At 39.7% G+C, this 110,494-nt stretch overlaps 1 protein-coding gene across 5 annotated transcripts; it reads left to right on the top strand.

Moving 5' to 3' along the window:
* Nucleotides 1–748: 748 nt before the first annotated feature.
* LOC131591836 (FYVE, RhoGEF and PH domain-containing protein 4-like) lies at nucleotides 749–102,255 on the top strand. 5 transcript variants are annotated; one of them, XM_058862931.1, is made up of 18 exons: nucleotides 749–1,167; nucleotides 1,617–1,732; nucleotides 65,214–65,378; nucleotides 73,500–73,671; nucleotides 76,585–77,074; nucleotides 82,555–82,644; nucleotides 84,624–84,769; nucleotides 88,055–88,211; nucleotides 89,308–89,446; nucleotides 90,410–90,468; nucleotides 91,094–91,240; nucleotides 92,472–92,644; nucleotides 94,791–94,821; nucleotides 94,995–95,090; nucleotides 95,504–95,629; nucleotides 97,665–97,805; nucleotides 98,943–99,083; nucleotides 99,263–102,255. In XM_058862931.1, exons 1-18 carry the CDS (start codon nucleotides 1,109–1,111, stop codon nucleotides 99,518–99,520), a joined length of 2,706 nt encoding a protein of 901 aa, XP_058718914.1. In that variant the 5' UTR covers nucleotides 749–1,108; the 3' UTR covers nucleotides 99,521–102,255. The 5 variants fall into 5 exon arrangements, with proteins under 5 accessions (XP_058718914.1, XP_058718913.1, XP_058718912.1 ...); XM_058862930.1 differs by lacking the exon at nucleotides 749–1,167 and having other exon boundaries at nucleotides 1,210–1,720; XM_058862929.1 differs by lacking the exon at nucleotides 749–1,167 and having other exon boundaries at nucleotides 1,210–1,732.
* The last annotated feature ends 8,239 nt before the right edge of the window (nucleotides 102,256–110,494 follow it).

The following is a 110,494-nucleotide window of genomic DNA, read 5'->3' as shown; positions in this document are numbered from 1 at the left end:
CTGCATGTGTGGTATGGGAAGAAGCACCTTGTCCGCTCTCTCCTGCCTTGCCTTCCAGGGGTCAGACACTGCTGGTGCTTCACATGGGTGGTCCCCTGACATCAGCAGGCGGTGTGTTGCTGTCCTGCATGCCAAGGAAGCTTCCTGGAAGACTCAGCAGGATCCTCACCATGTAGCACAGGACTTCAGAGGAAGCTGATGCCCTATCTCGGGGTTCCCCCCTGCAGATGTGGCTGTGCTGTATGCATGGCTCTGTGGGTGCTGACAAAAGGTATCCTTGTCCCTTGGGAGTCACAGAAGTTGTGAAGTCAGCAGCTTGCCTGAGCAGTATAGAATCTCATTTTGGAATACGTAAAAGCCTAAGAGTGGCTGTATGTGTCAAATGAAAGGTCTTGCCTGCCCACTTCCCATCTCTGACAGTGGTCAAAAAGAGATGTAACAGCAGGGTAAGTACAGAGGGTACTTCTCCAGAATATTCTCCCAAGCCCCAGCAATTCATGTGCTTCCAGACAACTAAAGGTTGTGCTGGACCACTGCCACAGGAATGCCATCCCTGGAGTGTAGCTGACTGCACTCCTCTTTTGTGAGGAAATCCTCCAACTACTGCTGATGGCAAATGAGGTAACATGTTCCAAAACAGGAGGCCACCTTTAGGGAAGCCCTAAAACCTCGGGTTTGCAAAGGTGAGGAAATCCCTGTGTAGTAGGAGCACTGCTTCTCAACTGGTTCGCCCCAAACTGCACCGCATCAAGCTCCCTGACAGACTTCAAAGCTCTTAAGAGACTGCTCTCACAATGGCACAGGTGGAGATGTTCTTCTGAACACCGTGTTTTGGTTAACCAGGTAAACAGCTGCTTTCAGACACTGCTGCTGTAGAAGTGATTGTAATCTCAAAGCATCACAGCCTGCTGATTGCCTTTCCCATTGATGAAAATGTAGAGACTTTGGCAAAGAGGCAAGAGCTTTGGCCTGGATGGAACTATTATTGATGAAAGTATTGCAGCTCCATCCCTGGCATCAAAACTCGCTTTTAAGTGCTGGAACTCAGAGATGCCTTTGAGAATGTTCTCGTCAGACACGGGGGTCTGCGTTACGGCCAGCTGGTTTGATGTTCGCTGGCAGTCCGACAGGAGCTGGGTCTCCCCTGGCAGGGCAGGCATTGCGGAGGTGAGCAGGGGGAGAGCGCGGCCGCCCGCGGGAACGGGGACAGGAACGGGAAGGGGAACAGGAACGGGAAGGGGAACAGGAACGGGGCCGGGGTTTCCCGGCGAGGCTCCGGGAGGAAGCACAGCAGGTGCGGTGCCCGCGGGGGGAACTCGCTCCGTGGGCGCCCGGCTCGGAGAAAGTCGCGGCGGATCCCCGGGCCGGGCCGGGGGCGGAGGGCTGTGTCTCGCCGTGCCGGCGGGGAACCCCGCCCGGGGCAGGTGGCGAGGGCAGGGCTGCGGGAGGCGGTGCCCGGCCAGCTGCCGGCCAGGGTGAGGTGAGGCGGCAGCTGAGGGCCGAGCGATGCAGGCGGGCGGCGAGGGAGGCGCTGCCCTCGGGGCAGTGCGGGGGGCCCTGCGGACCCCCCGGCCTCTCCCCCCATCCGCCTTTCTCCGTTTCTCCGCCGCCCCGAGGATGAGCGGAGCCGAGGGCGCACGCTTCAGGAGGGTGGCGATCCGCAGGAAATCCAGCGCCGCTCCCGGTGCCGGCGGAGCAGCGCCCGGCAGCACGGCCGCAGGTAACCCCGCAGGTAACCCCGCAGGTAACCCCGCAGGTCATTCCCCCGGTAACCCCCGGTAACAGCACAGGTAACCCCCGGTAACAGCACAGATAACCCCCGGTAACAGCACAGGTAACCCCCCGGTAACAGCACAGGTAACCCCCGGTAAGCCCGCAGGTAACAGCACAGGTAACCCCGCAGGTAGCAGCACAGGAAACCCGCCGGTAACTCCCGGTAACCCCCGGTAGACCCCGGTAAGCCGCAGCGCTGCCGGGGCAGCGGCGCTGTGGCCGCGGCTGGGGCGGGCTGGCTCCCGAGCAGAAGGCGCTGCTCACCTGCCGGAGCCGGGGCAGGTTCTCCGCGGGAACTTCTGCCGTGCGGGGCTTGGGGTGCTGCTCGCAGGGGCTGAACTCGGCGGCTTATGGGGAGAAACCCCCCAGCGCCTTCGGAGCTCCTACCTTCAGCACGAAATATGCTCAAGTTGTACTTTTTATTCATCTCCGTGTTTGTTACATTGTTATGTGTTAGATGTGTTATATGTTTTTATATCTAAGACTTTTGTGCTAGTAGTTCTTAGGACGGCAGGAAAGCAGTGTTCCCCCTCTCACAGATCGTGTCTTGCACCTGCCCCTCCCCAGTGCCTCTCTCTTTTCCCCCTTCAGCAGCAACCTGTGCTAGACTTGTTTGACACGTTACACTTCAGAAGGCAGCTGCATAATGTTGAAAGGGACAGTCAGACTCTGGCAGGTTACCTGTGTTACCTTGGCCACCCTGAAGAAGTACAGTCGTAAAATCTGGACTTCAGAAGGTTATCCTTTATCAGCAAGTGAACGCACATGCCCACGTTTCCAGGTCTGATCTGTGTGATGTGACAGCAAGCGAGATGTGCTGTGTGTGCAGTGTGCTGTCCTCATGCTTGTGGTGCCACAGCACCTTGGTTTTATGGGGGTGTAAGGGCAAAGGGGTGAAATAAAGCTTGAAATCTCTGCCATATGGTTGTTATGATGTTGGGAATTATGACACATCAAATACTTAGGACGGGGTATTTTGCTTTGGGACAGTCCATGACTTCCTGAGCAAGAGCCCTGCTTAATTTAACAATGAGTACGCACAGAGAAGAACAGACTATCACAATGATGTTCACAGGATCCTTTCTTTTAGATTTAATGTGTAGCGACTTTGGATTTGCTCATGAAACCACAATATTTTATTGGTGGTGGGATATTTTTTCCCCCCAAGGCTTTTTGTGTTTGTTTACCTTGGGAAAGAGGAATTGGTAATTGTGTTTGCAGCATGTAGACTTGGATTTTTAATCTCCTCAAACAGAGGTATACTTACAACCAGGACTCTGTGTTTTGTGTTAGTTTGTAATTTAATTTGTTTAGTCTTCTGCAGTTACTCTCTCTTACCTTAGACTCCTGGGTAGTGTATTTATACTCATCTACAGTCTATTTATTGCCACTCTTTTCATCTGTGCTCAAACCAACTCCACCAGGTGACTTATTTACTGAACATTTGTGCAAGATGCAGCCTTTCAGTGTGACCATTCTTGCTGGCTTTTGGGTTGCAGGAAGGTTGTGAGGGCCATGACAGAATATCCTCCTAATCAAATATGCCTGCTCTGCAATAACCAAACTCACAGTAGATTATTGTATTGTGACTTCTAAGTATGAAAACCTCACAAATTAAGATAAGGAAATGAATTCCAAATATGTGGGAAATAAAAGGGAGATTTTGTGATGATTTCTCTATATAAGTGCATATAAAGCCTCTCTTTTTTTTCCCATTCATAATCCAATTCTTCTGGAAGATGAGATGAAGAAACCTTCTGAACACGACTTGTATTCTCAGAGTGGAACTTTGGCTCCCTGTCTGCTCTTCCTGTTGCAGAAGCTGCTGGAGCAAGTGTTCCAGCATCCTATAAACCCAGGACAGCTTTGTAGCTTCCCTCTCAGTAGTCAGAATGTGACTGCACTTGCTTCTGTGGCTGACAAAAGCTCACCAGAGTGCCTTGATTCTGCAATAAAATTAATTCACGGTTGCAACACGAAGCTAGATGTGTTCCTTCTTCTATTAAAAAAAAAAGAAAGGCAGGTGTTTAGGCTTTTCTGGCTTATAAAATACTAACTGGATCTGAAAAGGGTTTTAAAATGCAGCACTATGCCTGTGACCTGCTTGAAAATCTTACAGGAAAGGAGTTCCTGTAGCCCATCTCCAGTGCTTGTCTCTGCCAAATGTTGTGCAATATGAGAGTTACTGACATTACTGCCTGGGGGACAGTACTCAGGCAATTGTCTCAGATCTGTATCTGGACAGGAACTCGAGAAAGTAAATCTTTTTATGAGCTGTAAATGCATTCGAAACAATTCTGGATAATGCATATGGCAAGCATATCAGAACTCTTCTCAAACTAATAAATTGTGCATTAATTAGTGCAAAGACATAATAAAGATTATTGTTAACTCCTGTGCACTCAATAGTTGCCTCACAGCTTTTGACACTGGGCTGATGAAGGAGGGAATGTTGCAACTTTATGTGCTGGGAGGCAGAAGATCAAGGAGTGTTTCCATTCTTCTTGTTGCTCGAAAACATTTTTGATGCTGAGATGAGCTACTGAGGTTTTCTGTTACAGCATCAGCCTTCTGTTGTGCACTGCAATCAAAGTTTCTGATATGTAACAGAAAAATCTTTCTGCTCTTCCACATACTATAGCCCAAATTCGCCTTCATTGTCATGTGCAAAGTGGCAATTTATATTTTATTAACCTGTGAGTTTGAAAAAGCTTGGTGTGTTTAACTGCCTACAGACAAAGCAAAATTTATCTCTCATTAGAAGCTGACTTTTAAAAGTTTAGACAAAAGAGTACTTGAATCTTCAGAGATACTTTGAAATGGATGGAAAATGTCAAACCTGGTATCTGGAGGCAGTTTAGAGAAGGGTGTTGTGTGGGGTAATGCAATTAACAATCTGTTTTTGAAGAGAATCACTGTTGTGGACTTGGTGTCTTTTTTTCCCTGTTAAATTAGAATTCAGAGTTTGTGCGACTTGAGTGAATCTTTACTTCCAATGTGTGTGTGCATGTTAACTCAAAATTAGCTCCCTCCTGGAGACAGGTCTAGGCCACAGCTTGCTTGATCAGCACTTTGAGAAGCCAAGAGCTCTGCGAGGTGTGAATGTGGCACCACTTCCATTCCACAGAGGATCCAGCTGCCCTTGGAGCTTCTGCCCCCACTTAGCTGACTTAATTAAGGCATGAAGCCACCACTCAGAACACAGGGACACAGTAACTCACTCTCCCAGCAAGAAATAGCTTGCTCCTGTCATCAGCACAGTCACCTCTGGCCTCGCTGAGGCTGACATAAACTAGATTAACTTCTGTGGCATTCAACTCTCGCACCGCTTCCCCGCCTTTGTGTGCTGGAGTGCAGATTTTCACCCTCTCTGGAAAGTTTTCCTCTGACCACCGACTTCTAAATGTACATCTGCTGGCACTGTGCTGTCTGTTGGCAGTCTCAGACATTGCAGATGCCTCGTGGGGAGCTGAGGTAATTTGAATTCAGGACAGCATTCACTGCAGCAAGGTGTCTTCTAACACTGACAGGAAAAAATATAGTTCCCCGCTGCTGCTGTTGCATCTCTGCCTGTAAATGGGTATGAAACGATGGGATTATGTTCAAGAAACTTCAGTAATCTTTTGGGTTTCCACCTTGCAGTAGGAGATAACTAAATGAGACTCTAATAGCGTGCTGCTTCAGTCTTTGAAAAATGTCTTTGTTGTTTATTTTTTAAATACTAGAAGAACAACCGTGGCCTGCCTGACAGCTTCTCTTTGTTGTTTCACCTCTGAAAATACAGTAATGAACATTGGGTTTTTACTCTTCTTGTTCCTGGCTTTGCATAACCCGCTGCATTTTGTTGACTGGTCTACAGTGATTGAAAATTTGCTATACAGTGTGTTCAGGAAAGACCTATGCAATCATTAGGGCTAATCTTAGCAGAGATTTGCATTTCTAGGTGCATTAGAGACCACTGACAACGAAAAAATAGCTGTTTTACAATCCCCTTCCTGGGGATTGGAGCCTTTCTGAGGTTTTTCTAAAGTTGAGCTTTATCAAGGAGTGTTGATACTTTAAAATGTTGAGAGAGGAAGGTGAATATAAGGAAACTGCTTTCAAATATTTCTCTTCCTTCAAAAATGAGGGGAAGTAAAGCAGAACAAGTTGCTTTATGCAGAACTTGCATGAAAATACGTTTTCCTCTCATTAGAGAGTTTCCTGTTTCTGTGGGCCAAATTAATCACCGCTGCCCCTTATTGAAGCAAATGTGGGGAAGTGCCAAGAAATGGAACTTTGCTTTTACCATTTCTCCCCCCACTTCTCATCCAACATTCAGGATCAAAAAAATCCCCTCAAAGCCAGTAAATGTACTGTTCAGTTCATACACTATCCAGTCATGTCTGTATGTCCTTTGGGTTGGCTTGATGGTTCCATTTAACTCTTGTCTGACAATGTCTACTTTACCCCATAATTCTTGTTGGCCTTATAATATTGACTTCCTGGTGATCTGGATGTTGATTTCCTGAAATAAATTAAAATTTATATTCATTGATGGCCTTTTAAGTGACAATACACTAAAGATTTCAAAGGAGAGTTGCAATTTGACATGGATTTGATGGGAACTGTCCACTCACTCCTTGCTCTGGAGGCTTCGTTTAAATATAGCCTGAGAGGCCAAAATCACTTTGGTTCTGGTAAGTACCATTGCTGAAATGCTTCTAGGCATTGCTGAAACTGGGAAAGTAATAATTTGCACAGTACAAACAAAATTAGTTTGTTGTACAGAATCATAGAGCTGGTTTCTTTTGTAGACAAATTAATAAATGTGGTTGGGAGATCTCCAGATTGGAAAGGAGAGCTTGTTCAAGGAACGTGTTACATTTGGGTAACAAATAAAATCAAATATTGACCAAGGAAGCTGTTAATAAATAAAAAAATAAAAAACAAATAATAATTGTGATTTGCCTTTGACAAGTATTTTGTTCCTTTTTCTGTCAGCACCCATAATGCTTAAAACTGCAGTTATCAGACTTTTCCCCCACTACTTATGTCCCAATTAGAGACTATCTCATCTCCCAGCATTCCAGTCAAAATCCTATTCATAACTGGGCAGTATTTGGCACTGTTTGTCAGTATGTCTTGGGTACAGTGAGATCTATGATATAGCCCTCCAGCTGCAGTGTTTTGCACTGCTGTGTCTTAAAGCAGTGTTATGCATTTGATATATAAGTTGTCTTCCCAGGATGAGGGGTTTGTCAGAGGAAAAGGAAAAATAAGAAGCAAGGAGTTATTTTAAAATGAGACACTTGTGAGCTTTTTCCTCTAGTTCTCTTAATATTGAGTAGACTTTCTTCAAAAAATTTCTGTCAATTCAATATTTTAATCAAATTACTGACTGTGAATTTTGTAGCTGGAACTCTATTTCTGTGAGAGGAGAAAATGGCTTTCTATTCCAGAATGGGATACTGTGTATATTAACTGTCCTGAATATAAGGCGATCCAGGATGAATATTTACACTTAGATGATCAGAATGATCCTTTTCATCTTGTTAAATCTATGAATAAACTTTGCCTCCAGCTATTGATGGTCAAAACATTTTAATCAAATGCCTAGCAGTGGACAGCTCGATATATTCAGGCCATTGTCAACAAACTCCTGTACTCGTGACAAAGGGACAGAGAACTCTTAGGGAGAGTATCCCCAGAGCACCAGGTTGTGTAAATAACCTGAGCACAAAGGAGGAAAGGGAAAGAGGCATTTTTAGTGGTTTCTTCAGCTAGATGCCTTGGAAATAGCATTTTAACAGAGATAAGCCTTTAGCAGAAGAAAAGACTTTTGAAGTAAATGTAGGGAAGGGAGGATGTGGTTCTGTTGAAATGTTGGCAAGCCATGTACAAGTCAGCTGCGGTCCCAGGGTGCAGATACACAGCAGTAAAGTGATATCAGAACGTATGGAGAATTGAGTAAAAGCAGGAGAGCAGGAAAATTACTGCTACAGTAGCCTGCAAATCTAGACATGTAAAGAAATGTATTTGTAATGAGTTTCAGAGCAATTTGACACCTCTGTTTGCACTGAAACTCAGTAAAATGAAGCATAAAATGTGTTAAAATTAGAGGCAGAAGACACTGAGTGGAAGGTAGGACAGAGCAATGAAACAGCATTCATAGCATTCATTAGAAGTATTAATGCTAAGTATGTCAGATGTTAATGTGAAACAAGTTAAGTAGCCTGGAAAGAAGGAAAAATGTGGTGGCACTGTAGTGTGACATGTGCAATTCTGTGATCTATTAATGACTTCTGAACAAATGCCTTGCAGCACAGGCGATAATGTAGCTTGGAGGTGTAGCCTTCCCCTCACTCTCACCCAGATGCTGGTGTGGCCAGAATTAGATGAGGCTGGGAGAGAAACAATGGTGAACAGTGATTAAAAATCACTGCCTGGTTCAGTGGCTGAATTTCTTCTGGCCCTTTCAAGGGTTTGGCTTTTTATCAGCTGAGCGTGTGATGTTTCCGTGCCGGGCTCTTGGCTCTGCTGGTCCCCACTGGGGACTTTGTGGCACTTGAGAAGCAGAAGTCAACTGAGAAGTTTCCAGCTGCATCTTTGGTGTGTCTTCTGTTTCTGTGAAGCACGAGAGGCCTCAGCCTGCAAAACTTGAGAGCATATCCCCCTGCCCATTCCTGGTGGCTTCTCAAGGTAGAAGATGCAGGGATAGAGTGCAGAGCTCCCTGGCACTGCCTCTGCTTCTGGCTGACCACCCTGACCTGGCCACTTGCTGCTCCTTGTGGGGACTGCCCAGTCTTTGAGCTCCAGCTAGAAAGCTGGGCTAGGGTGACTTTTTATTTATTTACTTAAGGCTTCACCTTCTTACTGGGCTGAGACATTTGGTTGCTTAAGCTCAGGAGCCTGTCATATGCCACACAACTCTCTTGAACGCTGTAGTATTGCTGGCTCACAGGAGAGCAGGCTCCTACGTTCTCTTCTACTGTGGAACAGGTATTCTAAATCAGACATCAAAGTCAGTGTCTACAGCAGACTTAAAATCTCCAAACTCCATAAATTCCCTGAATTGTAAAATTGTAAAAGCAAATAACATTTGAAGGCAGGTTGCTTTTGAAGTATTTTGTATCACAAGGGCTTAATGGCAACTTGTTGCAATGAGTTATTAAAATCTTTTTCCTCTTTGCCATCTCTTGCCACCATTCACTATCTTGTGATACTTCACTTCCTTAATTGAATACTAGTATATATGCGTTATTTATATTGCATATAATAAATGCAGTCTATTATTGCAATATATTACTGTATATTGTAATATACAGTAGCTGAGTTAGGAAATTAAACTTACTGGCTAAGTAAGTCTCTCTTCAGAATTGAGTTAAGAATCAAAGCAAAGTCACTGGTACAGAAAAAGTCAATTGTTTTTGACAGAATTGAAGTTTTTCCTCAGTTTTATGCAATTATACTGCTATCAGCCTTTTCTTCAGCTGGCTCTTGCCAAAATGTCCCTGTCTTAATACAAACATACTGTACATTCCTTTTAATTTGGTCTGGCACTAACTCTCCTTATTAAGTGGTTGCATTTTGCCTATGGTGGTAGAATCCTTTTGTACTTCAATTATTCTCCTATGGATTAGCAGTACTAGAGCATTCAAGAAAGTTATGTGGGATGAGACACCTGGGGATGGCTTTCAAAAGCCTGAAAAATCTTCATTCTTAAAAGAGGCCTTTCATTTCTTTTTTTTTTTTTTTTTTTAAAAAGCTTGGAAATTATTGTGCAAAATGTGGTTCTAGTGAAGGCTTTGCAAAACATCTGATTTTTATGGTATATATAATGAAATCAGAATTGCTATCAGTGCATAAAATTATTCAGCATTTGTGTTTTGGCTTATTTTTATTCTAAATATAGAGCAGTGTGAATTTTATTAAGATGTACTTTAAACTTGAGAGCAAGTTGCATCAATTTACTACTAAAAACCATTGTCCATTTTAGAAAGCAGAGTGGTTGTAGTGCAGCAGCTTAACTTGACCAGATTCTGGTAATCCGAGCTGAGTGTTGCTCTGTAATTACCTCTGTGTGCTCTTGAGTTATGCGTGATAATGCAGTAAAGCAGTGTTCTTCATGAGTTATTAATCTCTAACTGATCCAGGGGACAAACAGGCTCGCCAGACCTGCAGGTGAAGGGCACTCCTTCAGCCTGACAAGGCAGGTGAGGCAGCAGGGGGTGATTGCCGTGGCTTTTGTGTTTGTGGAGGGTATTGTGGGGTTGTTGCATTTGTCCAAACCCAAGGGGTGGGTTGTGCACATGATTTTTTTACATCCTTTCCCTGTCCTGCATAGGGGGTGTCTTTAGAACAACATTCCTGACATGCAGTCAAGGGTGAGAGAAATGCCCAACTGCTGTGGATAGCCAGCAGGAGATCTGGCTTCTTGTGCTGGTGAGGGCTGCCCTTGGTCTTCAGCATAGAGAATTGCCTCTTCAACTGTTCAATCCATTTATTTTCTGTATAAGGGCTGCTTGTGCATGGCATATACGAAAAGCTTTTTGTTTATAGAAATGAGAACAATATTAACATTGTGTGTGTTAATAAGGAATTTAAAGGAACTTCAAAACCCACGTGAGTTACCTCTTCAAAGGATTTTCATAGAGTTTAAACAAACAAGTGTCTGTTCATCATAACTGTGGAGAATTATTGCTTCCCAGTTTTAACAGGAAGCAATACCTTTTAACCTCTTTTAACACCATTATGGTTGCTTTTCCCAGGTGACCAATGCCAACTGAACCATTCACTAGTTTTTTATGGGATTTTTCAGGGCTGTTGTCACCAATTGCAGTTGAGCTGCTGGAGAAAAGTAGGCTTACCATTTTAAAACCTGACTAATACCAGGGTGTTGTAACGTGATATGTGTCATGTACCTTATCCCTGTGAATTTTGTGCCCTCTTTGCTAGGTCCCAAGTGCCACTTAGGTCTTGTATGGGACTGCATCCTGATTAAAAATGAATCTTAATTGAGTTTTGTGCCTCATGTAGCTTACAGAAAATGTTGAGATAGCACAGTGGTAGGTTCTATATGAAAAAGAGATCAAGTAGTTTCACCATGCATGTCTTATGACTTGTTGATTTAAAGGCTTACATCATTTAGAAAACAGGAATGTTTTAGGGGTGTTGCATGCATCTCAAACTCTCACATTACTTATTTCCCCCCCAGGGCTAAACAGTGTTGATTAAAGGCATGTGCCAAGCCCTTTACTGATTGCTTGTGTTTTGCTGGTGTCAAGGCATCTGTGACCAGCAACATGTGGATCTGAATGATTTGAAATAACATGCAGTTTGTGACAGTGGTGAGCAGGACCGGGATTCTGCTACAGGAGACATCAGAAAGCCTTCACAGTCTTCTAAAACTACTTTGATTCAGATATTTCAGACTCTTATTCTCTAAAAACTCATAATTTTCACTATGGTTTTCTTAGAAAATATTAATGGAGGCCTTTCAAATAACAAAGAGGTTTTAAATCTGACACAGGGAAAATGACTGGTGTCTAGAAGCCTGGGTTGGTACTGCTGCTGAAGTACCTGCAACGGGAAACAGCTCCAGGGCACAACAGTTTATAACTATTTTCCAGTTCATTTGTTTAGGTGTGATATTAGGAATACTCAAATATGGGGAAGTTACAGAATCCAAACTCTCACTTGCAGACTCTGGAGCCAAAACTCCAGTTACATGGCTTGGACTCACGAAGTGTCACAAGTGCTGCTTTGCAGCACCAGCTTTTCCAATTGTTCCCTTTTGCCTAGAGGTGGAGGTAGGTGATAGATCAGGGAAAAAAACTACAGAATTCTGTGTCAGAGTGTTTTTTTGGAGAGAGTTTTCTGCAGGGAAAAGAATTCCTTTCAATCTGCTGCCCTGTGGTGTACAGTGCTATTGCTCACACTGTTACTGGCTTAATAGGAAAAAAAAAAAAAAATTAAAAAAATCTTTCGCTCTTTCCTTCCTCTCACTGCAGGGAAGGAGATTAGAGACCTGAGCAGAAGTAGATTAATTGTTCTCTGTGGACACCATGAGAGTGCATAAATTTAGTAATCACCATTTTCCACATGCTCAGCTCTGCTGGGCTCTGTTTGTCTAAAAGTACTTCTGGAAGAAAAGAACCCCTCCTGCTTCCCACACGCTCATCCTCAGGTAGCTCTTTGTGCCCCTGTAACACCCCGAAACTGTAGTTTGGGATGGACATGGAGGAATTCCTCCAAGTACTTTTCCTCCTTCAGGAAGTCAAACAAAGTAGCTGCTTGCTGTCAAATGTTAGCTTCAGTTTCAGGAAGGAAAAATGCTTTTTAAATATGAGAAGTGAGAATATATTATCCTTCCTGAGACTGACAAGGACTATATGCTTATTATAGTCAGTGAGCTGACAGCCAGCACTAAATGTGGGTAAGGCTAACAGAGCTGGAAACTGAAATACACAGAGCTGAAGGATCTTAAGTCCTGCAGTTGGATTTTTATTTTTTTTTTTTTTTACTTTATTTTTTTTTTGCTGTGTGTGGAAGAGCAGGTCGTTTGAAGTTGAAATACAATATTTGCTGTGGCACAGCCTATAGAAGCAGAATCAGCTTTCTGATAAGGAGTTTTTTTCAGGTATAGTACACAAGAGATTAGAAAAGCAGGAGCTACTCAGGAACAAAGGAGAGGACTGCATGGTGCTGTTCCTGTTCCTAAGGATTTTTAGGGTTTTTTTTATTTTTCTTAATTGTTTTTCTTGGTGCATGGGTGTATACTGAAAGAAGGAAGGAAAATTCTGATAATTAGTAAGCATGTTAAACTCTAAATGAGAACTTCTGAACTGCATTACAGCAGCTGCTAACAAGCCACATAAAACTAGATAATAAAACTCTGGTCATGAAGAAGAACCTCCATTTTTCTCATAAGACCTTGAATGACACATGTTCAAATACAGAACTAAATTTTGCATGGAATGCATACTTCTCCCCCACTCTTTTTTTTTCTATATGTGGATGTTATAACTTTGAACAATCTGCAGTTTAAATTATGATTGTGTCATTAATTACTTGGTGAGCATGGAAAATCAACTCTTTTTTCTGCTTATTAACTTGTTGGGTGTGGGATTTGGGGTTGTGGGGTGGGGTTTTTTTAATTTGTTATTCTTAAATACTGTTCTGTTCCCTAATTAGGACTTAGCAGATACATTTAGGAATATGCAGGAAAAATAACTTTCTGAAAAGATGCATAACGTTTGTCTACTGATTAGTGGATTGTGGGGAATGACTGCACGTCTTTTCTGAGTCATGTATTTGATATTAAAAAGAATTCTTTCTATTAACTCTAATTCATATGTATGAATTAAAAAAATAAGAGCACACCTGTATTTTATAGCTCTTCAGAGATTAAAAGGGAGGTAACCTTAACAACATTATATCTATGATAAGAATCTGAGTTTTGAAATCTGAAGAAGAATTTTATTTTACTTCTGTTAAGGTAATTTTAATATAAAGTTAATAAGGTAATTTATATTTAATAACTTCATTCTACTTCAGTATCTTTCAAAACATTACCCATGTTGGTTTACACACAGAATTGTGCCCTGTGTTGAAAACGTGAAAATTCTATCCCAGTACGATACCTATTTAAACTTCAGATATGAGCAGCTGCATATTGCTCTTTATTGACAAATATCAATAAGACAACATGAGGCAAGTCTTGACAGATGAATATTTAACTCCATGTTTGTATACAGACTTAAGTAGGGCTCAAAACAGGCAGGCAAAGTAAATGCAGTAATTTGTTTTCCACATTGTAATTGAATTTAAAACCTTATTTCCCTCATGGCAATTCACTGAATTCTCCACTAACCTTTACTAAAAAAAGCACAATAAATTGCTTCTGTGCTGGAAGCAGGAGGGGAAGGCTGCAGCACGTTCACCACAGCAGCCATGGACATGCAGCAGTGGGGATGGCAGGATTTAGAGGCTGGATTATCAAAGCTCTCCATCCTGCTGGATGCCTTGGGCCATGGCAGAGGTTGGATTATCAAAGCTCTCCATCCTGCTCGATGCCTTGGGCCTTGGCAGAGGCTGGATTATCAAAGCTCTCCATCCTGCTGGATGCCTTGGGCCATGGCAGTGGTGTGCTCTGGCAGCAGGGGCTGCTGCTGGATCTCCATCTGGCTGTGGCTCTGCAAGGCTGGTCTGGTTTTCCTTGCTGGACTGGCAATTACAGGCTCAGGCTACAGACAGAGCTGTGATTTAACAGTGTTTAGGGGTATAAACTCCTTAGAGGTTCTGAGCTGTTCCTATCCAGGGAAAAAAGGCAAACTGATAACAACCTTAGGTGTATATGGTTTCCTCTATCTTCTTTTCTATGCATCTTCAGATAGAGCTTCTCAGTCCAGCACAGTTTTTAACAAAACAGCAAGCTGACTTACATGGAAGAGAACTTAATACGCAAGCTGGTAGTGATAGGACAAGGGGAACAGTTTTAAACTAAAGATTAGATGTTAGGAACACATTTTTTTATTCACAGAGTGGTGAGGCACTGGCACAGGCTGCCTGGGGCAGTTGTGTTTAAGGCCAGTTTGGTTGGGGCTCTGAGCAACCTGGTCTGGTGGAAGCTCTACCTGCCCATGGTGAAGGGCTGGAATTAGATCATCTTTTAGGTCCCTTCCAACCCAAACCATTCTGTGATTTTATGGATGCTCATACACTGAAGTTTTTTGAACTCTTTGAAAGTCTTGAGTATTGACCTACAGCCAGTAAATCAGGTTTAGTTTCTCTAAGGTTTAGTTTAACTGTGAATTGTTTGCAAATATGCTGTCCCTGATAGGGCTGTAATTCAATAGAAATGGTTGTGCTGAGTAAATTGGCCATGTGATATGAAAGGTGAGGGGATTTCTGACCTGTCTGCTGCCTATTTATATAAAATCAGACCTGGTCTCTTTTTGATCAGGTGAAAGAAATATGACCATGTAGAACATAGGGTTTTTTCCCCCACAGACTTCATTTAAAGGTCTCTCTTTTACAGATTAATCAGTGATTAATTGTAAAATGGTTACAATTAGCAATAGCTCACCATGATAGTTTTCCGTCCTTATTTCAAAGTCTAGTATGAAAACAGAGCAATTTACGTGTGTATTTCTTTCTTTGAGAGTGGCTAATTGTGAGCTGGAGATCAATGATGAAAATTTGGAATTGAGGATAAATTGCCTATGGAAATGGATAAAGGTAAAATATCCTTAACTTTTTAGTGGTTTTTCTGTAATTCCTGCACTGTGCTTTTCATATCTGCAGTGTGGTTGCTTATGCTGGGTAGTGAAACCTTTCTAAGACTCACTTTTGCTTTCTGCTTCCATGGCAATAGATGCTTTTAAAAAAAAAACCCAAAAACAAACAAACAAACGAAAAAAAACAAAGTAAGTGCAGATGTACTTCTCATTTTCCCAGTGTCCGTGCAACTTGACACTTCACCTTCAGAGACTGCTCAAAGAGCTTGTTGAATGCCTCTCTGAATCCCTTAGTGACTCTGCTGATGGTTGGCAAAATTTGCCTCAGCAGCTTTCTTTCCTCTCCCTCCTCTTTGTGACTGAGCTGCATGATAGGAAATTACATACAAGTTATTTGCTGTAGTTCTTTGGACATGTGAAGCAGATGTACTTGTCAAGTGTGTTTCCATCTAAATAAAAACAAATGATTTCTAGGATTGTTTTGTCAAATTCTAAGCCAAAACACTGGATCCTGTACTATATCAAATTTAGTATATTTTTGTACATTTTTATTTTATTTTCAAGCAGCCCTGTATAGCAAGTAATACAGTTTTGAATGGATTGAGGCTCTTTACAACCTATTTCTTCAAACTCATCATGTTTTCATTTGTAATGTTCTCATGTGTATATGTATTTTTCATCTCAGGAGCAAATAATCAACCTTCAAAGGTTTTGAAAGTATTTCCTTTGATAAAATATTTTTGATCTATTTATCTTAGTCTGTGTGATAAGAATAGTTTTACCTTCAGAATTGTCTTCTCTGCAAAAGAAGGATCAGAATTCCATTTCCTTTCAAAAAGAGGAGGCAGCTACTATGTTTTATTTGATTGATATCTCAATCTTATTGGACAAATTATTATTAAAGCTTTGTATTGCTGTATAAACCAGTGGAAAGGACTGTGGAACAGAAGATTGCAGGTGATGTTTCTGTATTTTTAAGTGTTTTTATACCACAGACTATTAGAGAAACAGGAACTACTTTTCAGATTATTGCTTTTGGTCTGCTCTGCTGATACTGAGATTGCTTTGAGAGCAGTGTTGTGAAGAGACATCCTTCAAAACACTGACCCAGTGTGAAATGAATGCAGCATCTTTCAGCTGCAGGACTATTCCAATACTGGTTTATATGAGCTCATTACTACACTTACAAAGCTGAGAAGCAACTGCCATAAGCTGAGCTTTCTTTGCGTCCTGGATCTCCAAAGCAAAATTACTTCTACCTTCTACCAAATATCTGGAATAAAATGAAGTGTATTTATGACTGTCTAGTAAGTGTTTTCAATGTAGGCGCCTTGTTTTACAGATAAACCAGCAAGGATCGGATATGGGTGACAAAAACCCCACTTTGTATTGGTGTCAGCTCGCCCTTTCCTGCAGAAAGGATAGGGAATGCTCAGCAGGCAGTGATAGTGCTCTGCAGGGAATATGAGTGCAGTTTAACAACATATTCCTCTGGTAGCCACAGTACTGTGCTTTCCATTTGTCTGGGTAGAGTTTTACTGCTCACTGAAGCATCTGCTCTGTGGAGGAGGTTATGCATGCAGAGAAAACAGTAAGCATGAAGTTGAGGTGTTGTGAGCTTGTGTGGGGTCTTGCCATCTTTCTCTGCACCCACAGATAAGAATAAAGCTCTTGCTTTAAAACCATTTTCACATAAAAGAACTTCATAAAATAACTGAAGAGTGCAATATTCTGGTGGAAAAAAACAACTCTCCCTCAAGTTTTGGCCTTGAAAACCACAAAAGGAAGTGAAAGAGACTGCGAGCCCTTCAGTGTATAGGTTGTGCAGTCACCTTGGGTGGTGGCTCTGAGGATACAGCACAAAGTCAGCCTGGTGGAGAAAGAATCTCTTTTGACCTAAGGAGGAAATGTGAATCTCTAATTTCTTTCCAAATGCTCATAGATGTCTTCACTGGTAAGTAAATAAATTCCTGTATGTAGACAAGAATCGTTCAGAAAAACCAGGGTAGGGTTTGGAGGTCATCATTTTCCATAGAGCTTCTTTCCTTAAGGCAAATACTTGATTCAGCAAATATTTAAGCAAAAAAGTAATCAGGGATTTGTTTACTGAGAAACACCGAAGGACCAAAAGAAAGGGGGAGGAATAGAAAAGCAGTATTCTATTCTTCCAACCGTGTGATTCAGAATTAAATTCCTGCCTGCAGTTAATTGGGATTGATTGTCTTTTTCTAAATTTTGCATAGGAAAAGTAAAGGTATTACTCAGTGGGGTTAATCAGAGAATTGTGAGAGCAAGTTTGAAGTTTTCCATTCTGCAGCCAGGATATTACATACATATGTAACAACTAAATATCCTGTTTTTCTGAGGTATTGAGATTGAGCTCTTCTGAAAACCTCTTCATTAATGTATGAGTCTGAATTTTATTTCTAACTTTAGACAAGTAAACCAACATTGAGATATCTAATTTCATGGACTAATATCTGTAAGTACATTTCTAGGTATTTTAACTATTTTCAGAAGCCCAGAGGTGCCTATGTATAAAAAAAACTGGTTTCTGCCCCTTTTCAGCATGTGAAATTGTCAGTAAAAGCTAAATGTAAGCTGAACAAATGGCTTCTGTGGACAGCTGAGGTTTGCGCTGCAGTGAAAATGCAAGGTCTAGAATGCAGTAATTAGAGAGGCTAGTCAATACTTGTTAATGAAGGCAGTGCTTGTGATCTGTCTTTGAAGGGGGAGCAGAGCAGCGTTGCCCTTCCTGCAGTGCCTTATTGACCTGCTGCAGCAGCCTCTCTGCTCATCCATGGAATAATGGACATGCTTCCTTTAAGAGTAAATAACCTATTTTCCAAAAGTGCTGGAAATAGTTCAGGAAAAATGAAATGGGACTGCAAGGTGTATGGGTACATAATGTGTGTCTGCAATTACAAGGGGTTTTGGTGGGATTTACAAGCTCCAATAGAAGCCTTTTAAGAACAATTTCTCTATTTTTTTAAATGGGACTTTCATTTTTGTTAAATAGACCAGTCTAAAGGGTTTATGCATAACTTGAATGAGGGAAATTTAGTCTGTGCACAAGTTGCTGCTGTGAAAAGATAATAAATGAAATATGAGGTGTTTGGCAGACAAGCTTCAGAAATGTTTCAGTGATTTACTTCTCTGGGAAAGACTGCTGCCACGTAATTCCATTAACTGTATGACATGGCTGTGTGGTGGCCAGGCGTGTCACTGCCCTTGAATTTCCATTTTGCCCACTCCTTTATTTGTGCTGTTCCCATGAACTGTTTTCCTGCCTCTTTCCCGGGGAGCCAGATTCTCAGAGGTGATGAGAATAGCCGGCTTGTGGTGGTCTCTTCTATATTGTAGCTGTCAGAGCAAGTTTGTGAGGATCAAAGATGGAGAAAGGGGGCTCTGTTAGAAAATGAGTCTCTGCGTGGCATTTCTTTCAAGGCTGGTCTAAATCTGGCTCAAGATGAAGAACGTGTCACTGAGGTCTCCGCTATGCTATTTAGTTCCACAATTACAGAAGAAAGTACCAAAGATGGAGAGCTGCTTATTTTCCCATGAAAAGGGAAAACTACCACTTATTTCCTTTTAGAGCAAGGTAAATGAAAAGGGAGAACTTTTGGGAATTCTCCTGTGAAATGTTAGTACATTGTTTTAACAAATTTTGTTCATGTAGGTATGTTGCCACATGCAGGAAAAACAAGTACAACCCCCCCCCCCCCCCCAAATTCTGCTTCTTCAATTTATCATGCTTTTTATGCTCATTAACATGATTTGGTAGTGATCAAGGCTGTTCTCAGAAGCTCTTGCAGCACTCTATAAACATACTGGGTGAGGTCCTGATATCTCACAGCACTCAGAGCTGCTTTGCATAAAGTAAAACATTCCTTCCTTCTGCTGACTCCTGGGCTCACAATGTTTATGGCTCCTGAATCTATCACTTGGAAGCCTGCACTGACCTATATGAATCAACTTCTCCTTTAAAAATGCTTCAGTTATTGAAAATAATTAATTTCTCAATTAATATTGGGAACAATGAACGCTTAATATCCTACTACTCTTGTAATGGAAAAGTCTTTTTGGAAGTGACTTCTATCAGAACTGCTTTAACTTAGGAGTTGCAGAATGGTCAGTGACAGACCACTGGTGCTGGTGGTGGGTTTTAGATTGCCATCCTAATCCAATGGACATTTGAAACCTCTCTGCCGTGGTGTTTGCAAGATGGCCACATAAATCTGAGTGGGTTTTACTTGGTGGGATATTGAAACCACTTGTTGACCTCTGTTTAGCAATGGCTTTCTTTGTAGATGAGTTATGTACTGGTGTTCACACTCCTTTACATTTTCTGCACTAAACTCAGTGTGGTGGGATCTAAATGTGGAGCCCATTTCAAATATCACTGCTGTGCTCAAAGATAGAGGGTTAACTCTTCAGCCAGGCCAGAGCCCTAGGGAAGGCAGTGTCTTTTACAGTGGTACATCTGGGGAGAGCAAAAACAGCAGAAAGTCAAGCTCTTGAGTACACTGAACACCAGCAAAACTGAATGCTACTGTTCAGACTTATTTTTCCACTTGTTCTCTTTTTGGTAAATCTGCTCACTGTACTTGAAGTGTAGATGGGGTCTTGTTTGGGAAAGCATAACCTCAAAGCACAAATCTTACGTGACTAAAGAATGAACTACACTGGTCTATCTGTATTTTTTGACAGATGAAAAGCCTTATTTAGATGTTTCCTCTCTGCTGTCTTGCTGGAACCATGAAGTCTTTCTCTTTCAATGGAGCTGTGTGTGGTTTGAAGCAAGGAGGGAAGAAAATGATGCTTTAAACAAGGCATTTGTGTCACTGTAGGAGTTCTGCAAACACAGCGTACAGAGCTGATGTTCTGTGTATGGAATACCATTTTCATTTTAGAATTCATCAGAATTCATTTAGAATTCAATTTAGAATTTTCATTTTAGAAGAAAGTATATTGAAGTAATGTTGCTCATTTCAGTTCTGTAAATTTTACAGAAGCCAGGCTGGGGTGGGAGAGTGCAGTTCTGGTTTTGTAAATCCAAAAAAACAAAGCACAGATGACTGCTGCACTTTCTGTTTCTAGCTGAAGTGTTTGTCACACATTTGAAAAAAAACAACCTTCCCATCTTCCTAAGCTGCTTCTTGTATGTCTAAAGTAGCCAAGACAAACCAAGCCAACTACAGACAGAGAACTGTAATTTACACGTGCTGGAGATATATGACAAGCTGGTCTGGGTTTTAGACTCACCATGGTTTCCATAGTCAGCCTCTGCTGTTGCAGGGGAGGCTGATGTAGAAGGTGTGAGGGCAGCTGGCTGCTCCTGTGCAGCTGATGTCTCTCAGGTTCTCCCAGAGACACCTTTTCTGCCAGCTTCAGTCTGCTAAGGTGGTTCTGTCATGAGCTTCTTTTTACTGTTAATTCTTTCCTTCTGATATCCTCAATGATCTGAGCTGGCCATACATGGCTTTCTTCAGGTACTTTCTGGCTCAAAAGCTTCTGTTCTCTCCTGATCTCTTGGAACTCTTGGAAGTCCTTTTGAGATGTCTGCCACAGTTCAAGAAGTCCTAGCCCTGTGCTCTTTTCTCTACTGCCTTGATATGTGATCTTCCTGTGAATTTTTGTCTTTAGGATCCTGACATTGCCTAGAAATAGCTATGGTAATTATATATATCTATTTTTTTTAATCAGACTGCACTATAACTGTAAGATCTGTGGAACATAAAGGCCATGATACACAGCACTGTAACTGCAGTGAGAATCAAATTTAATGAAATACAGTCCTTAGGTAGTGAAGGTTCCCACCAGATATCTCAGAGAATAACTTGGGGGTTTTTTGTGAAACTTGTGTCCATTTTTAAACAAAAAATAAAAAAGTAAAAGAAAAAGTAAGCATTCCTCATCAGTACTTTATGTCTCTAAAATCAAGTCAAAATGAAACTGGTTGAGCCAGTGTCAGTGTCTGCAATTAGGTTTATTTTTAAAACTTCTGTCTTTCTCTTGAATGTATTCCAGATATGTATTCTTATCTTCACACCTCTGGAAGATACAGTGAGTATCTGATAGACAGTTGTAAACTTGATAAACTTCCTTTGCACTTTTACACATCTTGACACTTGAACTTTTAAATATCATTGTTGTATTTGTATTAGTACAGCAGAAAGGGTAATTTTTCTCTCAAAAAATAATCTTTTGTTAAAAAGGCACTTTTTAACTGACTTCTGCAGTGCGAATGTTAATTTCATTATTATTTTTTTTTAATTCCTCTTGAATGTAGTCAAGCCACTCTGTACCTATAGAAAGTATCTTTTGGTGTCCTATTCTGTCTTTAGTTTCTCTCTCTCCTGTGTCCTTTGATAAGACTTTTGAGGCTGAAGTAGGATATTGAGGTTCCTGTTTCATGGACCAGTTTGTTCCATAAATAGGACAGTAAATGGTTGTCTGGCTACTTTGTCATCTGGGAGTTTATACTGCCTTAGAGATTTATCCGTCACTGAAAGTAACATCCATGCTGATTGCTCTGAAACAACAGTGAAACACAATAACCATGATTGAATTGTTGCTGTCGGGATAATGGTGGAGGGGAATACTACAAAATAATGAACTGCCAGGTTCCAATAGAATTTTGCCCTTTGTTTAGTATAATGTTTGTGGTTTCCAGTGGCTTCTGCTTTTTATCATGCTTGCTACATAGGTATTTAAACTTTTATAACAACACCAGATGATAGTAATCTAGTCTTTGGCAAATTATCACTTGCAGTGCAGAGTAGCTCCCCACACACATTGGGTACTACTCACCCTTGTTACTACAGAGGAACAAAATTGCATCTGCCTCTTCCCTCAAAAGTGGGAAATTTTAGGTCCTTTGGTTGCTTCTGATTCAAGAGAAATGATAGCAGAATTTCTGGCTAAAAGTCTGTAATCTGGAATAAATGTTTCCTTGTTGTCTTGAGTGGCTAAAATAAATGTCAGCTGATTGTGGGGGTGTTAAAGGATGTGACACTGTGCTTATGGATCTGGGTTTCTTCCTGCACCTGTCTTTGCTATGCTTTTTCCAGCTGATATTCTATGTGATGTGTTTGAGACCTAAGTGCAGATGTTATATGATGAATCACTTCTTTTGTTGGTTTGTGCACCTTTGCATCACTTCTTCCTTCCTAACCTGTTTGAGGGGGTTTCTCTTAAACTCTCAGAAATATCACAAAGGGGGTTGGATCATCTTTCACATCTCTTGATATCAATGCTGTGCCATACAGACAGATTTTTCTCTCAAAAAAAATAATCTGGAAAAAGTAATTTAGTTTCAAGCACACTGTTATATGAGGAAAACCTTGCTGCTTTTTTCTTGTTTTTTTGTTTGTTTGTTTGTTTGTTTCTTTGGTTAGGTTTTTTACCAGATTTAGCCCTTTTAAGTCCTATAATACTTGTGAGCTTATCAGCAGTGCTTCTCTAAAATATCAACAAATAGTATTGCTGAGAGCCCTGTACATGAATAATCTTAAAATACCGAGAGAAATGTTATATCTGCTGTCTTCCCAGAAGCCCCGTGCATCACCCAGTAAAAATAGATTAGTGATGATATAGTAGTAGCAACATTCTCAGTCTAGAAGTTGCTCCCTTTGGAGTGGGATGTGCAGAACTAAATCCAGACAGGCACATGGGAGACTGGCAACCCTGTGGGTAGGGATGTGAGTGGGGAAAAAGGCAACATTGGTTGCATTTTTGGAATAGCTCTTTTGATGCCGAACCTGGGAAATCATGAGATGACTCTTAACAAAATTCCCGGGATCCTGGAAATTTGCTGTCTTCTCAGTGGAATTTTTCCATACAAGGTCAGTATTTAAACTCCCTTGTGGCATTTTTCAAATATACTTTTAGAACAGCTAACTCTTTAAACTTGGCAGAGACCAGCAGTTGCAGCCCTAAAATGATCCTTGGCAGCTGATTACCGCTTTCCCCAGCTGGCAAGTTTTCCTGTTGTTTTCCTCTTCCCTTTTGTGTCAGGCAGTTGGTGATATTTATTTGTCCTCTAATGGGAAAGCAGTTTCCTCCATCCTGCATTAGAACAAAGTCTGATTTTTATTTAGATCCCTGAGTCCCTTTTTTTTTTTTTCCTCTCACATGGGACAGCCTAAAACCACCATGGGTGCTGTCAAGAACTGCATGTTCATTTTTCTTGCCTTATAAATATCTGCACAACCTTAAGTAATTAATGATTGTTTCCTCCTCCTGTGTTCATTGTCAGGGGGATTATTAATGCTGGGGTTATGCACACAGAAGTCTGCACAGGGAATTGAGGAAAAAATTCGTTGTAGAGACAAAGATTTTGAACTAAGATTTCTTGAAGCAATTCAGTAGCTTGCCATAGGAATTTTTTATGTTTCAAGTTCTCCATGCAGGATATCATTGTAATTCCATCATTGTTTCCTGTTTGGATTACCATATTTCCCAAGTTTCTTCATTAATAGTTTTCTGTTTGTTTGTTTTTGGTTTTGTTTCTTTTTCTCTTTTCTTTCAAAGCATCTCTGTGACAAATGCAAATATCTCTAAATTGGTTTTGCACTTGAATGTGAGAAGGACACAGTGGTGACAGTGAATTTTCTTCTTTGAAAAGGAGTAACATGTCCTAGTTTCTAATGGAGCTCATTTATCTCATAGAAGGTGAAGCCACCTTTATGAATGGAAGGGTTTATTAAACTAACTTTATACATTTTCTGTGGTGTCTTCTTGATAATCTATGATCTCTTGTCTAAACTTAGTCTCTCATCTAAACTTCATCTATTGCCCCAGAGTACTCCTGCAAGATATTCCTCCCCACCCTAAATAAACTGTGCCAGATTTAATAGTCGACCAAAAGTAAAAATTCTAGATGAGTGAAAAAGAGTCCAAATTGGGGTTTTTGCATGGTATGGACTGCATTGTTTGAAGGGATATTTTAGCAGCTGTGCTTATTGTTGGTTTCTAAATTCCCTGGGGTGCCATATATGTGTCACCAGTTTGCATATGACTTTAGCTGAGGTCCAAGGTGGTGCTGCACTTCATCTATGGAAGTTATCTGCAAACTTTTTCTCTCTGAATAATGATAAATTGATATTGCTATTATTTTTTTTCCTTCTTTTTCCTAATCCCTGCCTCTCTTGGAATAAAGGCCAAAGAACCCAAACCTAACATGTTACTCTGACATTTATTATATCCATTTATTTTTTATATAAATAGTTGTGCCATGCCTTCATACACCAAAAATGTAAACATTCTTTCCATTCTATGAAGTTACTGAACTCAAAAGCTTTTCAAAGGACCCTTGGGAAAGGAACCCACCAGAACAGATTGGCAAAGTTCTTCTTGTCTCTTTCTTTGTTTATGTTTTCTTTCTGTCATGTACACAAACAGTTCAGGACAGGGAAGAACTTAAAACACTTGAAATGTAGCAGATGGAGACAGATAATGACTAACAGTTACTGATGAGATTTTTGTACTTTAAATTGTGCTCTAAGCAAAGCAATTTGCCCAGAGGTAAACTGGTATTTGAGCTTAGAGGAGGAGCCACCTTATGATGTTGTACTTATGTTTATGGAATGTTGCCCTTTGGGTATGGACAGCATGGTCAGACTGATTCTGGAGATGGTTTTGGCTCCCAAAGCACTTTCAGTAGTCCTTTGGAAGACATTGGTCAATTGATAGGCCAGCCAAATGGCAGACAAGGAAAGAAAAGGAATTCCTTTTCCCTGGGTTAACCCTGACATTGATACTTTTCCATCCTGCTGTGAACTGCCTGGACAATGGAAAGCAGAGCATCCTCACCAAGTTTGGGGATGGTATTGCATGGAGAGGGAGCATTGATGTGGGTAGGGTAGGGATGCTTTTCAGAAGGACTTTGTCAGACTGGAAAAATGGATTGAGAGGAACTCCATGCAGTTCATAATGGGCAAAATAAAGTTTTACTGTCCCTGTTAGAAAAATCTCTGTGCAATAGCAGAAGCTGGTGCTTGGAGAGCAATGCAGATATGGGAAGCTTATGAGACAATAATGTGCTTTTGTGCACCAGCTGTGTTGGGTCATGTAAAGTGAGCCTGTTAGTGGTCAGACTACACCTGGAGTATTGCTTCCAGTTTAGGTGGATATTAAGAGGAAGTTCTTTACTGTGAGTGTGGAGAGACGCTGGGAAAGCCTGCAGAGAGAAGCTGTGGATGGCCCATCCCTGGAAGCGTTCAAGGCCAGGCTGGATGGGGCTCTGATCAATCTGGCATAGTGAGAGGTGTCTGTGTCCATGGCAGGGAGGTGGAACTGGGTGTTTCTTCCAACCCAAACCTTTCTGTGATTCCTTCAAAACTAAACTACTGCATGAGTTGAGTGCAGCTTGACCCAGAGGGGGTCTGACAACTCTTGTTAGATTGCCTGTTGTGATCTGCAAATGTTCCTGTAAGAGTTTAGATGCCTGGCTGTTTAACTGGAAATATAAATGGTCCAAAACATGGGCCTGCTGAAACAATTTTGTTGTTGGTTGCCATTCTTTGTAAGGCAAATAAAGTAGTTGATTTGCCTCCTAAAGGAGAAAAATATGCACAAACTGCTTTGTCTTGGATAGCATAAGAATTCATGTTTTGGTCCTGATTCCTCCTTCCTCTAGTTCAGCTCCATAGCTGCAAGAACTTAAGTTATATTCTCAATGAATATATCATATGATATGTGATAGCATATCTTGAGACATCTTCCTCATTTTTTAAGTTACTGTGAGCTTCTGTCCTGAAGGAACCATAGACTTAAGATAGAATTCATTCTTGAATAGTAATTTTTCATTTTTCCTTCTAAGAGTTCAGGTACATAATAAAAACAACAGATAAGGTGATAATGAGATCTAGGTTCCAAATCTTACAAAAATGTATTCCTCAAGGTGGAGCAGCAAATATATGCCTGTTGTAGCTGGGTATTTATTTCCTTGATTTTGAATTGATTTTCCAGCTTCATGCATCTGCTTTGAAAGTCTTATGAGAATATCATCATTCATATAAATAGTTTCAGCTCTGGAAGAGGTAAAAAGTCATTTTCACCCCACCTCCACTCCCTCCCCAAAGTCTCATATCAGTCATGGTAGTTGATAGAAAGGCTTAACAAAATATTCTGACAAATACCTTGGACATGTTGCAAGACAATGAAGATGTTCAAGCCCTGTACAGAAGAGGTCAGAGAAATCCTTGGAGAAAGAAAAATTGAACTGTTGTTTGGTTGGCGGGTTGTTTTTTGTTTGTTTGGTCACTGTTTTTTTTTTGTGGTTTGTAAAGACCTCCATTATTTTTAATTTTTAAAGGTGTAAGTGTACACAGAGCTGTTTTGGCTTCAGCATGTCCTTCTGTGTGCAACTCATTTCAGAGTCATACTGAGGATGCCCTAAACCATAAAAAGATTAGGAAGCAACTAAAGAATAAGTAGCAGTGCTTGCAGTCTAGAATGGTGAGTCAGAGTCATGGGTGCATGTGGGACTTGGAAAAATGATGGGCAGCTGTTCAGAATCTGCAGGAAAGGGAGAGGGACCCAAATTGAAGTGTGAATCTTTTTTTGTGTGTACGTGTGCTTTTTTTTTCTTTTATGGCATTGCTCATCTAAACATTTCTTTAAAAGAAAAATTAGAAAAGAAAATCCAGTGCACACTGGCTGAATAACGATATGGATAGCATGAAGATTTTGGCACAAAGCAAACTTACAGTAAAGAGCTTTTGTTCTTGTTCAGCTCTGTGAGTAATTTCCACTTTATTTGACTCCTGCTGCATGAAAATATCTTGTGTGCTGCCACTGCTGATTAATATTTTACCATTTTAATTCAGAGGGACACGGACAGAATGTACTAGTGTAAGGGCAATCAGATGTTGACAACCTGATGTGATTTGATCATGATTAATAATAACTCTGCAGGGCCTGACTTGTTTATATTCTTCAAACCAACCAGCCAAACAGCCTCACCACCAGCACACCGCCCCCCAATATTCTCACCTTCTCTGATACTAAAAATCTTCTGTGCTTATGTGCATGTCAGTGTTCTCTAGCAGCTCCTCTTCTGCTTTCTTGCTTGCAAATCTGAGACAAATTATGGATTGGACTGGGGGAGTTTCAGTTTTGTTATCAAATTTCCTGTTTCAAGGAGTTAGCACTCTTTTTCCTATTTGCTGCTTTACTGAAACTGGATATTGAATAGATGAGGGTAAAATTCTGCTAAGCTACTGTTTCTAGAATGTCTGAAGCTTTGTCCCTTTGCTGTGATGCAGTGTCTGAGCAATAAAGTCTAACCCCAAAATACTCATTAATTTTGGTTGTTTATTTAAAAATAAAAATTTTTGAGTATAATCAAACATAGCTATTGTTCTGTTATATTCCTGGAAATGGGAGAGACCATAGTGTGAACATGGAAACATTCCTCTGAACACACATAAGACTTTTGCTTATTTTGGGTTAGAGGTTGGTAGCCTTCCTAAATCAGCATTCAGTGGAGATCCTTGCTGTCAAAGAGGAGAGAGAAAAAAACAAATGTTACCATCATGTACTGCACTTAATACATAGGCTTCCTGTATATCCCAAAAGAACTTCTCAGATATTTCTGCTTCCAAATCTAAGCATCATAATCCCTCAAATCCCCAGAGAGATCACTGAGGAAGACTGTAAGGCTTGTTGTGGTTCAGAATGTCCTTATAGTCTAAATAATTGTGACTGGAATCTCTTATAGCTGTATCTTTAGTGTTTCTCAAGCTCTTTGTGAAAACAAAATAGATGAATTTTCCCTTTTAGAATAAAATATTGAACAGCCTCTCCACTGAATAGGAAACATAGGTGTTTCTAGCAGCCAGCTGCTGCTTTAGAGGGAGGTGGCAGATGAACAGGATGTATGTTGTGTTCAGAGGAACGTACTTGAGGTCAGTTTGGCAATCATCCACTGCTGCTGTGCTGTGTTGAGTCAGCTGGAGTATTTATGTCCATTTTTAACATCACTTCTGATAAATCACAAACGTAGATGTCTTTGCTGTGACAAATGCATGTTTTAAATTTGAATGTGATTTCTTCCAAGTTGGGGAGTGGATGCATTTTGGACATTGGTTGTTCTGGATCATGTAGGACTGAACTGAAAATCTTTTCTCCAGTGCTTTGTCTTCATTTTGTAGCTTCCAGGTATGAATGTCACAACTTATTAAAGTTTTTACTCGTTAGGGACTAGAGGGACTGATTAATAGCTGAATCTGAAACCTGATAGACTACAGATTTTCCTATGTTGTGTCCCATGATAGTGTGGGATTGCTTTACAATTTACTGAAGCAAGGGAAATAGGCTATTTCAAGAGCCAAAAAAAAAAAAAAAAATTTAACAGTCTTCCAATGCAACCTTCATTATTTGTCATAAAAAGCTTAATGGAAGCTTAAATAAAATGACACGAATTTAGATAAATATCAATGTAATATATGATATAATGCTACTGAACCCTAAATAACTGTAGTCCAGATGAGTGAGTGCTCTTTGCAGACTGTTGGATGCAGCTGTTTTCCTGTTGATGACAGCAATCACTCCTAATGGTTATAGTTCTGAAGTCAAAGGTAGCTCTGCAAACCACAAACTCTGAAACCCACAATTTTTCTTTCATTAATTTCGGTTGAGCTATCACTTCCTTTTATAACCTGAAATTTTGGGAAGAAAGAGTGTGAAAATTTAATGTTTCTCATGTTAAAGTTGCAGGAAGTAATATGACCAAAAAGATTATTATAATTCATACTGAGCTTTCAAATTATAGATTCAGAGCTTGAATGAAAGGCTCAGAAGGGTTTCTGGGTGAAATAGGGGTGAGTATTGAGAGATGATGATGTTTAAACTCAATTTTTTCATGGGAATGCTGAGGATCTTTGCCCTGCTGGTAATTAGGAGAAAATGAGAGTGGTTGATTTTCACTGGTGGCATCAGACAGCTTTCTGCTGTAGAACCATTAAAAAGTACTGTATTCTTCTTTCTCTTGTATTAACCTGAGAGAGTATAGTGCATGTTTCTGATGATGTAGTTTTCACATATTTATCTTCCCAGGATGGGTTGGACATGCCAATTATGCTTCAGTGCTGGGTGTTGGACCATGTAGTCACCTGTTATGTCTTCTGTTTGTGTATTTATAGAACTCCTATTGACCATTAAATATCAATTTTCTGATATGTAAGTTCTCACACTTCATGAAGCGATAGTACAGTAGACACATACTCCCCTTTTTGTTAGAACTCTTCTTGGTTTTAAAGTATCAAACTGAGGAATGGACTTAAGAAGCTGCAAGGAGTGGGTGCTGTGACAGTTGAGTGTCCAGCTATCTCAAAAGCTGCCAGCATCATCCATTCATCCATGCCTCATGCTATGAGATTTTATCTTAAGAGGGTCTTTTTTTTGGTTGGTTGGGTTGGGTTTTTTTGTTTTTAATTGAGGCATGGTGGAAATTCTCTCATACCATCTCAATAATATGACAGTCAATGCAGAAAGGAGCCAGGAGCTTTTGGCAGTCAGGGCCTGCTTGTTTCTGCTGAATTTTGCATGGTGCAAATATGTAGCAGTAGAAGGGTTGGAGGCCTCCTGCTGAAGCTGGGTGTAAGTAACACAAGGATGAGAAGCAAAAATGGAGGAGCAAATTACAAGGCTTGTCTTGTTTACAAGTTTCGTGCTACAGGAAAATAATAACTCACTACTAGACAGTTTATTACTGTAGAAAGAATAGTGAAGCTACAAGTGGAAGTAACTTATAGAAATCCTTTGTGTGAATTTATTCATGTTCTATTTATTCTAGTTCTTAACAATCTAAAAGACAGGACCGCTCTTCTATAGAGTGACATTCTGCATTGCCAGAGCTGCTCATTATTTTCTTAAGATGTGAGGGTTCCCAAAGGGCCTTAAAGGTGAGATTAGAATATAGGTTTCATAATGTGGAAAAGAAAATAACTATTCTTGATGGCACCGAGACAAACGAATCATGACATGTAACAATTTTTTTCTTTTTAAAGAAAAATTTTAAAGACACATTTCCTTTGACATAGGTGCCCACTCACACAGTCTGTTGTTAGTATGTGTTGAAATACTTCTCGTTGCTTATTTCCTGAATTATGTCACTAAGTTATGAAATTCAGAACTTCCTGTTTCATTGAATGAGTTGATAATCCTCATTCTATGTCCAGTTTATGGATTGCCTGCCAAACAAGTAGGTTTACTTGCACAAAATTACTGGAATGTAAAGATTTCTGCTTGTGGTACAGGCATTCCTATATAAAGCTGTAAGTAGCTGTCTTTTGGTTTTGTGGGTTTTTTTCTTTAATAATGCACTGTTTTTGAAGTGGATATATGTCCTCTGGGACAGTCTCAGAAATATTTGAAAATCAAGACATACACAGTTTTTCTCATCCTGGCCTGTAGCTGATACATGTATAGATCTCTCATGAAGAATTAGAAATCAGCAGGAGGCCCGTAACTTCCCTAGTAGCCTGTGATCAAAATTCCGTGTAGGAGTGAATCTGTGGTCTAGATCTATTTTTTCTGCTGATATCAGAAAGAAAGTTTGCTTCTTGCTGTTGTTGAGGATTGAGTCATCTGCCAACATCCAAAGGCAGTTGCACTAAACTGAATTCTCACGGCTTGGATGAGCAGCGGTGGGAGCAGAACAAGAATGTGTTGATCCAAGGCAGTTACTCTTAGAAAGAGAAATAGAGGCTTGTGACCTTCCTCATTGCACACCATGGACTTGTCTTCAAATTTGGACTCGGTTTCTGACTTTTTCCTGACCTTTCCTTCCTATTTTTCTGTCACATGCAGTCTGAGAATAGTGATGATCTTTGAAATTATGGATGGGAGACAAGGGGTGAGTGTCTGTACCCCTGACATCATTACCTTGCAGTGCATTGCCAAAGGTTTTATTTTCCTAAAAGCAAAGTCTAGGTAATACATTTCCTAGAGTGCTATGTATTTATAGATATATATATCAAAATACAAAATATATCCTAGCTGTTTAAAATGTAAGTACAGGCAGACTGGATGGAAAATATTTCACTGCAGTGCATATATACACTATATATACACATTTGCACTATATTGTATTACTTTGAAATGCAGTTACTTATTCATCCCTGCTGGTACTGCATTGTTTTGACTCATTTTTCTCACCAGTGCAAAGACAGTCAAAACTTCAAAAGTGTCTCCAAAATTTTTATTAGTAAGCAAAATCAGTTTATTAGTTCTGTTCTGTGCACATGTGTCAGTCTTGCTCATTTCTCAGAATGTGGAGTCTTTCTTTGTAGGTGTCTCTTGATTTATGCTGTTTATTTTCTTCCCCTTATCCTTATGTGTAGTAAGTGCAATTAAAGGCAAACTATGAAAATTCTAGACCTTTCAAGGTACTGCAGTGACTCATGTGCTAAAATTCTTTTGTGTTTCCTTGCAGCAAAATAATAAAATCCTTGCAAGATCCCTCTTTGTTGCATTATATGTCAGTAGCAATAATAATACAAGTCTTCATGAGGTGCTTGCTGCCAGCAATACTGTACAGCAATAGACTGTACTAGGCTGATTACGTTTATAGAAAATAATCTGAAATAGAGATTACCTGCTGTATGCCTCTAGTGTCATATATTTGTTAGGAATCCACCTGGAAGCCTTAACTGTGACTAAAACCTCCAGTATTCATCAGAATTTTCTAAGCAATTTCTGGCAAAACCTCTTTTTCCTTTTTTTTTTTTTTCCTTTTCCCCCAGCTGTGAAACTGATTGCTTATTCTTGTGGGAGGAGGCAGACTGTAAAGAAATCTCTGAGCCATTGAAATATAAACAAAATAAAACCCAGGAGTATTTTGGGTGGCTCTGGTGGAACACACAGCTATTGTTGGCCCAAGTGGCCCTGTAGATTTGAGTTGGAAAAAAGCTAACTGTGTTGTGTGAGCTAGCAGGGAAGTGGGTGGAATTTTTAGGTTTTGTTGGTGTTGTCTCATCAGTAAATCTTGTGATGCTGCTTTTCCTTCCTCTTGTCAGTGGAGATGTCAGCTCTGGGCATGGAAGGAGCATGCTCCAGGTTTGCCTTATCAAATACCCTCCAAAATGAGGTTTCTTTAGATGGTTTTGTGCTGAGCTGACCTGTGGAAGGAGCTTCTGGGCAGAGAAAGGCAAGGTTTATTGTAAAATGAATGTGGTGTTGTTCTGGAAACTGTTACAGATTGCCCAGAAAAGTGCTTGTTTGGGTTGGGTCTGGCACTGGTGTCTCTAGACCCTAGAAACTGCTGGCAAAGTGGTGCCTGATGAGTTTGTTGAGGAATTTAAACCAAATCAATGTGTATATATAAAGGGATCTGTTAAATGCATTTTAAGATTTTTTTTCTGCATTCTTTGCCACTAATAAGTTATCCACATGCAGTGGGCTAAAGCATGATGTAATATTTAGTACTGCTCAAACACCACTGCTCCTGCTGTACCTCATATTACCTCTGCAAAGCCTAACTTCAAGTTCTGGAGTTATAACAACCTTTTTTTCCTTCCAAGTTTGATTGATGAAATATGAGAGCTTCCTGTATCTGCACAGAGGAGACAAGCTCACTGAATACCCATAATGTTGTGAGTTACTTCATTGTGGTAGCATTGGTCTCCCTACATTTCCTTACTCTCCTACTGGTTTTGGTTGTTACTGTAGGATAATTTATAGAGGAAGGAATGTACAGGCTATTTTTCTTCCAGCATTTCTGTCTTTGTTTTGCCAGTTCTGTCCAAGAGCAGTCCTTCAGTTCCTATACAGACTGTTCAGAAATGCTTTAATGAAGCCTAAGGAGAAAGGAAAGCCCCGTGGCCACAGCTCCCACCCATGTGCTGCTCTGATGTCTGTTCCGCTTTCACTGGGAACTCAACTAGTAAATAAAAAGCACAGAGCAGAACCCCTGGGGTTGGGCTCTTCCCAGAGCTGGATTTACTCTTCCATTGCTCAGAACCACATCCAAAGAGCTGTCTGTGATCTCTCTTTGAGCCTTGTGAGTCTGAGTTTTGGCTGGCTCAGCTGTCAGACGCTGAATGTCAAACCTAGGAGGCTGCTGCTTTTCCATGGAAACACTCTGTGAGATTGCAGAAATAATCAGGCACGTCTGCTGGTTGCTGTGCCCTATTGTTGGGTGCTTCCAGACAGTGAACTGAATTGTCCTACCTTGACAAACTGAGTTTTTAGCTGAAATCTGCTCTACTTTTGTCATACCTCTTGCTTTTTTTTTTTTTTTTAATTTTTATTTTTAATTGAATGCATTAGTGTGACAGCTTATTCTGCTGTTGTGAGGCAAGCCTCTTGATGTTTGCTTTCCATTTCTCTCCATTCATGCACAACCTGCAAAACTAGATCCAGCCCTCTTGCTCCTGGGCAGGTACCACCAGTATGAACTGCTTCATGCCTCGGCTGTGGAAGGTCTGAGCTGCAGTGCTCTTGAGGGAACCTCTGCAAATCTCCTTAACAATTCTTCTGTGCACTACATTTTGCTGTTTACATAAAAATAATTCAGTGTTTACAATGTAAAATTCTGTTAATTAGCTGTGTCTTTACAGTTAGCAAAAGGATTTTCTTTACTAGAGGAAGGGGGTGAGATTTAGAGACTTTTGATGGCTGGATTTTCTTGAAATTAAATTTTACATCATTTACTTTCAAGAATACTTGAAAATTTTATTGATCAATGTGCTTGGATAACTCTAGATATGCTTTGTTATTGGCTTTATATACAATATATATACAATATACAAACAATATCTTTGCTACAGGCATTACTAACTCGAAGTCACTATTGATACAGCTCAGTGGGAGAGGTGCCATAAACTGCTTGGAAATGAAAGCAATTCTGGTTTACAGAATGTTTTTCAGTGTATCAGGCTGGTGCTGTGATCTGAAAATAACTGTCTTTGGAGACAAAACAGTAAAAGTCTCTTTTCTTATATTTCTGTAACTTGAAAGTTGTTCTGGAGAGCTGCCTAAGAAGGAAGGATAACTTCCAGGCTTGTGGACTGAACAGAGCAGTAAGCTGGCCTAGTACAACTTCTGTCCGTGTTCCTTTGTTGTCCTTCAGTGATAGCTGCCAAAAAGGAATGTCCATGGGAACAGCTGTTGTAACATTGGAAGAAGGACTGCTGCAGGGGCTGGAGACAGTGTCAGTGAGGTGGAGAGGAGGAGAGAGCTCACCTCTGCTGCAAATCCCCCTTCTGTAAAGAGCAGCAGCTTGGAAGGGAAAGGTTTATCACCCAAAACACTGACATCACATGAACCAAACGCTGCCTGTAAGGACAAATGCAAAACAGCTGTCCTTTTTTCCATGCCCAGCACACATCTCCTCTCAGGGCACCCTGTGAAAGAGCAATAAATGCCATGGTCTTGTTTCTTGTGGCACTGAGGAGCAGGGGCAGGTGCGAAGCTGTGTGGCCTGAAATTGCTGGGGAAGCAACAGGAGTGCAGCTCACCGGGCCTGAGGTCTCCTTTGGCTCCTTCACAGCTGCTGGAGGAATCTTTTACTGTCTGCAGGGCCAAATTCATTGCTTTCCTCCTTCAAAGTACCATGGTTTTTAGAAAAAACATCCAGTTGAGATAAGGCAGTGAAAGTGTGGATGCATTGGCCCTCCTGTGCTTATCACAAAAAAAATGCTAAGTCTTGGGATTTTGAAAAAGTAAGAGGAAATTTTACAAATTTCAGCCTTTATGCTTGCTTATGAGAATAGCAATATTTTTTTATACTCTTAAAAAGGTAGACATCCTGTTTCCCTTGAGGTGCACTTCTTCAGTAGTAGATGGTTTGGAGCTAAAAGGAATACATGACCATTTTGTGCCCCTGTGCTTGGCAGTGGTGGGGCTGCACCTCGAATCCCGTGTTCATTACGGGCCTCTCACTGTGGGAAAGGCATGGAGGTGATGGAGTGTGTCCAGAGAAGAGCAGGGGCTGGAGCACAAGTCCTGTGAGGAGCCACTGAGGGAGCTGGGGGTGTTCAGCCTGCAGAAAAGGAGGCCATGAGGAGACCTTATCACTCTCTAGAACTCCTTTCAGGTGGTTATAGCAAGGTGGGGGTCAGGCTCTTCTCCCAGGTAACAAGTAACTGTCCTTGGGGTGGTTTAGATTGGATTTTAGGAAAAATTTCTTCACCGACAGGGTTATCAAGCATTGGATCAAGCACTCCCTGCTCAGGGAAGTGCTGGAATCACCATCCTTGGAAGTGTTCAAAAAATGTGTGGATGTGACACTTGGGGATGTAGTTTAGTGGTGAATACAGTGATGCTGGGTTAACAGCTGAACTCCATGATCTTGGAGGTCTTTTCCAACCTAAACTGTTCCATGAGTCTGTATTTATATTGAAGTTGATTTCTCTGTAGAAACAAAGGTAATACTGTAATAGAGCAGATCAATGTTCTATTGTTTTACCTTGTCTGGCAGTAAATGTTGCAACTGTCAGGAATTACAAGCCTGTTTCAGTAGAACTCTAAGAAATGGTGTAACAAATGGACAACAACTCGAAACCATGCGTGTGTGAGGCCTGACATGTCACTTACTTACATGCTGTGGTTGGTTTTAGTTCAAGCTTTCAAATCCTATGCAGACAATGGTGGTAACTGCTATCTGTATGCCTCATGCTAATCTCACATATCTTGTTTTGGATGAATAGAATTTTAAGTGGTCATTACCAAAATGACCACTTTATCCCGTTTGAAAAACGTACATTTCTAAAGCTTAGTTTCAGACTCCATCAACCTAAATAAAATGCCAAAATCTTGGTCTGTCAGATAGCAGCTGGGACTGGAAAAGCTGAAGCACATGGTGTCATTGTTGTGAAAGACAATCCTTTCAATGGAATCAATTCAGGACACCGGATGTCAATATGTTCTTTATTTTCTATTCATGTCTTCCAGCTAAAACCAGTTTATTCCTACACTTCTGTCTCTGAGCCAAACAAGAAGGGGAGATGACTGAATTTTCTTTTCTTCGTCCATCCCTCCTCAGAATCATTTTGGATGTGCTGCTTTCCTCTGTCTCTTTCAAGTAGCTTGAATAAAACTTTTCTCTTATGAACAGAGAATACTTTTTTTAGTGTTTCTCCATATATGTTACCTATGGCTTCTGTCAAAGATTGTAGTGTGTCCCTTTGTCCCTTCCTTTGTGTGATGGCTGCTCCATGTGGTTTATTTTTTTTTTCTACACATTGTATCTGCATAAAATCAGACCTAATAATTAAAGAAATTCCAAGTAAGAAGCTGAAATAGATTCTGACTGCTGTTGCCCTTCATTCTGCTAGCAATCCTCCTATAATGAGTACAGCTAGTTCTTGTTCAAGAACAGATGGTCTAAGGGTTTTTATGGTGTGTGGAACAGGTTTTACAATACCAAGATGGCTTATAATATTTCAGTAAACAACTTAATTTTTAAATGCAAAGTTAGAATTAACATAAATCTAGAAAATTGTTTTGTAGGAGGTGTCCCTTTCATGATGGAAAACAGACTGAAGCTGAACTTGAATCCCTATAATTTTGAAGTCAATTTGCTAAGAATTGTAATTGCTCCATTTTTTAACCACAGAAATGCATAAATGCACAAAAATCTATAAGTACATCAAAACTAATTTCTGAGACCCTGTCTTTATTTTTAGGGGGCAAAAAGGAAATGGTGTGGCTGCCTTTCATGATTCTTTAATGCTGAGAAGTTTTTATTATTAACAATTGGCAAGTTGAATAGGTTTTCTTCCTTACTTTATTTTACTGCTGTTGCTGATGGATAATTAGGTCTCGTGTCCATGTAAGCTTAAGAATTTTTTGATGATGTAAAGATTGCTTATTTAGAAGAAGAATGTGAATTGAAATAAGCAGCATAAACCAGAATGGCCTACTAGTCCTGGAGTGCAAGCTGGCAGACCTGGGTTTTGTCCCACATCTTTCACCAGTATCCACAATAACCTTGTGAGTTCTGTGAGTTCCTTCTGAAACCTGGGTCGTCTTCAGCTTTCTGTGGACTTTTGTGTGGATTACAGCTACTCTTGTGCTGTGAGCAGAGGTCTGAAGGGCTCCCAGTGGTAATGCACTGGCAGTTTAATAGTGGTGTCTCTTACCAGTGTGAACTTCTCTGGGCTTGCTGTGGAACAAGATAAAAATCCTTGTGCATTGAGGATGAGGAAAACTGAACATTTGGGTGGAAGGAGAGAAAAGATCATAGAGCTCCATGCCTGAAACCATTTGCAGAAGAAGACATGTTTTTGTGATGGTGGGGTCCAGCTGAGGGTTTTTCAGTCTTTTAGAGGAATGAAAGTTGTTCTGCAGGGCCAGCTAGGAGATTAAAGGAGAAAGGAAATAATTTTCCCTTCCTCAGAAGAATTGTTTGCTAGACCTAAATTAGCATGCAGTAACCTGAGGTCCAAATTTGGTGCAGCTTCAAGTAAAATTGCCCAGTTTTTTCAACATGCCATTAGTCATAAATGCTGAGTGGTTTAGAGAGTGAGGCAGAGAAAGTTTGTGTGAGTCAAGGCTATTGTACATTCAGTGTTTCAAACCTTAAGCATTTTGAGACTGTGCAACTCATCAGTATTTAAAACCTTAATATGTTCTTTCAAAGCCCTTTTATTTTGCAGCGAAGATCATTATCGGTTGGATGTGAAAAGCCACTTCCCTTTTTCCCTGCAGACATCATCGGTGGGAATTCTCTGAGCTGGTGCACACACCTTCTCTGTAGGTGTGGAGCTGTGCAAGGTCTGGCCCGGTGAGAGCAGAGGTTTCAGGCACACCTTTGATAGGGAAAAAGAAGGCTTTTCCAGCCCCGCCTCTCCTGGCAGTGCAGCAGAGAGCCAGGGCAGTTTTGCCTGCTGCTGAATCAGCATCGATCTGGGCAGATGCAGAGCAGATAAGCCTGACAGAAGCCCTGAGACCAAAACAGAGGGTCTGTGCGGTTCTCGTTGAGCAATAGCTCATGGTATCTCGCGGGGAGCAATTTCAAAGTCCGGGAGATAGCCATCAGGCGGCAAACGTTTCCAATCGTGCCGAAATCCAACCCGTTCGGGGGAAATAAGCTTGCCTTCACAAAACCATTTTGTCAGGGGGGAAAGACGGATCCCAGCTAATTCCCCTGAGCGCTGTGTTTTAGCAGCGAGCAGAACTCCCGTGTAGCTTCAGCTCCAGCTCAGCGTTCCCCCCGGCAGGCAGAGCAGGCGGTGTGAAGGTGACACGCTGCTGTGGGCAGGTTTTGTGGAGGGGCACCTGCCGGGCACGCCCAGGCAGCCCGGGCTCGGCGGGGCTGCGGCACAAAGAGCGCTTGTTGCCCCGCTCGCCGGGAGCCTGCCGGGCTGCCACTCGCCGGGGAGGACTGGTTACCATGGAGGCTGCCATCTGTTCCCTCCCTGCTGGAATGTGATTATCCTCGCTGGCTTGGGAACCGGCAGAAGCAGGGGAGCGTGTGCTGTCGGCAATTATCTGCAATGGAGTGCGTTAATGGAAGGCTGGAATTAGCTGGCTGGAGGAGCACATAAAAGGATTTTACCAAAACTGTTCCATGATTTCTAGCCAAGAGGAGTGAGCTTTTTGCAAGGTCGGTGCTAAATTCATTTGGTATGTAGGTAATTTTTAATTGATGCAGTGGCTTTAAGGTTGGAGGATGGCAGCGCCAGGGAAATAATGCTTATTGTTAGGAGGGTGTGGGGGGATTGTATTTGAAGGATCTTCGTTTGTCTGTTGCAGTTCAAGCAGTTTAACCTGGGGTAGTTAAAGTAGTAAGTCAGAACAATAACTGGCCGAACTGACACAAATGGAGCAATCCATATCCCTGGTCTGTATGAAATGCTGTTTGCTGCCAGATCTGTTTGATTTACATGTCTTTTCACGCCGGTCGCTTTCTGTCCGAGTGTTTTCTTTTTGGATGCGATACGTGTTTGGTTTTCCTACTGGCATGAAGGGTGAGACGAGGGGGAAATGTTGGAACGGAGCTGGTGATACAATGGATGTTTAGGGTGTTTTATGCAGCTTGCCCAGAGGAAGCAGCGTAGGGGAGGCAGAATGCAGGAGCAGGTTTTCCACTCCTCGTTCCCACCCTCTGTCCCTCTTTCTAACTCACCAAGTGACCAAACATTTTGGACTATTTCTCTCATACAGCTTAATTGTATAAAGACTTGACGTGAGTTTTCAGGATTCTCTGCAAATATTGTGACTGTTTTGATATCAGGATTTAATTTAAAGGGGAAAATAAAATTAGAAGTATGTCCTTGTAAAGGTTTACTTGTCCTATAAAATACTTTTTTTGCTGTGTTTCAGGAGCGAGGAGTATTAATTTTTTTATATAATATATGCATGCTGAACATTTAAGTGCAATTCAAATTGCTGACTTAAACGAGGGAACACTAAAATTTTACACCCCAAAAATGCAAAATGTTACTTCAGCAGATGTTCTTAGTCACATATGGGCTTTCCCTTTTCAAATAAAGGTCTTATGCTGCATCCCTCTTGCCAGAACTGCCATTTTTATTTGGTGCAGGGGACAACACTACTGGAGGCTTTTAATTAAAAATGTGTCAGTGCTAATTCAACCGCTCTGTCCTCTGCTTTTATGCACCGAAAATGTCAGTGCATTGGAGTCTGGACGGAAAGTTGCTGATAGAGTTAATAAGTCATGATTACAACATATTTGACTAAGATAAATTTTTAACCTGCAAGATGCTTTTCGAGTCTTGGTGCCTAACAAAAGTGTGTGGGAGGTTGAGAGGGTTTTTATTTCTTTGAGTACTTTTAACTGTTTGTGGTGAATGAGCTTTCCTTGTGCTTGTGGGAGGCTGGTATATGTGCCTGGAGTCCTTTCAGACACCATGTAACACTCTCATATTGGTGGAACTGGGTGAGCAACCCTAACGAAAGCTGTATCCATTTGTAATTAAAATAAAAAACAAAACCAAACCAACCCTTTCAAAAAATTCCCTTCCTTCCCCAGAATTTAAATATTGCATTGTCTTTGAAGTTGGTGATTTATGCAAAACTTGCTGTTAATGGGCTGCGGTGGACTTGTTCACACGTGCAAGTCCCAAGTCTGTAATTGCATTGTCAGAAGGAAAGGGGCAGATTGGCTTTTGTGCTTGGAAAGAGATTAGACTTTCACCCTCCAGGTTTTATTGTGGACCTGGCTGGAGTGAAGGGCAGCTCTCCCAAGGTTATGCTGCTGTGGGATGTGTTTCTCTTCCCCGCTCTGTTTCGAGGAAGGCGGCTGCTGCCCACAGCATTCACTGTCACTGCGTGTGAGTTACTGTCTCGCTGGCAAGTCTTCACAGACAGCAGCAGTCCTAAGGGCAGGAAGGTAATGGCTTGTGTACCCTTTCTGGAGGTGATCTCTCCTGATTGCTAACTGGGGCCTTGCTGAGGAGCCTGTTTTCCCACTGCCTCTGCTCAACCTTTGTCAAGGATAAATAGGGGACTGCACATTCTGCACTCTCCAGATCTTATATTCTCTGATGAGCACCATGTAAATGTCCAGTCATAGGGGAAACTTTTTTTTTATTTATTTTAAATTTCTGTCTTGATTGGTCTATATGTGTCTGTTAGATACTTTATTTATTATTAAATTTTACTTTAGGTCACTAGGTCAGAGTTGATTTGTGGGTGCAGGATTTAAAGGCTAGACACTGTTTAATCCATTTGAGCATCTGGCCTTTCATAGTAGACATCCCATTTCTATATAAGAGGAACTGTTTAATGTCTGGTGGAAACTAATGATTTTTTTTTTCTAAGGCTTTTTATTTTTAATCTTTGGTAAATTATTACAAGTGGCTCTGATGTTTATGCTTAACGCAAATAAATGATTGTCAATGTAATCTGCTACATGATCCCTTGAAGGAGATTTAGTCTAAAATACAAGCTTTTGGGGGCCAGCAGAGATGATGGGTCATACTGAGTAGTGATTCAATTTGGGTTATTTATAAGAGGGTAAACTAAACTTAGGTACATCATCTCACAATAAAAGGGCATTTTGAATGAACTCTCAACTAAATAGTGTCTAGAAATGCAACCTAGTATATAATGAGCTCATAATAATCTTGTTTATAGTGTCTGTTCTCACTAAGCTTTGAGGAAACTCGTCATTAAATGGTAAAATTCTGAGTCAATATATAGGAAAGTGGCTTGTGCATAAACGATTACAATTGTTTTCTTCAAACAGACAAGTCTTTCTGCTTTTCACTTGACACATGACTGTGGAATGCTGTTTGACATGACTTGGGTTTATTTATGCATTGTGTTCGGGCTGCTGCTTGGTGGAGGTTTTGAGCATGCTTCGTTTTCAATACACTTTGTTTTTGCTGTTTACTCGTGTATAGTGAACATTAAAACAAACAAAAAAAAAAACACCCAAAAAAGCCCAGGCTCCTCACTGTCTCCTTACAGCAGCATGGCTGTTTCAAGGTTAAAGCCTGCAGCTCCCTCTGAAGGGCCAGCTGTTTTGGAAAGTCCTGCTGCCTGTTTACAAACTGTTCTCTTTGCAAGTCCCATGGAATAATGGACTTCTCCAGCCGCTGGATGTGGGAGGATAAACCTGCTGACACAGGCACTGCTGCTGTTGGTCTGTTTGCTGGGCCTTAGTCACGTAAAATTGCTGGTGCCTTTTATGCTTTCTGTGGGTGGGGTCAAAATTCAGGCATTAACACTTGTTTTTCCCACGGTGCTGGGAAGTGCTGTACCAGATTTTAGAAAACATCAAACTGGTCGAATTTGTTCTAAAGCTGATCACCATCCTAAATCTGTGCAGTGAGATAGTGAGTAACTAAATGGGAGAGACTGGCAGATTAATTATTTTTGTGAATTGTGGTAGGTTTTTTTAGTCTTTTCCAGAGGGGCTTGCATTTAGTACAGAAATACTTTTGTCCTTCCATGTGGTTCCACCTCGTTAAGGTGTCTAACTGAAGAACCTAAAGACTCAGAGGTGTTCTGCAAATAGTTTCAGAAAATATTTCCCCCAAGTAATTGTTATTCAAAGTTGGAAGAAGAACAGAATGGGAAGAAATGACTGCATGCCAGCAACAGAATATCTTGAAGTGGAACTATTATTTTTATTTTTTATTTATTTTTACCCAGTTCATCCAGTTGCTCTTACTATGTAATTAGCTGTTCATTTTAAGTATAAAAATACTACTTGGACTTACAAGGAATTGTTTACTTTTTGATGAATATCTCAGCAAAGTAAGTCCTTGAGTGCATTTGGGAATGTGGAGCTTAGGACTGGAAGGAGCCATTTGGTGACTGGGAGGTTTTTGTGTGGGATTTCCCCACTGCCAGCCTCAGTCACAGGTAGCCTTATAAATCACCTGTCATTTAGATGATCAGCAGGCTTTTCTTCTGGCATACTGCAAATCACAGACTGTTACAGCTATGGGCAGCAAACTTTAAAGAGAGCTTTAAACTCTGCTAAATGATGAAAAGCCAGCGTTACCCTATGCTTCAAAAACTGAACAAGAAAGACTGAACTCGTTGCCAGTGTCATGAGATCCCTGTCAGTAGAAAACTCAAGCAGGCACTTTGAGACATGAATTCTGCTCTCAGGAGGATGTTTTGTGGGCTTGAGCCAGTCTCCAGTGCTTCAGAAGAATGGTAACCCAGAGCAGCCAGATTTTGAATTGAGGGAAGAATAGCCTTCTAGTCCTGACAGATGGCTAGCAGAAGTGCTTTTTCAAGTAGAAGTGCTTTTCCAGCTGCTGATCTTTGAAGGAACCTTCATGGCAGTTTTTGTGTACTTCTTCTTGCCCATCTGTAGACATTTTCTGGCTTGTGCCTGCCTCAGACTGTACTTTCCTGCTGTGGTTTTCCCACTGCCACAGACGCCCTTTACCTTCATGGAGAGGGTGTAGGTGTAGCTAACCCTGATATTAAACAGTGTTGTAACTTGTCTGCTCCACTTCTACTTGTAGTAACACTTGCCAAAAGCCAACCCAAAATCTGTGTTCACTTGCCCAATTAAATGTTGGTGTGGTTTATAGTACTGAGTATCTGTTTAAAATTTGTTTGCTAAGATTGAAATGAAGATTTATGCAAACCTTTTCAGCAAAGGCTCATGAGCTGGGGATTGAGGCTGCAGAAGACCCGAATTACAGACTTTTCTACAACCAAGGTTTTTGTTTTGAAGGCATTAAGTAGTGCCATGGGTGGTGTGGTGTATTCCCTGGAGAGATGTCAAACATAGCTACTGTTTGAGTAGTAGAGGGAAAATTAGCTCAAGAGATTGTAATGATACTTTAAAGAACAGCTTGATTCTGTAATGAGTCATTCCTGCAGGGCAGGACCTGAACTTCTCACCAGGAATTTTTCTCCATTGTGTCTCCTCCTCCTATCGGCATCCTTTGTGTTCTCCTACACTGCTGTCCTATTTTCTACACAAGGTAATATTTATTCTATTTTTTTACTCTCCTCCCTTTCTTAAGGAGGTCACTAATGCTCAGGAAGATGAGTGAAAGCATGAAGTGGCTTTTTTGTGATTCAAAATAGTTTTATGGCTTCCCATACCATGCTTGTAGCAGTACATTGAGACTGAGACACAGAATAAATAATTTATGCTCATTTTACTTGTTCAGTGTGGCTGAGCATTGTTCAGCTCTCTAAAGTATCAAAAGGCTTCATAGGTTATATAAGATTACCTGTTGCCTTTCTTTAAAGACCTTTCTTTAAAGCCACTTTTCTCTCCAGCTGAAATAGTTCTCTGGCAGCTCTGTGAGTCAAGGCAGTTTCCAAGACTAATTCTGATGTCTGTTCTCTACAGTAGCTCTTGTTCACGCCATTCCTTGGAGCCTTATGTTGCTGTTATGACTTGGCCACCCACTATCATGTAACTGGCAAGCGTTTTAGTCCCTTGGCTTGTCAAGATTTCTGTGTGTAAGTCAGTTTCAACTGTGGAAGCTGCTACAAACACTCTTAAAGATAGCTGCTATAAGCCAAAATAAATTCAAAGGCTCAGTGATGGAATTAGAGCTTTGCCTGAGAACTGAAACACAACAGTTAAAATCTAATACGGTGAAATACTCACAGTTAGCAGTGTTAGCACAGTTAACCCTCATTGAAGTCAGCAATGTTGAATCCCTCTGTTGTCTGCTAGCATCCTTTTACTCTGGGGAAATGCTCATTTTAAAGGCTTAGTCTGGAGCACTGTAGATGAAGAGCTTTGCCCACAAGTTTTGCCCCTTGTTCTGCAAGCTGTGTCCTGGTTAGGTCACAAGAGACTGAACATTTGTATGTGTGTGTATGTGTTTGTAAAGCTGATTTGATTGATTTTAAAATATAGTCTTTCTAAACAATTGAATTAAATTTTTCAGAATTGTCACTGATTTTACTGGTCTTATTCCTGGTGTTTCCCTGGCTTGCCTGAAAATATTCCAAATATTCCAAAATTTTCCCAATGTTGAAAAATTCTGAAAACTGTAGAATGCTTTTTAGTTGCTGTTTAACACAGGAGCAAAACTTCATTTGGTAGCTGAGGTGTTTTTTTTTTTGTATGTGTGTCTTCCATAGAGTGTCCTCAGCTTGTGTGAGCAGAAGTGTGATATTCCCTCAATCTGATACTAAACATTTTCAGTGGAAAACAACGCCCAGGACACAGTCATGATGAGAGGGAAAAGCCTCTCAATCCCATGTGATCTACTTACTGTTCTTTGATACTCTAGTCTGTTCATCATGTTTTAATGGATTAAGATTTTCTTTGCACTGCTTTAATCCTGTTTATCACAAAATCGGGTGGTGTTTTAGAATTTCCTTCCATAAGAAAGACAACAATAAAACCTGGCTGTGTCTGTTTTGTAGCTGGCATCTTCTCTGATTCTGGGTTTTTAGAGTTCAGAGATAGCAGTGAAGGAACTGTGGGGGAGAGCTTATTGATTGCTTTTGTGTTGAAATAAATGATGAAAAGTCATTATTGGCTGGCTGATGAGGTCTGGCGTGTGGATGGCAATAATTTAAAGGAAATTTCAGTTTCATTAGTGTGGGTGTGGTCTCCAAGGCTATGTTTAACTCTCAGCACAACTTCGCTATATAAAAACAGTCACGGCTTTCTCTGATCTTTGACCCTTGCTGCTCCAAAAGTTGAAATACACTTCTGCATTCTCTTATTTGTCACTGCTGTCTGTATTTTCACCTTCCCTTTTTTGATTTAAATTGGTGTGTTGAATTCCTTGTGATTCCTTGATCACTTTTCTCTGGACTGTTGAGGTACACAAGGCTGGATGGACTGGAAAAAAAATCAGCTCTATGTATTAATGGCAGGGCAGAAAAACCCTACAAAGAAGGGCTCAATTTGTTGACTGTCCTGTAAATACTAGATTATATTGGCCCTAACAGGACAAAGTAAGAAGATTACTATATATATCTACTATATAGCTGTAGCTATATTTGAGGCTGAAGGAAAGCATTGTGAACAGATAGTGATATTTTTTGTCCTGAAACTGATCTGGTCAAAGATGTCCTTGCCCATGCAGGAGGGTTGGGCTGAATGGTCTCCATCCAAATCATTCTATGCTTATGTGACTTCTATGAACTGATGAGTTCTGGAGAAAGCTCATATGATACTTTCTATAGTGTGACAGGGAGGTGGAACGGGAAATGTCTTGTGCTTTTGAGTTCCTTCTCCTCAGAAAGCTTAGAGTCAGAGATAAGGTGGAATAGGTTAAAAATGCCTGTACTGTCACATACTCTGTTTAAGAAACGTAAATGGGATTCAGGGAAAGACTAAACAAATTCATGGTAAATATAGCTTTCAGCATCTAGCAAAATACAGTTGCACAAATGACACGGATGATCCATAAACTGACGCTGCAAGCCATGGGGCTTGTGTGTTTGATGTTTTCTGCATCAAATAGTGGATTACCCAAACATTTACTACTGCTTCTTGTCAAATAAAGAATATTTGGCTGGTTTTTCAGTCATCTTTTTTCACTTGATCATATCTTTTGTAGTCTTATCTACCTCAGAAGTGTATTAATGCATTCCACTATGCTGTTTGTTGTGAACCCTCCATGCAGGTTTTATTAACTCAAACCCAGAATAATCTGTACTTTATTTTTAGTATCTAGCACTGCCCTGATTTGATTTTTATGTGGAAGTGAAATCACAGTCACTGCAATCTGATCTGCTTATTTTGTAAGTCTGTTGTTTGGATTTTTTAATGTGGAAGGGGTAATTTTAAAGTTACGAATTCACTGTACTTTCACTTTACTGCAGAATCTAAGGACAGGTTTGTGTGGTGTTCTTCCTGGATGGGTCATGGCCTTTTTTTGTGGGGTGCACATGTGCTTTGTGTGTTTGTGTGTGACCAAAAGCTACATTAACTGGAAAACGAGTTCCCTTCCCTATATCATAACATGATTCTGCAGGATATACATTTATTATTTGTATATATAGAAAGGAGAATTTAGAAATAAAATCTGTTAAACTATTTTTTTAAACAGAAGAATTGGCAAATCAAACCTAGTTGATGGAGACATAGCCTTTGCCCACTTTGCATGTCTTAAACCAGAAATCCTTTAACACTTGCTGATCTTTCTTTACTAAAGAAGATTGACAAATGAACCACAGATTCCTGGATTTCATTTTTTATTCAGGTATGGAAGGTGCTTTAAGCTACAGAAACCCAGCTTTATATGGTTAGTGTAAAACACAAAGTTCCCATAGAAGAAATGGTCCTTTTATAAACTCTAATAGAATGGATGGCATTCAGTGATCTTTGATATAGTTCTCTGATTTCATTGAATTACAACCATTTCATTATTTGTTTGGAGAGTTTTGTAGTTGCTTGTATTACTCTTACTCTTCGTCTAACTTGCAGACACCAAGATGCTACAGTGACAAATGCTGTGCAAACATAGGACAGAAAGTTCTTTTCCTCTAAGAGCTTCTATTCTGTGTTCTTTGAGCACAACCACAGATTTTCCCATTGGGACACAATACAACTGAGCTAGAAGGAAAGGAAAAAAGAATGGAAAAATACTGCTATTTACTTTCTAATTATGGCATGGTACTTGTTCATCACATTTACCTAGAGATTGCTTTTCTTGCAATGTGATGAAGTCACAATCTTCTTGCATGTGAACCAGGAGAGCTAGGGAGGAGAGGGATAGATGTTCCTCATTTTTAGAATTTGGATGGGAAAACGTCCTTTCAACAAATGTGTTTCTGTTGGGCTGCAGATCCCTTAGTGTTTTTCACCTTGTTCAGGGTTAGCTGCCCATCTTTTTAAAGATATTGTTGCTTTTCATTGTTGCAGCAGTCCTGAATACCCTTTCCTAAACATCCTCCTTGCCCAGCCCACTTCTGTGTGGATTTTCCCTCCTCCTTTTCCTGGTGATCACTAATTTCTGTAGGTCACTTCCTTAATATCAAATTTCCCCCCATCCTTTTATTCATTATATGCCTACAAATCTGGAGTTGTGATATGACTGTTTCTTCCTTCCTTACATGCCCAGGGGCAAAGCTTGAAGGATGTTCTTTAACAAGACACTTTAACAAGTAGTTTTAAATAAGTTGTGTGCTTTGGGGTTTTTTTAAAATATATTTTGTTTAAGCCATCCAGTCTTCTTCACAAAATCACTTGTTACTGATTTTAGCCTGTCCCACGAGTCAGGAAAAGGACCAGCATGTGGCAGGTGTGACAGAAGTGAGGGTCACTTTGGGACAGTCCTGTGTGGTGTCCTGTAGCCGATCCCATTTCCCTAAGAATAGCTGGGAGCCAAGTCGAACTGCTCTTCAGACTACTGCCCAGCTCATGAGAGGGGCTTTTAACAGCACCTCAGGAGCTCTCTGGGGATGAGGACAAAGCATGCTTTTATTTCTGCCCATGCCCCAAATCCTGTAATTTTGGAGTACTGGGGTGTAATGGTGAAGAGAAAGGGGAGGTCAGTGTGAGCCAGCCAGAGCTGCTTTGTGGGAGCCCTGTGAAAGGCTTAGACTCACTGAGATGTCTACAGATCTCTCACATGGAAAAAAGAAAGTTGGGAGATGCTTCAGAAGTTCTTTTGAATTCTGTGTCAGGGTGCAGGTGGGTTACTGATCCTTTGGCTGGGACAAAAATCCCTCTCCTCCCTGGCTTACACAAACTGTGCATGATCTGCAGCAAACCTTTTCAAAAACTTTGTGCCTGAATTGAGTCTGCAGGAAGGAGAAGACAGCCACACTGACTGCTGGGCTGTGATTCACTGTCACATGAGCCAATTTGGGTTTGGGGGCTGTGTGTCACAGTGGCACACTGCTCACGTAGCTCTTTAATACTTGGTTCAGCTTTCCAGGTTTCCTAACAGTACTCATGTGACTTCCTTCTCAGCTTCATCACATTAAGAATATTCAAATGAGTTATGTACACAGTTTGAGTCCCCTCGTCTGCAAAATGGGGAAAGTACTGACAGAAAGATGGTATGGCTCAGTCTGAGAGGTGCCTGGAAGTGGGAAAAAAGTAAGTGTCATCTATTTATTATGAGACATTTGTGAAAATTTTAATTATTGGAGTGAGGAAATCATAGATGAGCCAACAATTTTTATTTGGGGTAACGTAGTTTCATAGAACTGGTCTGCTGTGCAAGGACTAAAAGCATGCTGTGTTTAGTCTGTAGTTACTCTGGTTATGATGGCAACTTCTTATCTTAGTAGTATGACTTTTATGACACATTAATGAGAATGTTTGTTTTATTTAACAGTTACATAAAATTAGTTGTTCTCTGTGCCTCTTCATCTGCCTTTTAGAGAAAATTAATAAAACTAACCTTATTTTTTAATTAACTTTTGTTTAACATCCATAGACATGTTTTGGTGACAGGGAAGACATAGCTGCACCTCTTGTTGTTGAGTTTTCAGCTGATACTTGCATTGTGCAATTTGTGTGTTTCTGCTTTTAGAGAAAGCAAAGTTGGGCGTAGAACACTTGTGAAACCAGGGTAATAGGTTAATGAGATATTCCCCTTCTAGCAGTTTAATCTCTTCTAAATCCCCTTATCTGCTAGCTAATCAAATAGATAAGGCACAATTAATATATTACTTTTTTTTAAAAAAGGGAGGAGTTAAATATGTATGTCAAAAATGGACAGTGATGACTTCTTTATACTTGTTTTAATGTTGCTACTTCTGGAAGTGGAATAGGATCCCCAGTTTCCTTCATGTGTGTAAAATTTCTGCTTTCTGACTGGTAGCAGAGCAGCAGTGACTCTCTTATCTGGCCCCTACTTTTCCTTGACCCCTTCTCTTCTCTTTGCTTGCATTGGTCAGTAGCAGTTTATGTAGCTGCTTATCTCAAACAATTGCTTCTTAAATTCTTCTGTAGCCATTTGTCCCATAGTTTTCTAACCTACAGTATTGTTTGTGTCAATACTGAAAGCTGTATTGCTGATCTAATCTGAATTTAAAATCTGGCATGTACTTGCATGACAGGCATTATCAGTGGTTTTCCTGGGTTGGGAAGGGTAGACCTGGGCGAAGGAAGGTTGGCAAAGCCCTCACTCACTGGCAGATGGACAAACCAGACTCCTGGGGAAAGTGGTTTGTTCCAAATGTGGGAAACTGAGCAGCAATTTTACCTTCTCAGCAGAGGCTTTCCTGGAGCAAGAAGGTGTTCTGTTATAAAGGCACTTCATGTGTAAACCCAAGCAACAGGGGTGAGCTCTGAACTCCTGGAGGAGCTGAACTTTCAAAATACAAATCTGTCATTGGAGTTCTAGCATTGGAGTTCTCTTGGTCTGATTATGAAACTCAGCTAATGGTATTTTTTATTTTAATGGTGCATTGATGACCTGGGTGAATAAAATTTGTATGTGTCTTTAAGGAGCCTGGGATTACTTGCTAGGAGTATCAGGGATGAGGAAATGCAACTTCCTAGCTCAGCAGTTTAAAAATAAACGCTCAAAACAGAAAGAAAATTTCTAAATCTCAGCCAAGGTGCTGAAAATGCGTTCCATTTAGGTTTCAAATCCATATATATGGAATGGGCATCTGCTCATCTCAAGAAGGAAAAGGCACAAAAGTGTTGAAATAACTGGAGAAAAGTTGTTTTTTTGCTGGTTTTGGCAATATCCCCCTGCGGTACAACATCTGTAATAAAAGGAAACAATTAGCTGCCCGTTCCAGAGGCTGTCCCCTCAGTGACAAACAGATTCTCATGGATTGTTGTGCAAGTGTGTTCCCTTGGTGCTCCCCCCTCCAAGCAGCTCTGCAGTGTTGTGAGCGTGGGGATTGTGCGTGGCTGGAGATGGAAGGGGCTGCAGGGAGCTGTGGTTTGGACCGGTCCAGAGGTTGAAAATAACCTCAGCTGGCTGCTATATTCTGATTCATATTATCAGAATTCACAGGGCTGGATTCAAATCCCAGGTTTTTTCTCCTTCTGAGATGAATATGTGCCAGCTGGGGATCACATGGTGTGGGAGTTCTGAACAATAAAAGAAAGTTACTCGGGGTAACTTCCCTTTCCAGTTATTCCTTTTGCTTTTTGAAACTGTGTATTTCCTCAGTTCATAATTCACTCTAATATCTTTTTATTTTGCCCTGGAGCAAGATATGGTGTTGATGTCATTTAAAAATTGATTTTAAATTATTCTGACCAATTTTAATCTATGCCAAATAAACTAATGTTTTGATAACAATTCTTTAATGTCGATTCTCTTGGTCAGTGCTCTGGTATCCTGTGTACTTAATTCTAGGCATAAATTTAAAGAGCGATTAGTAAATGCAGAAGATGATTTGAAATGAGCACCATGCAATATAAAGGGCGAGCAAAGCACCAAACAGAAAAATGTAGTGACTTGTCCTTTAACCTTGATACCGCTTTCGTTTCAAACAGCAACGCAATTAACAGTGACAAAACTTTCACAGTGGCTGAGGTATTAGACAAAACAACTTACTGTAGTCCCTCCTCCTCCTCCTCCTCTCTGCAGCAGTTTGTTTGTTACATAAGCTGATTTCTTTGTTTTTCCTTTCCCCGTGAGCAGCCTTCACTCTTTTCTCCGGGCAGGCTGCTCTGCGCTTCTCCTGTCAGCCCGGGTTTGCCCTCGGGAGGAGGAGCATGGGCTGAGGAGGGGCCCGGCGTGTGAGCTGTCAGCACACTCCGAGCATCCCCCGAGGAGCCCTGGCTGGCCGCTGGTGGGGCTTGTGAATGGGGCAAATGTGAGCCTCTCGCAGGGTCACTGCCATTGCAAAGTCAGTTCCTCGCGAGTGCTGCTGGATTGCATTGGCAGGCAATGTCTTCTGAAGCAGGTAAGGCTGAGCGGGATGCTTCTGGTAAACTTGGATCTCTTCAAGGCTCGGGGTGTGTTTGTGTCCAGAGACTCCAAGAGTTAAACTTTCTAGTTTGAGGCAAATAAGCCGGTGGACATCAGCTGCCTTGTGATGCAATCCAGTTGGAATGCTCTGGAGGCTTTTTCTTCCTATTCGCAGTAAATGAGCTCCAAGGCTCCTGAACGGATTGCCTGACACATCTGCCACACCAATAACCCCGCTGCTTTTGGCTTCTTTTGCTGCTGCTTTCACCAGCTCGGGACTTTCTCAAAGCAAATCGGTTTTTGTGATGTTTATAAGTGGTTTCAGTTCCTGGCTCATTTGCCAGATTCACTGAGCTCTGTTCATAGCGGTAAGGTTTCTACAGGACGTATCTATGAGAAGGCATTGCCTCTAAGATTTATGTCCTGCATAAGACTTATATCCTTGTTTTAGGAAGTGGGCGTACACCTGTGATTTACACCCAGCTTTTCAGATATAATGTTGCAGTAATCCATTTTACTGATGTTTATGCTACACATAATGTACAGAATTGGCTTCCATCATTTAAAAAAAAAAAATAATTATTGCACCATCCAGTGAAAGGTTTGGCTTTTTTCCATTGTATGCTTGTAAATGAGTTTTAAAGAATACTGTTGAAAATACTGCTTTACTTCTGAGTGCATTTTTCAGTTCTGAGAAAAATTCAGCTTGGGGTAAGTTCAATCAAAAGGCATACCCAACCCTAACACTTAATATAAAACAGCAAATATTTTGAATTAGGTTTTTCACAGAGAGATGGGTGAAACTGATTTGTGGAAGGTTTGGTTTAGCATGCCAGTCTCCCTCTCTGGAAAACCCTCTGAGGCTAAAGAGAGGGAAGGAAGTTACCGGCTGAGTGAGTTTGAGATTTGCTGGAGAAGCTTGGAGTAGAGCTATCCAAATAGTTCTATCTGGTTCTCCTGATTTCAGTAGTTGGGGGCATCTACCTTTTTAAGGGGGTACAAAGAATACTTGTTTGAAAAAATTCTATTGGCTCCTTATCTATTTTATGAGCAAGTTTGAAACTGCCCTTTCCCCTCTAGCTTTTAATAATCAATGAAAAGGATGGGAATCCCAACTTTCCTCCCACTCTAAATACCATTTTGTTGTATCCTGAGAATAATTTACATGTGTTTGTAGGAAGCTTTCTTTCTCTGAGCTGTCTCTTAAGAGCTGTTTTCTAGGAAATGTAATGCGTATCCTTTTCCTGTAAATGTGATGTGAATCTTACAGATTTTTCAGGAAGGATAATGTGATGTTATAAATAATATTTCCTCTTACTCCTTGGCTTACTTTCAGTCTGCAAGGGCCAAGGCCTACAGAATTCTTACATGTTGACAGTGGCAGTCTGAACAAAGTAGAGTGGTGAAGCTATGGTATTTGTTTTGTTGGTTTTTTTTTTTTTATATTAACTATGTGATACACGAATAAATTTGTAGCTGCTTTAAGATGACATAAATTATACTGTCAGGTGTAGGAGACCTATGGATGTATACAGTGCACAGGGAAAGGGTGGCAGCAGGTAGTTCCAGTCTGTGTGCGTTTTAAATCAAGTGGACAGATATCCCCAGATCCCCCTGGATGGTGTCAGAGAAGCAGGGAGTGCCTTGCTGAAGCACTGGCTGCCTCCAGTCTGAAACACAAAGCAATCCTTCCAGTGCTGACTGCCAGCACTGGGTGAGGGGGAGAAAGGAGGGACAGTACCTATAAGGAAGTACAAATTCACGCAGCAGTTCATTCATTCCTGTCACTATAGGCAGTTGAGTTGTCTCCAGGTACCTGAGCAAAGCAGTTTTCCAAGCACTAAAGCCCCACAACAAATACATAGAATGTACCTTTCCTGTAGCGCTGATGTTTTAGAAGACTCAAACTTTATAGATTTATATTCCTTCAATAGCAGTATTCACTATCAGGGAAAAATCTGATTTCAAGCAATACCTTTTCAAAAGGTCATTGGTACCATGACTCAAAAGTCAGCAGGGACTCCAGTGTTTCCATTAATGCCATCATTATGCTTTTCTTTGTGCCTGCAACACTTAGTCTTACGTTAGTCTTTTACATGATAGTGCTGTGTGAACAGAAAATGTCTGTTGGTTTACACCAATGCTTGTAAACCCAGTGTATTTGTTGAGTCTACTAAAAATTCAAAATAATTCTCCTCTATCTCTTCCCTTCTGCCCTGGATTTATAATTATTATAAAACAATGGATTGAATTTCTTTAGTGTTAAGAGTTTGTAGCTTTAGTGCCTGTGTATTTCTTACAGTTTTACAGGCAGTGCTTGACCTTGAGAAGGACAGGTAGTTAGGAAACACAATCTTTCCTTTACTTTGCCACAAAATATTTAACACATTATGATTGCTCTTGCTTGCCTGTGAAAAAACCCCTGCACTCATGACCCATCACTATAAAAAAGGAAACAAAAAGAAGGGGAGGTAACAGCTGGTTTATGTCATGTGAGGTGGAGAGGCATTGGAGTATTGCCAAACCTTGTATTAGAAAAGTTAAATGCTTAACCTTAAACAAATGTTATTTTTATGAGTAATTTTGTAGACTTTATTTGCTCTCTGTTTTGGAAAACTTTTTTCCCCATCATGCAAACCATCCACTTTTTTTAGTGAATATATTACAATGCTCTTTTTTCTGATGCCAAGAGCTGAGGCTCTAAGGAGAACTCTAAATATTACATGGGAGTTAGCAGCATTCTGTTGGGCTGCAGTTATGCGAGCAGCTCAAGTGATCCAGTGGGCAGTGGCTGCCAGGAGGCTGCCAGGTCCCTCCCTGGGGCTCTTGGGCCCGTCCATGAGCCAGCTCAGCTCGCTCCCACTGTACAAAACTCTGGTGGCAAAACCCATGTCCGCTCGCCCGGGAGCTGTGCGGGGTTACCCTGACCTGGAGAGAAACCCAGCGAGCCCAGTAGAGCTGGTAAGAAGTGAGCAGTGGCAATTACAGGCATGTGGAGGGATGGAAAGGATGGAACTTCTCATCTTGTCTCACTCTGGGGTAGCTGCAGTTTGGGTGGGAGCAGCCTTTTTTTTGGTCTGTCCTGGGGCACTCAAACATTTACGTTTTGAGACGTTTGCAAAGTGAAAGGTTGCACTCTTTGAGGTGTGTTGGACAAAACTTCAGCTGCTTCAAAATTATTTCTCTTCTTGAAGTCTAGTTGGGTTTAATGTACTTTTAAATTATATCACTTTTTTTCTTTCTTTCTTTTATGGTATTTCCTATCCATTTGCACACTCAAAGATAAATATTCATAGGAGTATTAAGCTTTTTGGAACTGTGTGATAGACTTTCAAGTTTGCATAGAAACAAGATATGTGAATTCTCCAGCTTCATAAATTTTAAGAAATGGCATTCAAAATTCATCACAGTTGCTGTTTTTTTGGTTTGTTTTTTTTTTTTAACAGTAGATTTTAAATGGATGTCTAGAAAAGAGAAGAGAGAGAACTAAACAGTAGAATATTTCTAAATTTTAATCTCTCAGCCTGTTCAGAGCATGAAGTGTAAAGCTGTTTCAATCCGTATAATGTTCAAGAGGCAAATGCATTTATGTGCAGGTCTGTGGACCTGAAGTGAATTCTGTGGACAGCACAAAGAGTGATCATCTCTGGCAATTAAGGGCTAAGGGACTTCTTTTTCCCCATTTGGATTCCAGGCAACTAGTATTTGGCTTCCTTACATAAGGGTGATTATGAACCAGTGGGTTAATGTGAAATGGTGATTGGTTTCTTGTTCCTTACGGAAAAGAGACGATGTAAAAGCTGGCATAATTGTGGTAGGCTTTAAAGAGAGTGGACAAGGAAGGTCCTTCCTGAATGATTTCACAGGAAGGCTCTAAATGCACTTAAATGAGGCTTTTTGTGGCTATTCTTCACTTTTTTTTCCTCAACCAGGTCAAAAGCAGGAAGCACTTGAATTCTTGTGAAGTGTCCAGCTTTGGGTTCTTTATGTTTCTGTTTGGTGCAGTGAGCATTCCCAGGGAGCTGCTTGTTCCCTGGTGTTTGGTAGCTGATGGCTGCTGGTGACTTGGCAGGGAGGCTGGAGTGCCTGGGAAGCCTGGGAGAGCCAGGCAGTGGCCATGGAGCAGCCGTGGTCCAGCTGCACCGCTGGGGCTGTTCCGAGGGGCAGCAGGGCTCCTCTCCGTCCCCACCTTCCTCTTTATCACAGACTTCACCAGTTCACATTTACTTGTAAGCTCTCGTGTAACAGGAAGCAGTGCCTGTTTTAATGTTATTGTGCAGTTAATACCCTGCTGCCTTTTCTGTAATTGGGACATATTTCAAGCCATCCGTTTTTAGATAATGTTTGTTTTTATTATTTTTTTCCTTTTCTGTCCCTACTGTTTTCTCCAGCCCTACTGAGATACGATTCAATAAAGTCAATATTACCTAGTGGCTACCTGCTTCTGGAAAGTGAATCTTGGCTTCCTTTCCCTAGCAATAAATTTGCATCCTTGCCCAAGCTCCAGTGCATCTAAGGTGAATGAATACATGGAACTGGCTGCTTTATATTTTTTTTGGCGGGGTTACATTTCTGATGGCTTAACTTTCCCAGACGGCATCCTGAGGCTAGATGGGTGCCAACACTGGTGCACAGACAGTGGTGGGAGCAGGCAGGCAGGGGGAGGGAGGGCAGTGGGTGGAACAACTTGTGTCCGTGACAGCTGGCTGCTGGATGGGCTCTGGGTCCTCAGATGCTGGCAGGACACATGGACTGCCTCAGCAGCTGGATCAGGGAAACAGTTTCCATCTATCAGTGGTGATTTTATTGACCCATACTGACTTCTTTCTGGGTCTTTGGCTGTTCTGCATTTTGGATATACTATGCTATGTATTTATTTCTTTAAATTACTTGAATATGCATGTATTTTACAACTTCTGCTCAGATCTTCTGAAATAATAAATCAGTTTCAACCTTCTGTAATTAGATAGTTTCTTTTTTTTTCCCCTTTGGGTTTGTGGGGGCCTTTTGCTTTGGGTTGTTTAGCATCCTGTTTCTAAAAATGCTTTCTTTTAGTCCTTTTATCTACAGAAATAGCTGATTTCATGCTTCAAAGCATACGGATAGTTTCCAAAATAGCTTTGAGTTGAGATGAAATAACTGCACTGATAACTGAGCAGAGAGCAAGACTGAGGCGTCTGTGACTTGTTAGAGAAGTTCAGAAGCAATGAATACTGAGCAAAATGATGAAATTTGTAGTTAAGTCAAATTTCTCTAAGCACACTGTTATTTTATAATGGCTTATGAATTATAGAAGGGGAGGTCTTTCTGTCATTGTCTGAGTAATTCCTGCATTTGCCTGGTGAGTATATGCTAATGAATCCTCTTGAATTATTCCAGTGATTTGTATGAGATAGTCAGCTGCATTTTTCCTTCAGTTGATCCCAGTATTGCAGGTGCTTTCCTTAATATGAAGTTAAATTGTGCTGCCAACATGGTGTCATACTGTTTATCTGTGATAAAAGAAATAGGAAAATAAATCATCTTAAAGCACAACAAATAAAGTGAAAGAAACACCAGGCTCAGTCCAACAACCCTTGCCCAGACAAGTGATTCTTCTGTCATCAGTGAGTCTGTTTTTACAAATGGGGTGTCCTGTTTAGTCAATAGAAGCCTGGGACATTTAGTAAATGATGATTGCCATCTGTGCAGAAAATGCTGGTGACAATTGAAAACTTAGTGAAAGTTTTCATTGTTGCATAAAATAATAGTTCAGGGGGACATTGCTCACCTCTTGCAGCTCTGCAGAGAAACCAGAATGGAAAAATACCTTTAGGAAAATCCAAAGGAGGTGTATCCTGTCAATTTTTCCTTGTTCGTATTCAAAATGACTATTAATGCAGTAGGAGCTCAAGAAAGCCACACAAAACTTGCTCAAGCCCTTCCTTCATCAAACATGAAGGAAGATGTAAAGAGACCATGGAACAGGAAGGGGAGGAAGTGCCCCCCAGATACAGAACTCACCAGTGCTCCTGTTAGCACCATGGGGGAAGAGGGTGACAGATGTAGTCAGGAGGCTGCTACAGCTTTGTGAAATGCAGCCATGTGAGAAGCAGCTCTCGAGCTGGAAGTTGCCGTCAAGACTTAAGGCATGGCAAAAGGCAGTGCTGACAAGCAGGGAGGAATTACCTGAAGTTACCTGGTGCAGAATGAGACAGTAACAGCAGGGCAGCTGACTTGGGCTACAGGGTCAACTTGCCCTGCCTGTTCAGGGAGTGGTGGAGCTGATGCTTCTCATTGTATCCATTTTCTTTCTTGATGTTTCTTGTTTTGTGGCTTTGAATCCTGTGGTTCTTAGCTACTTGAAGTTCATGGTCCATGGTGGTAGGGTCAGGAACTGTATTCACTTGTAAGTCTTGTAGTAAAAGCAAAGAAAAAATATCGTCCAAATCTGCTGAAAGATTTTGACATTATTTCATGAAACACAAGCCATGAAAAGACTCTACAAGTAAAAGAATACTATTGCATATTTTTATATGCAACATAAATTGCATATTTTCTCTCTATTCCATTGATAATACATGTTCAAAGACTAAAGTGAAAACAAGACTTCAAGGGAATATATTGTAATATAATAACTAAGTATGTGGAAGAGGAGTACTTTATTCCTGTGAACAGCACTCCTCGCACTTGGAGCTCTCCCTTCAGTCTCTCTGGAGGTGTGGTTTGAACATTTCTTTTCTCTGTGTATTTAAGAAAACCTCCATTATTCATTAAATAGCTGATGAACTGTTCCACCATCAGCAAAGCCATCATCACAATGTGTACAGTATAGGATGAGTAATAAAAACCTTAGTGAAGAAATGGTGTGGTTCGGCAGAGGGCCTCAGTCATAAACTTCCACTTTCAAACTAAAATAATTTCAAATTCTATACAGTGCTTTTTGTTTTATTGGAGCAGCATCAGCAGTGCATGTTACATTATTGTGCTAATCCAAAATTGAAACAAATGTTGGAAGATAATCCCATAAATTGTTGACTCATTTTAATAAGAGTCACAGCAGATGCGCAGGTTTGCCTGCAAGGAAACAATTATCAGAGCCAAAAGAACAAAGATCACAGCCAGACAACAGAGTGAAGCACACTGAGTCTGCCTCCTGTAGCCAGCATTGGCAGGACATTCATAGTAATTGTGGAATCCACCATTCAGTTCCTCGCTTTGTGTGATGCACTGTGTGCAGAGACTGAGATCAGGGGATTACTGATAAATCTCTGTTAATATTTTGGTGCTTCCTGTTAAAGCTTGGACTTTATAATCTTGAATTTGTTGCCTTAAATATGTATCTTTCTTGAAAGACATCCAAGCAACTCCATTTTTTTTAGTAGACATTACTGGAAGGTCTATTTCAGTCTAGAAATGAAAGTTACCATCAGAGAGATGCATGATTTCTTCCAACCAAAACAACTGTAATGCTTGGCAAAACATGGGAAAAGCAGCATGGAATGCTCAAGTCTCCTAAATACCTACAAATCAAACCAATGCAGTAATGTCTCATCTTAGACCCAGCAGATATGGGAGCATTTGGTATTGGGTTCTGTCACTGATGCTCTGCATAACCCACCTCAGTTTATTAAAAATGATCCCATAAATTGTTGACTCATTTTAATAAGAGTCACAGCAGATGCGCAGGTTTGCCTGCAAGGAAACAATTATCAGAGCAAAAAGAACAAAGATCACAGCCAGAATCACATTCATTAAAAATGAAACTATTTCAAATGCTGTTTCTTCTTTTAATTATTCTTTTGGGTGTTGTGCACTGTTAAACTTGCTGAAGTTTCTTTCAGTTTTCCTTCCATATTGCTGCTCTATTTGTTGCCAGTGGTTCACACACTGTTGTGCATACCACAATCTGGAAACCTTTGCTCTCTGTTACTAAGTAAGGTACCACAAATACCAAGAAGTTAAATATTTTCTGGTTCTTGGCAAGTATCATGTAGCAAGTGTTTGGTCTGAGAGTTTGAAATTTGGTAATGTTTCCTGTTTAACTTCACCATCACATGTTGTGAGTGCATTCACAGGGGTCATTGTACTAAAAGAGTAGTATTTATATATATTTTTGCAATCTATAATTTATATCTACCATATTCACTTGAAGATTTATTAACTCCATGTGGAAAATGCTATGAAAGACAGTTAATACTAGTTTTGTAGTTCTATTAATGATTGTATGCAGTGAGAAATAATAGTTTTATATGGTTTACATATTTTTTACTCCCAAAAGATGCTCTACCTTCTTCTTTTGAACTTAGAATATTTTTGCCTGTGTCTGGGGAATAGTTCTGCAAGGAAAAAACCCTACATTTTTGCATTTTGTCAGCATATGTATCTGAACTAATCCTTTAATAGAACCTGATCTGTCCCCTATACTTTGCCAAGATTCCATTTTTCAAAGATAATTCTAAACCGTCTGTTACTTGCTATTTATTTTTCTAGCCAGCACCTTCTTGCAGAAAGAAAACTAATTTATTTGGTGAGACAGCCCTCCTGACTTCAGCAAAAGCTATTTTTTTTTTCTCTTTTTTCAGTGTTTGGTTATCAGCTATTTACAGTATTTCAGCAGTGGCTCACCACAGTAAAGGCTGGCTTGATGTTTAACCTTTATAGCTCATCTGCACAGAACAGAATATCAGTGTGGAGTTTCTGCCCTATTCTGCAGCTGAAAACATTCACAATTCTATCACCACTGCAGTGGAAGAGGTGAGGATGTATCAAAGCACAACTGTGTAATTAACTTGGAATGATAGCTTTTAATAGAAATTGGAGGAAGGAAGATTTTTATATTTTTTTTATGAGAGAAATGTTGGCTTCCAGACTTCCTACCGTCCTCCTTCACACTCCTAATTCTCAGATAATTTGAGCGTAGTCCAGTTGTTACTGACACTGGGTATGCTTCAGCACTATAAGCCTCCTAGGAGCATGCCAGTTCCCCTCACTGAAAGGATAAGTCTGTGAAAGGGAGGTGCCAGGTTATTTGAGACTTAGGTTTGAGGGCAGGTTTGGACACAACTCATGCAAAATCTATGACCTCTTGTACTGGATGTCTGGCCCAGGCCTCGACGTGCGGTGCTGTAACTGAGAAACCACGTTCTGCCTTCTTGCTCGTGATGAGGAAGCTGCTGCTCACTCCTGCTCTGTCCTTGCCACAGATCCTGTGGTGTTTGGTGAGTGGATGGGTTGCAGTAGTCTCTGGCAGTGTCAGTGTTACTCTGAGCTGCCCAGGAGAATGTCTGGTTTGGTGGCTGTGCCTGAGCTGGTGCCTTGGCAGAGTCTGTTTGCTGAAGCCACACTTCTGCCCAGGGCTGGGTAGGAAGTGTGAAGCTTTGCACTGATCTTACACAAAAAGATCCAGCAGTAGAGCAGCAGGACCACAGCCACTGGGGTGGGTGCTCTTGGGACTTATCACATGGGGCGTGCATAACTACATAATTTAAGAGAAGTAATTTCCATCCTTTAATTTTGCCTCTTGTCACAAGAAACTAACTTTCCCCGTGGATTTTGTTTACATCCAGAAACACTGCATTTCTTTCATTCAGAATGTACAGATGAGAGTGAGATCACATCACAGTGGTAGTAAAAATTAAACAGTGCTGCAGCAGTAAAGAAGCACTATGTGCTTGTAAGTGGGAATGAAAATAAATACAACAGAAGAGTTAATGGTGTTGAGATTGGCTCATGGAACTGCTGATGGAAGACCTATCAAATACTAAGACATTAATGTAATCCTCGTGAATATAAATAAGCCATTTTTTAATCTTACTGCCATTTCAGGCTGGCTGATTGTTTGTCTAAATGTTCATGGATCCAAGTTATTTCTAATTAAAATGCCCTGAAAAAATAGATCATTCATCACCTAGCTTCAAACATACTTGCAGATGCAAGCGTGTTTGCAAGCATTCTAGCTTCTCGTTTCCTTGCAGATGATAAGCAAAATAATTAAACGCTTATCAAATTTACACTGTTTATTCCTCTCTTCTGTTGATTATTATTACCTCTTTCTCCCTTCATTTCTTACATCTTTCCCCACCTTTCTCTCCTCTTCAGTGTTTTTCATTATTCCTGATTATGAGAGGGGGGGGTATTAATCACGTACCAGTCAACACAGGAAGTGGCTGGTAGTATTTTGTTGTGCATGGCATTTCTGACTTCAGGTAAAATTTCTCAGTTTTTGTAATTCACAGAAGTAGCAGAAGAATAAAAGTGTTTCTTTAGTCAGGTCAGAAACAATCATGATGAGGTTCTACTTCAGCCCAGTGAAAGGTGCAGGTTTTTGCAGCATGTCTTCATTTTTGCATATCTAATGGCATTTTACATTGTATTTACAGGGCAACAACTGTATTTTGAAAAAGCAGACTGTGTTACTGCTTATTTAAACCTAGAGAATTGAGCAGCCCTACTGAAATTCATGCTGCTGATTGTGGAGCAAATATTTGGCTGAATATTGCATGTTTTGGGCTTTTGTTATAACAAAATGTATTATTATATTACAATACACTTGCATACAATACACTAGGTATACAGGAATTTTCATCTCAGGTTTGTGTTTCTGCCACAATTTTATTGTCTGCATCACCTGGAAAGGTGGTATTGTTCATTGCCTAGAAACTGGGCTCAGATTTCCATGGATGTTAAAGGATGCTTTTTGCCCAGAGAATTTTGAATACTCAGTTATGTACAGAAATATGCTGTGGCTGGATTACTGTTACCTTTTACCATTCCAGCTTTACATGGCTTGAGGACGTAACACAATTAACAAAATCACTGGTTTGAAATATAGGTTAAATGTCCACCTTGAGCAAACGTGGCTCCCACAGAGGAAGGAGAATTTATTTAATGGCTTGTACCAATAACAAATTTGATGTCTCTCTGTTTCCCTACACCCCCATGTGCTGAGTTGTTGGTGTGGAGCCAGAGCACATCTTGAATCAGAACACCTCTTGGAGCTTTTGTTTCCTGTAAGCAGTTGCAAAAATCCAATTCTAAACAAGCACTCTTTTCTGTTGCTTGTGTTACCATTCTGTATTACAGCAGATGAGCTTTACAAAATGGCTTTTGCTCACTGAATGCAAATAATATTTGCCAGTCTGGTGGGGACTGTGTGATGCTGACAACAAAATTGATTCTTAAGGCCACGTAATGTTTTTGCATTAAAGATTTGTTTTCAGCTGTTTCAGATTTTGCTGGTCTTTGTATTAAGGCTGTGTGTATGCATGTGTGAACCAAGCAGAATGAAAGTCTGAACAGCTGCTTGAGGAACTGGGATTGTGTTGAAATGATCTCATCAGGCAGGTCTAAGGAAGGGCTGCTGCTGCTGAGAGGAGCTGTCCTTTGCCCTTCCAGCCATATTCCCAGCTGTTCCCTTGTGCCAGCAGCAGTGCTGGGGCAGCTGTGAGGTCAAACCCATCCAAAATGCACTCCAGCTTCCACCTGCCATGAGTGTGCTGCTCATCTCATGGTGCAGTGCAACAAGGGCTGCTGCTGGCCCAGGGGAAGGAGTAGCCAGAAGCAGAAGCTGGAGCAGAAGGTGACAAGGAGGGGGGACTGTGGCCGACCACAGAGCAGCTCTGTTCTCAGCAGCAGCTCTGTATTCGGCTCGGTGTTACGTGATCGTGAGCGATAACCTTCAACAGACGTCAGTGCCTTGATAAAGCTGTGTGTGCAAAATAAGTTCCTATTCTGACCACAGCAGAACCTCATTTTCTTAGGAAAATCCTTTTAATAAATAAGGTACCATTTCAATGGAGATTTTTAGCCTTGGCCTGAAGAATTGACACAGCAGTGCCCCTTACTGAGCTGCACTCTGGGAGCTGTGGATTTTTGCAGCACGTTGGCTGACAAATCTGCAAGGTAATTAGTTTTCATAAAGGTCTAGGGCTTCACACTTTGACCCTCATTGCAAACTTATAAATGATCTGAATATAGATTTATAAATTGTGTGCAGTTGCCTACCCAATTTGTGCAACTTACTGATCTCACAGGAGTTACTCTTCTTAAATTTGTTTCTGAATTTAGGATTGCCCAGTTTGAGTGCAAACTGCTACATTTGTATATCCATAGAAATTGTACATATAATTAATATATATAACAGTAAAAATATAAATATTATATAAATAATAATAATATAAAAATGTACATATAATTGTACATACAAAATGTAATCCATACAAGTTGTACTTGCATGGGATTCTGTAGTAAAGGGAAATCCAGCTTGTCAACTCTTTGGTGGAGACAAGGAAAACTTTTGTGGTACAACTCTCTGTACCATCAGCTTGGTCTTTCTAAGAGCTTTCAGTATTCCCAGCTCCACAGAAGAGACAGATATGGTATCTAAAGTACCTTGTAAGGCTTTGAGGAATGATGTGGGACAGAGCTCTCACTGCTGTAGTACAACACAACTTTTTTGTGGATGGGAGTGATACCAAGGGAAACAGAGTCAAGGAATCTCTGCCTGAGATCACAGGAATCTGAGATGCTTCTGTAGGTTGGGGGCTTTGTTAGATTATCCTCATCACTCTGGATCAGCCACCTTTATGTTCTTGGGAGATCCCTTGCTACTCGGATGAGCTGGAAGAGGGAAAGATGCTGTGCTGCTGCTGTGGGTGTTGAGCATGAGTTGTCACCTGAGTACTGGGGCTTTGGTAGCATGGATTGTTGGTCTCACTGTGGACCTCTGCAGGAATCTGTGTTGGTGGAGGCAGCCTCTGGGTGTAAGGCGACCTCAGTGTTTAACAGGAAAAATAGGCTTCCAGGAAATAAAGAATTAGTACTTGAAAGTATTGTTGGAATCCAGAAAGTGCTGAAGAACCATTAAGCAGCACAGAAGAATAGTTGTAGCATCCCTTTCCATTTCTGTTCTAAGAGCAGGCTTGGCTGTAGCTAGTAGAGGTGGGTGGGTGGATTTTGCACTGGGAGAGGGAGTTGGATCAGGTCAGGAGGTCCAAACTCTGCAGACCAGTTGTTGCTCAGAAGATATTGTAAGATCACTTTATGAAATGATTGAATGGGTTTTGGATTTGCTTTTTATGGAAACGTGCAGAGAAAAAGCCAGCAAAGGCAAGCAAATGGAATGGGTGGAAACAGCAACAGTAAATAGAGGCACAGAAACTCTACCCAAATATTCTTTTAAGAATGAAAATAATTATGACACCACCTCGATAAATGGGCTTTTCTCCTTTTCCTTGCTCCTCCCACAAAAATGTTGTGAATTATTTTTTTTATTAAGAGGAAAATGGATACTGACCTAAGGGCATCTCAGTCCTTCATATTATTCTTTCAGGTGTTTGATTGTGTTTAGAGGACCAATTGCTTTTATGCCCCAAAACTAGAGTGCGTGGTTTTAGCTTCTGTAGTCATAGTCTAATAAATGTTTTTATTGCAGTTTCCATTGTTTGAATATGTTTTACTTTATATTTTCTTCCACATGTCTTATCAATAACAGCATATTGATCCTGTGAATTAGAATTAATTCCATTCTGCTAAGAAAGAGTCAGCTGGCTTTGTCCTGTGCTCTTTTTTTTTTTTTTTTTTAATACTTATAATAGAGCCCTTTCCTACCCAAAAAAGATGCAATTAATTTAGCTGACTTTTGGATCCTTCCATCAGTAATGAAATAAATGTTCTGAATATAAACACACTTTGAATGCAGAAATAGAACAGCTGAAAAAAATTGCTGGTTTTCTACAGTTCTGTTGAACAATCAACAATTCAAATAGGAAAAAAGTCTGTTGGATATTGTCATGTTCCTATAGAAGGGTTTAGGGTAATCACAGAAATATCTTCTTAATATCCAACTCTTCAAAGTTTAAACAACATAACAAATTTCAGTGAAAGGCAGAGTGTTTTTAGGACGAGACACTCTGAAGTATTTTAATATTCTCTGTAGAGAATTGTTAGCACTCTCATAAATGTTCTTGTAGTCATTCTACCCTATATTCAGTCCCGTTTCTTACTTTAGTATCTATTTATTTTTCAGGCAGCAGCATCTGTCCAAAGCCCTTAATACTGTCTAGAGTTTGTGCAGTGAGTGCCACAGCCAGGCTTGTGGAGCAGAATGTACGCAATGAAGCGGCTCAGGGAATAAATGGAAGTGTGCCACTCAAACAGTCCCCACGTTCAGCTTCAAGTCCAAAGCCACAAGGTAAGCACTCTCAAATATTTTTGTTAGGGAAGTTGTTCTCTCAGACTTCTGAGAGCAACAGAGCACCTTGAGAGAGCTGTATTTGAGGAGAGAAAACCATGGGGCAGAAGCTTTCTGCTGAAATAGAAATGTTCTGTAAATGCCTTATGATTCTGTAATTTCTGGCTTATTTTTCAAAAGTATTGCTGTATTTGAGCTGGGAGGTTTGGACACTGTTCTTAAACTAGAGTGTTTGACAGTGGCTTCAAGGCAGGGGTGGTGGGAAGATATTCAGGGTCTTTGGAGTTCGAGCAGAGATTGGGAGGAGCCTTCCTGCAGGAGTATGTGGAAAGATGGGAACTTCATGTTTGTGCACCAAAAGTTGACATTAATGTACACAGAGTAGAATTAGATTTCCCTTCTTTCTGTCTCTGTCCATATAATACCTTCACTTTTAAAAGCCAAACAGATCAACCTGTATATATATGTATATGTGTATGTATATGTACACATACATACTTCATATATACACACTTTATATGTATATATGTATAACTATCTATGTATAATTTATACATATATAAAATCAATATAAACATTGACTCAAACCATCTTTTTATGTGGTCTTCTCAGTGATATTGTTGATTCTGCTGTAGCTGAGTCACTACATTCCAGAAATCTTGAGTTCAAATCAAATCTGGACTGATATCTTCTAGAGGCGACTGTGCAATAGGAACTTTGATAATTTTAAAAGTTAAAAAAAAGAGAGTGAGTTTAGAAGACACACATCACAATGCTGCCCAATGCATTGGATTCTGAGACACAGTGCTGATAAGACAGAAATGAGAATTACTTACAGAAAAATAGATGTAGAGGGCCTACCCTGGCTGAATGCCAGCTACCCACCAAAGCTGCTCTATCACTCCCCTCTTCAAATAGACAGGGGAGAGAAAATATAACAAAAGGCTCCTGAGTTGAGATAAGGACAGAGGAAGGTCACAAACTGATTGCTGTCATGGGAAAAGTGTTGAATTAATTATTAACCAAAACCAGAACAGGATAATGGTAAGTAAAACAAATCTTAAAAACATCTTCCCTTCCACCCCAACCTCATTCCCAGGCTCTGCATCCTTTCCCCTGTGGCAGAGGGAGATGGGAATGGGGGTTATGGTCAGTTCAGCACAGGTTGTTTCGGTCACTGCTCAGGTAGGGGAGTCCCTCCCCTGCTCCAGCTTAGGGTGCCTCCCATGGGAGATAGTTCTCCATGAGCTTCTCCAGCCTGTGTCCTTCTGTGTGCTACAGTTCTTCATGAGCTGCTCCAGCATGAGTGGAGGCTACAGTCCTTCAGGTACAGCCTGCTCCAGCATGGGTCCCCCACAGGGTCACAAGCCCAGCCAGCAAACTTGCTCCAGAGTTTCTCTCTCTCTGGGTCTGCAGGTCCCTGCCTGGAGCCTGCTCCAGTGTGGGCTTCCCATGGGGTCACAGCCTCCTGTCAGGCATCCACATACTCCTCCATGGGTCTCCTCCACGGGCTGCAGGTGGATCTCTGCATCCCCATGGCCCTCCATGGGCTGCAGGGTCACAGCTGCCTCTCCATGGGCTGCACCAGGGGCTGTGAGGGAATCCCAGCACCTGGAGCACCTCCTGCTCCCTCTTCTGCACTGGCTTGGGTGTCTGCAGAGCTGTTCCTCTCACATATTGTCACTCCTTTCTTCTCTGAGCACAATCATGTCTGTGCAATAACTTTTTTTCCCCCTCTCAAATGTATTATCACTCCCTTCTCTGCTCAGCCTTGGCCCGTGGTGGGTTCATCCTGGAGCTGGCTGGCATTGGCTCTGTTGGACATGGAGAAAGCTTCTGGAAGCTTCTCACAGAAGTCACTCCTGTGGTCCCCCCAGCTACCAAAACCTGGTCACACAAGCCTAGTACTAGAGCACATCTAAATCAAGTACAGAAACTGGAATCACACAGAGTCATCATGTAGTGGAGTCAAAAATATCTGTATCACACAATGGGAATTTTGGATCAGTCCTGAGTTCATCTTAGAGTTGAGAGCAGGAAGAAATTTTTTGAGGTGTCAAGAAAGTTTTGTTTACTTCAGGAGAATGAGAGCAAAATAAAGATCTACTTTTTTGGTGTAGTTTGTTTTTACAGAACATTTGCCAGTATTGTTAACTACACTAAATTGTTTTTGCCAGTCATATGTAAGCATTACTTATCTGAGAAGCCTTTCTGCACCATTTCCTAGAGCTCTGAAATGAATTCTCTACAGCAAAGAGAACATGTGTTCTTCCTAAGAAAAATATTTTAGAAATTGTTAATGGATAAATAGAAATGTGCTATCAATAAAAAGATTTTAAGCCTTTCAAAAGCAAAGCCAACATACTTATTATAAAATTTTAGCTATTAGATAAATTAGGAGTTGTATATTATTGGACCCCATTCATTCAAGTTACACAGCTGCTGTTGCTCTTTCCTAGCCATGTTTCCTTTTGTTTGTCAATATGGTGTACTTCAAAATGTGCTGCAGCCAGGAATAGTGTTGTAGTCTAAGAAATGCAGCTGTGTGGATGAAATTCAGTTATACTGTTGTAAATAGTATTTTGTGTCTCCTTTGTTCATGGGTCGCTCTCCATTTATTAATATTAAGTATATGCATCAGATGGAAGTTTTTGTTTATCTTTTGTTTGGCTTTTTATTGAATTGAAGCAAAAAACCCCATAATTAATGAGAGAGGCATTTGGGAGTCTAAATATTCTAAGCAAACTAGGCTCTGGTTTATTGGTTTAAAAGTGGCCACTATTTTATTAAAAGGCTTTCATGTGGAAGTGCAGAAACATTTTTGGTTTATAGCAGCAGGAAACATTTTTCCATATGATTGTTGTAGTCATGCAAATACTAAGTAGCCTTTCATAGTGAAAGGAAACAAGATGACAGACCTGAATTGTAATGCCCAATTGGATATGGTTGTGGAGGAACTAACTGCAAAATCACCTTCATCTAACCCACCAAAATAACTAAAATGAGAGATATAGACATGGCTTTGAGGTTGGGTTGCAAGTGTGGTACAGCCATTTTCAGTAAAGTTTGCTTTATTAAGGGAAATAGAGCTTTGATATTGAGGAAAAATGTTCAAAATCTTGCACTTCAAGTGAACCCTGTACTTTTATCTGTACTTGGTCTCTGAGAAGTAGTTTAAGCATTTGGAAACAGTTCACTCGGGGTAGCTAGGTCAAGTGAATAAATTTCTTCACGCAATCCAATATAAAATTCTTTCTTTTAATTTTCATTTTTTCCCCCTGGCATTTCAAGGAGGAAAAAAACCTGTCTGATACACTATCAGTAAAAGCAGGCTTTTTGTTCTCCAATAATTCCTTCCATCAATTTTTGTTCCCCAATAAATCCTTCCATCAACAATTCAGCAATTCATGTGTCAGATTTCTGTCTGGAGCAGGGTTTGATTCGGGAAAATCTTTGGAGCAAATTTGGAGCGCAGCCTGAAACTGGCTGAAAGCCAGTGAGGGAGTTGAGCAAAGGACTCGGGGCTGCAGAGCAAAGCAGTCACAGTCTGTGTGTCTGTACCAGCTGTGGGATGTGGTGCTTTGCCTTTGCACTAATGCAGTGATATCAGTCCCTGATAAAGTGGGTTAATCCAGACTGGAGGCAGTCAGTGGAAATGGCAAAATATGCTACCAAGTTCCAGTACGAATACGAACCATAGAGATGAAGAAAATTGTTAAATAATTTGAAATTTGCCCTTACCTACAAATATATGGGTAGTGATCTGAACCTTGCAATAGCAGAATTCACGTAGAGTGGCATGTGAAAATTGACCCTTTTTTCTAGTTTCCTCTATTCCTTGCTCTTTGAACCTCTTGCATCCATTTTTTTATGATGCCAAATTGCTAAATACTGGGCACTGAAACTGCTGTCTGTAGCAGGCAGTTTTATTGTAGGATGCAAAATATGTGGAAATGCCAACACTTCTTCAAAGCAGTGAAGTGTCTTGTCAGTTCAAGACTGTGCATCAGTTGCTCATTTAAATTTTTCTAATGAGAGCCTAGGAGTACTTATGAATCTCCTGCTGAGGCTGAAGAGGAATTTTTGTTTGGGTTGGAGGTGAATTTCCACTCTAAAAGATGTCCTGGTTTGTGCTACTGTGAAATGATAAGGATGCAACAGATTCAACTTTTAGACTTCAGCAGTCAGTTTTAGCTGCCTGTGTGTAGCATGAATCCTGTCTTCCTTTCTCAGCTATTATATAGTCTGTGGTTAAAAGTTTTCAGTGGCCTGGGCTTAAAAAAGCTGAGAGACCTCTTAGAAGTCAGAGGTGTAGACTGTACTTCCCTGGCAAATGAAACTTGTGCAGTTAAAGGTGAATTGAACTAAAACTTCCTACGTAGGCTACTCCAGTCTTGGTGTCCTTTAAGAAACCTGCTACAGTTTCTCACCAACAAAACTGACAAATGCCCAAATTATCTCTGTGAAGAAGACTAATGAGAGAACAAAATACATCTGATTATTTTTTGTCTTCTCACTTGATATACTATTGAAAGATTATTCTTGTGTGGTGAACTAAAAATGCAGAAACACACATCTCAAAGAGAAGAGGATTTTTTCTCTCTTTCTGCTGAGTTTAGGTTACTGGTGATTTCATGTTGTTCCTAAGAGTATAAATCTTTGTCATCTATTCAGCAGTGCTCATTTGATATTCCTGAAGGTGATGGAGCATGTAGGGAGGTGATGATCGATGACTCAGCCAGGAGAGCTGTAGCTGCTTACCACAGGAACTTTTAACTTCATTTTCATCGAGTCAAGGCATAGCAGCATTTTTAACCATTGAACACATTATATTTTCTAAGACAAGAGATAAATGACCTTTGCTGATATGCTTTGGAGTCTGCAAAGGTGGTTGTACCTTTGGAGTCATTTATATAGCATTACCTGACATTTCCTTATGTATATATGCAAACTTGAATGCACAACTAGGCACTGCAGCATGTATCTTGATTTTGGCTAGTGGTGTACAGTATGGACTACCTCAGTATATGGAAGGGTTTTCTTTGGGCAGAATAAGCAGTTCGTATCTCCTAATGAGCTCAGAATTCTACAGTACAGAGACAAGAGTATTTATAGACTCAAACAGAGCTCTGTATTATGCAGGTTACTACAATAGGCCAGTCTTTTCTCTTTTTTTCCTTAAGATCTTTGCTCTGCGCACACTGAAAAATAATCTGATTAAAGCAAAACACTGCAGGAGTACATTGAGGAGAGAATTAATGGAATTTGCTTTCCATAATCCCTGTTAACAAGGCTGACCTTACAGGAAGGTTTGAGGGTTGTGGGTTGGTTTGGTTTTTTTTTTACACTACTGATTCTTTTCTTTCCATTGATCTTGTGACTATTCTTTCTCCACTGCAACTATTTCTGAACCATACAGTACTACAGAAGCAGCTGGTAGGGGAAATGCTGACTGCCAGGTGCTGATACGGAGTAAGGAATAAAATATTTTGCATCAGTGAATTGGCTGTTTGGTTTGTGGTTCTCATCTGAAGACATTACAGGGATTTTCAGTATATGGGGATTGTCCAGTTTGACAAGAGATTCCTCATTGATTGCCATATGTAAATGCTGCTTAGCTGTTGTTTTTCAGTAACAGCTGCAAAAGTGTGTGACACTTCCACAAAATGTCCTAGAATTTGATTTTTGTCCCAGTGGATCCAGTATAAAAATAGCTACCAACTAATTCCTTCTGCTTTATCGGTGGACATTAATTCCCTCAAGTTTAGCAGTTTTAATATATCCTTGTGAGGATATTAACGTTTTGTGAGATGCACAGAATTGAAGAAATGTATGAGTCCATTGCATAAGAGAATTAACAGGACAGGTGGTTACACAGAGTCCATTGCAAGAGCAAGAAATGTTCCTACAAATTGCTGTGGTGCTGGTCAGCAAAGCCACTCCGTGTCCCCTTTGCTGTCCACCTCCTCCCCGAGGGGATGGCAGTGCCTATGACCAATTATGTGTCCTGCTTTTCCCCAGCCTGCTTGTGTCTCCTTTTTTCAGCTGTCCCATGGCCTTTGTCTGCACAGCGAGCTATTCAGTGCTTGGACAATTATCTGATGCTCGCTGGCCTAATTCTGCCAGGCCTTGCCCGAGCTCCCTGAGAAGAGGGAATGTGGGGAAAGCCGTTCCACTGCACTGCAGCTGCGGCCAGGCAGCTGCACGGGGCTTCTCAGGAGGGACTGCAGCTACTGCAGACACTGAAGCAGTTGCACAATTTAATAATCTGCTTGCTTCAGGGTTGCAAAGGAACTATTTCAAAAGAGCAGCATTCTGAGTCATCTTTCTGTACTGCATCTTTCCCCAAACTTGCTTTTTTTGCATGTGTTAATCAATAATAAAGCTTCCGAGGGCTGAGGGTGCACATGTGCGCAGTAAAAGCATCTGACCTACAGTAATTGTCTTCCTTCTCGCTCTGATTATTTTATCTATCAGCCTTTGCAGTTGATATGATTGAAGTCTAAAGCTTTTTGTGGTAAATTCATTTCTGCACAGTACTCTCATGGTACTTTTCCTGCAATCCCACTTAACTGCAATTAGGCTGTTGGAAACACAGACAAATATTGCCTCCTGTATTACCTATAAATTTAATGAAGGGAAGAAATGAAAAATTGCCCTTAATAGAGTGTTTCTAGTTTATCACCATCTATGATTAGTATATTTGCAAGATTTGTTTCAACATGCCTTTCAAATGTTGGTTGGTAGGGTTTAACATCATTCCTGTGGTGCATGGGTTTTCCAGGGTAAGTTAGGAAGATACTCCAGTGTCAGCAATGCAAGGAGCAAGGCTTTTCCACATTCATCTATTGTGTATCCTGTACTAGGGCCTTTTTTCCTTACCACAAATGGCATGTGATTCCTAAACCCAATTCAAATCCTCCTTCACTTCGTGGTTGCTCACTGGCAGGTCTTTGTAGCTGCTGGAGGGCCAGTGCCTGTGCCCCACTGGAATGGGGTGCCTGTGGGGCACTGCCCGAGCCCCTGGGCCACTGCTTCCACTGGCAGGTTATTGCCTGCTCCAAATCATGCCTGCCTTTCAATATTTTTTTCCAATTTCATATCAAATGCTTTCACTGCTCCCACAGTATGCTTTGGGGATGTGTGTGGGAGTGAACAGAGTTGTGTTCTCAGGAATTAAGGTGCTTTTCCATTAAGTCTCTCCTTTTGATGGAGCTGGACATTCATTGCTCCAATGTGGAATGTATTTGGGCCCAGTCTGTGATGTACTTTTGTTGCCCACAAATGCTTCATGGTTGCTTAAAGTTAATTTAAAGATTTTCGTGCTGTGACTTTAATTGCTTTATGTGTCACCTTGTCTTTTGTGTTCTAGTCACTGCTGTATTAAACAGTGGCTGATCATTAGCAGTCTAATTAGAAGGACTTGTGGTAAGGATGGGGAAAAAGCAAGAGTAAAAAAAAAATGTTTTCAGGGGGGAAGGTTTTCAGCAGTATAATTAGACAAAGGTTCAGTGAGTAAGGGAATTTTAAAGCTGAAGGCAAATACCTTTCCTACTGATGGTTGTTATTGAGGTCGCAAGGGATAAGGTAAAGAATGAGAGCATCAGTTTTGGGGCAGCAATTTAAATCTCTTTCTTGAGCTCCACAGTATGGCTCTTTCGTTTGTGCTTAATTTTCTTTTGTTAAAAAACCTGCAGTCATAAACCTCTCACATGTATTTCCTACAGTACACTATAAAGAAAAACACATGGACAAGAAAACTCCCTAATTTTCTAGCTGGTTAAGATAGCATATGGTTCAGCTTTTAGTTAAGAAATGTAACAAGATCCCTAACACCAAACAGTGCACAGAGAATTATATGAAGGCTCTGTATTTGTAAAGCAGCTAATTAAATCTAAGGGTATCTCTTTTTCATTGCTGCAATAAGTTCTTTATGCAAAAATCTCATTTGTGAGAGTAACCTGGTCTTGCAGAAGGTGGAAGGTGCAGGAGGTTTGGAACTAGATGATCTTTAAAATCCCTTCCAACCTAAAGCATTCTATGATCATGTTCCATGAACAGCTATGATCATGTTCAAAGAAATATGAGTAATTGCTTTTTTGTTGCTGTTGTTGTTTGCAGTGCCTCCAAAGCCAATTCATCTGCAGAAGGCAACATACCAAACCCCTAGGCATAAAGCTTTAACAAATCAGAAACCAAGAATGGAGGAAGAGACACCTGCTGCTGTTCCTAGTGTCACAAAGGAAAAGTCCAGTAAAGTGTCAGATCTCATCAACCGTTTCGAGGGAGGCAGGTACGTAATAGAATTTGAATTGGTTTGTGATTCTGTTTGTTGTGTCGGGATTATTGGAACTTGAAGCTGTGAGGAAGAATGTTGGTTCTGCTCTAGGGCTCACTCCTATCCCTGCTGAAGGACTTGATGGCAAAACTGCATGTGGTTTGATATTGTGGGAGCCAGTTGCATATTTGGCTTTACGAGGTGTGCTTTTTCACAAGGTGTTAGGCCTAATTTTCCTTAAAAAAAACCCAAAAAAACCTTGTAGCATTTCAAAAACAACCTGGAAAATGTCAGCAATTTGAAATAAGTTTAATATTGAAGGTAATATCAAACACTTTGGTTCTTGAAGAAGAAAAGAATACTTTTATGAGTGAATAGAAAAAACGGAAATAGTAGTTTTAATTTTATGCTGTCTTTATTTCTTAATTCATTCATGTGAAGACGGTGAACACTACAAATTATTTGTAGTGGTATGGCATGCATTCCCTAAATGCATGATTTGTAGTAATTGGTGATTTTGGGGGGAAAAGCTCAGTGTTCTTGAGTTTTGATTCTGTGGTTTATGGGAAACATTTGGAAATCTGGGGGAAAAAAGAGCCACTGTGAACACTGCTTTCACAAAATGGTGTTTCTTGGGTGTCTTTAATTCGATGAATGTGATGCATCTCTAAGTAGTTACATTATAAACTCTGAAACAGACATTTCCAATGTATCTGCTCTGTATAAAGAGAGCGACTTTCCAGAAAGCTCATGACAGAGGAACAGCTCAAGAAACAGTCCAGGAGCAGTTTTGGATCTGGTTTTTTTCATGTTTCCTTAAGACATTGGAGTTCTGGAGGGATGTCCCCTGTGGTAATGAATGCATGATGTACATCAGAGTACACGAATGCGTGACCTACTGTGGAGCCAGAGTAACAGGGCTTTCTGTGAAAGAATCTCCCCTCAAGATGGGTGAAATTTAATCCCTTTTACGGAAGCAGCTGAGCATTGCAAATGCAAACGTGTGTTTTTCCATTGGAATAGAAATTATTTTAGAGCCTCATCTGCAAGAGACTTCTGTCATTAGGCAGAGACTTAATTGCACTTGGTCATGACAGGTGCTCAGAGATGGGAAAAAGAGATTACTGCAGCACTGGGGGTTCTGTGAATTCTTTTAGCACTGGTCTCCAATCCTGCTATCACTTTGTTTTCCAGTCTTTCTCCAGAGCATCACCCATTTTTTAAACAGTGCAGTATCCTTATATAAAAAAAAATTTCCTTTCTGAAAGAAAACTCTTCAGGTTCATTGTGCCCTACACCGAGCCGTACATATCTTCCTCCTAGACCTGCCTGCTGCATTGTGCAGGAACGTCTTCCATATTATGCAATGAGAGGAAGCTAGAAAGAAAGAAAGAAAACTTTCTTGTTGATAGCCCTTTACAAGGAGAGACATTTTGTGGACTATGGGAGGCTGAGTTGTTTTTGGGCAACATCATTTATCAGGTACACCAGTAATATCTGTCCTATGACTAAATTCTACTCATTTATGATCTCTGCTTATGAGAAACTTCTATGATTAGCACGCTGAGTTCTGGATTATCCTGCTTTGGCAGTGGAGATAATTCCTATTTTTTTGAATGAGCTCAACTCACAAAGTGTGTCTTCTGTGAAGCTGAACTTCAGTTTTAATAGTGATCTTGAAATGGCTAGGTAGCATGTTCATGAACTGCAAACTTTGATTGTCAACTATAATAACTTATTTTCATTAGTCTGTACAGCCCACAAGCATGCAGGCATGGCAGAAAGTTAATTACATCTCTTTACTCTGTACAGGCAATTTAAAAATGTATATTAATTTTATCCTGGAGTTAAGCTTATTTAATTTAAAAAAGGCATAGTCTTTACATGACTAAAAAAAGTGATTTAATTCTTTTTTTTGTTATATGATGGAAGAAGATAAAGCTAGTCTAAGCTATTTTTGATCTCTGTGCACAAAAGTGCAGAGTATGCAACATTGGTGTAATGTATCCTATAAATGAGGAGTAAAAGTACAGTTTGAAAGCAGTTTTCATCCTTCCAGAAGATGGAGATCCATACTAGGACCATAGAGGACAATCAGGAAGAAGAGATAATGTGTTTAAACCAGAGACAAATTTCAGAGGAAAAAGATCTTAAGAAAAGATGCAGCATGAAAAAAGGACATTGCTAACTAAGGAAACTAGAGAAGAAATGAGATACACATGTAAAGCTCCTCATGTAATATTCTGAATTAAGGAAAGGGATGCTAAATGTTCTTGAATGTGTTTGATTAATTTTTTAATAATTACAGAGCTGTTAGGGAATGGACTACTTGTTAGTTTAAGCAGTGGGCTAGGACTTGGGAAACCATGAGTCTTGCTCCATTTCTGCCAATAAGCTTCTGGGACACTTTGGGCAAGTTGCTTCATCTATCAGTTTCTTGGTTTCCTGCTCTGTTTCATGGAGCTAAGAATAGAAAAATTCAGGTTGCAAGAGATGCCAGATCACTGCCAAATTCACCACTAAACCATGTTCTCAAATGCCACGTCTTCACACCTTTTAAGCACCTCCAGGGATGGTGGCTCAAAGTCTTTCCTGGGCACCCTGTTCCAATGCCTGATGACCCTTTCAGTGGAGAAATTTTTCCTAATATCCAATTGAAATCTCCCATACGCATGGGATTCAAGACACATAGGGATGCAATGGCTCAAAAATGGCAGAGCTCTGGGTTTCTAGTAAGAGAAGCTTGTTCGTAAGTGCTTTAATGCATTTCAGGTCTCAGAACTTCCTAATATTAACAGAGGAAAGAAAAGATTTCTTGAGGAGGAATTGGTTATATGGTGCAACTCTCCTATTTCCCATACCAGGATTTAATATAACTCCATGTTTAACTCTTCTCTCATCAATGTTTTGTTTGCTTGGTGTTTTTAGCTCCCTGAATCCTAGTGATTTGAAGAAAGATTCCTCTGTTCTCCATGTGACTAAATCTCAAGGAAGATATGGGTCCACACCATCACCTCAGCCAAAACTCCCCTCCCAGCACTCACTACAGAAACAGGGAAACAGTGACACTGACAAAACTCAGGTTGCACAGCTGCCCACGGCCAACGGCGTCGTCGTAGCACAAGACCAGCCGGAGGATGAGGACCGGCGATTGCCGGACCGAGGCTCGGCCGTCTCCACCCCACTCCCAGAGGATGCCATGGACGGCAGCTTGATCAACGGGGAAGGAGAAAGTGCTCGCAGAGAGTCATTGCAAAGTGTGCCTGCCTGCGAGGAGCAGCTGCTCAACAGCTGCCACAGGACTCCGAGCAGCGACACGCTGCTCCCATCCGAAAATGAAACTCTAGAAATTAACACTGATGTCAAGGAAGAACCAGCTGAGGAAAGCAGTAAACAAGATCAACCTGTAGAAACAAAGGTAAAGAGAGAAATGGTTTCATTCCTGATTTATTGCTACTTTTTTTATTTTCTCTAGGTTTTTATTTACAAAAATAAGCTTCCAGGATCAGGTGAGAAATTGAAAATATTTTGGTTATTTTCCCTCTGAAAAAATACAAGAAAAAATATTTTGCCTCCCTTTTCCCACACTCTCCCCTCCTTTGCTCTTCTCCTCATCCCCTTGGCTCTTTCCCGTTAGTTACCTGAAGTTTATAAAAAGTGAAACTCAAATGTGTATGCCTGTTTAGCACCATGCTTCAGCTGTGTCAGCCTACAAGGGACACATGTTAGTGGTGTACATGTAATAAAATGCCATGTGTGGTAAACTGCAACGACAGAGCTTCAGGCAGAAGTGTTGTGTGAATCCCTAACTTGGATGTAGCTGTCAAGTCAAAGCTGGAAAGGCAGTGGCAATCTGCTAGTGATCAGATAGATGCAATGTGCAGGGTATACTAAATATATGACTTTTTAGCAAGGAGAACTTAAACCATGATGAATTTGAGCTCCTTTGTAAGGGAGGTTTTAAATGCTTAAGCAAAATAAGTGGGTGGAAGGAAATCTGTCTTGGGAAATTAATTGCTGAAGAATGGTGCATATTTTTCACTTGTAAAAGTTTACTTATGCAGCTCGCCTCCTTGTACAAAAGCAGTAAATGTGATTAACAGTTCTGGTCCAACCATCCCCTGTTTGGCAGAGGGAGCTTGGCAGACCCTTCCAGCTTTCCTCTTCACTGTAGAGCCAAAGAGCTGATGCTGGAAAAGCTCCTCACTGCTGGTCAGGTGTGTGCCAGCACCAGTTCAGAGGTGAGCTGAACTGAGTGCAGCCTTGAGTTTGGATAGCTGGGGGTCACACACACATGTGCCTGGAGGTAAATTCTGTGAGTGGGAAAGGTAGCTCTCAAATTCTCATGTATTATAGGATGAAATATCCTAGGTCATGATAAGAAAGTGATGGGTTGGGTGGGTTTTCTTCCTTTTTTTAGGGATTGTTTTTTTCCCCAGTAATAAATGAATGTTATGTTCCCCACCTAAACATAAGCCTGGGTGCAGTCCAAGGCACTTTTGATGTGCCACACCTGTCACAGAGTTTCTGTCTCCTTTTGGGTAATGCCCGTTTCCCCTCTTTATGCCGGTAAAGTGCTGAATTCTCAGCAGGCAACGATGCTAAGCTTGAATCCAAGTCACGCAGTAAGGTGCTGGCAGCATTTTCAGGAAAAAGCTGAAAAGGAAAGCAGTTCTGTTTTAAAGTTCAGGAAGGAACTGGGCAAACACTAATGGCAGCAATCTCATTAAAATCTGTCTTTGAGCTGCTGGGACCAGCACGTGTGATCTGTCTTATATTGACAGTGAGTCAGCTTGTGAGGTGTAATGTGACTGTAACTAGATGTATATTGTTCACTGGTGCTTGAAGGGTACAAAACCAAAGGAAACCCATGCAGGATGACTTTGCAGCTTGCATTGGTGCAGAACTGAATCTGTAAAACTGAACTGGCTCACAGCAGCCCTTCCTGAGATACCTTGTGCAGCAAGGACTTCCCCTTTAGTCTAGTGAGGTTAAGAAGCGTGTCTACCACCCTTTACAGAATCAAACGCTGTTTTAGTTTGGATTAATGCAACCTGGAGATGGAAATCAGCCCTGAGGTGGTCTAAATAGCTGCTGCCCTACTGTCTGGATTAGGAGAAGGATGAGGAGCAACAGGAGAGTTCTGGTGGAGCTTTAAGCTGTTTCTGTGTTCAGGCACACACTGGTAAGAAGTAAGAGCATTAGACAATCTGTGATTTTGCTAAATGCCTACTTAGTCATTATAGAATATCAAAACTGGGATGCAGTCCAGTTGAAGTTGTACTGCACAGGATAACAGCACTCTCCTGCCCTTTTGATTAAAAATGTAAGTACAATTGAATAAAAGCAAAAGGAGCAGATGCGTGTGAATCATAGTCAAACTTAGTCAAACTCTGAGTCTGATATAAGTATTTTGATGCTGATGAAAAGTATCTTCTCTCTTGCATGCCATCTTCCTTAGTCCAGGGAAGAGCAGAAAGTGGTGCTCTCTCTCTCTCTCTAAATGTGTATATGTACAGTAGAAGTAATCCTAAATCCACAGCTGGAAGGGGTGAATTAAATTGGGTACTGGTGCAATACCAGTGCAGAAATTACTTTTTGGACTTGGAAACGAAGACTTGTTTTGAAATAGTGTTGCTCTTACAATTATTCTCCCCTCACTTATCACTAGTAGATCTGACTAAAGACCAATTATTGCAGGTTCTGGAAAAAGTTGAGCAAAATTTATTGAATTTGACAGCGATCTGAAACAACTTCTCCAAACAACCAGAGCAGAGTATCCCTTATTACTCTTATTTACTGAATTAGTTTGAAAGTAATGAAACACAATCATAACAAACAAAGAGACAATTGAAAGTGAAAAGTTTCCTGCCTTGCAGCAGAAACACCTCCTGTCATAAAAATTGGTTTGTCTAAACTGCGGAGGCTGAATAAGTACAAGAACATCTCAATCAATTAACTTCCAGAGTAACATCTTGTGGAGAATCTGCTTCTACAGCTAACTGAAGACAGGAGAACAAATGTGTCAGTGTTTGCTGTGAGACTGGTAGAAAACAGGGATATAGACTGCCTGCATCCCACAGATGGGGAAGAATCCACTGAACATCTTTAATAAAGTCCTTGTATGTTGCCTTCATTTGATGATAGTGTTGGGGGCTCTGATGTTTCAGATGCAAAACCAGTGGGAGATACTGGATTTCAAAATGTAAGGTGATTTTTCAGTTTAATCAGGGTAAAATTTTTGGTTTTGCAAAGTTAATTCTCTGCCAAAAGATGTTTTACTGTTGAAAGACTTGAGATATTCTTGATTCTACATTTTTTGGTCTTCTTTAGGAACAGTAACTGGAACAAAGCTGTGTATCTTCAGCATAAGATGTAGATATATAAATACATAAATGCAAGAAACAAGCACAGTGTAACTTAAATTATATTTGTTCATACTCTATTTCTCTCACCCTGTCTGTGTTGTTTAATATATTCCTTCAAAGCCCTCAGGGCAAGGGCTATGCCTGAGTAAGAATGAATCGTACACATCACTGTTGGCAGGTACAGTTTTCTTGACAGGAGATGGCTCCTGTTTGGTTTGGATGATAATAAGAAAGTTCATACTTTCACCAGCGTTTTTCACACCTCTTCTTAATTTCAGAGTTCAAAATTACATATAATAATTTCTTAAGCATCCACAATAATATAATTATTCAAAGGATGAGCAGCTTTGTGCTAAAGAACTAGATCCAGCTGAAACATTTACTGTAAGCAGTGGAATAGAGATTCAGGTTTGCAGTCCCTGCTGATGCAACCCTTGGTCTCTCACATGCCTGATATTTTGGTCTGCAGCTGAAATCATGTACCTGTGTAATGTAAATGTAAACGTTCTCCACACAGCACACTAGCAATTTCTGCTTGGTTTTATATATTGAGTTGCCATGTGTTATGGATTGTCATTTGAAATGTTCCTTGAAATTAGTGTTCCCTGAAGTTGCCTTCCCCTCAGCAACACCCCCTGCTTCCCCCCTGAGGACGTGCTGAAAGAAAAGCAGTAGTAGAGTTTTCTGTTATTTTTGCACTGATCTAACCTTGTAGGTGGGTGTTCTTATGCTGGAATAAGAACATGCCGCAGTGATTAAAATATAACTCATCCATGATGAGCATTTTTCCCCCACACAGAAGATCCCTCTGTCAGGTCGTGCAGTTGATGTAGAAAGGAGATGCAGGTTCAAGAATTAAGAAGATGTGTAAGGTTGATACTGAGAGGATTGGAAATCTGGGCTCAGCTCATTTAATGTGATTTTTTGGCATTTGTTATGCGTGATTTTCCCTCTCTTAATTAGTTCAAGTAATCTTCTAAAAACTATGGATTGCTTCTATAGCACTGCTTCAGGGAGCAAGTTGAGTTCTGGGGTGAGAAAAAAATAAAATAAAATTACTGAGAAACCAGTAACCTCCATGGTTTTGTGCCTCAAGTCCACATGTGAGATCTTTTGTAAATGGCTGCACTAAGCAGCAAGCTGTAGCTGTAATAGCTAATCCTCCAGCTCCCTGCAATGTCTCTTGACAGCACTTAAAACACTATTCTGTAGGTTACTGTGGCTGTTATGCTGATTTAAACAGATTTAATGAACAGCTTTGAAGTCACTATTGAAAGCCTGCTTTTGGGGAGGAGGTTTGCCATGTAGCAGTGCAACTGTGAGCACTGCAGATTAGAACTGAAATACGTTGAAATTTTGAATACTTATTGAATACTAAAATGGGGAAAAATGCACTGAACTCCTTTAAATATAAGACTGTACTTTAATATTCGGTATTCTTCACGCAATTTTTGTAAAGGTACTTGCAAACGTTTATTATACTTTTGTGGGAAGCAGTGTGCAGTTTGAAATCAGAAATCACTCTCTCAAACTCTCTATTTTTTTATGAAGAATTTTTCTGGTTTGTCTAGCAATTACCAGTTTCCCATAAGCACTGTGATAATACTGTCATTTATTTCAGGAAGACTGATGTAGTTAGATGTGAACAGACTATCACTAGATCTGGAGAAGGGATCTTGTAATGGAAGTGTCAGTTTGTTGAGCCTGACACTTGCAAGCCTGAGGCATTTCCCTACTGTTTTGATACTGTACAAGGCTGTCCTTTCATTGTTTGTTTTGGAGTAATTTTGCCCAGCAATTTATAATTATGTATCATAACATATTTTGTTTATAATAATATTGAAATTTATAATAATGTTGAAAATTGAGTGAATGTTTTAAGTTTCTGTTCAGCAGAAGAATCAGAAATATATTCTGTGGAATAAAAGATTTTAAAATGAAAACTTCCCTTAAAATGCAAAGATTACTTCCATAAAGACTTAATGAAGAAGTCCTCTAATTGCAGTCAACAATTATTCAGCAATAAATGTATTGGTGAACATAAAACATTTTGTACCACATTTTTCTATAATTTTGTTGGGCAAAGAACACGCAGTTCAAATAACTTCTGAAATGGGGCGGGGGTGAACACTGAGTGCTCCCATCTGTTCCCTCTTACTCTGCAAATCAGTTCTTCCAGCTCTGAAAGGTCAGTGGTATGTGGTTACCAGGATGTGAGCAGATCTGTTGAGTAGGGAGTTGCTGCTTTGGCAAAGATCCGTGTACAAACTGGAAAATACTAAATCTTTTAGGCTTTGAATTTTGCTCCACAATTTGACTGGTTTTTAACATTCCCTGACTTTTGTTTGTGTTGATTAAACTGTGGGAAATCATGTATTTGTCAAAGTCGGTGTTTATTACTAAATGTAAAACTTGTATTTCAGTTTTGGACTATAAAGTAGTCATAATTATTTTCAAAATTTATTTATTATTATTATTATTAAAGTATGTTTTCTTCAGTATCCTAAGAGCTGCTCTTATTTTCCTCCAGGAGACAGACGAGCAGAAACGTCACAAAATTGCCAATGAACTTCTGCAAACAGAAAAAGCCTACGTTAGCCGGCTTGACCTCCTAGATGGGGTACATTTTTCTCGAATTTGATTTTATTGTGTTGCTTTGAATTCACTCAAATGGCTATGCATAAGTGTGGGTATAAATTACATGAGATGTGGCATGTTTTTCACATTTTGCTGATTTTCGGGCAGTCATTTTCTGTTGCCACATGGCTTTGCCTTTGCTTCTATTTTAAGAATGCTGCGTTTTTTAATGAGTATTAGAATTTTGTGGTTATTAATGCAATATGCTCATTGTGTGGAGAGGTCGCTATAAGAAATCGTGCTGGTAGCCAGCAAGGAGCATGGATAACCATGGGCTTCCAGGGAATGCTGCAATCACCCACTCATTAGAAAATCACTAAATCCTTCTAATTTAAACCACCCAATCGGAATTTTACTTTAGTCCCAAAGAGCCTAGAAGTTGCCCATACCAAAAAGTATATCCTCTATTATCCCATTAAATATTTAGAAACGGAAATGACTGTTCCTTCAATGGAAGGGTTGGACTCTCATGCTTTGTAGGATCTAGCTGATATTTCTTAAATGTAAAAGTCTGCACTTGAGGATTTTTCTTTCTAAGTCTTGTTTACTTTCCACATAAGACATCTACATTTTACCTGAATACCTCTAGCTTTGCATTGCCTTAGTACAGGATATTTTTCTCAGACTCTACACTTTAAATTTCTCAGGTCAGAAGTTCTGTACAAAGATTGATGAAAAGTAAAAAGTCTCAACCGATACAATAGTTGTTCAGGCTGCTTGGTGGGATCTAAGTAATTGTCCTCATGAAAGCGGATTTACACAGCACACCCACATTGTAATGGATATATGGTGACTTTTAAAAGCAAAAGTATTGCAGGAAAAAAAGTGATTTAGAGAAGTTTAAAAGGAAAAAAGATGTTTGCTTCCTTCATAGATTTTTCTGGTGGGTAATGTACAACTATCTTCTTTGATGTCTTCATAAGTGCATTACTGCTATGTCTGTTTTCCTGATACTAGCTGGAGAGAATTCTGAAAAATGAGTTTCAAACACAGCTGCTCAACTGCTGCTAATGATAGGAAGAAGACTGGGAAGGGACTGTTAAATTTCTAAACTTGGTTAAAAAGTTGTGTAATCTTTATGATCTTCAGAGTAACTAACTGTCCTGTTGGCAATGCAGAAAACTGGCTGTGTTTTAGAGTATATGTGGCAGTATATGGCTTTTTCGCTTTTAAAACATTTCTGCTATCTGATTTGGGGTGATCAAAGTTCCTATCTTTAGACTCTTATCTTCTTTTTCAAGTCCTTACCCAGACTTGTGAAGCCCTTTCCAGGGAGGTGCAATCTGTTCAGGCATGGGAGAGAGCGGCAGAGGGACAATAGTTCTCCAAAATAGTTCTCCAAAAGCACTATTTTTTTGGTGATGTGCACATTAACAGATGCACATTTTGTAGCTGCACCTAGTCAGGTTGAGCCCACTGAAGGAGAAAGACTATATTTATTTTTAAAAGAGAACATAGTCCACTCAGAAGTGGGTCCCTTCTGTTCTTTAAAATAATATGTGAGGACCACTCATAGTCTGCCCACTACTTCGATTCCAAAAGGGTAAGGTGGTACAGCATTCAAGGAAAGTGCTGCAGCTGATGGTAATCAGACATCATGCTAATTTCAAAGAACAGAAGAGTGGAAAATACTACTGGAAGACTGGGAAAGCTGAGATGATCTAGCTGTTAAAACAGACAGGATGTCTGGAGCTGATCCAAAATGGCACCGCTTCAGTTTGGCTCTCCTTATGTCAGCCCTGCCTGCAGCGCTCTCCTGGCTTACAAGAACGAAAGTGGGGTGTAAGGGAAGGAGAAACTTTTCATTTCCAATGAGGGAAAGGCAATGAATCAGTTCATCACTACTGTTTACTATTGAAATATTAATCTTGCCTCAGCTGGAGCAGGAGGGTTGGATAGTTGGTTTTCCGTTGGTTAAATATGATAGGTTGACAGGTTTGGGGCTCTTTTTCTGTTTTGCAGGTATTCTATTCCAAACTCCTTGAGGAAGCCAACAGAGGTTCATTTCCACCTGAAGTGATTAATAAAATATTTTCTAACATTTCATCAATAAACGCCTTCCACAGTAAATTCTTACTTCCGGAACTTGAGAAACGAATGCAAGAATGGTAAGAGGCAATTCACTGGCTAATATAATCCTAAAACTGTGTCTGTAGAAACTCTTGCAGGGTTGAGGTAGGGAAAGTATCTTCAAATTAAGCTCTCCAGGCCCCAGAACCACTGTGAGTAAGAGAACATCTGCTCTTCCTCAGGATCTGACTCAGCAGAGGACTTGCATCATTTGCTCAAAATAAAGGACATGGATCTCATTGAAGCCAGTGAGATTACTCATGAGCAAATGTTTTGCTAAATTAGGGGTTCAGGCTCGAATTATGTGCTACCTGGTGAATTCATTGCACAGAATACAAAGCTGATGTAAATAACATGTATGTGGTTTATGGTAATGCTGAAGTAAAGTTACCTTTGTTGTTACTGCTTTTCATAATAAGGTGGGACACCTTCTTCTTATATATTTTAGTTTTCTGTTTGAAATTAAAATCCATCTCTGATGTATTTCAGGACCATTTTCCCCTCAGCATTTCTTGACCTCTGTTTGGAGTCAGCAAGGATAGAATAGGTGTAAATATACTCTGTAATAATCATGCACAGATGCAGTATCTTTATCCTGCCTTGGTGTGTGTGTATGCATTTTTGGTCTCTTCTATGTATTTGAAAAGAAAGAAAAAGTCTCAAACCATTGCTGCTTCCCTGCCCTCTTTGGGAAAAAGGATAACCTCATTTAAAAATAAATTACAAATACAGTTTCTTCTAGTTATTTCACCTTAGCACTTGTTTGGCTCCTATACTCTATGTTATCTAGAATTCATTATGAGGAATTCAAATGTTTGTGCATACATAATTTCCAGTTACACTATCACATAACTCCTTTATTGTTAAAAAAAAAAAAAAAAAAAAAAGAGAAAAATTGCTTTTCTGTGATATATATGAATAAATTAGACCATACAGGTGGTGCTTCAGACAGCAGCTATACATCTTCTGACTTTGTAAGATGATTCCCCTTTAAATGATGATTCTTGAAAATAGAATACTTGCCATGCACAAACACATGGTACCCCTGTGTAGTCTATAATGTATGGAAAAAAATAAAATGTAAGCATTGTGAAATATAGGAAAGCTTACACTTTAAGTTCCCTGCAGAATGACTTGAGTAAGTAAAACCTAACCATTTCTTTTAACAAAAGTTGAAGAAATCTGATAGGAAGTATGAATTAATTATGAAGTCTGGACTACACCAGAGTGCATGTTCATGAGAAGTGGAGTTTAGATGTTTGAACAAACAGTTCACACCACATTATGTCAGTGCTGTGTAATTTGAAATGAAATTCATGACATAATCTTAAAATTCTGCTTTAGACACTTTGTGGAGCACAGAATATAGGTTGCCTTACTTTACATATATGCAAAATGCTTAACTGCTCTCTACTATTGTGTGTATAATTATATAGCTTCAAAGGTTGAAAAGTGCTTATGCAGATAAGCTTTGACTTTTGGTGCAGAGCTAATAAATTGCATCACAAGGATATTATCTTTTCCACATTGCCTGAAAACAACCTTTGTGCTGTACCTGAGACAGGCTGTTTAAATGTCCTTGAAGCTTTGTGCTTTTGGGATGAGTTAGAAAAAAGGGTGCAGTTGAAGGCAGCTTTTTCTGATCATCGCTGAAAGAAAAATCTGGGGTAATTTTCTCTCCCCATCACAGGTCTCTGAAATTGTCTGGCACAATAGCTTCTGCCAGATACAGTCTTCTCAGCAGTTCCTCTCATTAGACACAAGAAATTAAGCGTGTTCTTTGGGTAGCTTTATGTGCTTCTATTATTCTTTATCTTCCAGCAAAAAAGCTGGATAAAAATTCCCAACACTCTTCCCTTGAGTTGTGATTTAAATTGAAAATTTGGAATAAAAATATGTAATTTTCTAACTGGGAAAGCAGATCAAAAGCAAATTCTTCTTTTTTTTGGAAGAAAAGGCAGTGTGAATCTAAACTTTGTCAAGTGAAAGTGAAATTGTCTGGTAGCTGCATTTTGAATGAGTTGAGCAACAGCTGGAGCTGAGTATCTCTTACAACATATGGCTTGAAAACACTGGAAACAGCATGTTGCAATATATTTCCCATGAAAAGTGTGTAAGAGAGCATAACAGAGCATAACAGTGGTCTCATGGCATAGAATCATTGAATGGTTTGGCTTAGAACAGAACTTAAAGAACATCTAATTCCAACTCCCCTTCCATGGGCAGGGATACCTTTCACTATCAAGTAAAATAATTAGATACAATACCCTGAGTCTCCTGTATCCAAGGGTGACCAGTAGCAGGTACTTGGGAATAACAGAAGAACACCACATGATTTCAGAGACCAACTTCCCACCCTGTGTTGTCTCCTCATTGCCAGCCCCAGCAGCAGCCCAGTCCTCTTCCAGGTGTCACACAGGAACTCTCTGCCCTGCAGAGGCAGCTGGAGCTGGACCTGTTTTTGACAGTCCTGCAATATTCACTATTCAAGCATAACTTTTCTGTTCTGCACAGCTTTTCTCTCAGGGAAGTGGTATGTTGGAGTGGGCTGTAGAAGTAATCGCAGCAGATTTTTTCACTTTAGACCGCTATGAGAACATTGATTTCAGACTTTCAGAAATCCATACTGTGATACTGAGTTTCTGAGTCTGTCCCTGAAAATGAGACATGAAATGTGCTTCCTGTTGTAGTCTTTGGAGATGCCTGTGTGCTGCTCCACTTTTTTTTTGTGCCTTGGGAGTGCAGCTTCTCTCAGCTTCTCCATCCATTACTTTAATATTTGTTTTATCTGAAGACACCATCAGGAATTGGGAAAAATGTGGGAAGGTTCTCACAAAAGACTGGAGTCCAAGGGGTTATCTTTCTTTCATATGTTTCCTTAGATAAATAGTAATTTTTTAAAAAGAAATGTTAATGCCCATGTTTATACAAGGTACAGAACAGAAGCTGTACAGAATGGGTTTAGCCCTCAAACCAAACCACAGGTTAGGTATTTTAAGGGTTAAATTATGGTCAAAAGAAGTTGATGTAGTTTTAGGGAAGTGCAGATAAAATAAATTGGGCCATGTTTTGTAGTCTTTCTTGTCTTCAATTTCTAGCTTTTCTTATTTTAGTCCTCTGCATGACCTGTAGTGCTTATACATCATCCAAGGGGATACAAACACTCTTTCTGTGTGAATTCAGATTTAACACTTACATTGGAACTCCATATGAGGCGATCCCAAACAGGAGGATTCTCTGTTAAACACTTGAAACCTTTTATAACCTTGTGTGACTTTTTTTCTTTCCTGTTTGCTCTGAGATTCCACCCTCTTACTTTGCAGGACTACCACCCCTAGGATTGGAGATATTCTGCAAAAGTTGGCTCCTTTCCTCAAGATGTACGGCGAGTACGTGAAGAATTTCGATAATGCGATGGAATTGGTGAAAACATGGACTGAACGGTCACCTCAGTTCAAATGCATTATTCAAGACATTCAGGTAATGGGGAGAACAATGTAGATCCTCAAGTTATATATAAGAATACATAGGTTTGTGGATGAAAAAAGGATTAAAGAGAAAATGAAATACCAAATCCCTTAGAATTAAGGTGGTTGTATTTATTCACTTCACACTGTGTTTTTCACTTCTCCTTCCTGCGTATGTGCACACCCCACCCACAAAAATCCTGATTTTTCTCCTGCAAAGCAGAGGAGCAAATTGTAAAGGCTGAAACATCTGAAGACTAAAAAAAATAGTGCATTTTGTTTTACACACCAGAAGTTAATACCATTTTAGGCTAAAGTGAAAAGGCAGTGCAACTCTAGATCCCTGCACTGCATCCATTAATATTGTGTTTGCTCACAGTAGTGCTGAGCAAGGAAAGCTGAGGAGCCCAGGGATGCCAGTCTTTCCCAAAGGCTCGTTCCACACCCTCTGGTGCTCCCTGGGGGTGTCTCTGGGAACTGGCAGGTGTGTGTCCTGCTGCAGTCTGAGCACTTACAAATAGGATGAAATATTTCTACTTAAATTTTAGTGCTCTATGGACTCTTGTGGTTGTAAGCCAGGGAAGAAAACTATGTATGTTTTAATGTAATTTTTGTTTTTAAAGTCTAATTGCATCTAAGATTATGGAAATGAATATACATCCTAAGATATGAGGTAGGGACACTGTTGAGGGAGCTGACATTGTAAATGAAACTCGAAGAAAGCATTCCCTCCTCAGATAGGTAAAATACACCTTTGTAGCCCATTTAAGTGATTTTTAATAATATATTGTCATGAACTGTTACTAATTCAGAAGTATTTATTTTCTCTGTTATTACAAACCTATTTTAAAATACACTGGAGTTTGAAAGGTTTTTTTTGGTAAAACTTTTTGGTGAGACTGTCAAATACTTTGAAAAGTTTTTACTGTTATTTCTTGTGAAGATTTTCTGATTATCTGGTTTGGTAAAATCGTTCTGTATTCTTTCAGAAGATCTATCATGCATATTTCAAAATACATTGTTTATGTTTCATCAACCATAACTTTTATTTTACGGTATCGTAATGACATTTTTGCCTGCTTCATTGAAATATGTTTACAATTTTTTAGAAGGAAAAAGTGTGTGGAAATTTGACATTGCAACATCACATGCTAGAACCAGTCCAACGCATTCCACGCTACGAGATGCTTCTAAAGGACTACCTAAGGAAATTGCCTCAGGATTCCCTAGACTGGAAAGATGCTGAAAGTAAATATCTTCAGGCCATTAAAGGAGCTATAATAAGATATTAGTAAGAGGATACTGTAAATAAAAGATATTTTCAGGAAAGATCAAGTGAAGAATTACCCATTAAAAGAATGATAGAATTTCTTCAGTGGGATCATAGCATTCCTTGAAAAAAAAAATCTGTTTGAATTGAAGTTAATGTAAAAACCATAAAGCCTTTAGTATTCTCCTGGGGCATATAAGTTTTACTTTGGTTTTGGAATAGCACACAGGTTTTGATTTGTTTGCTTTGCAGATGATCAAGGCTTTTGGTGGCTTTTTTATTTATTTGGGTTTTTTTTTGTTTTTTTTTGGTTGGCATTTTGGTTTGTTTTATGCACATTTGGAATTTGCGACTGTTTTTTGTAAAAAAAAGTGAAGTTAGACTCATTGTATTTTTAAGCTTCTGCAGGGAAAAAGCACAGCCCACTTTTAAATTTCTTCCTCTTTGTATTTACACAAGAACAGTTCAAGATATTTGCATGGAGTGTTCAAAATCACTTGCCAGATAATTCTTCTAAATATTTCATTTTTAGTACCATCACAGTAAACACTTGTAAGATGAGCTGTTTCAACTGAAAAAATATAGTTTGACTTTCTGAACTATGTTCAGAAAAGGAGGGAGAGAACCATGACTGTTCTTGTCACAGAAAGATGTAATTCTAAGTGCTGAGCTGCTACAGTATTCTGCAATAATTCTCTTCTGGTCTTTCCATATTGTAATTTCTATTTGGTAGCTGCGTTTTTTATGCCTTCCACTTTACCTTGTTTTCTTTTTATTGCAAACTGAAGAAATTTAATGTGCTTTGTAATTTATGTAAAAACAACAAACATTTTTGTAGAATTACCCCTGTGCCCCCCCCCTTTTCCCCCCCACTATGTAGTACGTAAATAAATAAAAGTGCAGCTTTTAGATTTTACTTATTTTCTTTTTCTTCTGTCTAGAATCCCTGGAAATTATATCCACTGCAGCAAGTCACTCAAACAGTGCAATAAGAAAGATGGTAAATGATCCTTGTTTTCCTGATCACCTTTCAACCTATTATATTTCAGTATTTGGTGAAGCTAGGAGAGCAAATTGCAAATCTTCCCTAAAATGGCAAGAGCTGGTTTCTTGGGTCAAAGTGATTGTTCCTACTTAATGTATTTATACAGCTCCTGGAAATGATGGACAAAAATTTGTCACTGCAACAAATTCTCTCAAGTGGAAAATGGGACAGACTTTGTTCTTCTCCTGTCTCAAATCACTGATACTGCACTAAACTCTTAACCTTGTTTCGTCTGTTTCTGGAAGTGCAGGATAATGTTTGTAAAGAGCAGTTACTGTTTCTCTGCCTGATAGGGCTGGGATGATAGGATCATAATTGAAATGTGAGATGTTTTGGGCAGGAACTAATGCAGACTGTATAAACAACTGCATTTTAAAAATTACCTAGGATATAACATTTCTAAAAGTACTTCTTGCTTTATCAGCTAAATGAATCAGTCAGACCACACATACTGGCTATAAATATGTTTTCCAAAGCTGACAGTCTCCAGATTTATATCAGTTTCCATTATTTAATTTAAACTGCATTAAGATCTGTGCTTTCAATTAATAAGTTTTTAAACTGTATTTTCACTGTAAAGGAGAACCTGAAGAAGTTGTTAGAGATATACGAGATGCTGGGAGAAGAGGAAGACATTGTGAACCCATCAAATGAGCTGATAAAAGAGGGACAGATCCTCAAACTGGCTGCTCGCAACACATCTGCTCAAGAGCGGTATCTTTTCCTGGTGAGTATGGTGGCTGCTGATTATGAGAACTATGAAATTCTCATTAAACTGAAATGTAAAAGCTTAGGATCTTTGCCCTGATAGATTGTGTGTTGAGGTCCCAGTAAGTCTTATGGTTCTGTGGGAGCTTTTTATTGTGGCAGGTCATTCTCTCAGCTGGGATTCAAAAAGAACAGCTGTGCTCCCTTACAACTCCCTCGGAAAAGGTTTGGTGTGGTTTTCTGCTTCCCATGCATTGAAAATTGCCAATACATTTTTGCTCAGGGGTCTCTGGCATGGCCTTTCTTCTGGTTAATAAAGGGTAGTGACAGGATGTGGCACAGCTTCTTCTAATCTGTGCTTCAGACAAAAGGAGAAATCATAGAAGAGTAAACTCAGCTGGGCTAGACAGCTGACCTAAATGATATTCCCTTCATATGAGAGGTGACAAGCTCAAATGTGCTGTGTCTGTGATACAGACTAGGCAATAGTCTAGTCAGGATTTCTATCAAATAGGATTCAACTGAACTGAGTTTTTCTTTTTAATAATTAATTTTGAGAAAAATGAGAGGGGAAAAGAGGGAGAAAATTAAACACTTTGTATCTGATTTAATAGCTGTGCTTTTAGGCTGGGACTTTAGACATTGAAACATTATTTAAAGTTCTAATTTAATAAAGGAATATATCTTTGTCCTGCTTATGTACTATGTTTTCCCCCAATGATATGGAGGGTTTCAGGGAATAAAAACTAAGAAATGTTCTTTTGTCTTGGAGAAAACAAAAAGAATGTCTTCAAATAACATTAGTTACAACTTGTACAAAACAAAATTATTTTGGTACAGGATAAATATATATGTATACACTGAAGGGAAGAGTCCTTGTCCTACAGTTTACAGTAGGTTTTGAAGAATTGGGGTATAACAGCGGGTATTTGGTTAGAAAGGCTTTACATTGGCATAGAATATCTGGTCTGAGTATAGTTTGATAATAAATACTATAAAGACTGCTGCATATGCAGAACAATTATTCTTACATTCACTGAAGCTGTCCTTGAATCCTATTCCTAAAGAAATAAAGAAGAGAAGTTGTCTTGCTTTAGAGCTTTGGTCTTCTCATGTATCAGCTGATCAGAAAAGAACCTGCTTTCTCACCCAAGTCTAGCTTTGTGATATTGTCCAGCTCTCAGTGGACAAACTATGGCTTTCTCTGTGTTTTCCTTAGTGCAAAACCACCTGTTTATTTTCCCCCCCAGTTTAACAATATGTTGCTCTACTGCGTCCCCAAATTCAGCCTGGTTGGATCCAAGTTCTCGGTTCGAACCAGGGTTGGCATAGATGGCATGAAGATTATAGAAACTCATAATGAAGAATATCCACATACTTTCCAAGTGTCTGGAAAAGAGCGGACACTGGAGCTGCAGGCAAGGTAAGCAGTCTTTTTAGCCAGTTTCTTGAGATCAAATATATACACGCAAAAGAGTGGATGAACAGATCTGAAGAATGATGCAGTGGATTTCTTCTTAATATTGGTGTTTTGAAAATAGCCTAGGCTGCCAAAAAAATCATGAATTGTCAGTCCAAGAATCTCTGAGTAGAAGATGCATCTAGGATGCATGGCACATTGGCTAACTTCGCAGGAATGCCCAAGATAGCTGTGAAAGGGCTGACTGGGAATTCAAGAGCAATGGCAAGGCAGCCTGTCTGACTGAAGTGTTTCAGGAGCCTGGGTGTGTTAATCACTGGTGCCTCTGGGATCTGAGCTGCCTTGGTACCAACGAGTGTGTTCACCTCAGGGCACCTCCAACAAACAAAGCTCTCCCTCCCAGTGGGTTTATCTCCACAGAACAGAGTTTTCTGCAGCAGTAGGTGGACATCTGCTTTCCTCAGTTCCTCAGACCCACTTCCCATCTACTTGTTTTCTTCCAGTCCCAAGAATCAACCTCCTCCTGGAAGGCAAGCTCTCCTTTTAGTTCTTGGGTCCTTTTCCTCCAGGTGCACTCCTCTGACTGGCACTTTGTTTGCTTTCCAATTTATTAGTCTTTGCATCCTCCTTTTGCTGAGTTACTTTCCACTTACCTTTCCGCCTAGACTAAATCATCCCTGTCTAGACTGAAATAAAGTGAGATGCTCCTCTTCTCCTTTTGGGCCTGCTTAAAAGTCCTATTGTTAGCAGTCAAGATTTCATTGCAGAGAGGCGAGGATTAAATAAGCAGGAAAATGTCCATGGTGTACAGTTTTGTGTTGTCCCCATGTATTTGGGGGCAAACTATAACTTGCTAGCCAACGAGCTTGCAAGCGACTTTTCTGTATGGAAAACTTGTAATATTTAATGAGAGTTACAGCAGAGAGTATGCAAAGGTAACAGCATATAGATATTTACCTACACTTTCATTCCATTTCAAATTAAATATATACTTTGAAAAAATGACACAAAAAAACCCTTTCCACTAAGATCTGCAAGATTTCTGGGACATGTTTTTGCCTATGTAAATTACTGTGTGATATCTTGGTAAATATTTTGTAAATTGTTACACCATATACCTATTTCAGTGGTGAAAGGTGGCATCTTGCTATACCATTTCTGAAGCCTGTTTTAATTGGAAGAAAGTTGATACAACAAAGCAAGCTTATTTTGTTAGCTTTCCTACATTACCAGTGTGAGAAACTTTATTGCATTTGTTTATTTTAGGTGAGGGAAGCGCAGATTTTTATCTTTTGCTTTGTGATCATTGTTAGAGTACACTAAATCTATACAAAACTGTGAAGGAATAAGTGCCACGAAGCTCTTATTCAATTATATTAGAAAAATCTTCATTAATGTATGAGTAGTGTATGTACTCTATACCTTAATGTCCTTAATTCATGAGCTTGTATTAGCACTGAAATAATTTTTAATTTACTTCTGGCATATTCTTTAGTAGTAGGCTTATATTTATTTTTCAAACTACTATTGAAGTACATTTTCAATTTCAACTGTTTATAAACAGCTAGTGGATTATTTCTTTGGAAGGTTGCTGATCAGGTACTATGCTTAATAGCTCAGCTTTTGGTTTTTGCTGTAAGCAGGTAGGAAGAATGATTTTGGCTCCTTGGACAGGTTTCTTCTTCCTCATGTGCAGATGGTAGGTGGGAAAAACAAAGAGTTGTTTAGCATTCTGCTTGCTTAAAAGTTCTGCTAATACTGCAAAGCAACACGTGGGGAGCTGTTTTAACTGAGGTGTTGTAAAGGTTCTCATTTGCATCCTTCAGAGCAATCCACAGAAAACTTAAATTTTGTATGACTGGTGTTACACGGTGCAGCAGGGTTTTTTCCCCAACATATTATCCAAGGAGGAGGTCACTTTTGGAGAGCCACATACACTGAAGTGTTAATTCTCTAATTCTCATGTTTATAACTTTTGGATTGCTTTGTTTGTTGTTTTTGGTTTTTTTAAGTGGGACAGTTAACAATTACTATTGTTTAAATTCTTGAGAATTACTACCCAGTTACTTGGCTTTTGCAAAAAGTTGTTGATAGTGGGACAATGTTTCCTGAACTAGTCTCAAACTAATGTGTCAAATATTTCTTTTAGTTCTGAACAGGATAAAGAAGAATGGATAAAGGTAAATTCATCTACATTCTTTATTTTCTAAATACCTTGTCACTGAAGCAATCAGAAAAGTAATATTCATGTGTTCTGTCTCTACCTTCTCTCTGCTGATCAATAACTGGTCAGAATGCAAAGTTCTGTTTTATATTTTACCATGTCTGAGGAATTTCTCCCCTGTTTCCTTAGGCACTTCAGAGTACTATTGAAGCTTTTCAGCAGAGGAATGAAACTTTCAGAAATGCTATTGCTAAAGAATATGAAGACATGCCTGTTGAAGTCTCTGTAAGCTGCTATTATTTCTTTGTAACCTTCTTAATACCCATTGTGTTCTTCAATAAGTGGAAAAAGTTTGGCAGAAACTTTGTTTTTAAGCTCATCATTCTTATAGCAGAGTAATGACAAAGCAGTCATCTTGTTGGTAATCGTTTATGTTCATAATGCCAAATATTGTAAACAAGCCTCTTTCTGTCTTGAAACACAGAGCACCCTTTCAGTGATGCATCATGATTTTTGACTGGGTTCTTTGTTATTTCTTTTATAGATTTCAAAATGCATCTTGAGCTATGTTTTGTAATTTCCTTTACAGAGGAAGAGAATAATTCCTTTCCCTATTTCAAGTACTGTGCAGCTTTTTACTAGCTTTTAAAATTATTTTATCCTCCTCCTGCCCTCCCCCCTCCCCACTCCCACTTTAGAATGCTGAGCTTGGGAAGAGGGCGCCGAGGTGGATCCGGGACAACGAAGTCACCATGTGCATGAAATGCAAGGAACCCTTCAATGCACTGACAAGGAGGAGGCACCACTGCCGAGCGTGTGGACATGTAAGTGCAGAGCCCAGTGCCTGCAGCTGCTCAGCAGGCCTGGGAGTGTCTCCAAGCACCTGCTTGACTTCTCATGGCTCCTTGTCATCACAGAATGGCTTGGGTTGGAAGGGGCTTTAAACATCATCTAGTCCCAACCCCACTGCTGCGGGCGGGGACACCTTCCACCAGACCAGGCTGCTCAGAGCCACATCCACCCTGGCCTGGAACACCTCCAGGGATGGGGCATCCAAGGCTTCCCTGGGAACCCTGTGCCAGTGCTGTGGAATCTGCTGCTGAACTTGGAGCTGAAAGAAACAGCTCTGCATACCACCAGGGGCCCTCTGCCTGCTTTAGCTGGCATGGTGAATTTGGAACTCATTAGGAGCAGCATATATTTGTGTATAATGTCCCAAGGCTCTACACACAGTATATTGTTCGCTTTGAAAGACCTCTACTAATATGAAGAGTTTCAAGAGCATATTAAGATGGTGTAATCCAGCATTATTTCAGGCAGCACTGGCTGACTCCACCAAAAGACCATAAAACCCTGCAGTTTTTCATTAGGTTAACTTGGAGCTGCTCCCAGCTGGGCTCAGTGTGTAACTGTGGGAACATGTGTGAAGCATCAGGGAAGGAGGGAGTGTGAGGGTGGGGAGAGACTATTGCTGCTGCTTTCTGTGTGGGGTGCTACAGTAGCATATGCAGCTTGCAAGCAACCTTCAAACAGTGGTAATATGAGTTTTCAGAAGTTATCAAAAGAAGAGCAAACACCCTGTGCTTTCTTCTCTTGCCACCCAGCAGCTCTGCCTGTCTCCACCAGATGGTAGTACAAGCTCAGCTTTAATATTTGTGGTACAGGGTCTTATTTCTTTCCGATGTTTTTAAGTGGTATGAGGGCTTGCTGCATTCATAACTCTGCTTCTGTGCTTTGCAGGACACTAGAGACTTTTTCAGGAGCTCTAAATTAAAATTACTGATTTTACAGTTGTCATAAAGGGTTTTTCCCCCAGATCTTTCTGTCTGAAAATTCTGTTAATGTTAAAACCACACCCTCCGTTTTTATTTCCCTTTTTGTTTAGACTCCTAGCTACTTCCCTCTATTATAGCTCTATCACATCTTCTTATGCTTTAATTTCTGAAGATTTTTTCCATGGGAGTCAATTTGTGGCTTTCCATACACTAATTTGGAATACTTAACTAGTATTGTCTCGAGCTACGAGCTGAAGGTGGTGATCCAGATTAGTACTACAAATCCTTAGTCCACAATAAAGTTTTGTTCAGATGCATTAATGGTTCAAGTCCATTTATCTACCTTTCTTTCTTGAAATAGTTACACATATTTTTTTATTCAGGGCACCTTTTTTCATGTGAAAGAAGAATTCTGTGGAAAAACATTTCTAATGAAATAACTCTGCTATCTCTCTTGCATTTGAGTTACATGTATACTGAAAAGAAAAATCAGAGAAAATCAGTGTATATTTACTTACTTATTCTGTGTATTTATGACTCAATTTTAAAACTGTAGATTTTATATGTATAGGTGTGTATATATGCATTTAAATATGCTAATATTTATTAGAATGTTAAAAAAGTAGCCATTTCTGATTTTGTCAGACTTTTATCATTAAAAGGTCATCTCAATTGTAGTTTTTGTTCATTGTCATAACCTCATTCTAGTTACATAGAAAACCAGTTGGTAAATGTACCTTTCTGATTGCCATATAAAGAAACTGCAAGCGTGGCTTGTGCTGTATTCTGATTCTATACCTAACTTTAAACTACAGATATAATTAAAAGCCTAATGTAATTTTATGCAAAGTACAAAATTTCCACCAGGTAAATAGCAAGAAGCACTTCTAGTTAAGAAGTAGTGGCACAAATTTGGAAAAACATTACTTTTGAGTAAGTTATTCTTGACATATTATAGAGACATCTTTCTTGTTCTGTATAATTAAAAATATACTACAAAATAGCATAATACCAATTTTTATTTATATTTTAGTAAACTTCTATAAATAATTAAATTTTATATTTATGTATTTTTTTTCCTAAGGTGGTTTGCTGGAAATGTTCTGATTACAAAGCACATCTCGAATATGATGGCAATAAATTGAACAAAGTCTGTAAGGATTGCTATCATGTTATAATTGGTTGTACAGACAGTGAAGAAAAGAAGAGAAAGGGCATTTTGGAGGTATGTAATTCGAAAATATATGTATAGTTGCAATCATTTTGGTTCATCTGTAGGTGAAAAATGATAGTATTCTTGCAGAGTTTATTTTCTCTTTGAGAAATAAAAAGTACGTGGATCAATTTCATCCCATTCTATAAATTTTAGTTTCCAGCACTCACCTTTGCAAAATTGCTTTGTTTCTTGTAACTTAACATTTTTAAGGGAATTACAAACCTTAAAACTTCTTTGGTTCTTTCAGTTACATCAGTTGCTGTGACAAAATTTAACCTTCCCTTATAAATTTTTAGTTTTCTTCCTCTGCACTTAAGCTTTCATAGCAACAAATCCCACTGCTACCACTTGATTTTTGAAAATACATACCCAGAGTGAAAGAACTGGGGATGGAAACGAGAAGAATGAGGGAGAATTTTGCTCTTCCTTCAGAGTCTGATTAGTAAGATACTGGTTTGATCAGTGTATAAAATGGACCTTTAAGTTGTCAGGTTGCCCTCAGCTTTTGGCACCTGAAAAGTCAAGGTCAGTGGAAATTTTAACACACAATCATTTTGTGTTCTTTCTTATCATCTCAGGCTCACTATTTAACTTGAGCAGCATTTTACACTGTCTACAGATTTTAAGCAATTAATCTAATCTTTTCTCTAGGATTAGTGCTTGAATGCTTATGTTATTCTTAGAAGTTTGTTTGCTTTGGATTCTATCGTAATATTTTGACTGCCAAAGTAGATAAGTTGTCATGTTGGATAGTTAGTGGCACTTCAGTGCCTAACATGGTGTTATTTTGGAAATCAGACATTGTTGTAGATGCTCAGATATAGAGAAAGTCTGGCTGTGGTGGCAAAATGAAAATTGGAGTGATTTAAAAGTCTATAATCCAAAATTACTGATGAAAAAAGCAACAGATATCACATGATAAGGGAATACATGTTGTATGTGTTTAATATACATATATATATATATATACTCCTCATAAATCCAGTCCTTCATGATCTTTCTCAAGTATTTCTGAAGGTCTTTTGCAGATACTATCCAAGAGTCGATATGAATGGTGATAAATTTCCTGCTTTTCTGTTCTTTCTGGTTTTAGTCTTTATTGAAGGAAAGTTTATTTTCCTTTTTATGCTTTCTACTACCTCCTAGATTGAATCTGCAGAAGTCTCTGGAAATAGTGTCATATGTAGCTTTCTTCAGTACCTGGAGAAGTCCAAGCCCTGGCAGAAAGCATGGTGTGTCATACCCAAACAGGAGGCTCTTGTGCTCTACATGTACGGTGCTCCACAGGTAAGTACAGGGGAAATGGAAAAGACTTTAGTAATTATTGTCACTGGTATTTGGGGAAGAGACAGCAAATAGCTTGGGAATGGAGGAAAGATCCAAGTGTTTTCACCAAATTGTACAGCAGATAAGAAGTAATGGGTGGATTAGTTGTCTGCTCTTAATAAAGAGCTTCTTCTCCTTAGGATGTCAAAGCTCTGGCTACAATTCCTCTTCTGGGCTACACAGTGGATGACACTCCAAAAAGTGCTGACCTCCCCCACAGCTTCAAACTGACCCAGTCCAAGTCTGTGCACAGCTTTGCTGCAGACAATGAGGAACTGAAACAGAAGTGGCTAAAAGTTATCCATTTAGCTGTCAAAGGTGAGACACTAGAATATCAAAATGAACTGCAAGTGAATTTGGAAGAGCATCCTGAATCTTCTAAAAGATCTGAATGCTGAAGCTCAAGAACATGTGGCATTTTTAAATGATTTCAGTTGAAATTGTGGTTAACCTTTCTTTGCTCAATCAAGGAAAAAAAAAAAGAAAAAAATGAAAAAAAAGATAAAAACTTCTTACTACCATACACATCTTGGCACTTTATGTTTGGGAAAGAATTCTGGTCTTTTTAGGGATCTTTTTCTTATATTTATGTTCTGTCAATAAAAGTGATGTACAGGTCCATTTCAGAGACTTTTAAAAAAAATGTGAACGCTATTAAAAATACTTACTAACTTTACTGTACTACTTGTTTGTTGTAATGCAATTTTTTTAAATCCAGTTGCTCTTCAGTTAACATTTGCTACTTTCATTACCAATGCAAATATTTGAAGCTTCCTACTTACATGTTAGGACTTGCAACAGGATAAAAGATATACCTCCACATTGCCAAAATAGATCTGTACTTAAATATGCAGGGACAGTTTGGTTTAATGTATGTAGTTTATAGATTGATTTCCACAATTCTGTACATATGTTGTATTCACTTGTATCTTTTTAATTAAAGTAATGCAAATTGCTGTCACAGGTATATTGGCTTTTAAGGTTTCAATTTATCAAGGAAAAAATCTAATGGTTTTCAATCTAGAAATAAATACCTAAAATATGAGAAAACTATATATAATATATGTACAGTATTAAAAATGTACAATACTTGTTTATTGCTTTGATTTCATGATATTGGGTTCTTATTAGTGAATAATTTATTTAAAAAAAAAAAAGCATGTTTCCTATTTCAAATTAAACACAAATTGAACAATACTGTTCAGTGATTTGTTTTACTGGCTGACACTTAATGATCTTGATATTTTTATGCATCAAAAAATTAGCAGTAATGTCAGTGGCATGCAATGGACAAATGAGTTCCAGTTGTGTTTAAAACAAGTAGTCGCTTTTCTTCAGTGTCCTATCACTGTTAGCTTATAAGAGTGCAGTAGTTTGTTGCTTAAATGCAGTATGTGGTTTGAGAAAAGCAACAGATTCTAGTAACCTTCTGGGAATGTGTATTTTTGCTATTACAATTATTGGAGCAAAAGAACATTTTGAACTAAAGTTTTTTAATTTTTGTAGAAGATTAGGTATTGTAATGCTTATTTATGACAACAGTCTTCAAGGATTATTGTTTTAAAGTGGAGCCTGGTTTCTAAAAATGTAGTATGAAGTCTGAGCTTGCAAATCTGAAATTTTATGAACTAACATTATTTGTTTTCTGCTTCTGGGTATAAGGACTCACTGGCTTTACAATATTAAGTCCTTATGAACTTCCATTCCTATTAGGGTTTTTATACATAGAGGCGAATGATCTCCCTAAAATTTTTGCTGTTATATTCTTGAATGAAATATGGCAAACTCAGAGGTAGTGATTGACTATCAATTAAAATCATTGCTGTCTTTCCTTTCTGAAACCCTTAAAGAAAGGAAAATATGTAACTTCTACAATCACCTTGTCACAAGAACATTCAGGAGTCTTCCTTCTCAATAAATCTGCAGTCTGTATTTTAAATCACATCAAGCTGAAGAGCTCAGGTTCAATTTTGTTAGTAGCATGACAGATTTAAATTGTTGGATTTTTATAATGAATTTGCCAAACAAACTATCCACTATCCTACTCCTGCTTTATTCCTTAAGCAACAAATAGGGGAAAAAAAACCCAACTCATTTTGCATTTAGCAAGGGATCTGTTTGTAGTGTCAAGCACACATGAGCATGCAGTGTCCATCATTCCTTCATAAGAATGTCATGTAACATAGTGGGATGGATTTTGCTCTTACCTGCACAGATCCAAGATCTACCATAGCCTTCAGATTCCACAGCTTTACACCAGTGTTAATAATGATCAGGACATGGTATGGTAGAGTACTAACTCTCCAGCTCACTCGATGCACGTCTGAATTCTTTTCCTTGGGTGCTCCCTGTGTCCAGATTATTCTGGATATAACCCTAGTATTACTTTTATCCAATGTGCAAGCCCTTCTGTAATTCTCTTAGAGATTTTAAGTTGATTCTACTGGCAGCTGTGTTTACCTTTAGCAATGGGCAGCTCAAGCCTGTTTTGATTCATGTTGGTGAATACCATCAGATTTTTGCCAAGGTAACATAAGATCTCCCTAGCTAATATATGTAAGCTTACATATGCCTTGGCAAGGGATGGGGGAACATTCAGCTAAGCAAGCAGAACTCATGGTGGCTATCTTTGCTTCACAGCCATCTCCCAAGAGAGGGTTATCTTCTACGAGAGCCTCAAATGCAATTGTGGGATATGGAGAGTTGTCCTGCCACATTCCAGTGTATAGAAACAGTTTCCCATGGTCAAGGTATTGAGCATAAAGGAAGGAGTTGCTTTAAAGGAGTTCTCAGATTGGAAGGAGTGAGTTGCACTGAAAATACTGATGATATGGCTGTAGAATCAATTAGGTTGGAAAAGGCCTCTAAGCTCACTGAGTCCAACCATTGCCCAGCACTGCCAAGTCCAGCACTAAACCTTGTCCCTAAGTGCCACTCTACACACCTTTTAAATACCTTCAGGGATGGTGGCTCAACCCTTTCCCTAGGCAGCCTGTTCCAATGCTTTACCTCCCTTTTGGTGACAAAATGTTTTCTTAAATCCAATCTAAAACTCCCCTGGCACAACTTCAGGCCATTTCCTCTTATCCCATTGCTTGTTTCTTGGGAGAAGAGACCTTGCCATCATCTCCTTTCAGGGAGCTGTGGAGAATAAGGTCCGTCCTGAGCCTTCTTTTCTCTAGGCTGAGCACCCACAGGTCCCTCAGCCACCTCCACTCCAGCACTTCCATGTCCTTCTTATCCTGTCTTTCATGTCCCAGAGCTGGACATGGCATTTGAGGCAGCAGCCTCGCCCATGCCAAGTGCAGGGTGACAATCACTGCCCTGGTCCTGCTGGCCACACTGATACAGGCCAGGACACCTTTGGCCTTCTTGCCCACCTGGGCACACGCTGGCTCTTGTTCAGCTGCTGTCAAACCAGCACTCCCAGGTCCTTTTCCACCAGGCAGCTTTCCAGCCTTTCTTCCCCAAGCCTGTAGTGCTGCAGGGGTTGTTGTGACCCAGGTGCAGGACGTGGCACTGGGCCTTGTTGAACCTCTTAGAGCAGGCTTGACCCATTGATCCAGCCTGTCTGGAACTCACTGCAGAGCCTTCCTGCCCTCCAGCAGGTCAGCATCCTATCCAACATGGTGCTGTGTATTACATTTGTTTTCTAAGCTCCTGCAAACCTAATTCTAAGCCAGGTAGAAAGCTCCATTCCATATAAGTTATTAGAAGTAGCAATTTCTGTGATGCCTTATTGTTATAGTGGTATTGAGTATTTGAAGCTACTTGAATGGCAGCATCACCCAGACTAAGCCCTGCATCTGGGCATAAGCAATTTGAAAAGAAGTTAGCACTGGGAGTTGTTTGGCTGTTAGCCTCATGTTTGCTATCAGACATTAAATTTTATATAGTACAGGATATTTTATTTACCCTACTGAAACCCATTTCATGTTCTCATAATCAATTGCTTTGTCAGACGTGTTCTCTTCTGAGTCAGAATGCCTTGGCACTCAAATACATAGTACTGTGTGTATTTTGTGGGAAAAGCATTACCAATATTAAAGGACATCAGAAGATGGAGAAATTGCTTCTAAATTTAACCATCCTGTTGTCTTCATTCTCCATAGACAAGCCCTCTTAACAGCATCCCAAAGTTTAACTTTAAATTGTAAATTACAACTGCAGAGGAACAAATACAAAGTTGTAGCTGCTGTGGCTTAAGAACTATGACAAGAGCAGTGAAATTAAAACCATCATTCTAACAAGGTAGAAGCTGTTCCCATTTGAAATAAATTCTTAAATTCTTCAAGGAAAAGAAAAAAGGCATTAAATTTGTGAGCATAAAGCTCTGTGTGTAAGGAAAAAACTGTAACTAAGCATTCATTCATAATGCAGGAACGCATGTGAATAACTCTGCTGAATTATTTAAGTTTTGCAACTCTTGTGTTCAAGTAATGCTTGTTTCTCACTTTAAAAGTGATCACTCTTCTGTGTGATTTAAAGCAGATCAAAAGTTATTTTAGTGGTTTCATCTGTGAACCAGAACAAGACTTAATTTTATCATTCATATTTTTGGATCATAGCAATATATTTTTGAAATTACTTATTTTTTCCCCTACCATGGGAAAATAGTGTATCATGATATCTGCATGTCTGCACCATTCCTCCAGACCCTCGAAAATTTCTGATATCAGGTACTCTTGCTTGGTTGAAGAGCTGCTATTAAACCTGTATTATGTAGTATTTTCAAATCCCTTTATGCTGAGTAGTTTTGTTTATTCCAAAGTGTATTTAACTTATATGTGCAAAATAAATACTGAGAGTACAAAACATTCTCTTCTATTTGGAGCAGAATATTAAACCACTTTAATTGCATGTATATATAGTAGCACCTTTTTATGCAAAACCATCTCAAAGTGCTTTATAAATCTCCTCAAAGATTCTAACTCCCTTTCATAGAGAAGAGGATTTTATTGTTCATGTTTTTAAGTTATGGATGAAGGCAAGGCACTGATTAAATATAGACTAAATACACTAAGTAAAATTTAGGTGAGATTAGAGAATTATGCTCCACAGACTTCCAAGTGGAGTCAGAAGGAAAGAAAATATATAGAAACAAGTGGGAAAGACGGGGAAGCATTTGACAGGTTGTTTGGGTTCCTCACCACATAGCTAGTATTAAAAAGTCATCAGCTTTTCATTTCAAGGAAAGATTAAATAAAATTAAGAGAGGGTAGTTGTTTCTTATACTGAAGGAAAGAATTTCAGGAAAGAAATAAACATTCCGTGTAGAGATAATCCTAAGCAATAACAAAAGGTCTTTCTCCATATAGCTGGTATAAACTATCACGGGCCTGCCGGAGCTATTATACCTTCAGTGATTTAAATTCACACAGGATCTGCCTTACATTATATAAGGACACTTGTGGAAGATGAAAATTCCACCAGTTGGGGAGCTTCTGATATACCATGTCTCACCTGGAGTCACAGAGCTCAGGTGAACCTCAGATGGAGATAATTGATGTAGGGTGAATGTAAACAACTGGAAATGTATATCCAAAAGTAGATGATTGGAGAGAAATAATTTTGTGACTGACTATCCTTAAGGAAAATCCCTTGGTTAAATGGGCATCAGTCTCTGTGGTGTACTGTTTGAAACCTGAAATTAAATACATGGGGTTAATGTTTTCTGCTCTAGTCTGTGGCCCTGTTGGTGTGAGGAATTTATCTAGCTGGTTCTGACCAGTGAGACTGTAGTATGTTCCCCAGATAGGAGTTTTAATCTGCTAGTCAGATTGTTTCCTAAATCTTTTTCCTTTGACAGATCACAACATTAATTTAATGATTACGTATGTGTGTGTATATACACATATGGATGTGTGTATATGTATATATGTGTATTTATATATTTGAGACTATTATTCAGATGACTTGTTTTCAATCAGTATTTTACAATCAAAAAATACACTGTGCTGCATTCAAAATAGAATGTATAAATAACTGTGTTGAGTATGCTTTCTGGAAAAAAGATGAAGGTAGATCTGCTATTGTGGCATGTTTACTATTTCAGCCTATAAAAACAAACACAAAAGCCCTCACAAACATGCTAATTCCAGTGAGGCATTTCAATCAGCTTCCTCTGAAACCTTGTGATTAAATTTCTTCCCAGCATAAGCTATGGCATTTTATTTCACCCCTTCTTCCTAGCACAAGTGACTGTAGAATGTGTGTTTTCTCAAAATCCTCAAGCAGATTTCTGCGAATAAAACGTGTTTTCAGCCACTGCATAACACCAACCTACTTCTGTTTATAGTTCATCTTCATAGATTCGTTAAGTATTTATGATGGAAACATTCAGAAAAGAGATAACTATGTCAAAGCATTTTGCATTTATGTGCCCTGGTATTTTTAAGCCAAATTTGTTGCATGTATAGAACAGTTTGCAACAGAAATACTATTCTTTCTACCGGTGTATTTTCCATTCTGCAGCCCTTAAGGCAGATTAATACATTAATTTTAGTGGGAGCTGTAACAGCTGTAATGTTTGACATCAGAATTACAGGCTATACATGCTAATTTCCCTTCATTATGGAAGTATTTCTGATTTTATTGCAAAAATATTTCTTAAAATAAATAATAATTGGAAGACCTGTAAATTTGTTTTGGTTTGCAATAAAGTGAATAATATAAAAAAGGTGAAATACAAATGCCATTGTAAGTTGTGCAAATGTAAGTCGTCATTTTTATGGTTAAGAAATATATGAATGTAAAAATGTTGAAGATATTGTACATATTTTCTGTAACATATGTATATTTGATCCTAAGGTGGGTGGAGAATTGTAAAAATTAAGCACTTTAATTCATGTTGAGTACTTAAAAAGAACAGAAATTTGTATCCTGTAAAATAAAAGCATCATTAAATAAGTATTGCTGGTTTTAGTCATTTTTTTTTGTCCACCTACTGTTCATTTTGCTGATTAAATCTCTAAGCTGTGTTTCTTGTTGTGTGTGAAGGTAAGGACCTATTTTGGAACACTGGTGTCTAATTTTCTGAAGTGCTGGTTACAAACAAGTACTGCTAAATTGGTGAAAGATGTATTCTGAGTTTATAAAGGTTGTATTTAATGCTATGACATCCTAGGTGGGAAAGATAAAAGACATGGTCTCTGCAATCCTGCACACTTTGGTCCAGATTTCTGTAATGGGAATGTGACCAGGTGCTTTATGGATTTCTGTACTTCCATCCCTGTAGAAAAATGCAGAAATAAAGGAAAATGTTCAGCATAGCCCCAAAAGTTTCTTAGTATTACTCAATACTAAGTGATCAGCATGATCTCATGCACTGAACTAAAGTGGTTCTGCAAAACAAAAAATGATCAGGTAATTAGCTGGATGTGTCCTTTAACCACCAACCAAAACTAGTTGCTCTTGCCTCTGATTTCCATAATCTGCATACATTAAACCTGTTTTGATTGCACCTGATTTATTCTTCATATTCTTCTGCAGGTGAGCACAATGTTGCAGAAAACACTTCCCCCAAAACAGAGGGAGGAAAGGTTACTGTAGTTCTTGGTAGTTCCTGACTGGAAGGAGTTGCATACAAGAATTTTTCTTTCATTTCTACATCTTCATCTCTTTGCACACATTGTAAACAAGTCAGTAGTTGAAATAAGGACTTAATAACCACGCAGACTAATGCTTCCCTTTCTGTTTGTGTAACTTTCTGATTTATCTGATTTTTTTTGCACTGTGGTTAACTCTGTTCCAAACCTCATTTTCCCCATTAAGCACAATTTAATGCCTTCTGCATGGAGACAAAAATAATAGCATTTACCCTAAAAATGTGCTTTAATAAGAGAACACAATTATAAAACTCAAATTACAGGAAATGCATCACCACAGGTCCTACTTAATTCCTTTAAATCAGCAGGGTTAATAAGCACTGATATTTCTATGTGGCAGCAAATTGTCCAGAGCCCATCAAGTTGGCGAGGAAGTGGCAGGCGTTGCCTCCTCTGGCTTTCCTGAAGAGCCTGACTAACACTGCCTCATTACCACAGAGTCATTCCTGGCATTGCATGAACTTCCTGACATGAGAGAAGTGGCAGACCAGCCTTTGGCAAACACAGTATTTTGGAGCTTCTTTGCTCTAAATAAATTGCTCTGGAGGGTCCTGTGGTGTCTCTAATGGACAAGCAGGAGGATCCTTATGATTGTGACCATTTTTCTTGGGAGCTGTTCATCCCCTGCCTTCTTGGCCCTGTGCACCAGGCAGCCATGGCAATATTTAGCCTCACTGGACCCAGTTTTTGTGATGAGTCAGGATACACACTGTGGAGTTTGGTTCCTTGAGGAACACCATGTCTGTGTTGCATGGTGCTGTTTCTGTCTCAAAAGCACAATGCTCTGGTGTCATGAGCAACATGCACTGCCTGCCCCAGTCAGAGTTGACATGGCCTCCAACCATCAGGATCTTACCAAGAAAATTCATTAATAATTTCAACTGCCAAATATGAATATGCTTTTATTTGCTAAATGAAGGAAATTTCTGCTGTCAGAAGCATCTAATGGAATAGATCCTTAATGGGGAACCTAGGGTAAGATGAATTTCTGGATCCAAAAATATCTTCATAATAAAAATATCTTCATTAATTTTACTGAATATGACCTTATTTAACTTACAGATTCCAGAAGTTTCTGGATTTGATTTATGCATTTGTAATATTGAAATAACACATGGCTGAAGAAATGGAGATTTTCTTGGGAGCAGAATCTGGGATTACTCTCTCTTTGGCCTTTAGTAGCCTCATGTTCTCTTCTGTCCCTTCCTACTCCTGTCTGGGAGCCAGGCAGTCGCAGCACTCTTGCATGGAGAACATGGAAATGAACTCTCTTGGGCTCACTGGACACTGAACTTGTATCTCTGACTCCCTGAACTTGTGTTTGGAAACAAGGATGGAGATTTGTGCTCTCTTCTGAACAGGTTTTAACACAGTATGCCCAACTCACCTTTCCAAACTCTAGGTAAGGGGAAATTCCTGCTTTGGGGAAATGGGTTTTTGACTCTGACTGCTACTGAATAGGGGAGCCTTCTCTCAGTGTGAAATTAAATTAGTGACCCTGTGATGGAAGAAGACAGGATTTCATTGGTAGTTCTGTTTAGATGTACTGCCTAGCATGTAGAATTACCTGCCTTACCTGTTTTGTCTTACTTGAATATTTCTTGCAAAGTAGATCCAAATTTTATAGCCTGAGGTTCTGGGACACAGCATTTGCAAAAGACCTGCCTTAACTATGTCATATTTCTGAATTTGATCTCAGACTAGCACTAAGCTGGTTCTATTAACTGAATGCCCTTTAGTTCCCGAAGTGCATCCTACAGCTGTGTTCCACATACAGAAATACCTGCATCCTTGTGCTTCAAGACAAATCTGCAGTACAAAGCAAGACATGTCAGGTGAGTGTCTGCTATCATTACCCTTATAAGTAGGGTGTGATGCTGTAAGTCACATATGCTCAATTATTACATTTCCAACTTAAAATTATGCCAGTCATAAGCAGTGTGCAGAAGAAAATTTGTATCATAAAAATAAAAAATATTCCTCCTGGCATACTATTTTACCTTAAAAAGGCTATAGGAAATGGTTTGATTTAACTACTAGATCCAGAAGCAGAGGATAAAAGCTCAATTCCTCCCAAATATCAGCAAGTTTTCATTGAGGTAAGGTTTGGTTGGGGTAAGATTTTTTTCTTTTCTATTTTTATTAACTCAATTGAATGCTAAATGTACATTTTGCTAACAATAAAAGTTACTTACTTGATAGCAGACAGGAGGTTATTGTCTTTATTCCCAAAACCTTGGTCCTTTAACATAAAACATCTTCACATGAAAATTGAACTGCAAACCATTGGGGTGGTGAAAATCTTTTACTGAAACAACTGTTTAAAGTACTGTGTTTGTTATTTCAAGTGACCACCCGAATTGCAGCAAGGAGGGAGCACTGCGGTTCAGGAATCCAGAGGGATACAGAGATTACTTTCATCTCCAGCCTAAGTTTTTATCTCTCTTGGCCTTGTGAGAAAAGCTGATGTCTTCCAAAGTGCTTGGGCTTTGTTACTGATTTATGAGGTTTGACTGTTGTGCTTGCTTTGCAGCTCTTGACCTCTGCACTCCCCTCCCTTAACTTGAAACCTGCTTTCAATTTCACAAGCATGTTTTAACAGCAGTCGTGTGACACCCCAAATAGCCAGTGGATTTTCATAAATAACTTCCCAGTGTTCAGATTAAGAAAACATAAGGAATTCTCAGTTGTTTAGTTCATATTGTCCAGCAAAATTGCATCCCTGCCCCAGGATAACTTTGTTTTGTCAGAGACTGGGTGTCAGCCCGGGTAACATGTTCCTCACACTCGGGAATTCCTATCAGCATTATGATTTCTTAAAGCCAGTTGAAGCACATAGGAGAGCTTGCTTTACCAACTCAGCAGAATTCCTGGACTATGGATTTCAAACCTCTGACTTCTGTTGCTTCTGGAAAAAAAAGAAAAAAAGCAAGATTTAGATTCTCTCAGCTTGGGAAATCTGTGTCAAACAGCTAAACAAAGGGTCATTCTGTCAAGGGATTTCAGGAATTTATTTATCTCGTCTTCTTGTGGTGTCTGGTGTAAGAAACTGTTACAATTATATCTGTGACAAGGTTGTTCTGGAGAATACAGAAACACCATTCAATTTGACTTCACATAAAATCTGATCTCTGCCAGACCCACATAACTGCTGTACTGCATGGTTCCAAAAAGTGACATTAGTCAGGAATAATTTATACAAGTATTTTGCTAATGGTGTTTTTGCAGTATAAAGCAGTATGAATGTATGAGGCATAAATGCTGCGTTACATACTTATATATTTCAGTAAGAATTCTCTAAACAAAAGAGGATGTCAGGAAATATGCTTTGCTGAGGTGCTAGTTTGTGGGTTCCTTGTCTGGCATAAATGAACTAAATGGCAAATGATTTGTCCATTGTCAGTAAGCCAATAAAAAATACACATCTCTCTGAGGAAAATGGAAGCAAATGATGATGCAAAACTAAAAAGAAATTCATATAATGGAGAAGAAAGTCTGGAAATGTTCTCCTGATATCAAACATAAAACCCAGGAGGTTTATATGGAGATTAGAAGATGACAAATACAAAACTCATACCAATTTGATTTTTTTTTGCATTATATATAATTAGATAATTTAATTTACCACCAGAGGTTGTCATTGGAGCCCAGAATTTGGTGTGATGGGACAAAAACTTATTATATATTAAATAAAGTGATCTAGTTTGCAGTAACATAGAAGAAATATTGAACTGTCTACTTCAGATCTTACAGCAATATCAAAAT

Source organism: Poecile atricapillus, chromosome W, assembly GCF_030490865.1.
Source record: "Poecile atricapillus isolate bPoeAtr1 chromosome W, bPoeAtr1.hap1, whole genome shotgun sequence".
NCBI lineage: Eukaryota > Metazoa > Chordata > Aves > Passeriformes > Paridae > Poecile > Poecile atricapillus.
The sequence above is the reverse complement of the archived record's forward strand: the minus strand, read 5'-3'. Positions and strand labels throughout refer to the sequence as shown.

Coding starts and splice junctions, on each gene's coding strand:
- LOC131591836 (XM_058862929.1), top strand. CDS start 1,507: ATGCAGGCGGGCGGCGAGGGAGGCGCTGCCCTCGGGGCAGTGCGGGGG. Junction 91,241..92,471: donor AAGAGCGGTATCTTTTCCTG/GTGAGTATGGTG, acceptor TTTCCCCCCCAG/TTTAACAATATGTTGCTCTA. Junction 97,806..98,942: donor AGAGAAAGGGCATTTTGGAG/GTATGTAATTCG, acceptor ACTACCTCCTAG/ATTGAATCTGCAGAAGTCTC.